General features: G+C 41.7%; 2 protein-coding genes across 11 annotated transcripts; one reads left to right on the top strand and one right to left on the bottom strand.

Annotated features, from left to right (window-relative positions):
• Positions 1-13,892: 13,892 nt before the first annotated feature.
• C11H2orf76 (chromosome 11 C2orf76 homolog) lies at positions 13,893-103,196 on the bottom strand. Of its 6 annotated transcripts, none has more exons than XM_054548600.2 (7): positions 103,123-103,196; positions 79,250-79,394; positions 54,033-54,083; positions 50,304-50,341; positions 44,450-44,531; positions 15,150-15,306; positions 13,893-14,283 (listed from the first exon to the last, which is right to left on the bottom strand). In XM_054548600.2, exons 2-7 carry the CDS (start codon positions 79,380-79,382, stop codon positions 14,184-14,186), a joined length of 561 nt encoding a protein of 186 aa, XP_054404575.1. In that variant the 5' UTR covers positions 79,383-79,394; positions 103,123-103,196; the 3' UTR covers positions 13,893-14,183.
• Positions 103,197-103,211: 15 nt separating this feature from the next.
• DBI (diazepam binding inhibitor, acyl-CoA binding protein) lies at positions 103,212-108,874 on the top strand. 5 transcript variants are annotated; one of them, XM_009237652.3, is made up of 4 exons: positions 103,212-103,393; positions 104,520-104,637; positions 107,061-107,123; positions 108,573-108,874. In XM_009237652.3, exons 1-4 carry the CDS (start codon positions 103,385-103,387, stop codon positions 108,644-108,646), a joined length of 264 nt encoding a protein of 87 aa, XP_009235927.1. In that variant the 5' UTR covers positions 103,212-103,384; the 3' UTR covers positions 108,647-108,874. The 5 variants fall into 5 exon arrangements, with proteins under 5 accessions (XP_009235927.1, XP_054405221.1, XP_024099109.2 ...); XM_054549246.1 differs by lacking the exon at positions 103,212-103,393 and adding an exon at positions 103,528-103,547; XM_024243341.2 differs by lacking the exon at positions 103,212-103,393 and adding an exon at positions 103,617-103,796.
• The last annotated feature ends 1,971 nt before the right edge of the window (positions 108,875-110,845 follow it).

Here is a 110,845-nt window from a genome sequence, read left to right as displayed (position 1 = left end):
GTTGGCTCACTTGTAGCTGACATTTTAAGATAAAAGTGTGTGTGTGTGTGTGTGTGTATTGTGTCCACTGTGAGTGTTTGAAATTGTGTTGAATGCTATGAAGAAATCACATAGGGTGAAGACCAACGTCAACTAGATTTGGAAACATGGAAACCTAATGGTGAGAATTTCAGTGGGATGTTGAGGGTAAAATCCAGATTGAGTATGAATAAGAAGGAAATGGAGACAGTAATTCTGGACAACTCTTCTGAGATTTGGCTGTAAAGCAAGGGAAAGAGAAAGGATGGGTAACGGGAGGGGTATGCGGGGGTTGAACGAGGGCTGGTTATTTTTTTCCATGGTTCTGACCTACACATGTTTTAAATGCTTCTGGGCAATAAACAAGATGAAAAGGAATGCTGGAAGATGAGAGAGAGAATGATAGAGAATCACAAAGTCCCGGAGGACACGGGAAGTGATGGAGTGCAGAGTACAGGTGGCTTTAGAGGAGGAGGAGCTTGTCCTTTACAACTAGGAGAGAAGGGGAAAAGAAGTGGCTGAGTATTGAGGAGAGGGGCTAGTTGTGATGACATAGCATGTGACAGTCCCCTTCTGATGTTGTCTATTCTTTTTAAAAAACAGTCAATCCCTTCTGCTGAGAACAACAGGGGAGGAGGAAGATTTGGCTCCGAGGGTTGAAGAGGGACAAAACGGTTGAAAATAATTGTTGAAGAAAATGTAAAGGGAGCAGACCAGAAAAACTGATAGGGTTTAAAAAACAAAAACAAAATTTGATTATAACCATTTTTTATCCAGAGTGAAATATACCAAATTGTGTTTCCTGGGAAGTGTGCAAAGTAGATTTTTATTTAGTTAAATTCCATTTTCCCTCACCAGTTTTTTAAATAATTCTAGGTAGTTTGTCTTAGTTCAGTGTCATCTCTAATAGTCACTCAAAAATGCCTTGGCTTCATTTTTGTTTTTTCTGTTCAGAAATGAACAGTCACAAATGGAACTTTGATGCACTAGGCAACCAAAAACCTCCACTGCCAATCCTCCCGTAAAGTGAATAATCAGCACTCTTGCTTATTGAGTGTTGATTGCATTTATTGGGCCAGAAACCTAACTTATATCTATAATTCTCATATACGAAGAGTCTATTCTTAAAAATCTAATTTTAGCCAACATTTAAAACTTCCACAACTAGAGAATTCATTCGGGCTTTTAACTTCCTGAAGGGTCTTCCTGCTTAAAACACAATTAGTTCCTAAACAAAAGACATGCTTTTTAAGGCAATACTGAATTTGCAGGAAGTAAGGGAAATCATCAGGACAGAAAATAAATGGGAACACACACAAAAATCAAAAACAAACAAACAGACAAACAAAAAGCTCTCCTTGGCTCCTGGCAGAAGCAAATGCAAGTCCTTTCTGAAGAAAAGCAACCTCAGTTCAGATCAACCAAATAAGAAGCTTAATATTAACAATTAATAAACCATAGGTGAGAATCAGTAGAAACAAAACCTGAAGGACTTCGAAGAACAGAATTGTCAAACATAGAATAATGATATATTAAGTATCTAAAGAGTTAAAAAATAGAGTTGCAAAAAATAAATAAGCAATAATATACTATAAAGGCACAGGCATGATGAAAAATGGAATTTTCAGAAATAAAAAATTGTCAGAGACAAACTTAATTTGGTGAGTTTAACAGCAGATTGGAGAAAATTAGTGAATTTTAAAAGCTAAAAAAATTACCCAGAATGCAAAAGAGAGATAAATGGATAGAAAATATAAAAGAGTCATTAACAGAGATAAAGATTAAAATGAACAACTATAACATACAATTAATTGGAGTTCCAAAAGGAAAGAATGGTGAAGAGGCAAATTTTAAAGAGATAAAGACCAAGGATTTTCTAAAACTAGTGAAATACTGGTATCCAAAAATGCTGAAAGTGCAATGTATACCATCAGGCAGGAAAGCAAATTTAAAAGTAAAGCTACAGTTAGCCACACTAAGCAGCTCTTAAAAGCAGTCAGAGAAAAATTATAAATGACCTACAGTTGTAGAATTATAACAGACTTCTTAACAATATCAATGGAGATTAGAAAATAGTAGTCTAATATCTTGAAAGTGCAGGGGGAAATGACTGCCAACTTAGAATTTTAAATCAAGCAGAACTGATTTTCAAGATTGAGTGCAAAATAAGAATGTTTCAGATTACAGAAATTGAGAGCTTGCCAACAGTTCTTTTCTGAAGAACTTCTAAAAATATACTTCAGATAGAAAGAAAATGATCCCAGAGGAGAATCTGAAAACAAGAAGAAACAGTGAGTGAATAAGTGGTGACCCTCAGGGTAAATCTAAGCAAACCTCTTCTCTATAGAAGAATAATATCTATGTATGTGTTTCTTTTAAAAAGGACATACTAGGCTGGGCACGGTGGCTCACGCCTGTAATCCCAACACTTTGGGAGGCCAAGGCAGGTGGATCACCTGAGGTCGGGAGTTGGAGACGAGCCTGACCAGCATGGAGAAACCCCACCTCTACTAAAAATACAAAATTAGCTGGGCATGGTGGTGCATGCCTATAATCCCAGCTACTCAGGAGGCTGAGGCAGGAGAATTGCTTCAACCTGGGAGGCGGAGGTTGCGGTGAGCCGAGATAGTGCCATTGCACTCTGGCCTGGGGAACAAGAGTGAAACTCCGTCTCAAAGAAAAAAAAAAAAAAGGACATACTAACTGGCTAAAAACAATGATATGTAAATAAGGGATTGAGTTAAAATGTTCTGAGGCTCCTATTTGTTTAGAGGTTGGGAAAGTTATGGGCTAATTTAGATCTTGTTAAGTACATCTAGAAAAATGTCAAGGGTAACCACTAAAAAGCTAAAAGTATAATGCCAAAATCCTTAGAAAGGGAAAAAAATTTTAATTGGATTTTTGAAAAACAAGAAACAAGAAAAATAGCATAGATAAAGCAAGACACAGAAAACAAAAAGTAGGTATTAGAAAAAGTCCACATATATTCATAATTGTGAAACAGAATACCATGCACTGGTATCAATCCTTATGAGGGGCACACCATATGCTGGATACCAGGAGAGGACTCTAAACACTTTGCCAATTTTTGTAAAGCTTCCTATATCTGGTGGATGCCCAGGTCTGGCAGGAGTCTTTCCACAAACACAGCTTCTAAAGATTTTGCACAAACCCAGCTGCCAGAGTCTGAGTCTGGTATGACAAAACACCTGCACAAGTCAGGCAAAGCCAACTTATTACTCACAGATAGGTAGCAAAGATAGACAGAAGCGTAGAATCCATGGTGAGCTGGACCCCCAGAACTCAAGCAAGCTGCCCAGGGCAGACAGAATCTCATCTGCATATGCCCAACTTCACACTACTGCTGAGGGACCCTGAAAGCAGTCCACTATGGGTTTTATACCCTACAGGTACTTAAATCACTCCGCTTAAGCACTGCAGAGCATCTTGTTCTGAGAGGAACAAAGACAAAGCCCAGGCTGTTCTGGATGGTACTTCCTTATCTCAGGATGTTACATTCTCAGTACATTCTGCCCAAGAATTGTAAGAAGGAGCAGGGAGAGCTGAATCAGCCAAGGTCATTCAAGGACTTGTCCTCCTGCAATAATCACAATAAATACAAATGGATTAAACACTTCAGTTGAAAGATAGAGACGGTCAGATTGGATTTTAGTTATATTTATAAGTGGCATACCTAAAGACTCAAGGTAAAGACATGGAAAAAAGTATGCTAGGCAAAAACAAATTAAATTAATGTTGGAGTGGCTAGATTATTATCATATAAAGCATATTTTATGAGAAAAGACATTAGGAATACAGAGAATTACTACATAATAATAAAATAAAGATTTAAATATTTTAGAATAATGTGCTTTTAATAATACAGCCTCAAAATATGTAAAGCAAAAAAATAAAAAAGAAAGAAATGTGAACAAATCCCTCATTATACTAGGAGATTATAACAAACAGAAAATTATATGCATGTGTGCACATGTATGTGTGTATAACAACACAAGTTGGATATAATACGAAATAGAAAAATTATATTTTTCTCAAGAAAACAAATTGAAAACATATTCTACCATAAAGCGAATTTCAATAAATTTCAAATAATAAGTATTGGCATTCTCTCAAGTGAATGCAAGAAAGTTAGAAATCAAGAACAAAATGCTATATATAGTGTATATATATATATGTATACACACATATATATCATATATATATATATTTATATTTTAGAGACAGGGTCTTACTTTGTCACCCAGGCTGGAGTACGGTGACACAACGATCACAGCTCATTGCAGCCTCAAACTCCTGGGCTTAAGCAATCCTCCTGCCTCAGCCTCCTGTGTAGTTGGGACTACAGGCACACACCAGTGTGCTCAGCTATTTTTAATACTTATTTTTTAGAGATGAGATCTTGCTATATTGCCCAGGCTTGTCTCAAACTCCTGGCTTCAAGTAATCCTCCTGCCTTGGCCTTCCAAAATGCTGGGATTACAGGCATGAGCCACCATGCCTGGCCTAAAATGCTATATTTTAAATGTCTATACATTTTAAAGCTTTAAATATACATTTCTAAATAAGTCATTAATCAAAGAGAAAATTACACTGAAAATTCTTCAAAATTTTTAAATGTGAATGATTATTAAATATCTTCATATCAAATATTTAGAGATGCAGCAAAAATACTGCTTGGAAGGAAATCAATAACCTTGATGAAAATTAGTACAAAAAGAATCCAACCCACAGAAAGTAAAAGATTGATACACACAGAAAGATATACTGAATGTAAGAGTAGAAATTAGTGAACTAGGAAACAAAAATATAATAGAGAGGATTGACAAAGCCAAAGGTTGGTTTTTGGATAAAACTAATCAAACAGATGAATCTCTGATAAAGCTGATCCTGAAAAATGATAAAATGCTCAAATAATTTTAGGCATAAAAAGGAGAGAAAACTACAGATGAGACAGAAATTTAAAAGATAATAAGAGAATCTTATACGTGAGGTTATACAAATAAATTTGAAACTTTGAAAAATATAACTTACCAAAACTGACTCAAGAAAACAAAAAGTGAGCGTATAGACCAGGTGCAGTGGCTGACACCCATTATAATCCCCAGCACTTCAGGAGGCTGAGGCAGGAGGATCACTTGAGCCAGGAATTCAAGAGCAGCCTGGGCAACATAGCAAGACCCCATTTTTACAAAAAACAGAAATAAAAAAAAAATAGCCACATGCAGTGGCACATGCCTGTAGTCTCAGCTACCCAGGAGGCTGAGGTGGGAGGATCACTTGAGCCCAGAAGGTGGAGGCTGCAATGAGCCATGACTACCACTGCACTCAGCCTGGGTGACAGAGTGAGACCCTGTCACTCAAAAAAAAAAAAAAAAAGGAAGAAAGAAAGAAAGAAGTAACTATGTATCTGTGGTGATGGGCATACAGTGTATAATGATGTAATACAGTCTAACTTAGCAGTAATTACATTAAATGTGAAAGGATTTAACACTCCAAGAAAAGGCAGAGATTGGCAGAACAAATAATTCTTTTAAATGACCCATCCAGGCACAGTGGCATGTTCCTGTAGTCCCAGTTACTCAGGAGGCTGAGGTAGGAGGATTATTTGAGCCCATGAGTTCAAGTCCAGCCTGGGCAATGTAGTAAAACCTCATCTCTCGACAAAACAAAACAAAAACAAAAAACTCATAGATTTGAAAGTAAGAGGATAGGCCAGGCGCAGTGGCTCACGCCTGCAATCCCAGCACTTTGGGAGGCGGAGGTGGGCAGATCACGAGGGCAGGAGATGGAGACCATCCTGGCTAACAGGGTGAAGTCCCATCTCTACTAAAAATACAAAAAATTAGCCAGGCGTGGTGGCACACACCTGTAGTTCCAGCTACTCAGGAGGCTGAGGCAGAAGAATCACTTGAACCCGGGAGGTGAAGGTTGCGGTGAGCCAAGATCATGTCATTGCACTCCAGCCTGGGCAACAAGAGTAAAATGCCATTTCAAAAAGAAAAAGAAAGTAAAAGGATGGAAAAAAGATAGGCAAACAGTAACCAAAAGAGAACTGGATGACTACATAATAATGAACATTTTATAATAGTAAAAGTGTCAATCCATTAAGACTATATAAATTATAAACATATATGCAACTAACAATAGAGCCTCAGATATGAAGTAAAAGCTGTCAGAATTCAAGGGAAAATAAACTATTCAACAATGATAGTTTTTTGTATTTTTAGTAGAGATGGGATTTCACCCTGTTAGCCAGGATGGTCTCCATCTCCTGCCCTCGTGATCTGCCCACCTCAGCCTCCCAAAGTGCTGGGATTGCAGGCGTGAGCCACGGCGCCTGGCCCATCCTCTTACTTTTAAATCTTTGGGTTTTTTGTTTTTGTTTTGTTTTGTCGAGAGATGAGGTTTTACTACATTGCCCAGGCTGGACTTGAACTCATGGGCTCAAGTCTACCCATTACTGAAAATACTTCATTTTCAGTAATGGGTAGAACAACTAGACAAAAGATTACCAAGGAAATAGAAGATTTGAACAGTACTGTATACAACTATACTTAACACACATCTATAGAACACTCTACTCAACAACAGCAGAATATGCATTCTTTTATTATTTTTTTTTAGATGGAGTCTCACCCTGTTGCCCAGGCTGGCATCCAGTGGCACGATCATGGCTCACTGCAGCTTCTACCTCCTGGGCTCAAGTAATCCTCCCACCTCAGCCTCCCGAGTAGCTGGGACCACAGGTGTGCACCACCACACTGAGCTAATTATTAATTTTTGTAGAGACAGGGTCTTGCTATGTTGGCCAGGGTCTTGCTAAGTTGCTAATTTTGTAGAGACAGGATCTTGCTATTTTGCCCAGGCTGGTCTTGAACTCCTGACTTCAAGTGATCCTCCTGCCTTGGCCTCCCAAAGTGCTAGATTACAGGCATGAGCCACCATACTCAGCAAAGAATACACATTCTTTTTTTATTATTCTTATACTTTAAGTTCTAGGGTACATGTGCACAACGTGCAGGTTTGATACATAGGTATACATGTGCCATGTTGGTTTGCTGCACCTATCAACTCGTCATTTACATTAGATATTTCTCCTAATGCTATCCCTCCCCCAGCCCCCCACCCCCTGACAGGCCCCACTATGTGACGTTCCACGCCCTGTGGCCAAGTGATCTCATTGTTCAATTCCCACCTATGAGTGAGAACATGTGGTGTTTGGTTTTCTGTCCTTGTGATAGTTTGCTGAGAATGATGGTTTCCAGCTTCATCCATGTCCCCACAAAGGACATGAACTCATCCTTTTTTATGGCTGGATAGTATTCCATGGTGCATATGTCTATCATTGATGGACATCTGGGTTGGTTCCAAGTCTTTGCTATTGTGATTAGTGCCGCAATAAACATACGTGTGCATGTGTCTTTATAGAAGAATAATTTATAATTCTTTGGGTATATACCCAGTAATGGGATTGCTGGGTCAAATTGTATTTCTAGTTCTGGCCCTTGAGGGAGAATACACATTCTTAAGTACACATGGAACATTTTCCAGGAGAGACCATCCATTAGACCACAAAATAAGTCCCAATAAATTTTAAAGGATTAGAATTATAAAAGGTATGTTCTCCACAGAATAAAATTAGAAAACAATAACAAAAATTAATTTGGGAAATTCACAAATATGTGGAAATTAAAAAACACTCTTCTTTACCAAGAAGTCGAAGAACAAATAAGAGAAATTAGAAAAAAATTTGAGATGAAGGAAAAAAATAGCATACCAAAGTTTCTGGGGTACAGCTAAAGCAGTAGGCACTTGGAGGGAAATTTACAGCTGTAAATAACTATATTTAAAAAGAAGAAAAATCTCAAATCAACTATTTAAACTATCATCTTAAGAAGCTAGAAAAGCAAGAGAAAACCAAACCTAAAGAAACCAGCAGGAAGGTAGCAGCATAAATTAATACAGAAACTTGAGAAAACAATTTAGCATTATAATGTTGAGCCTTTACATACCCTAACAGCCTGTAATTTCTCCCCAAAGTATATTTAGAAAAATTCTTGTAGGTGGGCATCAATGAATGTATATAAAAATATTCAATGTAGGCTGGATGCGGTAGCTCACGCTTATAATCCCAGCATTTTGGGAGGCCGAGGCTAGATCACCTGAGGTCAGGAGTTCGAGACCAGCCTGACCAACATGGTGAAACCCTGTCTCTACTAAAAATACAAAAATGAGCTAGGCGTGGTGGCACACACCAGTGATCCCAGCTACTTGGGAGGCTGAAACAAGAGAATCACTTGAACCAGGAGGCAGAGGTTGCAGTGAGCCAAGATCGTGCCATTGCACTCCAGCCTGGGTGACATAGCAAGATGCCATCTCAAAAAAAAAAAAATTCAATGTATATGAAAACAACATGAAGATTCTGAGAAGGTGGCAGCCTTGATGGCATAATTATTTAGTTTCTCCAAATCCCCCGTAAAGATACACAAAGCAGCCAGGATTGCAAAACTAAAAACCCATGGACAATCCCTGTAACAAACCAGATGACACTGAATCCCTACAAACCCTAAAACACAAATGGGTGGAGACACACCTACAAGATCTGCATGGTATCAGTAGCTGTGTTGGAGGACACAGAAGGAAGCAACAGAGCACCTGGGAGGCCTCAGAACTGTGGGTTCCTAACGAGGGGAAAGAAGTCAGGCTGGCAGGAGCAGAGGAAGCAAAAAACAGAACGCAGATAAGCTATAAGGGATTTTATAAGGTCCAAAACACATAGCCCTCCTGCACAAATAACTCACAATCTTCTTGTGCTCAACTGTGCCTTCCTGTGCCAACCCTCAACTAATAAAATAATGCAATTTAGTTCCCTGCAACCTTGGCATTGTCAGTACTGCGCAAAGCCCTCTTCAGCACATAGCACAAGCACCATCCTATAAAATCCCCAGGAAGCCTGTGTTTCCTTTTAGTCAGTTCCTCTCTTGCTAACCTGCCTGTTGCATCCTTGCAACATATTTGCCTACTTTCTCTAATAAATCTGCCTTTTTTAAACCTACAACTGTCTTGGCAAATTCTTCTTCCCGCCCATGCTACCAGCCCAGGTAGTCACTGATCACCTGCAACAAGAACTTTAAAATAATCAAGAAACAACTATTGTAAAGCCACCAGGCAGCTGGAGGACAGCACCTGACCCAGGGAGGTATTTATATCCTTCAGTAAAAGCATGTGAGTTCCAAAGGTAAAGTCAGAAGAGGCCAGGGAAGACTGGGCCTAATAAACACTCCAAACTAACCAGCCCAAGCCCCCATCCAGAACAGAACCCCAGCTGGGAACAGACTCCAAATTGAGCACTTCAGGAAAATAGAGAAAAGCAAAAAAGAGAAGCCAGACTACAGTAGGGGAGAACGGAATGGAAGTTCTCAGGAAGTGAGGTGCCCTATTTTTAAAATACTGAACAAAACAACAGAAGAGAGTGCTCTACCATTGTGAAATGAGAAAAACCCTTAAATTATGCCTCCTTTCAAAAAGTTCAGGAAATCTAATATTATGTAAACATAAGTAACAGAAAAGGATTGAAGTCAAATCCCACACGGTTATTCAAATAAAAAATAAAAAGTAGAATAATATCCCTGCAGACGATAAAAGCATGCCAGAGAAACACACAGGTGAAAACGACAGCCGAATATTTTGACATAAAAGCAAAGGGAAAGGAGGGGAAGGGAGGGGAGGGGAGGAAGGCACAGCTCATCTGTAGTATTCAGGAATGGGGAGCACAACTGCAAAGAAAAGAGGCGATGAGCACAAAAGCCAGGCTGGCGTTTACTCTTGGAGGAGGGGCGGGCACTGCTTTTGGGAAAGTGAGCCTGGCAGGCTTATGGGGTCAGAGTCAGCTTCCTTTATGTGGGGATGTTTAAAGGGGTTTATCTTTAATTTCGTTAACCTCTCATTTTGTCTTATGCTATATATACACGTCTATGTATAATGGTGTTTTTTGTTTTTGGTTTTGGTTTGCTTTTTGGTTTTGTTTTTGAGACGGAGTGTCACTCTATCGCCCAGGCTAGAGTGCAACGGCGCGATCTCGGCTCACTGAACCTCCTACGTTCAAGCGATTCTCCTGCCTCAGCCTTCGGAGTAGCTGGGACTACAGGTGGCCACCACCATACCTGGATGATTTTGGTATTCTTAGTAGAGATGGGGTTTCACCATGTCAGCCAGGCTGGTCTCAAACTCCTGACCTCAAGTGATCAGCCTGCCTTGGCCTCCCAAAGTGCTAGGATTACAGGCATGAGCCACCGCGCCTGGCCATAATGGTTTCTTTTTTAGCAACTAAATTTGTTTAAAAGAGTGTTGATTTCAGTATTGTTCATAATTGCCCCAAACTCCAGTGACAGGAGGGCATGAAATAATTGTGCTATTCAAATGATGGCCTGTTATTTAGCAATGAAAATAAATCACCTATTCTTCCAGTGAAACTTAGAGACATGATTATGGAGAGGGAAAAAAACGAGTATCAAAAACCTACATGCTATATGATACCATTTTTATAAGCCTTAGAAACCAAGCAAAAATGAAACAGTATATTATTTAGGAATACATACATATGTGATTTTTAAAACTATATTTTAAGGAAGCAAGGCTGGCAAACACAAAATTTAGAATAGACTGTATACCATATGATAACATTTTCATAATGCTCAGAAATCAGCAAAAATTAAACAATATTGTTTAGAAATAAGTAGACATGTGATTTTTAAAACTATTCTTTAAAAAAGCAGGGGAATGATAAACCCAAAATTCAAGCTGGTTTTTATTTCTAGGGAAGCAAGGAGGATGGGATAGGGGAGCTGGACCCAAGTTTTCTTCCTAGGTCGTGTGGTGGGTTCACAGTATACTTTTGATTATCATGTTTCATGATTCACAAATGTGTTTTATATGAAGACTTTATCAGCTCTGCACACTAAGAATGCAAATTAAAAATTGAATCCTCTCCTTCATCAGCCATTCGTTTGTTCATTCATTCAGTTATGCAACAAATGGGCATTGTGTGCCCGCCCTATGCCAGGCCCTGTGCTAGGTCCTAGGATAGGGCAGTGAGCAGACACCACGGTTGTCCTCTCAAAGTTCACAGCCTCCCGGGACTTTCTACGCCACTGGTGATGGGGCCGAGTGGGAAGTGGCTTTTTACAAATCTGCAGAGAGCACTATTTACAATAGCAAAGACTTGGAACCAACCCAAAGGCCCATCAATGATAGACTGGATAAAGAAAATGTGGCACATGTACACCATGGGATACTATGCAGCCATGAAAAAGAATGAGTCCATGTCCTTTGCACAGACATGGATGAAGCTGGAAGCCATTATCCTCAGTAAACTAACACAAAAACAGAAAACCAAACACCACATGTTCTCACTCCTAAGTGGGAGCTGAACAATGAGAACACATGGACACAGGGAGGGGAACATCACACACCAGGGCTTGTCGGGAGTTGGGGGCAAGGGGAGGGAGAGTATTAGGATGAATACCTAGTGAATGCAGGGCTTAAAACCCAGATGACGGGTTGATAGATGTGGCAAACCACCATGGCACATGTATACCTATAAACCTGCACATTCTACACATGTATCCCAGAATTTAAAGTAAAAAAAAAAAAAAATCTGCAGAGAGTAAGAGCCAGGACAATCCATAATCAGGACCTTCCATTTCAGGATAACTAGGAAATTACCTTGCTGGTATGACTTGAGGGAGGTAATTTTTAAATTAAGATAGTTAAGGCAGCCAACAGGAGACAGCAAAAACAGCTGACAGGCACTCCAGGCCGGTAGTTCCCAATACTGCCAATGTTGTTCCCCAAAGAAGTTTTCATCGTCTTACACAATGTGATACGCACATGTGTGCAAACATGCACACACACGGGTTATTTGGAGTTTATTTCCTCCCTATGTTTCCGTGTTAGGATCTCCTTTCATTTACATATTGATAGTGATGACAGGCAGTGGTCGGACTTTGTTTAGGGAAGTGTGGTTTGGTTTTTAATGTCCATACTTAGTAAAATAAAGAGCTGCCAAATCCAAATCAATCTCTAAGATTTAAATTCTTCATTATGTAAACGCTGAAGTCTGAGAATCATGATCCAGAGTCATGTTTGAACCTAGCACTTTCCTTTTTGAGTAGGAAGACTGAGGTCATTTTTCTTTTTTTTTTTTTTTGAGACAAAGTCTCACTCTTGTCACCCAGGCTGGACTGCAGTGGCACAATCTCAGCTCACTGCAACCTCCACCTCCCAGGTTCAAGCGATTCTCCTGCCTCAGCCTCCTGAGTAGCTGGGATTATAGGTGCCACCACCACTCCTGGCTGATTTTTGTATTTTTAGTAGAGACGGGGTTTCTCCATGTTGGCCAGTCTGGTCTCAAATTCCTGACCTCAGATGATCCGCCTGCCTGGGCCTCCCAAAGTGCTGGGATTACAGGCGTGAGCCACTGCACCTGGCCTGAAGTCACTTTTCAATACTTGATTAAGACCTTGCTTGGCCTCAGGAGTAGCCTGGCCTTGACTCCCCGCCCAGCACCACCAGCATCCATAGGGCCTGGAGGAGTTCCTCAGCTTATCTCTGAGCAGAGCTGAAAACCACCCTATGGCTGTCACCAAGGTGAAAGGAAAGGACTGGTACCTAATAGCAAAAGCAGCAGTATATGTGTGTGCATGTGTGTATTATTACAAATACATCTGTTCCAGCAAGGTATCTCTACTACAGAGTCAACCTGCAGGAATGTTCAGCTGAGGCTCCAGAGACCCTGTTGAGGAGTGTGCCATGTCTGAGGTCAAGTAAGTGTTTAATCCACTAGCTCCTTCTTTCTTGTATCTGCCAGCGTGGCCAGCCGCTGCACCCATTTCCGTTCACCTCTACCATATCTGCCATTTCCACCCAGGCTTGGACCTCATTTCTTTATATCAACGTTTCCTTCAAATCTACTCACTTGTTTTCCCTGAAAATGTTTGTTTGTTTGTTTGTTTATTTGTTTGGAGACAGAGTCTCACTCTGTCTCCCAAGCTGGAGTGCAATGGTACGATCTCAGCTCACTGCAACCTCCGCCTCCCGGGTTCAAGCGATTCTCCTGCCTCAGCCTCTGGAGTAGCTGGAATTACAGGCACCCACAACCACACCTGGCTAATTCTTCTATTTTCAGTAGAGAGAGGTTTGGTCATGTTGGCCAGACTGATCTCGAACTCCTGACCTCAGGTGATCCACCCGCCTTAGCCTCCCAAAGTGCTGGGATTACAGGCGTGAGCCACGGCGCCCGGCCTGAAAACATTAATTTTTAATGTTCCCTATGGAGAGGCAGCATAGCACAGAGGTTAAGAACACAAAGTCCAGGCCAGGCATGGGGACTCAGGCCTGTAATCACAGGGATCTGGGAGGCAGGAGGATCGCTGGAGGCCAGGGGTTCAAGACCAGCTCGGGCAACATAGTGAGACCCCCATCGCTACAAAAGAATTTTTTTAAATATTACTCAAGCTGGTAGTGCACACCTGTAGTTCCAGCTTCTCAGGAGGCTGAGTTGAGAGGATCTCTTGAGTCCAGGAGGTCAAGGCTGCAGCGAGCCATGATTGCACCACAGCACTCCGGCCTGACTGACAGCAAGACGTTATCTCTAAAAAAAAAACGGTAAAAAAAAAAAAGAACACAAAATCTAGAGCCACACTGCCAGGGTTTCAGCACCACTTCTACTACTTCCTAACCTGATTTAACCTCCTCTTACCTCAGTTTCCCCAGCTATAAAATGAGGGTGATTTTAGTTCTTACCACATAGGTTTGTAATTAGGTTATGAGAAAAATAAAGAGTTTCTCTTTTAACTTAATTTTATTTTTAGCTTTTATTTTAGGTTCGGTGGTACACGTGAAAGTTTGTTACACAGGAAAACTCATGTCATGGGGGTTTGTTGTACAGATTATTTCATCACCCAGGTATTAAGCCCAGTACCCAATAGTTATCTTTTCTGCTCCTCTCCCTCCTCCCAACTTCCACCCTCAAGTAGGCCTCGGTGTCTGTTGTTCCCCTCTTTGTGTCCATTTGTTCTCATCATTTAGCTCCCACTTATAACTGAGGATATGTGGTATTTGGTTTTCTGTTCCAAGAGTTTCTCTTAGGCTGAGGTGGGAGGATCGCTTGAGCCAGGGTGGTCGAGGCTGCAGTGAGCTGCCGTCCTGCCACTGCACTCCAGCCTGGGGTGATAGAGTGAGACCCTACCACAAAGAAAAAAAAGAGAGAGAGAGAGAATGAGAATGACAGAGAGAGAAAAAACAGTTTCTCTTTTTAAGGTATTTAAAACAGATCTTCCACAGAGTAAGTGCTATATAAGCGTTTGCCAAATAAATACATCCTAACATGAATAGGAAACCGTTATTACTGGCTATAAGACCTTAAAGCAATTACAACCTCAAAATAAATAAAAACAAAATAATATGATTAAATTCTAGCTAGATTTTTTACGTGCTAAAATGCTTGGTGGAGACCCGCTCTCAAAAGAACAGAGAGAGGGAAGCAAGTGAAGTCTTAAGGACGTGCCATCACCAAACTGAAACCTCTTCCTCACTCAACCAGAAGACCTGAAAGAAAACTGAAGTAACAGTAACTGTCTTACTGCGCTACCCACCCTCAACCATCCCCAGGCCCACTAGGAGCATGTTGTACATGTTCTGGAAAGTTCTGGAAAGGCCACTAAGATATAAAAATTGGTGTCCAGGCGTGGTGGTGGACGCCTACAATCCCAGCTACTTGGGAGGCTGAGGCAGGAGAATCACTTGAACCCAGGAGGTAGAGGTTGTAGGGAGCCGAGATCATGCCATTGCACTCCAGCCTAGGCGACAGAGCCAGACTCCGTCTCAAAGAAAAAAAAAAAGATATAAAAAGTTGGGAAAGTGAGAGGTGTCCCAAGTAGCCCACATACATGAAAAATGAAACCAGGCAATCCTGTGTGGATCTATTTATCACAAACGCCCCTGGGCCGCAAGTGAAATATCTTATACCAATAGGTTGGCTCTGATGCAGGGAGTCTGTTTTCACTTTGAACTGCTGTTCATGGCGCTGCCAGAGTGGGACTGTCACTCACCAAGCCTCCTTCCCGTCCTTGGTCTGGGGTGATTCGGCACTTCCCAGTAGGTGACTCCAGGTGACAGCCAACAGCCAGCTTGCTCCTGTTCTCTTTCTCAAGCAAAGCTGGCTCTTAATTTTCATGCATTTATTCTTTAGCCACTTGAGATGCCTGGCTGGAGGGATGGGTAAGAGATTTGGCATCTTGGTGCCTCCAAGCCTCCCGTCCAGCATGGTCCAGGTTAACAAACACCTGTGAAGCGTCCGTCTCTGCCGGCCCTGACGGACAGGGTGAGCACCCTGGTGCATCCTCCCTCCTAAGAGGATTAAGCGGGGTGTTTGGAAAACAGAGCTGCATCCCTGGAGGGAAGGTGCCACAGAGACATCAACACACAGTTCTGCATAATCAGTTCAACAGCAGAACAACAAAAAGGGGAAGAGAAGATTAAAAAATAATCCAAATGTCATAATACTGAGGAGTGTGATGAAATGGGCAATCGTGTGGAAGCATTAAACCTAGAATCACTAACCACCCCCACTTCACTCTTCAAAACTCAAGGCTGCGGGGGGAAACAACATGCTCGTCCTTGGGAGAGCTCCTCTAAGCCCCTCCTAAAAGACGGATGTCCACTTCTGAGGCTGTCTTTGAGGATGGGTACAGGGGAAGCTGTGGCAGTCCAGCCACTCCGTGGGGGTGTCATGAATAATTAGCGGGGTCCTTCACAGTGGAGGGCAGCCCTAGTCTCTCTCCCTCTTCCTTGGTGGGAAAGAAGCCCAGGTCCCTGAGAGACACTGGTGAACATCTCCCTGGAGGTTTGAGCTGGCTGTCAACAGTGGCACCAAGGTGTAGCTCGGGGCAGGGGTGCAGGAGCTTAGCACTCAGCAAGATCTGTGGGCCTCCTCCCTGCCTCCCATTCTTTGTCATGAGCTTGGCAATGGAAGCTTCCAGTCCGCCTCTCAGTGCTGCACCCCCTCTGCCCACACTCCTGGGCATCCAGCCCAGGGCCTGCCTTGGTGCCAGCTCTGCCCTTCCTGCCTCCTCCTTCCTGCTTTGCCTTCTCCCCCTCTCTCTTCCCCATATCCATTTCTAATTTACAACGGTTCTTTTGGTTTTTTGGTTTTTGTTTTTGTTTTTTTCTTGAGAGGAAGTCTGGCCCTGTTGCCCAGGCTGGAGTGCAGTGGCGCCATCTTGGCTCACTGCAACCTCTGCCTCCTGAGTTCAAGCGATTCTCCTGCCCCAGCCTCCAGAGTGACTGAGATTACAGGCGCCCGCCACCACGCCCGGCTAATTTTTGTATTTTTAGTAGAGACGGGGTTTCACTATGTTGGCCAGCCTGGTCTTGAACTCCTGACCTCAAATGATCCAACCACGTCAGCCTCCCAAAGTGCTTTAATTATAGGTGTGAGCCACTGCACCTGGCCCTATTTTACAATGTTTAATGACCCAAACTTGAGGATTTTTCCACTTCTCTACACCATATAATCAAATCAAAAAATCAGATATTAGGCTTTCACAATAGGACTGAATCTTGGAAACTGGAAAGTCCAGTCTCAGGACATCCCGGAAAGTTGAGCACACAAGCAAGCCCCATGCAACTGTGCGATGAAACGGCCCCACACATCCGGGAGCACAGCCAAGGCATCCCGTGCCTACCTCCCTGGTAGAATCTGGCTTTTCAACTTGCTCACCCATGAGAGGAAAGCGGTTTCAGACATCAGGCTCACCCCTCTCCTAAGCCACACCCTTTTCTCATTCCCAGCTGAGGAACTGAGCCTGAGACACTGAGGTTCCCAGCTGCCTCCATGATTCGCCAGCACCCAGCTTCAGTTTCACATCCTCCCAATCGTCATAGCCAGGACAGCATGCCTCACTGACCACGAGGGAATGTCACATCCCGCCTGGCTGAGCCATGCCGCAGACAGGCTCCTGGCTAAGCACTTGGCCGACACCCCAATATTCAATGCTGACACCCTACAAAGGCATTAAGTAGGCTAATTTTGCAGATGATGAAAATAGGACTCAAACTAAACTGTGTACAGTTGTAGGGCTTACTGAGGGCAGAAAACTTCTCCACAGCAGGTCTCTGGCAACCCAGAGCCCCTCCCTGCACTCCTGCGTCCCTGTCGCTGCACCCATAGAGCCCCCAAGAGGCCTCAGTGGATCACTGGGCTTGTATAATTTTTATCTGGGTATATATTACCAAATTACCTCCACCCCAAAGATACCTTTCCAGGTTTCCTGTTACTATACGGAAACACTGATGTGCATCATCAGCCTGTGTTCATTTTGTATACTCTCCATGTAGTGGGTGGGCTGTTTTGGGGTTTTTTTTTTTGGCAACCTAAAAGCTAAAATATTTTTCATGTTTAAAACTGAAATACATATGCATGGACAGGACATTTTTAAAAATATTTCATGGGTATTTGTCAATAGAATCTTATTGTTGATAATTTTGTAAACTATTCAACCCATCATTTCATGTGAATAAATTTAGATTTGAATATCTATAGGTAGCATAAGGTGAAAAACCTCTAAAATTTGAACCCATATTCTGGGATGGGAGACCTTACGCAAATTAACCTGTCTGAGCTTCAGTTTTCTCATTTGTAAGAAAGGGATGTAATGTCTGTGTTCCAGGATCGTGGCGGAGATCAGAGGAGGTCATCTACCAAAAAGCCCCCACCATCCTCACAAAATATCATTACTCTCATCATTTCATTCTTAGGTTGACTTAAATAGGGAATACAAATGTATTTACATATTCTTATTAAATTCTTAAAAAACTGATAATTTATTCAAATCCAAATCGTATATAAATAATAAAATTATCTACTATGCATAAAACCGTTAGAAAAGAATGACTCAATAACTATCACCTGACATTTTATTTAACATGATACAGTGCGATAGTCTCGGCACAAAGTGACCTTAACTGCTTCCAAATTCCTTCCTTATTTTTCCTGTAACAAATCATACGGTGAAGGAAGCCCTTCATCAGGGTCACACAACTTGGAGGAGCTTCTTGGGGGAAGTGCACAGGCATCTCTGCGGGCTGTGGAGGAAAAGGCGCTGGAATTGGCCCCAATGGGGCTTTTTCCCAAGAGGATCTGTCCCGTTTCCCTTTTCACGTGTTGGGTCCTCAGTAGCTGGGACCCCATTTTCTCTGTCTGTCGTATCCCACCCCCAAAACCTGACCAACTCAAATCAGCACAGACATTTTAAACAAGTAGTGGATATCCAACTACTGTGTCAGGGCATGGAGAAAATGGAAAAGAAACCGAAATTGTGGTCCTAGTGCTGAGACACAGGTAATCCCATCAAGTAATTTGGGCAGAGGCTGAGTTACCTGAATATTATTGCTGGCATCTGAATTTCTTAATATAAGTTCCAGAAAGCCTGGTAACTTTTAGCAGAGTATATGGTATAGCAAGGAAAGTGAATCCATTCATTCATACATAAATAACAGAACCCTGCATTTATTAACTCCCAATGTGTGCAGGCTGTGGAGATGCAAGAGTAAGCCTAATCTTCAACCTCAGGGAGAACCACATCTTTTGGGGAAGGTCAGTATATAAAAAAGCAAGGCTGGCCAGGCACAGTGGCTCACGCCTATAATCCCAGCACTTTGGGAGGCTGAGGCGGGCAGATCACGAGGTCAAGAGATCGAGACCATCCTGTCCAACATGGTGAAACCCCATCTCTACTAAAAATACAAAAATTAGCTGGGCGTGGTGGCGGGCACCTGTAGTCCCAGCTACTTGGGAGGATAAGACAGAAGAATTGCTTGAACCCGGGAGGTGGAGGTTGCAGTGAGCTGAGATCGTGCCACTGCACTCCAGCCTGGCGACAGAGCAGGACTCCATCTCAAAAAAAAAAAAAAAAAGCAAGGCCACAGTGTGTGATCAGTGCTCCAGAGGACTGGCCAGGACACAGCAGGATGAAAAGGAGAGCAGGGTCAAGTCTCCTGGCTGTGAAGTGCTGGGAAGGTGGGATGGAAGGGACCTTAGGGACAAGATGGTCCTTGGCTGTGCCTCCCAGTATGAACGCTAGTCTGGTAGAACACTCAGAGACCAGAGTGGGAAGTCTGAGGAAGTGGCAGCATGGTGTGCCCAGAGAGAACAGGGTAAGGGGATAGGGGAGAGCTGGGGGAGACAGGAGGGGGTGCCAAATTCCATAGCTGGAGGAGAAGCTGGAGATGTAGCCAGAGATCAAACCAAGGAAGCCCCACTATGCCATGCTAGAGTGTGCACGTGATTCGGAAGGAAACAAGAACCCATCCGATGGTTCTAAACAGGGAGGGATACAGCAGTCAGACTTGCATTTTTAAAAGATCACTCTGGCAGCAGCATGAAGGATGGACTTGGTGGAAGAGAGTCTGCAGGGAAGGACACCAGACGGGAGAGTGTCTCTGCGGTCAGGATGAGAAATGATGAGGCCCAAAGCAGGGCAATGGCGGCGGTGGGAAGGGAAGGGGAGGCCGTTCTCATGAGATGTTCATTCCAGCAATTCTGAGCTGACTTCTGTTGAGGAGGTATCAGCAAGTAGTGAAAGGCAAAGAAGGGTTTCACTTGCTCCAGCTACAGACTGGGAATTTCTTCCTAGTACCCCCAGTGAGCATAAGAACTTTCCTTCACCTGTGAAGTCCCTCCTGATGGTTGGTTCTGGCAGGCCCCATCACTAAGGAGCTGGGAAACCTCGGACAGGTCACTTTACCTCCAAGTTCCCCTTCCCCATCTGTAAGATGCAGATAACTAATACCTGCCTCACAGGGGTCATGAGCAGTAGTGAGTAAATATCTGCAAAGTGCTTTAGTGAGTCCTGACAGGGCAAGCACTTGATAAATGCTGGCTGTTTTATGCCTGGCTCAGTCTCGCTTCTGATGGCTTGTCCTGCAGAGCTTGCTGGACCTTGCTGGAAAAATACTTGAAATTTTGAAATATGGCTTTTGTCACATATGCAACATCCACATAATGGAAGTGCCCACCAGCCAGAAACCAGGCAACTATCACACCTCAGTCCCCACCAGCTCACCATCACAGGGTCCCATGTACATACATACACACCGCCCAAGACCCTCTCCCACAACCCCACCACGAGGGCCTCTGCCCTCAAGTATACAACTTCAGAGGGTTATTTGAAAGGAGGGCTAATAACATGGATTTTTTTTTTTAATAAGACATCACATACACATTTCTAAGATGGGAAGTCTCTGTTTTTGTTGAGAACAACAAAGGGGAATATGACATGGAAGATCTGAGGAGACGTGATGTTTGTTCAAAGACATTGAGGCTCTTTCTTGATTCCTTGAGTTTTTTTTCACGGCAGAAGTTTTTAACTGACATGAAGTTCTGGTTATGAAGGAAATTCTAGAAGACAACACATCTTCTCTCCTTACTCCTGAAGGAAGAGGTTAGATTTGGACGCAACTGTGTGTGTTTTAAATAAAATGGCATTGTTCTTACTTAAATTCCAATTTCTCATAATATTAGAGTTGGTCTTCTGTTAGTTGGTTGTGTTGGGAGAGTGATTTGGACCATATACATTACCCTCAAATATTCAAAAATGAAGGCCCAAATTTACCTATGGTGACAGAAATCACAGCAGTGGTGGCTGATGACAGAGAGCAGTGGTGGGTGATGACAGAGGGGCAGAGAGGGGACTGTGATGGCACAAAGGAGGTTTTGGGGGCGGTGGGCATGTTCTGCATCTTGACTTAGATGTGGGTTGTGCACTTGTCAAAACCCAAAGAACTGCATGTCTAAGATTTTTGCATTTCACCATCTGTAAATTATACTTCAATTTTTTTTTTTTTTTTTTTTTTTGAGACAGAGTCTCACTCTGTCGCCCAGGCTGGAGTGCAGTGATGCCATCTCGGCTCACTGCAAGCTCCGCCTTCTGGGTTCCTGCCATTCTCCTGCCTCAGCCTCCCGAGTAGCTGGGACTACAGGCGCCTGCCACTGCACCCAGCTAATTTTTTGTATTTTTAGTAGAGACGGGGTTTCACTGTGGTCTCGATCTCCTGACCTCGTGATCCACCCACCTTGGCCTCCCAAAGTGCTGGGATTACAGTATACTTCAATTTTAAAAAAGAAAGGGAGAGAGCAAGCAAGCAGATTTCCAAAGTTAAACATGAGAGGCTGATCTATTCATTTACATCATCTCCTCTGAAAACCCCATTAAGATGGGAGTGAGGGGATAATACAAACATAAACTCATGAAGACAGAGACCCAGAGAGAAGACATCGAGGACAAGAGAGTTGATCCAAGTTTTGAAGGTGAGAAGTGGACAGAGGGGTGGAATTGTCAGAGCAGAGAAAGCTCCAACCCTGACACTGGCAGAAAGCACCATCCACCAGAAGCTAGACGCTCACCCTCAGAACCTGGGAGCTGCAGGCCTTGCTCAGGCCAGAGACTGGAGAGGGGGCACTCACCTGCTTAGGGTCAGCTATTCCCGTCTGAGGACAAGTCACCTCCCCAGAACCAGACACGTGGCAATGGTAGAAACCACAAGCTCTATCCCCTCAGCCTTGGTGAGTCACTCCAGCCCCCAGCCTCCTCTCCCTCTCTTATACCTCAAGCCTTCTAGCAAAATTTCCCTGACTCTCGAAGGCTTTCAGGGAAAACCGAAATAATCTGTCTTCAAGCTGCTCTGCTTTCAAGTGTACAAGCAACCCTGGGCCAAGACACTGAAAAACCCAACATGTTGGAAAGAGAGGAAGAGAGAATACAGAGAGAATTGCTGGCTCTAGAAACTACTCTGCTCCTTTGACTTGGAGCCTGAGGAAGGCCAGTTACCAGGACCTTTGCAGGCAGGTCCCAACGCATTTCTAGCAAACATGGGGGCCTTAAGGCTGCAGAATGTGTGCTAGGTCAGGGGGTCTCATGTCGCCAGGAGGCAGGCACATACTGTACTTTGCCTCAAATCGGCCTTCTTAAGATTCTGCTCTTCTGTGGGTTAGCTTCTGTGTTCCATCTTGCACTTAACCAAGTCTCCTTGACATCTTAGTCTGGAAGCATCTACCAGCTGTGGTGTCTGCATTAAAGTGCGGGGTGGCCGGGCGCAGTGGCTCACTCCTGTAATCCTAGCACTTTGGGAGGCTGACGTGGGCAGATCAGGAGGTCAAGTGATCGAGACCATCGTGGCCAACACGGTGAAACCCCATCTCTACTAAAAATACAAAAATTAGCTGGGCGTGGTGGCACGCGCCTATAGTCCCAGCTACTTGGGAGGCTGAGGCAGGAGAATCGATTGAACCCAGGAGGCGGAGGTTGCAGTGAGCCGAGATCGTGCCGCTGCACTCCAGCCTGGCGACAGAGTGAGACTCCGTCTCAAGAAAAAAAAAAAAGTGCAGGGTGGCTTTGACAGGACTGAGGACTGGAATTAGACACCAAGGGGGTCCACAGAGCTATAAAGAGACCCTGCCACTTCAGACTTTGTCTCAGGCCCCACTCGTAGCCCCAACTCAGCCCTCTGCCGGTAATAGTTCTCTGCTGTCAGCCACACCCAGCTAAGCCAGGAAGAGAGACCACAGAGGCACCGCTCTGCACCAGGGCAGACTGGTTTTTATTCTGTCTGCTGCCTTAAAGTGAGATTTCTTAATTTTTAAAATAACCTAGAAACAAACGTAGGGTTTTGTATACTATCCAAAGAGTTACTGGCATTGCCTAATTATGTGTGAGAACATTCAGTCTTCAGAAGGGAAGAGGGACATTCCCTCTGCAAAGTAATTCCTGCATCCCTGCCCCTGCATGGGAGTCACCATTTGACCCCAAAGCTCTGGGCACTGCTTACAGGCTCACATATGCACAAGCTAAAGGATAGCTTCCAAGCCCCTCCACCACGCAGAAGAAAGTCTCCCTGCAATTGGTTTGAGAAGGAATTTTTTAAGCACCTCACCTGGGCCAAATGGAGGAGGCTGCCTATCAATTGTTGTACTAGGAAGCATTTAACAAAGAAGCCATAGAAACCGGCTCACCACCTTTCAACCCTCAGCTTTAAGGAATCCTCAACAAATGTACAGGGATGTTTTCCAAAGCGTTGACACATTATTAGTCTTCTTTTTAGAAATGGCCCATCATTAAATAGAGTGGTATAAAAGAAAAAGAAGGAAATAAGACTATAGACGTAAAATTGACTAAAGTTAGGTATTGGCTTTGAAATAATTAAGCATTGACTTTTAAAATAAAATTTTAGGCTGGGAGTGGTGGCTCATGCCTGTAATGCCAGCTCTTTGGGAGGCGAAGGCGGGTGGATCACCTGAGGTAAGGAGTTCGAGACCAACCCGGCCAACATGGCAAAACTCTGTCTCTACTAAAAATACAAAAATTAGCCTGGCCTGGCATTGCACGCTTGTAATCCCAGCTACTCAGGAGGCTGAGACAGGAGAATCGCTTGAACTTGGGAGGCGGAGGCTGCGGTGAGCCGTGATCGTGCCACTGCACTCCAGCCTGGGCGACAGAGTGAGACTCTGCCTCAAAAAAATAATAAAAATAAAATTGTAGGCAGTAGCAATTGCATGGTCGCTGTTGAGCACTAGTACAACATGCCACCCCATCTACAAGCTGATGGCTTTGACTTTCAGCTATCAGACGCCAAGGCTGACTTACAGGGGGACAAACCTATTGAACACAGTCCTTAACAAATGACTGACACCCGCTCGACCTCATCAGTTCCCAGGCCCAGACAGACTCTGCTGCCACCTGGTGGCTGAAGGGTAGGCAAAGGCGGACAAGTGCAGAGCCACTCCACCTGACCTGCAGCCTGGACTTCTCTGCGTAATGAGGCTCTGCTAAAATGGCAGGAAAGGTGTCATACCAGAGGAGAAGCTGCTCGGCAAGATGTAAAGATGAACGGCTGGGCATTAATCGGCTGGTGCCTGGCAGGTATCTAGAATATTCTAACTACAAAACCTGCCTTTGCAAGATTTTTCTTCCCAGAGATTATATTTCCTTGAACAACCTATGTATCCATTCATTGTACCACCCCACTCCACCTCATCCCACTTGAAGCAAGTTACAGCCAGAGAAGAGTGAAAGGGACTGCTTTAACCTCACAGAAAGGAAATTTAAAGTGCCGGCTGTTGTTAATGAGCCCATTAGTCCTAATTTGGGAAAATTGCAACCAGAAGAAAGGGGATATGTCAAGGAAACATGTGACAGGTAATGTGCTCAGGGCTGGCTGAATCCAAGGGCAAGGCACCTCGGGAAATGAAATGGGAAGAGAAGGTTCTTGGAAAATAAAAAACGAGTCCTTCCCTGGGTCCAGGAACACTGCTGGGTGGTGTGGTTGGAGCTGACAGGTGGAGGGGGAGAACGGGCAGCAGCCAGACACCCCTGCCTTGTAGGAAGAGGCCTGGCTCCACTGCCTAGCGCTCATGGGGGACAACCTCCTATTCAGTGTCTAAATGTTCTCTCTGCGTGATGGGATTAATAGTATTTCTTTGTAAAATAGCAGTGTAACAGAAATTATTCCCCAAAACAGAATATGTTTAGGCAGGCACCGAGTTAGGCCACCTTAACAAAGTCACAGAGAAATTCTGGAAGGTCAGTGTTATCATCCCCACTCAACAGAGCCAGAAACTGAGACCTGGAGAGGCCGAGCAGCTCACCCAAGGTCACACCTCCAAGCTAGCAACAATGCCTGTGTTCTTCCAACCCCGGGCTGCCTATGTATGTCCAAGCTGAGCTCTCTCCTCCCACTCATGCTTGCCTAAAGCAAACACAGAAAGACAAATAATTCCAATATATGCAAAAGTGCACCATTCGCTTTTCCAATTTGTATAATTTTAAATGTCACCACAAGTTCACTTCTAGGTCACTTTTAAAACAAGCAACTTTGCTTTAAGGCAAGTGGGGAAAAAAATTCTGCCTTAATTTGTACAGTTGTACAATCCACTGTTCAGTTTTCTACTCAGTTTTCCAGGGAACAGTTCAAACATAAACAAATGACAATCTAGGACACTTATCTTGCCTATTGTGACTAACCACCATAGCGTTTGAGTTTTTTTTTTTTTTTTTTTTGCAGCTGGTAAAAAGCCCTCACAGGAGGCTCAGGACCGCCTCCGGGCATACGCGGAGCCGCACAGCAGAAAAGAACTGTCAGCCGCATGAAAATGCAAGTGCAGCAGTGACCCGAGTCAGACCCACAAAAAAAAAACTAACTTTCAACACAGGTTTTCATCTCATTTCCTCAACTCCGTTTGAAACACATATGCATGCAGGACTGCTGAGCAATTATTCCAGAGCTCAGTCTATACCACTTTACACATCTGGATGACTAATTTCAACTAAAAAAACTCCTAGAGAGTGTATTCAATCTACACAGATCTGTTAATACATTGCTATGAGATGAGCTTCAACAATCTGTAAAGTTTCGCCTTAACATTCAAATACAATCTTAGGCCAGGCAGGGTGGCTCATGCCTGTAATCCCAGCACTTTGGGAGGCTAAGGCAGGCAGATCACCTGAAGTCAGGAGTTCGAGACCAGCCTGGCCAATATAGTGAAACTCCACCTCTACTAAAAATACAAAAATTAGCCGGGTGTGGTGGTGGGTGCCTGTAGTCCCAGCTACTCAGGAGGCTGAGGCAGGAGAATCACTTGAACCCGGGAGGTGGAGGTTACAGTGAGCCGAGATTGTGCCACTAAACTCTAGCCTGGGCAACACAGTGAGACTCCATCTCAAAACAAAACAAACAAAAAATATATATATAATTTTAAAGTCATTCATTCATCCCAGAAACATCCATGCTGGCCTATGAAGTGCCAGCCACTGTTCTATACATTGGAGACATTCTAATAGCAAAAGACGGAACAGAAAAGGATTTTTAAAAATGTAAAACAGAGATAGACAAATGAGTTTTGCAAGGGCAAGCATTTGCTATTTTATATAGGATAAGCAGAGAAGGCCTCTTTGATGGCATTTGAGCAGACATCTGACAGAAAGGGAGAAAACCATGCAAAAAATGTAGAAAAGTCATTGCAAGTAGAGGGAAGAGCAAGTGCAAAGGCCCTGGGGCATGTGTATGTTTACCAGTTGGCCCTGGGGCATGCATATGTTTGGTGTGCACCGGCAAGAGGATCAAGGCCAAGGCTCTTTCTCCGAGTAAGGGTTTTGAACTGAGGCATGACAGGATCTGACTCACGTTCTAGAAGAATCGCTGTGATGGCTGGGTGGAGAATTGCAGTGGGGCAGGAATGAGAACAGGAAAAATTGTAGTGGGGTAGGAGTGAGAGCAAGAAGCCCAGTTGGAAGGAAGGTGACTGCAATAGTCCAGGTAAGAATGGTGGTGCCCTGGACCCAGTGGCAGTAGTGAAAAAGGTGAGAGGAGCCTGGGCCCTGGATATACTCTGAACGTGGAGCAGAGGGAACTGGCTGATGGCCTGGGTGTGGGGGTAAAAGAAAAAAGAGATACATCTCCAAGGTTTCTGGCCTGAACAAATGGAGGACTGGAGGTCATGTCCTTCAGTGAAGAAGACTGAGCATGGTCCACCCTTAGGGAGAAAGCTCAGAGGCTCAGCTGGAGTGTGTTATCATCTGAGGCATCTATCAGAGGACACCTATCAGCCACCTCACCAGGGATAGGGAGCACCCAGCGGGGACTCTAGCGGGGAGCTGGGCTGTGGACTGAGATCTGGGGTCTGCAGCATTTAGTTGTTATTTAAAGCTGGGAGCACGCATGAGGTCATCTAGGGAGAAGATATAATTAGAGAAGTCAGAGGACCGAGCCCTGGGGCCTTCCACATTGTAAAGGTTAAGGGATGAGGAAGAACCAGCAAACAAGACGGGGAGGAGTGACCAGTGAAGCCAAGCGAAGCAAGTGTTGGCAAGAAGGGTGTCGGTTGATTACATGTGTCCAGTGCTGCTGAGAAGTGAAGCAATTCCAAGACAGAGAATCCTATTCCTGTGGCAACAGGAACCTTTGGTGACCTTGGCAAAAGCTGTCTCAGCAGAGTGCTGGACAGAAGCCCTCATGGAGGAAAGAGGGTATGGAGAATTCGGTTCAGGAATTTGGCTGTGAAGGGAAGATGGGGTGGCTCTTGTGGTAGGGTTTGGATGGGAGAGCTGTCCCTATGCTGGTGGGGTGCAGAACTTGATGGTGTGGAAGAGGGAGGACAACGCTGACGTGTGCTCATCGGTGTTCCAGAGGTGGGGAGCCCGGGCAAGAGGGAGGACAGATAGCACTACTCGCTCACCCACCCACACAGGAAGGCAGGTGGGGGACATGGCCGGGAGCATGAGCATGTTGTCTAGGATGGCTCGAAGTGAGGACAGCAGCTGGGAGTGCCAGGAGGGGTCTCAGGGTTGAGGACCCAAAGGAACCTGCAGAGTGAGCGGAACTGCAGGGCAGCGTGAGGACCTGACTGCAGCTTAGCAGCCATGACCGACAGCGTGGCCAGTCAGCACTTGCCCCTCCACCCCACCACGTGCAGTGCAGCTGTTTGGGTGCAGGTGGAGAAGGTGGAGCGCGGCAGGGTTAGGCCTGGGGCCAGAGGGGTCAGGGCAGCAAGGGTCTAGGCAGAGATTGATGAGAAGGCGTAGAGGATCTCAAGTCAGGGGGTGGGATAGTGAGAAGACGGCAGGATCAATGAAGGTGGGGGTTGACGAGCCTTGGAGGGGGAACCAGAGGCAGAGAAATGGAAAGTCAGGAGACAGCAGTCAGAGAACAGGAGGTGGATATTGAGATGGTGTTGTGGACTAGGGTGCAGTTATTAATGACTACGGCAAAGGTGTGCCTCCAGGAGGAGGTGGCTGAGACAGAGACGACAAGCAAGTTGCAGTGAATTCTTCAATGACCTAAGAGGCCCCAGGGTACAGAAAGTTTTGTCTATGTCTATCCTGAATTACGAGAAACAGCAGTGGTCAGCCAGGAGCTAAAATCATCAGGTAATAAGGGAGAGTGGCACAGGGCCTACAGGTGTCGGCAACAAGGTTGGAGGACGGCGATAATGTATAGTCCGATGGCATAAGGCTCAAGGTCACAGGACGGAGGGAGGAGGAAGGGTCACTGATCAGGAAATTAAATGAGGTTGTTGTGCTTTGCTAAACAGAATTAACACTGAGTGGACTGAAGATGACAGCTCCTGATCTTACCACTCTCATTCCCCACCAAGTCAGAGATGGACCAGAAGAAGCCCTCACCACCCTCCATCCCTGTCACTTGCCTTAGTCCTGTGAAGGAGTCACAGCCTTAAGAGTGCTCTGGTGACTGCTTTGACCGATTAAATTTGATAGATCACAAGAATGCCATTCTGGACGACAGTTTTTTCCCTAGGTGTTGGACGTAATAGAAATGAAGTTAAAACCAAAAGCTTGAGTCTCTGAGGCAGCATTCCCAAAACGGCCTGCCCTTACCTATTTTGAAAGAGTCACATGACTTCATCCGGGACCTGAAATGGATTTTCTCCATCTTAAAATCTCATGGCCTACGAATGACATTATTCACTGAACACTCATCCGAAGTGGCAGCAGCACGGAGTGGAGGAGGGTCACTGCTCCCTAACAAACCACATCGTCGAGCAGCACAACACACATCCTGTATGCTTAAGTCATGACAACTATATGACCCTCTCACTGACTAATGATCAACAAATGAGCCTCCAAAGGCCATTATCGAAACTCATATGCTCATATTCTAGCCCAAAATGCACACTTGGGGATGGGGAAAGTGGTCTCAGGTCTGATTCATTGAATAAATAGATCTCCTTTGATGGAAAGAAATGACAAATGCCGTGCCTTCCTCTTCCACTCCTATAAATGCTAGAAGTGCAGAGTGAAAGGTACAGAGTGGCCATGAGATGCGTGCTGCGGCTCCACGTGACAGATGGGTTCTTTCCAGGCCTGCAGACAGAAAGGCCCACTGTCTTGATGGTGGAGTTCAAAATATTAACCTCAGACCAATCAAGTCAATATTCCACTTCAATTAGCTTTGCTACTCTGAGCAATCATGAGAGTTTCTGAAAGTAAAACGCGGTGAAACTGCCCAGAACCAATAATCAGAGCCCTTCTCCCAACACACATGCACGCATACACGTATGCATGTGTACACGTACAGTGAGAAAAAGATGACTAGATTGCTGGACAACTTCTCTAGGGGTCCAAGTAGAGATCCTTGGACACTCAGGCCCACGATGCCCCGACATGCATTAGCAGAAATGGGGAAGCCCCCGCTCTTCCCTCTTGTCCCCAGCAATCAGCAGCAGGTTTCCAAAGGGGCTCAGGCCAGGCCAGTTCTCTGGGTGTCCAAATAGGCAGGAACATCACCATCTCTCCTGCCTGTGTCTGGCGCAGGCAGAAAAAGAAGGAAAAGAAAACCCGTTTGCTACAGCAAAGAAGTTCCTCAAAGTCACATGAAACCTGGCCCAACTCGTGGGACCAGGGCCCATGTGTTCCTTTGGTAAAGGCAAGTTCTCTTCAACTGAGAAGAGAAAAATGCATATAAAGGGGCACCAACAAGGCAGATGGGCAACTGTCTCTTGGCTGTGGTTGACCACCTTTCTACCATGTTTCTCCAAGTGCCCAACTCCCTTTGTTTTCAAAGAGTGGCAGAAAGTAGGATTTTAAGCCAGAAGAGACCTGCTCTTTGACTTATCAGATCTTAGGCCTCAGACAAGTGGCTTAATCTCTGAGGGTGAGGGTTCCTTGCTCCAAAATGAAGTTGCTGCTGCTGCACTCACTCTCACAATAAGCACCCGAAGACATGTAATAAGCGCTCACTTCCTGCTAGGCTCTGTCCTTAAGTGCCTTGTAGGCAATGTCCCACTTGATCACAAAACTCTGCAAAGTGGTCCTTATTATCTCCTCCATCTCACAGATGGGGAAACCAGGACTCCTCAGAGCTCTATCACAGTCTACTGTGTGGATTAAATGAGATAATATAAAATACATACAGTGTCTGACACATAGTGGTGATTTTTAAAAAAAATGAGACTTCTCAACCATCTTTAAGAGAGTGATCACGCTTTGAAATGCATAAAATGGCAATGCTTTAAAATGCATACCTATATGTTTAAATAACATACGTGCAAAAAAAAAAAAAAGGTCTGAAAGTATGCTCACCAAGCTACGCAAAGGAGTGACTTTGCAAGAAGAGGATTTTTACTTTTTTTTAACCTTCAGAATTTTGTTGTTGTTTTGAGACAAGGTCTGGCTCTATAGCCCAGGCTGGAGTGCAGTGGTGTGATCTCAGCTCACTGTAACCTCTGCCTCCCAGGTTCAAGCCATCCTCCCTCCTCAGCCTCCTAAGTAGCTGGGGCTACAGGCATACACTACCATGCCCAGCTAATTTTTGTAGAGATGTGGTTTCACCATGTTGCCCAGGCTGGACTCAAACTCGTGAGCTCAAATGATCACTGGCCTCGGCCTCCCAAAGTGCTGGGATTACAGGTGTGAGCCACCATGCCTGGACCAGAATTGGTTGTTTTAAAAAGCAAATGTGACTTAAAACACACGAAAAAGATCAGAAACTCTAAAAAAATAGACAGAAAAAGTAATCTAGATGGAAATATGTCAAAATGTTCATGGCAATTGCCTGATGGATTTTTTCTGCTTCTTTTGATTTCTATACATGTTTTGGTTTTGTTTTTACTAATTCATTTTTTATGAGACAGGGTCTCACTATGTTGACCAGGCTGGTGTCAAACTCCTAGGCTCAAGCAATCTGCCCCCCTCACCCTCCTGAGTAGCTGAAACTATAGGCATGCATCACCACATCTGGCTTGCTTTTAATCATTCTTAACACAAATACTTTCTCCTTATGAAATTATGGCATATGCCTTTTGTGTTTTCAGAAGGCCTTCTCTACCCCAAGGTCACAAATATAATCCATTTTTTCTTCTAATAAACTCATCATCTTGTTTTTCATGTTTAGTTATTTAATCCATCTGAAATTTTAGTGAATGGTATGAAGTAGGACCCTTAACTGTTTTTTTTTAAATATATGGCCATGTGCTAAATAATCTTCCTTTTCCTCATAATTACAAATACTACCTTTATTAGCTATTGTTTCCATGTAAATCTTATCAGTTTCTATATTCTATTCCACTGATCATTTTATCTAGTTCTGTAACATTACCAACTTGTTTTGATCACTGAATATATTTTGACATCTGGTAGGCAACCACCCTTTCTTCTAGCCTACCTTTTGTTTTTCCAAATTGATCTTGGCTATTCTTGCATATTTTTCTTCCAAATGAATTTAAAAATCAATTTGTCAAGTTCCATGATAAATCCTTTGGGATTTTGATTGAGACTGCATTTATTTATGGATTAGGTAGGTATCTTCCATCTATAAACATGTAATCTATCTCTAGGTCTTTTATACTCATCTAATAACACTATTTTATAGCTTTTGTGAACAATACATTTTAGGTTCAGCACTCAAGTCTCTTAGTTCAAAAAAACTTAATCCTCTTGCAGTCATATTGTCTACAAATGAATGTTTTGCCTATTCCTTTCCAATATCTGAGAATCTTACTACTTTTCCTACTGTACTGGCTACAATAAGACTTGCAGAAACATAATTGCAGAAACATACTGAATAGTACTGGCAATAGTGTTCATTCTTGTCTAATTCATATTTTTTGTGCTGGAGTGCAGTGGTGCAATCACAGCTCACTGCAGCCTTGACCTCCTGGACCCAAGGGATCCTCCCACCTCCGCCTCCCAAGTAACTGGAACTACAGGCGCAAGTTACCACACCCAGCTAATTTTTTTTTTTTTTTTTTTCTTGTAGAGACAGGGTTTCGTCCTGTTGCCCAGGCTGGTCTCGAACTCCTGAGCTCAAGCAATCTTCCCGCCTCAGCCTCCCAAAGGGCTGAGATTACAGGCCTGAGCCAATGCACCCAGCCACAGCCTCTTATTCATATCTAATAGATTTGCTGAAACACTTCTCCATTAAGTAGATTTTCTATGAGCAACCTTCATCAAGTTAAGGGTATTTCTTTCCCTTGCTAATTTTTATATATGCATGAGCAAGAATATCATCAAATGCCTTTTGGCATCTATTGAGATAAACATAATTTTTTTTCTCCTTTATAGATTTTGAAAATTATATTGAGAGGTTTTCTAATTTTGAATCAATCTTCCATTCCTGGTAAAAGTCCTTTTTAGTCACAATATATTTTTATTTATTGTAAACACAACAGAAATGTCTTTTCTCATAGCTGTGGAGGCTACAAGTCTGAAATCCAGGTGTCAGCAGGGCTCTGCTCCCTCTGTAGGCTCTAGGGAACAATCCTTCTTTGCCTCTTCTAGTTTCTGGTGGTTGCTGTTGATATGTTTATTTTTGATTTTTATTCTGTGTTTATAAGTGAAAATACCCTATATGTACCTTTTATAAGAAAAATACATACCAAAAAAGGTACTATACATACATATTTTGCATTATCTACTTAAAAATGCACAGGTAAAGATATGCTTAATTTTATATTTTAAAAAAGCCTGGTATGCAAATTGAATGTGTGCAAAGCAAACAAATGGAATATGTTTTAACCTCTACTTATTGAGTTCCCTATTTGGGTTACTGCTGCCATCATTAATCCAGCCACTCAACTCCAGCAAGAATCACTGAAGTCTCCATTCCTCCCTCCCCACACTATCCCCATCCAGGCATTCACCAGGTCCCAAACATTCTAAGGTCATTCTACCTCAGGTCTCCACTGGGAGGCTGCAGGATGGAATGGGGGAAGTCAGGATTTTAAGACAGATTTGGTTCCAATCCCATTGCACATGACTGCATTCTCTTGAGCAAATAACTTTACCTCTCTGGGCCCCGATTTCTTCATCTATAAATATACATGCTACCATTGAAGAACTGTGGTAAAAGTCAAATGAGACAACATATGTAAATTAACTACCACACCATATTTGCCACGGAACACACGATCAAATGGTAACACCAAGAACCTCCCCACTCCTCTTCTTCCCCTCGGCCCCTGCCCTGGGCCAGGCCTTCCAAACTTCACCTGCTCAATGATGTCTTCTAGTCATTCTGCCACCTGGACATTGCTGACAAAGCTCACTTTCTAAAATACAAATGGAATCAAATACCTGTTTAAATCATGCTACTGACTCCCATCTACCTACTAGATACCGTTCTAACTCCTTAGCATGACTTGTAAGGCCTACCTCAACCTACCTTTCTGGCCTTATCTTCCTCTACTCTATTCCATGTACTTTACACTCCTGCATAGATGCTCCCCAACTTACAATGGGGTTAGTCCCAATAAACTCATTGTTGGTTGAAAATATCATCTAAGTGAAAAATGCATTTAATACACCTAACCTATCAAACACTGCAGCTTAGCTTAATCTACCTTACATATGCTCAGAACATTTATATTAGCCTAGAGTTGGGCAAAATCATCTATCACAAAGCTGATTTTATTGTAAAGTATTAAATATTTCATGTAATTTATTGAATACTGCACTGAAAGTGGAAAATATAATGGCTGTATGGGTACTCAGTGTTTCTACTGAATGCCTATTGCTTTTGTACCACTATAAGGTCGAACATCATTAAGTTGCACCATCTATAAAAGTCAGGGACACTAAAATTTGTGCTTTCTCCTGAAACCTCAAGCTCTTTCTCAGTCCTTTGCCTTTGTGTATGTTATTCCCTCTTCCAGAAAGCCTTTCCCTTCTTTTCTTCTAAGCAAAAATTCCTATTCAATCTTCTAAGACACAGCTCAACTGGTACTTCTTAAAAAAAAAAAAAAAACACAGAACTAATTTCTGTCAACAATGCTCTGATGGCAGCTTTTTCTGCTATTCTTAAAATCGTTTGCTTGTACTATGTCTTTCTGCATTTACTGAGGCAAAAACTGGGTCTTATTTTCCTCTTTATTAACTCCCCAAAAAGCTACGTCATCTGTGTATTCAACACTGCTCCTGAATGAAACAATGAATAAAATAAATAGAATTTGTTTTAAAGAAGACCCTATTAACTTTTTCAACAAAGCAAAGCATCTTCTAATCATGTTAATCAGACTTTCAAAGCTGATTTTTTAAAAAATAATAGGTTTTCTTAAGTTAGACGCGACCATAATGAAACCAATTTGCCCTCCTGGCAACTCTGAGGACTCAAGGAGCAACGGCAGAGCTGGCTAAGTTCTCTAGGACTCAAGGAGCAATGGCACAGCCGGCTAAGCTCTTCAGGACTCAGGGAGCAATGGCAAGGCTGGCTAAGCCCTCCAGCACTCAGGGAGCAACGGCAAGGCTGGCTAAGCCCTCCAGCACTCAGGGAGCAACGGCAAGGCTGGCTAAGCCCTCCAGCACTCAGGGAGCAATGACAGAGCTAGCTAAGCTCTCCAGGAGTTCTGATTAAACGCAGGCTGACTGAAAGGCCTCGGAAATAATGACTCCACAGGTGCTGGTGGTCAGCCATAATAAGGAATCACAAGTATTATATTATTTAGAAGGAATGTATCTTCCAGGACATAGACTTGTTCTCAATGAACAATTTTCTTCCAGAAGTGCAAGCATCCTGCTGCTTCCTCTCTCCAAATAAATGAGTTTGATTCTATGATAGTTTGTTCCTGAAGATGGAAAACACAGCTCAAGAAAGAAAAGAAAAAAAATCTGCAACATTATTTGTATAGGCTGCAATACTTAAAAAAAAAAAAAAGTAACCTTCCTACATCATAAAACCTCCCTAAAATATACACAATTCAACTGCACATATGGTGGTATGTATCACACACCCTGAGCTAAATGGTAGCCATGAGGGTCAAGAAACTCAGAATTTCTGGTAGCCACAGACAGAAACAGTTGCTCTAATTAGAAACTACAGAAAAAATAGACAATAAACAGTATGATCTTAGTCTTAGAATCTTTTTAAGGAACTCTACATGCAAGTCACCAAAATAATTCCTAATTTTAGAAAACAAATTATAATTTAAGAATCAATATTCCACAATAATTTTTAATAACAATTTATTTCCCTTTAAAAGGATCAAATGTTTTTCTCATAATATATTATTTTACAACAACAAAGAAAAAGAAAGAGAGAAGGAAAGAAAGACCTGAAGAGAAAGAAATAACCAGATTTTAGCTCAAAGAGTATAGCCTGGGATTAATTTTTTAAGATTTGTCAATTTCAAAAACTCAGCAGTGGAATAAAGAGCTTAATACAGGTATGCAAAAAGGAAGCCCTCGAGATGTTTTCACCAGGATGAAATGGGATTAGCTTTGTAGTTCTTATAATCTTCTTCACAGAAGAATGCAATTTCAGTTTCACTGGCTGAAAAAAAACAGAAAATGGAAAAAAAGATTTTAATGTAAATCTAAATTTTAAACAAGTATGGAAATCCACATGACTTTGATTCGGTATTTCAGAATAGCTTCAGATGCCCAAAGTGAAAAAGATGAGTTATTTGTTGGGTCGCACAATGCATTTTACCAAATCGACAAGAAGTTTCAGGTGAAGTTTTAAGAATCGAAAACTCAAATGATTTAAAAGTAAAAAAGAACAAAAAATAAAAAACCAAAAATTAAAATCAAGAGTTAATACAAGAATCTGGTTTTCAGGAAATCATAAAATTGCTCATTTATAGTCTTTTTTACAGTGCTAGGAAATAAAAAACCTTGATTCTTTTCTCAAATATGCTACTCAGGTACTGAAGGAAGGGGAGGGAAAACTCTTTTTCCCCCCTGAAATTAGCCTGTAGGTATAATAATTTAATACTTAGAGGATCAGTAGAATATTTTACAGATCACTGTACATTCTCGCTCATGACCCATCAAAATATGTGTCTGAAGAAGTTAATTTTTTGCCCTGCTTATGATTAATTCATGCGGCTTCAACAATATGCAAAGTGAAAGACACAAATTGGCTTCTACCTCAATACCTTCAAATACCTCTAATTATTCACAGGGGAGATGGCACAGCTAAAGGACCCATGAAGGTTCAGAGCAGTCACAATTCTTTCAACCTAGCAGGTCAAGGACTGTGTCTTCTAAAACAATAAGTCAGCAACATTATTAATTCAGGCTAGAGACAAATCTGATAGAAAGCCTTCCAATTATTAAACATGCAGTTCTTTAAGGTGTTGTGCCAACAAGTTCCACATTCATTTTTCAAATTAAACCAGAAGTTAATACAGTCTACTTGGCTTTTACAGAAAGAGCAAAAGGGCCTTCAGAATCTCCACAAGAAAACAGACAAGATTATTCGTAATGCATACTGAGCACTCAATTAACATACTCTCTAAAAACAGACAAGTAAAACTCTCCAAGTCAAATAAATAGGATAATAAGAAAGGGTGCCAAGGATTACCACTGATCTCTTAGTTTACAACTCTCATCTCATCATTAGACTTTATCACAAAATAATGAAATTAATGAGATTAGCATGCCATTTCATTAAAAATGTTTTTGCTGTTTTCAAGAATATCAAATTTAATGTTTGTTAATCATAAGCTACCCATGCTCATTACAGAAAATAAACAAATGTCAAAAGAAGAAAATAAAGCCACCCATAGTCACAGATCCTCATTCCAGTCCTCTACTATATCTTCAAGATTAAATTTAATCTGAGTAGATGAAAATCAGATTGCAACCTCGCATGACAAGGAGCCTGTGGGGGATACACCACAGAGAAACTAGAGATCAATAAGGAGGGGCTGTAAAAAGATGCACCCTGTGCAAACAGTAAGTTAAGGTACAGTTAAATTTTACAAGAAAGTGGCATCTAAAAGAATGGGTAAAAGACTCCTCCACACTTGGAATCAGTGGGAAAAAGAAAATCAAGAAAGAGAGCTTCAAAAACTTCAATATTCAAAGATATTTGGAAATCTATCCTTTATAGAAAAAGCTCCTGGGGTTTCCTTTTTTTGAAGGAAAGCATGCCCAGAGGTAGACGTATATAATTTGCAAGTGATTCTAATCAACCTTCTAATGGAGAATGAGCAAAAGACACCTTGTTCTTAATAATCACAGAGCAAGGTTTTATCTGTGATGTGCTATTTACATACATAACTTTACACAGCGCTTTGCCCACACAGCACTTCGCTCAATCCACGCTAACTGTAATTACAATTTTCACTTACTGCAGTTGACATTTATCTGAACCCCTTTTGAGAAACTAATATGTTGTGTGGCTCTTCAGCAATAGTAGGTTCAGAGAAGCTGCTGGAAAGCAAGGACTAAGCAGTTCTGTTTTGACACACAGGTTCTCTTGGGTCCAGTTAACTTAAACATCAATCCATTATTTACATAAGGCATTTATGCTAGCTCTCATAATGTGGACTCAAAATGAGAGCCTGCAGTGTAAAGATTTTATTTTCAGATGACTGCACTTCTTTTCAGGAAATCTAGGTAAACAAATGGGTTAAACTATAATAGTTCAGGTTGATTTAAAAAAATTTTCACCCTTAACAAATTGGAAAACACACAAATTAAAATTTACTCCAAACATTCAAAAGTAAAACATTAAATGGGTTTTAAATTTTAGTAATGTGGTCCTTAAGCAGAAGTAGAATATAATGTTTTCTTACATCTGTAAGACACTGTGGAAAATGTTTCAGAGAATTTCAGGGACTTACGCTGCAAATTTGTTTGCCAATTTATGTGAAAACCAATTATAAATGATTTTTAAGGTTTCTACATAATCACTTTCCACCATTATCCCTTAAATTCCTGCTTCCCAAATACTATTTAAAATGGCTCCTTTAAAACTGGCTGGGGATGAACCCTCAGGAAGTCTACCTTGTGCTGGTCCCCCAGGGCACCTGATTTTAAATTAAATGTGCTGCAGGCGGCAGTGCAGTCAGGTGCAGAGTGCCTTGGCATGGGAATCTGAAATGAATGTGCAATCTAAAATCCAATAAATACACTGCCACTTCATCCCTTCGTCTTACTATCAAATGAAACCAAGAACCCTCCAAATACATTTGTAGGATCCTTTTAATACTGATGTTCAAGTTTAATGAAATAAACACAAGCCAGGGCTTTCAAACTTTGGATATAAAATTAATCATTTTGTAATGCTTCCAGACACACAGACAGACAAGATACACACACACACCACTTTAACAGGAAAATAATGATAATGACTTTAAATGAAAGAATATAAGAACAATCGATTTGAAGTATAAAATCCCAAGAAAAATTAAATGCAATGTATTTAAACTCTTAAACTAATTTATCTCAACAAATTCATCTATCAACAAGGATTTATCCATATGTTCTGAGTCCCTAGCCTCATGCTAGTCAGCACCAATGTAGTATGAGGCACAGCCTCTGTTGTCTTGAAAAAGGAGCCTGAGACATGCGCACTGATTTTGTGGTACAGAAAATCCACAATCTTGGAGGCTGCCATGTGACAATAACTGCACACTGTTGACAAAAAAATACAGGAAGGGCGAGGTGTGGCTTCTGTGGCAATCTGAGACCAAAAGGACAAAGTTTCACCCTCTCTCCCACTCTAGGAGTATAGCCTATCCTCCCAAATGTCACAAAATCCTAATCTACAAATCATTCAAAGCTGTGCTCGCAGCTGAGTTATATTTCTAAGTTTTCACCACCAACAAAGGTCCCAAGTGCTGTGCCTTTTATTTCATGACTTGCTTCAAATATTTGTTTTGGATCTGCTGGCAGAGAAGATTTCAAACTACAGTTTGAAGAAAACAACTAGCCAAAAAAAAAACAACAACAACAACAGCAACAACAACAAAAAAAAAACCTCAGTCTTTGATAGACTGGGTACATGCCTGTAATTTCCACCATGGTGTTGGGAGGTAAAACGGGAAACACTCTACAGAGGTTCACTCTGAGTCCTGCTTCTGGAATCCTCCAGTTTCCTGGGTCCGACACCCACATTACCGAGTAACCAGATTATCACTGTTTCTATGTAAGAGTGAAGAACGGCCACCACAACATACTCTCGAAGGAAGAAAACACGCATGACCTCAAATATTGCTACCCAGAAAAAGAAAGGGAAGGGGACCCACGCCTTAAGGAAACACAAATCAAACATCATGCCGAAAGAGAAGGGGGAGACACAGAATCCCACAATATTAGCTGTACAGACAAGATCACCCAAAGGGGCGAGGCGTGAACGACAGGGTTCTGGTTGGGGGCAGATGCCAGAAGTGACACGCAAAATGAAAACAAACCACGAGGGAGTTCTGGAATTATTACAGGACCTGGCTTGCCGAGAATGCTTCCCTCAGATAAACACTTAACAGTCTGGCCACTGTATCTTGTTTTAAAATGTTTCCAATGAAACACAACTGGCTTTGGAAGAGCTACCCGGCCACAATTTCTCTTTTAAACCAGACCAGATTGGAAAGACAACGGTAGTAGAATGTAGCAAAATGAAAGAGAGAAAATAACACTTAAAAAAAAAGCTTACATGTAAATTTATTACTTAGGGGAATTAGCCCATAAAACTACAATTGCTGACAAAAAATTATAAGTAACATTTCTAGGTAAAAGTCTCTTCTTGCTTCTACTGAGCAAATCTTTTTTAAGTACGTATTTTCGTACTGGGTCCACAAGCAAAAACTTCCACTGACGTCAGGTGTAGAATGTTCCACAGGGATCTGCAGTGCAGATAAAAAGCCAAAGGATGAACTAGAGAATTTCTCCCTGAGAAAAGAAATCTTCAAACACGTTTTTTTCCCCTAATTTCCCCACTTGCAGCCTTTCTTTTCCTTTCATGACTACTGCAGAAAAGTCCTAACAATAAATTTGTCACCCTGGCATTATTCCCATGGCAACTGGCTGTGATAACAGAGTGACAGCTCTACAGCAAGATCAAGTAGTGAAAAGGGAGACAGAGATGACTTCGAATTTTTCTCTTAAACCTCTTAAAAATCTAACTAGACACGGCACTGAGGGAGGGAAAATTCCCTAGAAAAATCACATATTTCAGGCCAGGCACAATGACTCATGCCTGTAATCCCAGCACTTTGGGAGGCCGAGGCGGGCGGATCACTTGAAGTCAGGAGTTCAAGACCAGCCTGGACAACGTGGCGAAACCCCGTCTCTACTAAAAATACAAAAATTAGATGGGCATGGTGGCACATGCCTGTAATCCCAGCTACTCAGAGGCTGAGGCAGGAGAATCACTTGAACCTGGGAGGTGGAGGTTGCAGTGAGCCGAGATCGCGCCACTGCACTCTAGCCTGGGTGACAGAGCGAGACTCTTGTCTTAAAAAAAAAAAAAAAAAATCACATTTCAAGTATCATTTTCACAACTCAATTCTCACTAGAATTCTTTGTTGCTCTCCAAGTACCCTCATCTCCTTCCCCAGGTATAACCTCAGCTTGTCCCCAAGAGCATAGCAACACCACTCTAGATAACAAAGAGAAAATCGCTCCCTGCAGGGACCTAAATCACTCCGAGCCCAGGGTTGCTGGCTTGCTGGAGTTCGGAGTTCGGAGGGCAGTTTGGAGTCCTCATACCACCCTGAAATGAGTGGAGAATCTGGGAAAATAATCTGACTCTGATCCAGAACCAATAGCCTTAAAGTAAGAGGACAAAAAGAGGGATTTGCTTCTCACCTTTACAGATGGTTCATTACATAAGTCAGTTTGAAATTAATCACAGGACCAACAACTCAATATTTTAGTAAAGTCAAAACATTTGCCAACTGCCTTCTCCAGGACAGTTTCCAAACAAAGCAGTTGTTCCTGAGGGCCTTTTACACACATCACTCCCGATGCCTTCATTGTTTTACACAACCTTTATGACAACCTTCTAGAATAGGTTTCATTATTCTATTTTTACAGAAAACAAAATAGAGTTTCAGAGAGGATAAGAGGCTTACAGAAAGCCAGAAAGCAAGCAAAGTACACAGCCTTCATTCTAACCAATTTTCCCCAACTTCATGGGTTCATACTTTAAAAAAAAAATTGGTCCTTTAATGACAAGGAATACATGTAAACTGTAGAAAAATTTTTAAATCACCATAAAAACAATTAGATAATACAGAAAAGAAAGGAGAATATAAGTTACTGGCAATGCCACCACCTCAAGAAACCATTTCTATAATTTTGGCGTATGATCTTTTCTCCATATATGCATAAACAATAATCTTACACGTATACTTTAAACATTTTAAAACAATAATGGGGTCGGGCACAGTGGCTCACGCCTGTAATCCCAGCACTTTGGGAGGCCAAGGCAGGTGGTCAGGAGTTCGAGACCAGCCTGGCCAATACGGCAAAACCCGGTCTCTACTAAAAAATACAAAAATTAGCTGGTCATGGTGGTGCACACCCATAATCCCAGCTACTCAGGAGGCTGAGGCAGGAGACTTGCTTGAACCCAGGAGGTGGAGGCTGCAGTGAGCCGAGATTGTGCCACTGCACTCCAGCCTGGGTGACTGAACAAGACTCTGGTCTCAAAACAAAAACAAAAACAAAAAAACCCAAACAATAATGGTATCACACAGTATGTTCTATTTCTATTCAATAAATCAAGCTCTACATCAGTGCTTCACATACAGGGAAGGTCAGGGCTAACCCCACCACCCCTCTGAAGACCTAGCACAACCTCACAGCTTGTCCCTGTTGGCTTAGAAACAAGTATCACTGAAATTCAAACTTGAGAAAGTCTTATTGGTCAAACCGACCCACAGAAAATTCAAGGTCATATTCATTCCCGACGGTGGTATAAGAGTATCCATTTTCCTACACCTTGAACTCCCTTGGACAATGCCACTTTTTTCATGTCTGCTAATCTTATAACAATTGCTGCTGTCCAAGGTCACCCAGACAGTAAAAGACAGAATCAGGTTTTGGACCCAAGCACTCTGGCTCTGGACTCTCACTGTTATTTTTATAGAGATGAGGTCTCACTATGTTGTGCAGGCTAATCTAGAGCTCCTGGCCTCAGGCGATCCACTAGCCTGGCGTCCCAAACTGCTAGGATTACAAGCATGAGCCACTGCACCCGGCCCCAGACTAGAGTCTTAACACTAGACTCTACTACATAAAACAGTATCTATGTACTCATTTCTAATAAGTACTCATTCTCTCCTAATAAGGTGGAGCTATTTTTTATATGTGAGTTATTTCTTCTATCAATAGAATTTTTCTTTTTCATAGTAATTACAAGGGCTCTTTATAAAGTCAGGCTAGTAACTTCTTTTTCTTTTTTTCTCTCTTTTTTTTTTTTTTTTTTTTTGAAATACAGTCTCACTCTGTTGCCCAGGCTGGAGTGCTGTGCTGGAGTGCAGTGGTATGATCGCAGCTCACTGCACCCTCTACCTTCCAGGTTCAAGCCGTTCTTGTGCCTCAGCCTCCCAAGTAGCTGGGATTACAGGCGTGTGCCACCACACCTGGCTAATTTTTGTATTTTTAGTGAAGATGGGATTTCACCATGTTGGCCAAGCTGGTCTCAAATTCCTGACCTCAAGTGATCCTCCCGCCTTAGCCTCCCAAAGTGCTGCGATTATAGGCATGAGCCACCACGCCCGACCCCAGGCTAATAACTTTTTATCTGTTGTATATGCTGCAGATATTTTTCAAAGTTTATTGTTTCTCCTTTAACTGTGTTTACACTTTTTAGTTTATATGTAGTCAAATTTATCACTTCTCCCCCTTTATGGCCTCTGTCTTTGAGCTCATGCTTGGAAAACTCTTCTCCTTCCCAAGATTATGAAATTACTGAACTACACTTTCTTTTTAAAAAATTTTTTTACATTATAACATTTAACCCATCTAGAATTTATTTTGTAATAAAAACAGAGATGAGATACAAGTTTGAATTTTATTTTCCTGAATGCTTTGGCAATGGGCTTGACATAATTTTCTGGCTAAATCATTCTTTCCTCACTTCTTTGAAATGCCAACTTTATCATCCTGTGAAATATTACCCTTTTTTTCGTTTTTGGATTTTCCGGTGTTTTCCATGGAGCTGTCTGTTAATATCAGTCTGTAGTATTTATTATGCTTTATGCTTTAACAACAAGCAGGGCTACCTTATGGGTGCTACATGCCCCAATCACAAAGGTGCCACCTGCTACAATAATATAATAGCATTTAAAGAAACAAATGCCAAATTTAAAATCATTATTCAAAATAACAACCTTACATATTCATAACATGGAAAGACAAGAATATTCTAGCAAATATTGTAGACGTCAACACAGAAATCAAGTCTAAGATTTCACAACATGCTATTTAAGATCCTATTTAACTCGGAAGATCTATGTCAGGAATTCATGCTCGTCACATGAATGAATCAGAAGTAAATTCCTGATACATGTGATTAAAGTAACTCAAAATAATACTCGTCAAAAAAAAATTGAGACTCCCAGTGTGCACCTCACTAACCATGTTCCTTAACAAGTGCATATAAATAATTATGAACAATGTGAGGCTGAGGCAGGCAGATCGCCTGAGGTTAGAAATTCGAGACCAGTCTGGCCAATATAGTGAAACCCTGTCTCTACTAAAAAAATACAAAAATTAGCCAAGCGTGGTGGTGCACACCTGTGGTCCCAGCTACTCAGGAAGCTGAGGCAGGAGAATCACTTGAACCCGCGAGATGGAGGTTGCAGTGAGCCGAGACTGCACCACTGTACTCCAGCCTGGGCGACAGAGTGAGACTCTGTCTCAAAAAATAAATTAATTAATAAATAATTAAGAAGAAGCATGGCTTGTGACACTGCATCTGTCACCAACCGCAGAGGTGTGTCATGGGCACACTGCCTTTAACCACTCAGACCTCCCTGACAATCTCCACTCCCTCTCCTGCCAGATCAGCTTTAGGTGTACATATACATAGAATAACAGTGACATCTAATGGTCACAAAACAGGTCACATAACATTTATTTAGAATAAAACCACATGCACATTCTAGGCTGGAAGGCCCAATCAGGTACTTTTCAGCTGCACACACCAGGTTCCTATTTTAAATTCCATGCCTTGGTGGGCCCTGAGTGATTCGGAAGACTATCAAAAACTACACTGAATGTGATACCAACAACGCGTTTCATTATTCCTCATTAGTTCTCACTATGTCCATTTCTCTCCAACCATCGGCTCAAGTGACAAGGATAAGAGTAAGTAGACATGGTACTAACAACCCGTCACTTAAAATGACCCTCAGGAGAATTCTGAGCATACTTTCTGAAAAGAGTCATTTGCATTCTGCATATTTGGAGAGCAGACACCGAATGTCCTCAGTCAAGAGATCGGAATGCACATCATTCTCATCCTCCTCCTCTGAACAGTTACCGGGCAGTGTCAGGGGGGCCAAGGACGGCATTTACTTTCCAGTGAATTATCCAAATACTATCAGCCAGGCCTCAGGATAGGCTGGCAGAGTGTTTCCCCTCCAGCAACACAAGGCCCCCTTCCTCACCGATTCCAGCTGCTTTCAGAGTGCTGTCTTCTTTCAGCAGGAGTCTGTCGTCATCTTCCAAACTCAACACAAGTTCATTTGTCTAAAAAAAAAAAAAGAAAATCTGCATTTTATCAGTACTTACATGGGTTTGTTTGGTGAGACTTCTCAAAGACACAGAGTTGTAACTTTGAGCACAGCAATAATCTAAGTAGATTCCACTGCCCTGGCCGTAATGAGGGCAGTGAACAGAGGCACAGTGAGGTCCTGCCGAGTGCATGCACCACATAAAGCAGTGGGGAGAGTTCTGTGGCATGGGCGTGAAGTCAGATCAGGATGCAAATCCAGACTCCACCAGCACCCAGCTGTGTGTTCTCAACAAGCTACACAACCTCTCTAGGACTCAATTTCCTCATCGGTAGAAAAGGGGAGGAGAGGCCCCTTCCTCATCACCTGTGGTAAGGGTGACAGAATGGGGCATATAAACCCTCAGCAGTGCTGGCCGCAGGGTGAGCACTCTCTCTTAGCTGTCACTGTTCTTTTGCTGCATCATCATCATCATCTTCTGCGATCCTAACCTGGTCAGCAACAGAGCTGAGCTTCCAGCTCTGGCCAGTCTGACTTCTGAGAGAAGCAAGTATACTTCCTTTTTTTGTTTTGTTTTTCGAGACAGGGTCTCACTCTGTCACCTAGGCTGGAGTGCGGTGGCGTGATTATGACTCACTACAACCTCAGTCTCCAAGGCTCAAGTAATCCTCCCATCTCCAGCCTCCTGAGTAGCTGGGACTGCATACATGTGCCACCAAGCCTGGCTAATATTTTTTATTTTTAGTAGATACGGGGTCTCACTATATTGCCCAGGCTCATCTCAAACTCCTGAGGTCAAGTGATCCTCCAACCTTGGCCTCCCAAAATACTGGTATTACAGGCATGAGCCACCACACCTGGCCACAAGTATACTTCAAACAGCCAAAAGTCTACATATCTAAAAACCTTGCCCAAGCTAAAAAACATCTGGTTCCATGTCACATTAATTGGAATATTTCTCTGTGATTTGGGGTGGGGGTAAACGAGAGTGCTCTCCAGTGATATTTACAAATCCAGTGAGACTCATAAATACAAGTGAAAATTTAAAGTTGCTATTGACCGGGCGCGGTGGCTCATGCCTGTAATCCCAGCACTTTGGGAGGCCGAGGCGGGCAGATCACGAGGTCAGGAGATCGAGACCATCCTGGCTAACACGGTGAAACCCCGTCTCTACTAAAAATACAAAAAAATTAGCCGGGTGCGGTGGCAGGTGCCTGTAGTCCCAGCTACTCAGGAGGCTGAGGCAAGAGAATGGCGTGAACCTGGGAGGCGGAGCTTGCAGTGAGCCGAGATTGCACCACTGCACTCCAGCCTGGGTGACAGAGCGAGACTCCATTCAAAAAAAAAAAAAAAAGTTGCTATCTGCCCCTAAATAGCACAAAGAGATGACCACTAGTGGCACACAGCGCCACTTGTCAACCAGAACACACCTGTTTAGCAACATATTCTATTTGTAGAATACAGCTGAGACAGAGAGTCAACAGAATGGCCTCTCAGCAGCCAAATCAGAAGCCCAAGCCACGCAGGGTTTATGGACCTCATTCACTGCAGAGCACAGGGGCTTAAAACTCCAGAGCATACAGATTAAAAGAAAAAATACTTTACTCAAAAAATCATTTTAGAATAGGTAATACAGTCTGTAATCCCAGCACTTTGGGAGGCCAAGGCAGGAGGACTGTTTGAGCCCAGGAGTTTGAGACCAGCCTGAGCAAGATAGCAAGACCCCATCTCTACAAAAAAAAAGTTTTATTTAATTAGCTGGGTGTGGTGGCACACATCTATACTACCAGATACTCAGGAGGCTGAAGCAGGAGGATATCTTGATCCTGGGAGGTAGAGGTTGCAGTGAGCTGTGTTCATGCCACTGCACTCCAGCTTGAGCAACAGAGTGAGATTCTGTCTCAAAAAAAAAAAAGAATAAGTAATATCTACTCATTATACAAAGTTCTCCAAGCACATATGAATAGAAAGTGAAGTCAGTCTCCTTCCAATCCCCATCCACCAGCTATCTAGTTCTCCAGAGAGGACTGGGACCACTGAGAGGACCTGTTTCCCACACCCTCCCAACACAGTATGTTAGCAAAGCCTTCTGATCCTTGCCAATCTGGCAGGTGTGGATTAAGTATAGTCTTAATTTGTATTTTATTATGCTTCAAATTCTGAATATTTTGTATTTTTTAATGGAATTGTAGGCTAATTTATCCAATAGAGTTGTAGAGTCTAGAGCATCTTCATATGCTAAGGAAATTCAGGCTTTTCTGTAAGTTAGAAAAATTTCCCCCACTTTTCATTTGTTCCTTGCTTTTCCTCAGTGGTTTTTTTTTTTTTTTACACAGAAGATGTTAAATGAATTTTCGTGGAATAAATAAATTAGTGAGTGAAGTAAAATGTATCAATCTCGTATCGTTTCTCAGTTTTCTGTCATATTTAGAAAGCCCTTCTTCACTCCAAGATTTTTTAAATTCCCTGTTCTCTTCAAATATTTTTATGAATTTCATTTTTTGAATTTTTCATCATGGAGAATTTCAAATATACAATAGATACAGAATAGTGTAATAAACCCCCTGCCCTGTACCCAGGACCCAACTTGAACAAATTATCAAGTCATGTTCCATCTGTTTCATCTCTATCCTCATCTATGGGTTTAATTTTTTAATCCAAGGGGTATTTATTTTGGCATAAAGAAAAATACATGGATTCAACTTAGCTGTTTTTTAGATGTTTATGCAGTTATTCAAATACTATTTATTGAACCCTCCATCTTTTCTTTACAAACTTGAAATGCCATATTTACTATACATTCAATTTCCATATTTGGAAATATTGGGGTCTATTTTGGAACTTTTAATTCTGTGCCCTTAAACTACCAGTTCATGTGACAGTGCCATACTGTTCTAATTACTATCGTTTTATAACATGTCTTATATGTTAGAGCTAATTACTCTCATTTCTCTTTTTCAAAGTTCTCCTGATTATTCTTATTTTTTACATACTGATTTTAAAATCAGCTTATTTAGTTTACATATAAACACAAGTATTGTATTTTATTGGGGCAGCATTAAATATGTAAATTAAGAGAGAACTGATTTTACGCTGTTGTATCTTCCTATCCAAAATATCCTAAGCATTTCTACTGAAGTCTTATTTTGGAACTCTCATAGCAGGTTTTGTTTTGTTGTTAAGTTGAAGTACAGTTTCACACAATAAAATGCACAGATCTTGAGAGGAGTTCACTTTAATGGGTCTGAAAAATTAATCCCAGAGTTTAGATTCATATTTTCAAGTGTGTGTGTGGTGAGGGGTGAGGAAGGACAGCAGCATTTTAAGTTTTCTTTTTAAAGACCTTGCACATTTCTTATAAAGTTTGTTCCAGGATATGACTTCCACATATGAAATGGAAATTAAAGTTTTTATTTCAATCTTTTTAATTGAAATTATTCTGACTTTATAAACAGACCACTGATTACCATCCATAATACACACACACACATGCGTGCACGCGCGCACGCATGCACATACACACACAGAGGAGGCTCTGGTGGGAAGGTATCCAGTCAGTCTTTTTATTGTAGGAATGGGAAGAAATTTCTGAGGATATGTAGTAACTGCAATTAGGAAAGTCTCTAAGCCCAGAAAATTAGGGAAATGGGGAAAATGCCTTTTATGAATGAGCTCATTAAGACAAAGGAATTATTTAGAAGTCTCTCCTTTCGGCTGACGAAGGAGATTAAAATTACAGCTGAGTTGGAACACTGACAGGCCAAGCCAGCAATGCCACAGGCCCTGCAGATGGGGAATAGAAAATGAAAGAACAACAATAACTTGGAAATGAGAAAAGTGACTGTGAACTGGATAAGGCACAAATGAGGACATGTAGATGAAGTTTCTCTGAAGTTTTAAAACTGTATCTGTGAAAATATATTGAACTCTTCCCTTAGAAAAGTTGAAGCAGAAACTTGCAGAACCATCCCCAGGGCATCTTAACTAGCATTGTTATGATTTGGATGAAAGTTTATAAAGCCAGATTCCAGAAGCACTCTGAGTGACTTAATTGTTTTGGGAATCCTCCCTTAAACAAATACATTGTTCAACTGGAAAAACAAGCCCTAATTTTGTAACTAGAACCTGCCAGTGTGAAACATATGTCTTAAATATAAGTAACAATTCTAAGATTGTTTTGTCTTCCAATGACAGGATATTTCCAGATTTTTAAAATGTTATAATACTGATAATTTGAACACGATGAACTATGTCTTCACTAAGATAAAGGAATAATTTACTACTTACTCCTTTTTGGAAACATGAGCATATGAAAAGCCAAATGACGTAGAACATGCAGCAATGAATGGAGAATGGGGACTCACTTTGCTTTACTACCTTTTCGAAGAGCGTATTGTTTTATTTTAACTTTATTTTATATTTATATTTGTATTTTAGATATATTGTATATAATACATAAAAATACAGAACATTACCTATTCTCTACATTTTAGGAACGAGGTTGTAAACATTCCTGTCCCAGAGGAGAGAAATTGGACCAAGTCCAAATGCGGTGGCCATATATTCTAGTACCAATCAAAAGGGCAGATTCCATACCACAGCCCCAGACACGTGTGAGCATGACATTTTGAGGCATTTCACAATGGATATTGTAAAACTGGCATATACGATCCTTGGTATAAAAAATAAAGTTACTAGAATGAACCAACCCTACTAAACCCTTGACTTTTGCTCAGTGAAACTGATTTTGGACTTCTGACCTCCAGAATTGTAGGAGAATAAATGTGTGTTGTTTTAAGCCACAAAAAAATTTTTTAAATAAAATAAACTTTAAAACACAGTTACTAATCAATGGTCAACAGACATACCCTCATACCATTTTCTTGTGATCTGTGATACGCATTTATCTGAAAGGTGACTGAGTGTATGGAGTACATCTACGACTACAGAAGACAATGAAATAAAATGAATGAATAAATACTTCATTCAAAAATTGTTATGGAAAAACTCCTATGAGCCAGGCATTGTGCTAGGTATTGGGCTATGACAAATAGTATCTTGTTCTTGAGTAGTTTATATAATACAGGAAGATTACTGCTTTAATGAGGACTCTATAGAAGGCCACTGAGATTAAAGAAAAAAAGATCACTCTGCTCTGTCTGTATGATAAACAAGTCTTTGATTGTGGCTTCATAAAAACGTTACTTTAAAAAAGTAAAAAAACAGAAATATAAACACACAACAAACCCATAAATAAACAGCTCTCTTTGGGAAAGGTGAGACAACTTCAGGATCGCAGGCCGCGGCCTTGGTGGAGCTAAAAGGTGTGTTCCCAGAGCCACAGTTCTGTGCCTTCTCTTATACACAGCAAGAATCAAATTAGAATGAGTGAATTATTTGTGTCTGCGTCTGGTCCTTTTGTTCTGGTATAGAATTAAGAAAATAAAAGACACTGGATTGCCAGATATTAAGCAGTTTCTTTCATCTGTAAATTGAAATTACTTTTCCAAGTTTTATGCTTATTTTATGTTAAATATGTGCTTGATGAACAAAATATGGTATACTTTTTTTTAATTAATACTTTTTAAAAAAGGACCTACTACTAACAGGGAAATAGCTTATTTTTCTTCAATGAAAAAGCTAAGGCAGTAGAAAGAGTACCTACAAAATAAAAAGCGCTATTATAATGGGAAATATTTTAGATGTACATGTATTCATTCACTTATTCACAAATTCAACCAACATTGATTACTTGCTATGTTCCAGATACTGTACCTGTGGAACATACCTTTGATTTATGTGCTTGATGAATAATCTTTAGTGTATCTGAAAGAAAAAAGCAAGTTATCTTTTTACACAGTTTATTCTAAACTTCAAATTATTAAAATGAATGGAGAGTGGCTACAAAATTGAGAAATGTAAGTCCTTGTTTTATAACCAGACTCGTTTAGAAATATACTATACAGTAAAAGAAAAATTACTTCTGTAGATCATTAAAACTGAAGTAAAAGATCTTTATCTTTTAAAGCCTTGGTCTTTGACACACAGCAGTGTGTGTCAGAACTTTTTGTCAACTCAGCACATTTTTTCTTAGAATGGAAGACAAGCAAATCAGATTACTGTACCTTGTTTTTTTGGAGTCGCTACAGAACAGGATTAGCAAATAATGTAAAAAAAAAAAAGCCTTAAAATAGACATTAGCAAATGCAGTTCAAAAAAATCTATTCAGATGAGATATAATGACAAGAGAGCAAATGATGATACAGGTGTTGCCACTCTCAGAATTCAAACACTGTATCTAGGACCACCGGTAATCTGAGCAAGGCTGCTAATGCCCCAAGAATATCAATATCTGTCTCTTGGTTTGCAAATACTGCACAGGCTCACACCATTTAATCTGCTCTATTCAAACCCAACTTCACTCCTTAATTTGTTTATCTTGAAGTCAGGCTACACTGTGCACTTCCAGTAAGTCATTTCTCCACACTTGGGTAAAATTCTAACTGAGCAACAATCAGCCCTTAATTACATAATCTACGCAGGCATTCAACAGGTTGAAATTCAGAAAGTTTCTAATTCTTCACTCGTTTTTATTTAACCCAAGAAGTTTCCAATTCTTCACTCGTTTTTATTTAACCATTTAATTAATGCATTATGATTACAATGTATTATTGAATAAACTCCCAAACTTAAACTAAAACTCATTTCTATCAATCACGTTGTAACAAGGAATTCCAACAGTGACAGGAAATGAAAGGATCTATTTTTAAAACAGACCTTATTTAACTATGTTCTCATAATACACAATAAGGTGGCTATCTAGATAAGAACTAGCACTCTGAATTTGCTCATTATTTTAAATAGTCAGCTTTCAGTTATCTATTACAATTTTTTTTTTTTTTTTTTTTTTTTTGAGATGGAGTGTTGCTCTGTCGCCCTGGCTAGAGTACAGTGGCATGATCTCGGCTCACTACAAGCTCCACCTCCCAAGTTCAAGCAATTCTCCTGCCTCAGCCTCCCGAGCAGCTGGATTACAGGTGCCCACCACCACACCTGGCTAATTTTTGTATTTTTAGTAAAGACAGGGTTTCACCATGTTGGCCAGGTCTCGAACTCCTGACCTCAGGTGATCCACCCTCCTCAGCTTCCAAAGTGCTGGGATTACAGGCATGAGCCACTGCACCTGGCCTTGTAATTTTTTATACAAGGTCAACATAATCCTCAGTAACTCTGTATTCCTAAGAAATAAAAATAAATCTAACCTAAGTAAAATAGGCATATTAGGGATGTAAATAAACCGTAATTACTAAAAATAAGCTTAAAATGTGTGTAAGAAAATAAACAAAGTTGACTTTCAGCTTGTCTAGTATTCCGAATTACCTATCATGTCCTTTTTCTTACTATAGATATGTTTATTATTTGAGACAAGTGAGAGAAGCCAATAGTATTTTTAAAATAACAGGAGCTCAAAGTCTGTTGCAATCAACCTGCAAAACTATAGTCTGGCCTTACTAAATATTAATCCTGTTCTATATATTTTGCTAATGAGCCTTTAAACTAGAAATCCTGCTGCTCTAATAGGTTTGGCGAACACACAATTAAACGGCTACATATTTTAGCAGAAAAAGAAATGTTTTGAAGAGAAGTTTTTGCCAGATTTTTCTCTCCAACAGAAAGGGGTGTGACCTGAGGAGTGGGTAAGAAAGGAGAAATGACAAACCAGCAGAGAGATGTATTACTGTCCCCTTCTGTGTTGAATAAGCTGCTTCTCTTGTTCTTGCTTCTTTCAAATAATCCTCATAATTATCACAAACAACACCTGTGGGCATTGTTTTCTTAATACAAATTCTTTGAGGAAAGCAACCTCATAAAAATATCATCTTGTATTTGTGGAGCATCACACACAGCTTTATGAAACAGAGAGGGATGAGCAGCCCACACTGTACAACAACTACATTCTTGTGTGCCCTCATGCGTCATGTCTAGGTGATAGGGATTTAAAATAAGTAGCATGCATGGTAAATCAATAATAGATGTGGATGCCAATTAAATGGGAGGAGGGCTCTGAGATATCTCAGGCTCTTGGTGACAGAGAGAACCAGCCCTTTGCCAAAGGGTAGGGAGACAGTAACTGGCAAAACTGAAATCTGACTCCACACTCTTTCCACTCCCTAATACCTAACAAAGTGCTCTGTCCCGCAGACTGTGAGGTAGCGGTCCCGGATGACAATGACAGGTGAAAATAACACTGCAGCCTTTCTTGTTCAACAGAAAGCAGAAAATTGTTAAACAGCCAAGTTCAGACAAAGCCACTTGAAGTCTATCAAAACTCGAGTGGTTCTATAATTTCTTCACAAATAAATGTATTCATTTTTTCTGCCAATTCATCTGAATAGTATAGAAATACTAGGGCAGAAGGATGTTAATAAGATAGAATAGTCTAAAAGGTACATTATCTACCACAATAATGCTTAGCAATTTGGATATTCTAACGCTTTCATTATCTAAAATTTCTTTCAAAAGAACTTACATGGAACACAGCTTTGCACATAGACATATAGACACACACATACACACACACACTATGAAAAAGGAAACCATATGTAACTATTCTAATTTAAAATGGCATCTGTAAGTTGATTCAAGTTTAAGGCTATATTTTGAGACATTATACTTTGAAAGCCTTGAAAGCCACAATTGAGAAGTTTCATATTTACCTTAATCATCCTTTTTATTCCTTTATCTTATTCAATATTGAGTATGTAAATTCTTTAAGCCCAATAAATCAAAGTACTTTCCACTCAGTGCCTTCAACTTCTGCTTCACTACCCCTTATAACCTCACAATTAGTTTCTGGATATTAAAATGCATACACACGGCGAAGATTGTGATTTCAAAGGATTTTAGGTCATAAGTTGTTCTATCAAAAGAGAACAGAATGAAAAGCCACTCCAAAAAAATAATCTAAGGTAATAAAAAATTTATACTTTAAAATGTCTTCACCAATTAACAGAAATATTTATTAGGTTCATCATACCTTTCAAAGGAAGTCTCAAATTCAAAGTTTGGTGAGTGTCACTCTGCTGAAGGTTAATAACTGTGCCATCTTTATAACAAATAATGAATGACATCTAGCTTCTTGCCTTATTACTCCATTTTTAAATCATCAATTGTAACACATAAAACTACTATATAACATGCTCAAATTATTGGCATTTAAAATGTTAAATCCCTTCTTTTAATTCTTAGTCTTCAATCATTTTTCCTTTTCTAATTACCTGGCAGAGAAACTCGTTTTAAACATAGTTTTGGCAAACATGCTATTCTTTGCAAATACGCTACTTCCTTACTATTACAATTCATTTGAGCAATATACCAGCATTCCTGTATTTCTAAATAAACTTCCAAATTGGTTTTTATTTACAGTTAGTCATTTTTGAAAACAAAATTTAAGTTTGTAACAAACTAATGCAAAATTGTATTTATATATATTTTAAAAGAATAAAAAAATAGTTACCATATTTATAATTTCTGAATGGTGGTGGCAGGCTGGTCCTTAAAGGGACATCTACAAGAGAAGGATTATTTTTATTACACAATAAGCAAATAGACACTCATAGAATATGCACAGTCTTTTGGTTCTATTCTTCTCTATCTACAAAGTTACCTTGAAAAAACTGATTGAACACAGAATGAATACATCACCAAAATCCAAGGGCCATCTACATTAGTCCATTTTCATACTGCTATAAAGAAATACCCAAGACTAGGTAATCTATTTAAAAAAATGTGTAATGGACTGGGGAGGCCTCACAATCATGGCAGGAGGTGAAAGAGGAGCAAAGGCACATCTAACATGGCGCCAGGCAAGAGGGTCTGTGCATGGGAACTGCCCTTTATACCATCAGATCTCATGACACTTATTCACTATCATAAGAACAGCATGGGAAAAACCCACCCCCATGATTCAATTACTTCCCACCAGGTCCCTCCCCTGACAGGTGGGGATTATGGGAGCTACAATGCAAGATGAGATTTGGGTAGGGATACGGCCAAAGCATATCACCACCTAAAATATTAGAGCTATTGACAAGATGTTGAGTTGTTACTATCTGAACTAGGACTTCAGTAACACTATTAAAAGAATGTTTAATTTCATTAAAGACAACAGTATCTATGTATAGTTAAAATATATACTAATACATTTGTGTGAGACATATATATATATATAGCTGATGTTTGTTTAGCATATGAATCTGAGAGCCCCTTATGGGTCTTTGGCCATTAGTAGAAACCAATGATCTAGAACAATCTTATTACTCTACCAAAATTCATATAACCAACAAAATAACTCCTCTAACTCCACAAAGACAACAAAACACAGTAAATATTCTTTTAAAAACATATTCCAAATGCCAGTACTAATTTTAATTAATAAGATCTACTGGTACAACACCTAACAGAGAAATGTATATATATATGTATATATATATATCTATCTCAAAATTACATATGCACATACTCCTTGACCTAGCCATTCCACTTCAGAATCAACGAGTGAATGAATGAATTTATTGATTAACTGACTGACGCAGGGTCTCATTTTGCTGCCCAGACTGGAGTGTAGTGGAACAAACATGGCTCACTGCAGCCTCGACCTCCCAGACTCAAGTGATCCCCCTGCATCAACCCCCCAAGTAGCTGGGATTACAGGTGCATGCCACCATGCCCAGCGTTTTTTGCATTTTTTTGTGGAGATGGGGTTTTGTCATGTTGCCCAGGCTGGTCTCAAACTCCTGAACTTAAGCAATCTGCCCACCTTGGCCTCCCAAAGTGCTGGGATTACAGGCGTGAGCTACTATGCCCAGCCAGAAATTTATTATCATAGAACTATACTACGCACATGTGTGTGTGTAAAATGACATTCATAGAAGGGTATTAACTGCAGCATTGCTCACAGCAGCAAATGTTAGGAAAAGTCCAAATGTCCTTCAATTAGGTACTCGTTAAGTAAATCATAATATGCCCAAACAATGAAAAATACTTTTCAACTGTTAAAAGAAAAAGAAGGAAGCTCTCTACTAACATGATAAGATCTTCAAGTTACGTCAAGGCTAAAGAGATATGAGAGAACATTATTTTTAGGAAGCTACCTTTTGAGTAAAAAGGGGGTAAAATGAGAATTTATGGTGGGATTTGCTTGTACTTGCTGAGTGGGGGGTAGGGAGGGCAGGGGGGTGGTGCACTGGTCAGACAGAGACCAGAAGGGGAAAGGAGACTTTTCACTATATTCCTTTCTACACTTTGATCTTAAAACCACATGAATGTGTTACCTACTAAAGAAAACTAAAACAAACAAAAAATATCCACATATCTAAATTAGGAAATGTGAAGGTTTTTTGAGACAGGGTCTTGCTCTGTTGCCCAGGCTAGAGTGTAGGGGTGTGATTATGCTCACAGTAGCCTTGACCTCCTGGGCTCAAGCGATCCTCCCACCTCAGCCTCCCAAGTAGCTGGGACTACAGGCGCTCAGCACCATGCCCATAGTCCTGGCATTTTTTTTTTTTTTAATAGAGACAGGTTTCACTAGGTTGCCCAGGCTGATCTAAAATTCCTGGGCTCAAGCAATCCTCTCACCTCACCCCCAAAGTGTTGGGATTACAGGCATGAGCCACTACACCTGGTCAGGAAATGTGGGTTTTTTAAAAATGCTTTTTCAAGATCAAATAGGTATCAAATTAAAATATAATTTATTCATTTATGTTACAAGCATTTAAAGCACCTACTATCAGGTATTCCAGGAACAGAGTAAAAGAGGAGCTGCCCACACATGACAGCGTGTGCTCCAGTGGTGAATGCTGTAACAAAAGTACGTTTCCAGCCAGTGCTATGGTCCTAGGAGTGTGGTCCTCATCCCGGCTGCACATCAGAATCACCCAGCCTGGCACGAGTGGATCCGACTCACAGTAGGCTGGTCCCAGGCAGAGATATTTAAACACAAAACAAAACAAAACAAAAAAACCCTGAGATGATTCGTACTCAAACAAATTCACCTGGAGGCCAGACAGGTGACAACAGGTAAGAGAAGCAGGTCATACAAGGAGGGGCAGTGAGATCTGAGAGCATGCACCCATCAAAGGGGGCTCTGCCGGTCAGTGCTGACTGATCACAGTGCTGTAGGAACATGAGCCTGGAGTGGCCACATCTAAAGATTTAAATGGCAATGCTACAAGTCTAGGCTTTTAGGTGAACTTTCTTGACTTTTAAAACACTATAGGCCAAAAGAAACCTCTCTGGAGGCAGGATTTGCCTGCTAGATACCAATTTGAAACCTCTGGCTTAGGCTTACCAGAACATATGTACTTCATTTTATTCTTCTTGTGTCTCCATCATTTGTGAATTATGGGCCAAAGAAGTATTCACTAAACATCAGAAAGGAGAATTAATTCCATTTAATGTATTGCCATTTATATTTCCTGAATTAGACAATGAAACTCCCAGAAGAAAGCCGTGAGGTGAAGAACAGATGGCCCCATGAAGCTACTATCATTTAGAGATGTCTACGACTGAAGAAATCAAATCAGTCTTATGTTCAATCCAGACTTCTGAGAGAAGAGACAATGACCAGGACACAGCAAGCACCTATTCTCTTCCTGCCTTTAAATCTTAAAGATTTAAGAAGTGCCACCTCCTCTGACAACCTTTCTAAAGCGGGGGTCTTCTCTGATATTGTTTCCTTCATAACAGGTTTCACGATTATAGTTTTGTCTTTTAACTTATTTTTGTCACTATTTCCTATGAATTTACAAATTCCTCAGGATGAAAACATGAGCTGTCCTCTCAAAACCTAGGACCATGTCCGGCCCATAACAAATTATCACAAACTGCTTCCATGAGGGCAGGGACCACAGCCTGTTTTCTTCATTGTGTTGTCAGAACCTAAAATAGTGCCTGGTACACAGCATGTGCTCAAAACATTCATGAAAGAATACACATAATTTAATGCCTACAATTGACAATGGAGAACACTGAGGTCTCAAGAAGTGCCTGGTCAGCCCAAGGTGTCAAGAGCTGGGACCAGAACCCTGCCCTCTTGATTCCCCTCCTGCAGCACTGAGAAGGGTGGGAACTAAAGCAGTTACCTTCCACAGTGGCAGAAAGACAGATAGACAGTAGACACACTCTGGTGAGATAAGAGCTTTAGCCAAAAGACACATAAAGATGCCTGCAAAGGAACTAGAAAAAAACAAACATGTTCTTTATGCTAAAGGTCATTTTTAATCTTGCACTATTACAAATAAAGCTGTGAACATTCACATGGAGGAAACTACTTTCATTCTCACAGGCACATACTGTCATTCCACCTAGAAGTGGAATGGCTGGATCATACAATAGGTGTATGTTTAGCTTTCTAAGAAATTGCTGGCTGAGTGCAGGGGCTCACACCTGGAATCCCAGCACTTCGGGAGTTCAAAGCAGGAGGATCGCTTAAGCCCGGGAGTTCAAGACCAGCCTGGACAACATAGCGAGACCCTGTCTCTACAAAAATAAAAATTAAAAAAAGACACACCTGCAATCCCAGCACTTTGGGAGGCCGAGGCGGTTGGGCCACCTGAGGTCAAGCGTTCGAGACCAGCCTGACCAACATAGTGAAACCCCATCTCTACTAAAAATACAAAAATTAGCCAGGCGTGGTGGCGGGTGTCTGTATTTCCAGCTACTCAGGAGGCTGAGCCATGAGAATCGCTTGAACCCAGGAGGCAGAGGTTGCGGTGAGCTGAGATCTCGCCATTGTACTCCAGCCTGGGCGACAGAGCGAGATTGTCTCAAAAAAAAAAAAAAGACATGATGATGTCTGTAGTCCCAGCTACTCAGGAGGCTGAAGCAGGAGAAACACTTGACCCAGGAGTTAAGGCTGCAGTGAGCTATGGTTGCACCACTGCACTCTAGCCTAGGGGAGACAGAGCAACACTGTCTCCAAAAAAAAGGAAAGAAATGATAAATCATCTTCCAAAGTGGTTGCTCCTTTTAATATTCCCACTAGTGGTATATGAGAGTTCCAATTCTTCCACATCCTAGCCGAAACTTGCTATGGTTACTCCTTTTAATTTCAGTCATTCTTATGGATGTGTTGTGTAATCTCATTGGGGTTTTAATTTCCATTTCACTAAAGACTAATGATAAGTATTAATTAATGTGCTTATCTGCCACACATATGTCTTCTTTAGTGAAGTGTCCGTTCAAATATTTTGCCCACTTTTAATTGTGCTGTGTGCCTTATTATTGAGTTATAAGAGGTTTTGGTTTTGGTTTTGAATTGTTATTATTCTAGATAATAGTTCCTAATAGTTCCTTGTTGGATGTACGTTTTACAAATATCTTCTCCACATCTGTGGTTTGGTTTTTCATTTTTTTAGTATATTTTGAAAAGGAAAAGTTTTTAATTTTGCTAAAGCCCAATTGATTTTTTCTTTTATAGTTTGTGTTTATTGTGCTGTATTTAAGAAACTTTTACCAAAATCGAAGTCTCTAAGGTTTGTTGCTGTTTTCTTCTAGATGTTTTATAGTTTTACCTTTTACATTTAGTTCTTGGCCAATTTTGAGTTATTTTTGTATATGGTAGGAGGTAAGCATTGAGGTTCATTTATTTGCATATGGCTATCAAATTGTCCTAATACCTTGTTTGGGAAAATTACACTCTCCTCAAAAATATCTTGAGCAAAAATCAATTTAACACATCTGTGTGTCTGTCTCTGGACTCCACTTCCCATTAACGTATCTGTTTATCTACACACCAGTATCACATATGCAGTACTGATTACTATAGTTTTATAGCAGTAAGTCCTGAAATCAGGTAGTGTAATTTCTTCAATTTTTTTCCTTCTTTTTGTGAGTTATGACCATTTAAGGTCTTTTGCCTTTCCTTACAAATTTTAGAATAAGTTTGGTATTATCTGAAAGGAAAAAAAAAGCCTGCTAAAATTTTGATTGGAACTGGAATCAATACCACAGTTTGAGGACACATGACATCTTAACAGTTTTGAGTTTTCTGATCCATGAACACAGTATACCTCTCCATTTACTTAGGTCTCTTTAAATTTCCCTTGGTGATATTTAAAATTTTTAGAGTAAAAGTCTTGCACTTCCACCAAATGTATCCTAAGTATTTCATGTTTTTTGATGTTTTATCATTTTTTTTCAGTTTCCCACTGTATATTGCTTGTAACTAGAAATACAATTAATTCTTGTACACTGATCTTATATCTTAATATCTTATAATCTTGCTAAGCTCAGTTTGTAAGTTCTGGTAGCATTTGTATAGATTTCATAGGATTTTCTGCATAGATAATCATATTGCCTGTGAATCATGACAGTTTCACGTCCTCCTTTCAAACAGGGTTGCCTGTTACTTCATTTTCTTGCCTTAATGAACTGCTACTTCATTTTCTTGCCTTAATGAACTGGCTAGAACTCCAGTACAATGTTGAATAGCAGTGATGATGAACAGATGTCCCGGCTTCCTTATCTTAGGAGGAAAGCACTCAGTCTTTCACCATTAAGTATGATGTTAGGCAACAGTTTTTCATAAATACTCTTCATCAGGTAGAGGAAGTTCCTTTTTATTCCTAGCTTGAAAAGAGTTTTTAGCAGGAATGGATTTTGGATTCTGTTTTCAATTAAAATAATCTTATAGAAATATGATGAATTACATGGATTTTTTTTTTTTTTTTTTTTGGTGGAACCAGCACTGCATTCTCAGGATAAACCCTACATGGTCATTGATATAGTTTGGATGTTTTGTCCCCTCCAAATCTCATGTTGACATGTAACCTCCAATGTTGGCGATGGACCTAGTGAGAGGTGTTTGGGTCATGAGGGTAGATCCCTCACAAATGGGTTGGTGCTCTCCATGTCATAATGGGTACGTTCCTCCTCTATTAGTTCACGTGAGATCCGGTTGTTTAAAAAGAGCCTGATATCTTCTCCCTCTCTCTCTCTTGCTTCCTCTCTCATATGACATGCTATGTGGCATGCTGACTTCACTTTGCCTTCCACCATGGTAGTAAGCTTCTTGAGGCCCTCACCAGAAGCACATGCCAGCACTAAGCTTTGGGTATGGCTTACAGAACCGAGAGCCAAATAAATCTCTTTTCTTTATAAATTACCCAGCTTCAGGTACTCCTTTATAGCAATGCAAACAGACTAACAGAGTCATAATGTATTATCTTTTTTAAATATTGTTGGATTTGATTTACTAAAGTTTGGGCAAGAATTTTTACATCTCCATTCATGATGGATATTGGCTGGTAGCTTTATTTTCTTTCAACAACTTTCTCTGGTTTGGTATCAGGGTAAGGATGACCTCAGAGAATGAGATGAAAAATATTCTGCCCCCCTTTTTTTTTTTTCTTAAGAGACAGTATCTCGCTATGTTGCTCGGGTTGTTCTCAAACTTCTGGCCTCAAGAGAACCTCCTGCCTCAGCCTCCTAAATAGCTGGGATTATAGGCAAGAACTATGGTGCCTGGCTCCCATCCTTCTTCTGGAAGAATCTCTGTAGAATTGAGATTATTTATTTCTTAAAAATATGGTAGAATGTACCAGTGAAACCATCTGGGCCTGGAGTTTTCTTTGTGGAAGTATTTTTTAACCATAATTCCTTTTAAAATACAGAGTTGTTCATGCTGTTTCTTTTTTAGTGAGCTTTGATAGTTTGGGTCTTTCAAGCAATTTGTCCTCTTTATCTAGGATAATGTATTCATTAGCATTAAATTGTTAAGAATATTCCTTTATTATTCTTTTAATATCTATAGAAAGTCTGTAGTGATATGACAACTGTCACTCCTGATACTGGTAACTTGTATCTTCTCTATTTCCTGATCAGTCTGGCTAGAGCTTCCTCAATTTTATTGATCTCAAAGAACCAACTTTGACTGTTATGGATTTTCTCTATGGTTTTTCTATTTTCTGCTGTGATCATTATTATTTCTTTTATTCTGATTAGTTTAGGTTTCATTTGCTTTTCTTTTTCTAGTTTCTTAACATAAAGATTGAAATCATTGATTTGAAGGCTTTTTTAATATTTAGGTGTTTTAGTACTATAGACTTTCTTTTAAATACTATTTTACATGCATCCCACAAAATTTGAAAAGTTGTATATTCATTTCCATTCAGTTCAAAATACCTTCCCTTTTGATCTCTGCTTTGACCCTTAGGGTATTTAGAAGTGTGTTATTTGGTTTCCAAATATTTGGAGATTTTTCCAGAGATCTTTCTGTTATTGATTTCTAATCTAATTCCATTATGGCCAGAAAACAGACACTGTCCAATTTGAATCCTTTAAAATCTATTAAGACTTGTTTTATAATATGAAATCTGGACTATTCATAAACGCTCCATGTGCATTTGAAGGAAATGTGTAAATTCCACTATTGTTGGAAGCAAGATTCTATAAATGTCAATTCAGTTACTGGGTTGCTAGTGTTTTTAAGTTCTCTCGATCCTTACTGATTTTCTATTTGTTCCATTCATCTATTTCTTCCTGCAGTTCTATGAGTTTTTACTTCACTTATTTTGAAATTCTGTTGTTAGGTGCATCGTTAGGTCCTCTCAGTTGATGCCTTTATCATTATGAAGTAATAGTTTCAGTAATATTCTGCTCTAAAATCTAGTTCATCTGATACTAATATAGTCCCTCCACTTTTCTTTGGATTCATATCAGCATGGTATAACTTTCTCATCCTTCTATTCTTACTTGATTTTATCTTTAAAGTACATTTCTTGTAGGTAACATATAATTGGGACTTCCTATTATATGTCTGTTTTTTAATTGGGGTATTAGACCATTTACTTTCAATGTGATTATTGATATGGTTAAAGTTTGCTGTTCTTTTAAATTTGTTCTATATTTCCTCTTTTTCTATCTTCTTTTGGATTGTCTATTTGACAATATTTTATGATTCCATTTTATCTCTTTTGTTAGCTCATTAGCTGTAACCCTTAGATTGTGGGGTTGGGAGGCAGGAGTTGCTTTGAGGTTTACAGTAAACATCTTTATCAGTCTACCTCCAAATGATACTGTAACACTTTGTAATAGCAAAAGATTCTTCCATTTCTCCTCTGCTGGCCTTCGTGCTATTGCTGTCATAAATTTCCCACAAAGCCCACAAACGTTGTTGTTGTGTTTCTTTAAATGGTCAAATATATTTTTTAATTATTTTTAAAATAAGAAAAAATATTTTATATTTATTATATTTACCATTTCCAGTACTCTCTATTTCTCTGTGTGCATCCAGATTTATATCTGGTATCATTTTCCTTATGCCTGAAGGTCTTCTAACATTTCTTACAGTGCAGATCTCCAGGTGATGAACTCTTTCCGCTTTGGTATGTCTGAAAACATCTTCATGTTGGCTTCATTCCTTAACTGCTTTAAAGAAGTTACTCCAGGCCAGGTGCAGTGGCTCACATCTGTAATCTCAGCACTTTGGGAGGCCGAGGCGGGCTGATCACTTGAGGTTGGGATTTTGAGGCAGCCTGGCCAGCATGGTGAAACCCCATCTCTACTAAAAATACGAAAAAAATTAGCCGGGCGTGGTGGCACATGCCTGTAGTCTCAGCTATTTGGGAGGCTGAGGCAGGAGAATCGCTTGAACCTGGGCGGCGGAGGTTGCAGTGAGCCGAGATCGCGCCACTGCACTCTGTCTCAAAAAAAGAAAAAAAATGTCAATCCAGTATCTTCTTTCTGGCACGCATTGATTCTGATGAGAAGTCGGCTGTCAATTTCATCTTTGTTCCTTTTTATGTAATGTGTTCTTTTTTCTCTTGCTGTTTTTAATTTTTTTCTTTACCACCAGTTAAGCAGTTAGATTATGGTACGCCTTGGTGTGGCTCTCTTCATGTTTCTTTTGCTTGGGATTTGTTGAACTGCTGGGAAATGTGAGTCTCTAGTTTTCATATATTTGTAAAATTTTCAATCATTATTTCTTCAAATATATCTTCTGTCCCCTGTCCCTCTCTCCTTCACTATCTCCAATTACATGTATATTTGGCTACTAGAAGTTGTCCCATACCTCCCCACTGCTTTATTTTTTCCAGTCTTTTTCTGTGTTTCATTTTAGATTGTTTTGTTGCTATGTTTTCAAGTTGACTAATCTTTTCTCCTGCAGCATCTAATCTGCAGGCTAATCCTGTCCAGTGCATACCCATCTCAGACACTATTTTCAATTCAGGTATTTTTAAATATCTTCCATTGCTAACATGCTCAATCTTTCCTCTTGTTTCTCGAACATCTGCAATATAGTCACAATTATCTCCATCATCTTTGTTTACTAATTTTATCACCTGCAATATTTCTGGGTTGGTTTCAATTGACTGATTTTTTTTTCTGCTCATTATGGGTCATACCTTTTTGCTTCTTTGCATGCCTGGTAAGTTCTGATTTGATGCTAGACACTGTAAATTTTATCTTGTTGGGTGCTGGATATTTCTGTATTCCTGTAAGCTTTCTTGAGCTTTCTTCTGGGACACAGTTAAATTACTTGGAAACAATTTGATCCTTTCAAGTTGTGCTTCTGAACTTTGTGGGGTGGGACCAGGGCAGAATTCAGTCTACAGCTAATTTTGCTCTACTACTGTAGCAACACCCTTCTGGATACTCTGCCCAATAACCTGTGAATAACAAGGTTTCCACCCCAACAGGTGGAATCAAAACTATTCCCAGCCCTGTAGGAGCTCCGAGCATTTCTCAGTCTACTACTTTCAGGTGGTTCTTTCCCAGGCTTCCAGTGGTTGCTTTACTCGCTTGCACTGATCCATACACAACTGAACACTCACACTCTGCATATCTTCAAAGATCCTCTGCAAATCTTCAGAGCGCCCCATCTCTCCGTACAGCTCTCTATGTCCCTGTACTCTGCCCTGTGAACTCTCCAGGCTCCACTCCAGACTGCCAGCTCTGACTCCTAAACTCATGGAACCCACCAGCTTTGCCTGAATTCCCTCTCCCTGCCCTGTGGCCTGGAAAGTGGCACAATCATAGGGGTCACCTCGTCTGTTTCCCCGATCCCAGGGAAATGACTGTTTTATATATTATAAATAGTTTTTTTAGTTGTTTAATGTAGAAGAGCAAGCCTGGTCCCCTGGTCCCATTCCATCTTGGCTGAAAGCAAAAGTCTATGACATATCTATTATATTCTGAAAATTATTTCCCACTTTGCACTGAGTTTTTCTTTCATTTTATGTTTTCCCACCTTTGAAGTAAGACTTCAGAATGTTGCAAAAACTAATTTAATATTTCATTAATAGAAACGAAGGTCACAAGAAGGTAACCACTAATTTTTCTCATACAATTAAGTCTCCATAAAAAGAAATCAGTGAAAAAATTTAGGCAACTTAAGAAATATACTACTGAAAATTAGGATGCCCCAGGGGAATCTGAAATGTTAAAACACACATTTCAATACAAAAATCAATAAAGTCTAGAAAACCACTGAAATATCAATAGGCAATAAAATAATTCTTTGCCTCACAGTAAAGGCTCTAAAAATAGAAGTGGTACAATTTGTAACTTATTATTGGATGCTGGATCTACATTAGAAGACCTTTGAGAAAGCATAAACACCTAAAGGAAAAAAAACAAAACTAAGCCAATGACTAATCTAATGGACAAAGAATACCAAGCACCTAATAATCAAAACTATGCACCAACATTCAAACCTGATAAGGTATCCTTATCAGATATGATGGTAAGATTCAAAGGTTAAGCTATATTAAGATGCTTCTTACTTTAATTATAAAATAATCTAAATTATAGAAAAGCACAAAGCAGAATAAAAAATTCACTGAACCCACCAACCAGATTTTACAAATGTTAACATGTAGTCATATTACTATAGATCCTTTTTTTTAACTAAGTAAAACAATCTGGATACAGCTGAAACCTTTCTATCTTTCCCCAGTCCCACTGTTACTCCCTTCCTAGAAGAAACCACCTGCCATCCCTAGGTTAGCACACCCGCTCTGTTGTTATACTCTCGTTCCAAAGATTAATAGCCAGGGATGATAAAAATAGTTTTGTTTTGTTTTGTTTGAGTCAAGGTCTTTCTCTGTTGCCCAGACTGGAATGCAGTGGCACAATCAAGGCTCACTGCAGCCTCGACCTCCCAGGCTCAGGCAATCCTCCCATCTCAGCCTCCCAAGTAGCTGGGCTACAGGCATGCACTACCAGGCCAGGTCAATGTTTTTACATTTTTAGTACAGATGAGGGTCTTGCTATGTTGCTCAGACTGGTCTCGAACTCCTGCGCTCAAGCAATCCTCCCGCTTTGGCCTCCCAAAGTGCTGGGATTACGGTGTGAGCCACCATGCCAGGCCAAGTATTATTTTGTGTATTAAAATTATAAAGTACTTAAATTAAAGAATCTGCAGTACATCCTGTAGTACAGTAGTAAAAACAAGAAAGCACTGCCTTAACAACATGTTGAAGGAACTGCCTCATGTGATAAGGCAATAATATGTTATGACTGTACTGCAGCCAAATTATTGTATTCCTTTCAAAAACAGAGAGGCTTCAAGGGACTGGTTCTTTACAGAAGAGTGCCAGATAATATATGTAGAGATAATCATAGAATTAGAAAAATCACAATTTTTCAACCACCAATGATTCAGATAAGGATCATCAATAAATGCTAAAACCGTAAGAAACAAGATATGTAAATGGTCTCAACATTGATCACTCCACAGACTACTTATAAATTAAAAAGACACTTTTACACCAGGAAAATCTGGTGGATGGCACCTTTAGCCGAAAGATTTAAATCTGTATCACCAATGAAGGGATAAACTGACATTCAGTGTTTCCTGATGTGATACAACAAGGAGGAATCACCTACATCAAGGCCAGCAAACTAGTTTGGTAAAGGCCAGCGAGTCAGCATTTTAGGCTTTGTGGGCCAGTGTCTGTCTCTGTGAAAGTCTGTCACAACTATTCAACTCAACTAAATCACAAAAGTGGTACATATATGGTCCACAGACTGTAGTTTGTTAACCCCTGACCTACATGGTAATCTTGCCAAAACTGCTTAACCTGAACCTAATCATGAGAAAACAATCTAGACAAATGCAAATTATGTAACATTCTATAAGACACTGGCCTAAATTTTTCTTTAAGAATCAATAAAATGAAAAACAAAAGAAGGTGGGGGATTGTTCCAGATTAATGGAGATTAGAAAGACATGACTTATCACAAAAAGACATGAAGGACCCTTCAATGCATGTTCAATGCATGTTTCTCTTTTCTTTTTTTCTTTTTTTTTTTTTGACAGATGGGGTCATACTGTGTTGTCCACTCTGGTCTCAAACTCCCAGGCTCAAGTGATCCTCCTACCTCCACCTTCCAAAGTGTTGGGATTACAGGTGTGAGCCACTGTGCCTGACCCCTTCAATGTATATTTCTAAGTAAAAGAAGCCATTCTGAAAAGTCTACATACTGTATGATTCCAATTCAGTGACATTCTGGAAAAGATATAGAGATAAGAAAAAAATCAGTAGTTGCCAAGGGTGCAGCATGGTGAGGGAGGGGATAAAGAAGTGAAGCACAGCAGATATTTTAGGCAGTGAAACTATTCTGTACGGCACTGTAAGGGTGGCTACATGACATTACCCGTTTGTCAAAAACCCAAAGAACTTTGTAGCACACAGAGTGAACCTTTTTTTACGCAAAGCAAAAAAAAAAAAAAAGGTCGGGCACAGCAACTCACACCTATAATCCCAGCACTTTGGGAGGCTGAGGCAGCGGACTGCCTGAGTCCAGGAGTTTTGAGACCAGCCTGGGCAACACGGCAAAACCCCATCTCTACTAAAAATAAAAAATAAATAAATAAAAAATTAGCCAGGCATGGTGGCATGCATCAGTAGTCCCAGCTACTCAGGAGGCTATGGTGGGAGAATCACCTGGGTCCGGGAGGTTGAGGCTGCCGTGAGCCAAGATGGTGCCACTGCACTCTAGCCTGAGCAACTGGAATGAGACCCTGTCTCAGAAAAAAAAAAAAAAAAAAAGTATTTAAGAAATCAGAGGATATCAGGAAAGAATGCAGGTGGTGACAAGAGAATCTAATCTACCTGTATTACAAATGCTACAACAACCTTACTAAAGGGAGTAGAAGAAAAAGCGCTGACCTAAATAACTCCGGCAATGAACAGATTTTGTAAGACTACAGTGCTTATGGCGAAAGGACACAAAAGGACTGTATCTCACTGATATCAAGTTGCTTCCCATGGGGATACACTGCTATACCTGTATGCTAGAATTAAACAATTAAATAAATGGATAGTAGATGGTGGGACCACGTTTCTCACTGTTGGTGTGGGAATTAACAGATAAGCAAGAAGAGGAAGCTAGAATGAGCCATAGGGTAATGGATCAGAGATGGAAAGATCAGTAAGAACTCACGTTTAGCATATTTATATATAGATTGTTACATATAAAAATATTTATAGATATGTACATATGCACAGGTTAATATAGACACATATATTTGCCTGATCAGCTGAGACAGTTTAAAATAATACTCCTTGGTCTTTAGATATCTACCATAGAAAAAAGAAAGAAAGAAAGAACACTCTAGTAGCAATGAACACATCTAGTACCTAGATGCTGGTTTCTAACACAATTTTCCACCAAAAAAGAACTGAGACTCCTTGGAAATAAAGCTGATTCTAGGAACAGGACATGTACAAGATGAGTCTGGAGCATCCTGTAGTACCAGAAAGTAAAAGTACTGAACACGTGCACCCATGCACACTGAGGGCGTATGTCAGAGGAGCACAGGAAGCAACTGAAAGAGCTCCCAAAGCTAGCACAATCTGAGCAACAAAGTCAAGTCTGCCATACAGAACTCCAGAGGAATTTTGTACACGTTTTATTCTAAAGGAAAGGGAGCATAACCCCCGAGTGTTTAACTGTGATATGAATTCCTTCTGAAAAGTACCATTTGAAAAGGGAAGGAAAAAAGAGTAACTTTACAGTAGAGAAACCTGACATGACTTCAGCCACTTAATCAAGGTCAACATCAATAATCCTAAATCATGTGGAAAGCGTACACCTCTGATACGATCTGATAAAATCACTCTGTGCCTCTGTGACCTTCCTCTCAAAAACCCATAAGCCCAGTCTAACCATGAGAAAAACATCAGACTGAACTGGAAGGTTGGAAAGAGCTTCCACAGCGTTCTTTTTCATAGTTGGGATGACTTTACATTTGGAAACCAGATCTGAAGTGTTAGTAAGAATCGAAATGCTTGCAAATTAAGAATAATTAAAATAATTTTATGTTATCTAGATAATTGGTTTGTCTAGTATTCTGAATCTAAAATATACAGTCATCTATAGATGGTAAAATATTATGATACCTCTATGATCATAATATTTGATTAATATCCATTTCCCAGGCCAGGTGCAGTGGCTCACGCCTGTAATCCCAGCACTTTGGGAGGCTGAGGCAGGCGGATCGCTTGAGATCAGAAGTTTGAGACCAGCCTACCAACATGGTGAAACCCCATCTCTACTAAAAATACAAAATTAGCCGGGCATAGTGGTGCACACCTGTAATCCCAGCTACTCAGGAGGCTGAGGCAGGAGAATCGCTTCAACTTGGGAGGCAGAGGTTGTTAACCGAGACCACGCCACTGCACTCCAGTCTGGGCAACAGAGCGAGACTCTGTCTCAAAATAAATAAATAAATTTCTCATACATCAGAAATAGGTTTATTATATTTATATGTAGATATATACATTTATATTTATTGTATTTATATGACTTAAGGTTTTGATGACGTGATGATGCTCTAGGGCTATGATTCTCAATGGGAAATGAATAAAATTTAACCAAAACTTTTTGGCTGAGGAGAAAATACAAACAATGATGGCAGGTAACTAGGTTAACCTGTGGATGGCAAAACATGACTACAAAAGAAAAGAACATTTAGAAAGCCTTGGGGAGGGAGGAGGATCGAAAAATAAAATTTAATTTAAAAAGAAAGAAAGAAAGGCAATAAACTATGTAAAATAACTCCAAGAGATTTTTCTTCACAATGACCATTTCTGTATCTGTACAAAATTCCCTATGCCACTATGTCAGACAATCTCTCTAGCACTCAGCACTCAAAATGCTAGAGCAAGATGAACTAAATTCAAAGACCCTTTTGACACGGAGTCCATCCATTTATTTCAGAGATCCCACTCAAGCAAGCGAGGCAGTAGAGAAGAATAAAGAAGCAATTTAGTGCAGTGTTTAATAAGAGTACATGTTTGATAGTTAACATGCCTGGGTTGATTTGCAGCTTTGCCTTTTATTACCCATGCAACATCAGGAAAGTTTTATTTTTTTTTATTTTTTTATTTTTTTTGAGACACAGGCTTGCTCTGTGGCCCAAACTAGAGTGCAGCAGTGCAATCAAAGCTCACTGCAGCCTCAACTTCCTGGGCTCAAGCGATCTTCCCACCTCAGCCTCCTGAGTGCTAGCACTACAGATGTATGCCACCATGCCCAGCTAGTTTTTTGGGGGGTTTTTTCTTTTTTGGAGAGACAGGGTCTTCAAACTATTTGGCCTTTGTTATGTACACAATTCATAAAAGGCAAATCTGTGGCCCACCAATCTTTCAGAGTTCCATAGTACCTCAAATCAGATGACAAAGATAGGCTTGGACACAGAGCCCACAACTCAAAAAAGTCTGTACCCCAAAAGTTCACCTTTTAGTCAGTGGAACACATTTCCCTAAGTGCACAATTGAAACAAGCAGTGGCTGTTATTCCCACCGCAGATGAAAGGTGTGAGTAGGCGGGCCTGAGCATCTTACTGTGACCAGCACCCCTGCTCTGCTGGGGAAGGCATCTGTGGTACCTGGGAAGAAAAGAACACCATGACCCTGGAAAAAAGACATCTTAAACAGTTTGTTAGGGGGAGGAGCCAAGATGGCCGAATAGGAACAGCTCCTGTCTACAGCTCCCAGCGTAAGCCACGCAGAAGACGGGTGATTTCTGCATTTCCATCTGAGGTACCGGGTGCATCTCACTAGGGAGTGCCAGACAGTGGGCGCAGGTCAGTGGGTGCGCGCACCATGCGCGAGCCGAAGAAGGGCGAGGCATTGCCTCACTCGGGAAGCGCAAGGGGTCAGGGAGTTCCCTTTCCTAGTCAAAGAAAGGGGTGACAGACGGCACCTAGAAAATCGGGTCACTCCCACCAGAATACTGCGCTTTTCCGATGGGCTTAAAAAACGGCGCACCAGGAGATTATATCCGGCACCTGGCTCAGAGGGTCCTACGCCCACGGAGTCTCGCTGATTGCTAGCACAGCAGTCTGAGATCAAACTGCAAGGCAGCAGCGAGGCTGGAGGAGGGGCGCCCGCCATTGCCCAGGCTTGCTTAGGTAAACAAAGCAGCAGGGAAGCTCGAACTGGGTGGAGCCCACCAAAGCTCAAAGAGGCCTGCCTGCCTCTGTAGGCTCCACCTCTGGGGGCAGGGGCAGGGCACAGACAAACAAAAAGACAGCAGTAACCTCTGCAGACTTAAATGTCCCTGTCTGACAGCTTTGAAGAGAGCAGTGGTTCTCCCAGCACGCAGCTGGAGATCTGAGAACGGGCAGACTGCCTCCTCAAGTGGGTACCTGACCCCTGACCCCCGAGCAGCCTAACTGGGAGGTACCCCCCCAGCAGGGGCAGACTGACACCTCACACGGCCGGGTACTCCAACAGACCTGCAGCTGAGGGTCCTGTCTGTTAGAAGGAAAACTAACAAACAGAAAGGACATCCACACCAAAAACCCATCTGTACATCACCATCATCAAAGACCAAAAGTAGATAAAACCACAAAGATGGGCAAAAAACAGAGCAGAAAAACTGGAAACTAAAAAGCAGAGCGCCTCTCCTCCTCCAAAGGAACGCAGTTCCTCACCAGTAACGGAACAAAGCTGGACGGAGAATGACTTTGACGAGCTGAGAGAAGAAGGCTTCAGACGATCAGATTACTCCGAGCTACGGGAGGATATTCAAATCAAAGGCAAAGAAGCTGAAAACTTTGAAAAAAATTTAGACAAATGTATAACTAGAATAACCAATACAGAGAAGTGCTTAAAGGGGCTGATGGAGCTGAAAACCAAGGTTCGAGAACTACGTGAAGAATGCAGAAGCCTCAGGAGCCGATGCGATCAACTGGAAGAAAGGGTATCAGCGATGGAAGATGAAATGAATGAAATGAAGCGAGAAGGGAAGTTTAGAGAAAAAAGAATAAAAAGAAATGAGCAAAGCCTCCAAGAAATACGGGACTATGTGAAAAGACCAAATCTACGTCTGATTGGTGTACCTGAAAGTGATGGGGAGAATGGAACCAAGTTGGAAAACACTCTGCAGGATATTATCCAGGAGAACTTCCCCATCTAGCAAGGCAGGCCAACATTCACATTCAGGAAATATAGAGAACGCCACAAAGATACTCCTCGAGAAGAGAAACTCCAAGACACATAATTGTCAGATTCACCAAAGTTGAAATGAAGGAAAAAATGTTAAGGGCAGCCAGAGAGAAAGGTCGGGTTACCCTCAAAGGGAAGCCCATCAGACTAACAGTGGATCTCTCGGCAGAAACTCTACAAGCCAGAGAGTGGGGGCCAATATTCAACATTCTTAAAGAAAAGAATTTTCAACCCAGAATTTCATATCTAGCCAAACTAAGCTTCATAAGTGAAGGAGAAATAAAATACTTTACAGACAAGCAAATGCTGAGAGATTTTGTCACCACCAGGCCTGCCCTAAAAGAGCTCCTGAAGGAAGCGCTAAACATGGAAAGGAACAACCGGTACCAGCCGCTGCAAAATCATGCCAAAATGTAAAGACCATCGAGATTAAGAAGAAACTGCCTCAACTAACGAGCAAAATAACCAGCTAACATCATAATGACAGGATCAAATTCACACATAACAATATTAACTTTAAATGTAAATGGACTAAATGCTCCAATTAAAAGACACAGACTGGCAAATTGGATAAAGAGTCAAGACCCATCACTATGCTGTATTCAGGAAACCCATCTCACGTGCAGAGACACACATAGGCTCAAAATAAAAGGATGGAGGAAGATCTACCAAGCAAATGGAAAGCAAAAAAAGGCAGGGGTTGCAATCCTAGTTTCTGATAAAACAGACTTTAAACCAACAAAGATCAAAAGAGACAAAGAAGGCCATTACATAATGGTAAAGGGATCAATTCAACAAGAAGAGTTAACTGTCCTAAATATATATGCACCCAATACAGGAGCACCCAGATTCATAAAGCAAGTCCTGAGTGACCTACAAAGAGACTTAGACTCCCACACATTATTAATAATGGGAGACTTTAACACCCCACTGTCAACATTAGACAGATCAACGAGACAGAAAGTCAACAAGGATACCCAGGAATTGAACTCAGCTCTGCACCAAGCGGACCTAATAGACATCTACAGAACTCTCCACCCCAAATCAACAGAATATACATTTTTTCAGCACCACACCACACCTATTCCAAAATTGACCACACACTTGGAAGTAAAGCTCTCCTCAGCAAATGTAAAAGAACAGAAATTATAACAAACTATCTCTCAGATCACAGTGCAATCAAGCTAGAACTCAGGATTAAGAATCTCACTCAAAACCACTCAACTACATGGAAACTGAACAACCTGCTCCTGAATGACTACTGGGTACATAACGAAATGAAGGCAGAAATAAAGATGTTCTTTGAAACCAACGAGAACCAAGACACAACATACCAGAATCTCTGGGATGCATTCAAAGCAGTGTGTAGAGGGAAATTTAGAGCACTAAATGCCCACAAGAGAAAGCAGGAAAGATCCAAAATTGACACCCTAACATCACAATTAAGAGAACTAGAAAAGCAAGAGCAAACACATTCAAAAGCTAGCAGAAGGCAAGAAATAACTAAAATCAGAGCAGAACTGAAGGAAATAGAGACACAAAAAACCCTTCAAAAAATTAATGAATCCAGGACCTGGTTTTTTGAAAGGATCAACAAAATTGATAGACCGCTAGCAAGACTAATAAAGAAAAAAAGAGAGAAGAATCAAATAGATGCAATAAAAAATGATAAAGGGGATATCACCACCGATCCCACAGAAATACAAACTACCATCAAAGAATACTACAAACACCTCTACACAAATAAACTAGAAAATCTAGAAGAAATGGATAAATTCCACGACACATACACTCTTCCAAGACTAAACCAGGAAGAAGTTGAATCTCTGAATAGACCAATAACAGGAGCTGAAATTGTGGCAATAATCAATAGCTTAGCAACCAAAAAGAGTCCAGGACCAGATGGATTCACAGCCGAATTCTACCAGAGGTACAAGGAGGAACTGGTACCATTCCTTCTGAAACTATTCCAATCAATAGAAAAAGAGGGAATCCTCCCTAACTCATTTTATGAGGCCAGCATCATCCTGATACCAAAGCCAGGCAAAGACACGACCAAAAAAGATAATTTTAGACCAATATCCTTGATGAACGTTGATGCAAAAATCCTCAATAAAATACTGGCAAACAGAATCCAGCAGCACATCAAAAAGCTTATCCACCATGATCAAGTGGGCTTCATCCCTGGGATGCAAGGCTGGTTCAACATACACAAATCAATAAATGTAATCCAGCATATAAACAGAACCAAAGACAAAAACCACATGGTTATCTCAATAGATGCAGAAAAGGCCTTTGACAAAATTCAACAACCCTTCATGCTAAAAACTCTCAATAAATTAGGTATTGATGGGACGTATCTCAAAATAATAAGAGGTATCTATGACAAACCCACAGCCAATACCATACTGAATGGGCAAAAACTGGAAGCATTCCCTTTGAAAACCGGCACGAGACAGGGATGCCCCCTCTCACCATTCCTATTCAACATAGTGTTGGAAGTTCTGGCCAGGGCAATTAGGCAGGAGAAGGAAATAATGGGTATTCAATTAGGAAAAGAGGAAGTCAAATTGTCCCTGTTTGCAGACGACATGATTGTATATCTAGAAAACCCCATTGTCTCAGCCCAAAATCTCCTTAAGCTGATAAGCAACTTCAGCAAAGTCTCAGGATACAAAATCAATGTACAAAAATCACAAGCATTCTTATACACCAACAACAGACAAACAGAGAGCCAAATCATGAGTGAACTCCCATTCACAATTGCTTAAAGGGAATAAAATACCTAGGAATCCAACTTACAAGGGACGTGAAGGACCTCTTCAAGGAGATCTACAAACCACTGCTCAAGGAAATAAAAGAGGATACAAACAAATGGAAGAACATTCCATGCTCATGGGTAGGAAGAATCAATATCGTGAAAATGGCCATACTGCCCAAGGTAATTTACAGATTCAATGCCATCCCCATCAAGCTACCAATGACTTTCTTCACAGAATTGGAAAAAAACTACTTTAAAGTTCATATGGAACCAAAAAAGAGCCCACATCACCAAGTCAATCCTAAGTCAAAAGAACAAAGCCGGAGGCATCACGCTACCTGACTTCAAACTATACTACAAGGCTACAGTAACCAAAACAGCATGGTACTGATACCAAAACAGCATGGTACTGGTACCAAAACAGAGATATAGATCAATGGAACAGAACAGAGCCCTCAGAAATAACGCCGCATATCTACAACTATCTGATCTTTGACAAACCTGAGAAAAACAAGCAATGGGGAAAGGATTCCCTATTTAATAAATGGTGCTGGGAAAACTGGCTATCCATATGTAGAAAGCTGAAACTGGATCCCTTCCTTACACCTTATACAAAAATCAATTCAAGATGGATTAAAGACTTAAACGTTAGACCTAAAACCATAAAAACCCTAGAAGAAAACCTAGGCATTACCATTCAGGACATAGGCATGGGCAAGGACTTCACATCTAAAACACCAAAAGCAATGGCAACAAAAGCCAAAATTGACAAATGGGATCTAATGAAACTAAAGAGCTTCTGCACAGAAAAAGAAACTACCATCAGAGTGAACAGGCAACCTACAAAATGGGAGAAAATTTTCGCAACCTACTCATCTGACAAAGGGCTAATATCCAGAATCTACAATGAACTCCAACAAATTTACAAGAAAAAGACAACCCCATCAAAAAGTGAGCAAAGGACATGAACAGACACTTCTCAAAAGAAGACATTTATGCAGCCAAAAAACACATGAAAAAATGCTCACCATCACTGGCCATCAGAGAAATGCAAATCAAAACCACAATGAGATACCATCTCACACCAGTTAGAATGGCAATCATTAAAAAGTCAGGAAACAACAGGTGCTGGAGAGGATGTGGAGACATAGGAACACTTTTACACTGTTGGTGGGACTGTAAACTAGTTCAACCCTTGTGGAAGTCAGTGTGGCGATTCCTCAGGGATCTAGAACTAGAAATACCATTTGACCCAGCCATCCCATTACTGGGTATATACCCAAAGGACTATAAATCATGCTGCTATAAAGACACATGCACACGTATGTTTATTGCGGCATTATTCACAATAGCAAAGACTTGGAACCAACCCAAATGTCCAACAATGATAGACTGGATTAAGAAAATGTGGCACATATACACCATGGAATACTATGCAGCCATAAAAAAAGGATGAGTTCATGTCCTTTGTAGGGACATGGATGAAATTGGAAATCATCATTCTTAGTAAACTATCCCAAGAACAAAAAACCAAACACCGCATATTCTCACTCATAGGTGGGAATTGAACAATGAGAACACATGGACACAGGAAGGGGAACATCACACTCTGGGGACTGTTGTGGGGTGGGGGGAGGGGGGAGGGATAGCATTGGGAGATACACCTAATGCTAGATGATGAGTTAGTGGGTGCAGCTCACCAGCATGGCACATGTATACATATGTAACTAACCTGCACATTGCACACATGTACCCTAAAACCTAAAGTATAATTAATTAATTAATTAATTAATAAACAGTTTGTTATATCCTAAAGAGATTTAGAAAAATATGACAAAAATAAGCATATGGTTGCAAAATTCAAAAAAAAAAAAAAAAAACAGAAAAAAGACATCTTCCCCTGCCATTGCAGCAGCTTGAAAATACATCTTATTCTCAAGGACTTCAAGAACCTAGTCTGCACTGTACAAAGAACATCATAACACTTGCTGTATCAACATTAAGAAACACTGTAACCCAAAATACACATAAAGATTATAAAATTAAAAAGTAGGGATTTGTTTCTATTTCAAACTCTGACTATGCTTTGGGTAATGGCCCTTCAAAAGCAGGACACTTTCTAATTGACACTGTCAGAGACCAGGAAGTGCCCCCCAAAATATGCCTCTTTAGCTAAGGATTTTTTTTGAGCTAAAGGCAGTTAAGCAGCAGCAGATGCAGGAAAGCTCTCGGCCCTCCCTCTGTTTGCCTAAAATCAGGACATATAATAGATTTACAAAGACAAAAGGTATCCTGCCCACCGCTCTACCAAGGAAAACAAAGGTTAACCACTGAAGACAACTTTAGACCCTTATCAGTCTGGAGACAGTACAACAGAATCCACATTAACGAGCTTTACTAACTAGCCTTAGTATTCACTTTCCCACAAGTTGTCACCCTGAGAGATTCAGAGTTCATTTCCTTTGTCTTGTCACTTCTCTAAAATTTTACTGTTCTTTGTTGAGGATGCTACCTAATCTGGGACAGTGAGGAGAATGAGAGAGAAAGGGGAAGAGGAGAGAGGGGAGGGAGTGAGGAATTGTTTCAAGGTGAGCAGGTCTATGTGAACCTGCCCCAGAAAGTCCGAGGAAGCTGAGAGGCTGAAGAAAGAGGCTGACATATTCAGTTTCTTAGAAAGACATATTTAATAGGGACTTACAAACAGAAGCTATGTCTGTGTCTCAGGCTTTGGCAGGACAAGACAATGGATCACACACCACTACCCCCCAGACCCAGGGCTTATACCATAGGGAAAGGGTGATCTAAAGGGATGTGTAGGGCAAGCAAAGTACGGTAACATCAAGGTTGCTTGACCTAAGGTCAGGATTTATAGTAAGTACCTGTTCTTACACAGGGAATAGTAGATAACCTGGAAATCTTAGAGGCACCTCGAAACTGGGACTAATGAGAAGTCAATATGGCAGATCAGCATCCAAGATGGAGTTGCTTTGGCCTCCACAGGAATAAAACAAACATAACAAAATGTTAACACAGGGAATCTGTGTGAAGAGCATCCAGGAATTCTTTGTCCTGTTCTTGCAACTTGTCTGTGAGTTTGAAATCATGTCAAAGTAAAAAAATTACATTGGATATAAAGCAATACCTTTGTCAAAACCAATGGAACTAAACAAGAAATCTGCAGATTGCACCATATATAAATAACACTTCAGTTAAAATAATAAAACCTTATTTTAGATGTTTTCTGAAAGGTCGATGATTGGAACACTTCGATAATTAAAAACAAAGAAGAGAAACCCATTGAGGACATAAGAGAATGAAGACTAACTTCACGCAGACTTCTAGTTTGAAACAATGAACTAGCACCGCCGTTTCTGCGTCTGTGACCACAATTATCAGCAGCTCTCACGACTTCCTGCTGTACAGCCTCTGCTCCCTCCCACCACACTTTCCCTCCCACCACACTTTCCCCTCCCACCACACTTTCCCCTCCCACCACACTTTCCCCTCCCACCACACTTTCCCCTCCCACCACACTTTCCCCTCCCACCACACTTTCCCCTCCCACCACACTTTCCCTCCCACCACACTTTCCTCTCCCACCACACTTTCCCTCCCACCACACTTTCCCTCCCACCACTTTCCCCTCCCACCACACTTTCCCCTCCCACCACACTTTCCCCTCCCACCACACTTTCCCCTCCCACCACACTTTCCCCCCCACCACACTTTCCCCCCCACCACACTTTCCCCCCCACCACACTTCCCCTCCCACCACACTTTCCCCTCCCACCACACTTTCCCCCCCACCACACTTTCCCCCCCACCACACTTTCCCCCCCACCACACTTTCCCCCCCACCACACTTTCCCCCCCACCACACTTCCCCTCCCACCACACTTTCCCCTCCCACCACACTTTCCCCTCCCACCACACTTTCCCCTCCCACCACACTTTCCCTCCCACCACACTTTCCCTCCCACCACACTTTCCCTCCCACCACACTTTCCCCTCCCACCACACTTTCCCCTCCCACCACACTTTCCCTCCCACCACACTTTCCCCTCCCACCACACTTTCCCCTCCCACCACACTTTCCCCTCCCACCACACTTTCCCCTCCCACCACACTTCCCCATGTGACCACCCCACACCCTGTGTGCTCAGCTGGGTACCACAATCAGCTACACTACACCCCCTCGCTAATCAACCTCCAAATACATAACCCCATTAACAACAAATCTAGATATTACTTTTAATTAAAAAAAAAAAAAAAGAAGCCAAAAACGACGGTCACAATCCCTCATGAGGACACAGACTATTCAGTGAGAATCCTTGAGGGAGGGCCCTCTGCAGACGCCAGGGCCCAGAACAGGGGCTTGCCCAGCACCTGGCTTGGAACCCAGGTGAATCTTTCAAAGTACTTTAGGATTTGTTAAATATTATTATTAATGTCATAGTCAGCTATTTTTAAAAAATACTAGTAAAACAAAATGGCTTTCACATCTCATACCTTGCTTTAGAAATATGATAAATTCCTTTACAGTTTGGTCCAAATTCACTCCGTGATACACTACAGGTTTGAAATTGCGATGTTCAAAGGAACGGATGAGACGAACTGTGATGGTCACTTCTTCAGGAGCCATGTGAAGAAATTCCTGTGGCAAGAGACATGAGAACCGTCTAAATGAAGCCAGCTCACAGTTGTCTACCAGCACCTAGCCTGCATCTCTGTCATCAGCTCTCTGGCACCAGCCCCCCTCTTCCATGCTGCATGATCACTGACAGAGTTCCCAAACAGAAGCCAGGTTCCAGAGTCCCCAGAAGGGTCCCAATGATTATGCCCACCTATCAACTGCAATCCTGGACGGCTCTGTCACAGTCACAGATGTTCTGACCAGCAGAAAACTGACAGAGTACAGAAGATGAACCAAAGTAACACAGGGGCGTGCGTATGTGTGGAAGCAGAGAAGCAGGACGACCGAACACAAACACACAGCAGACACATGCCTATTGTGGGTGCCCTATGTCCGTGGGCCCCTCAGCTGGCCCTGAGATGGAAGTACATTTATATTAGAATCAACTATCAACAGACAGCATTTCAATCTCATAAATGCTGCCAGATTTCAGGGCTGATTTAATTATATACGATGGTGTTACCCGTCTTTCATATTACTAAAGCTGAGTATGTATAGTTCATCCTAAAACTAAGTACTAGGCACATGTACCAGGTCTTAATGTTATCTCATTTAATTCATTTAATACTCTCAACAAAACATGAAGCATTTTGCCTCATGGTTTGGTGAAAGAATTAAATGAGATAACATTTTAAAGATGAGAAGACTGACTTGGAGAGATTGCATAAACTGCCCAAAATCATAAAGCTGGTAAATAATGGAGTCAGGACTCAAGCATCAATTTAATTCCAAAGTTCATGCTTTCTAATACACACACACACACACACACACACACAAACTGAAAAACCACCCCAAATTATTTCCTCCAAAAAATGTCTGCACAGTTGCCAATGTTTTTTTATGCTTAAATAATATTTGTTTTGAAATATTTTAAGCAAACAGTTAAAAAAAAAAAAAAAAAGAACCCGCTACACTACCCTGTCAAATCTTAACATTCTGATGCATTCTGCATCTTTTAGGAAGAAAACACATCACAAGCCCCATGTACCCTCCCCAATTCCATTAGCATTTTGTGCCCTGGGAAGACAGAGCAGTGACTCGCACACACCATTCCAATACATAATTTTACACTCTAATTCATATCATTTGAATCTACAGAAAATAGACTATTATGCACAGCAATAACAACACTTTCTATATATTTTTTTAATCTTGTTTTGATTTGAGACAGGGTCTCACTCTGTCACCCAGGCTGGTCTCCAACTCCTGGGCTCAAGTGATCCTCCTGCCTTGGCCTCCGAAAGTGCTAGGATTATAGGTGTGAGCCACCATGCCCAGCAACACTTTCTGTTATATATCAACAATGCTTACATGCCAGATACTATTCTAAGTGCTTAGCATTCATTATATCATCGACTGCCCACTCACCTCCAATCACCCTGTGAGGTTGGTAAGATCATCTCACATAGAAAAAGTGAAACACAAATAGGCTGAAGTACTGTGCCCACAGATACACAGTACGGTTAACTTTATATACATGGTATATTACATGTAGCTTCCGCAAGCCTTTCAGCATTGCTTTTCATTTATCTGTGTTGAAAGATGTAACTCTAACTCTCACATTCACTTTCTGAAGTATCAAAAATGCATTTGTTTTAAAGATACAAGCAGGGCATAGTTCTATCTAGTAGTACCTACTTTGTGCTACTTACAACTTTGCATGTAACTTTAAACCATAATATACAATAAGTGTAAGTATTAGAAAAAAATACCTGTAATACTGATAAATGTAAGGAAAGATATACAACCTCACTAGTAGTCAGGGAAATTCAAAATAACAATGAGATATATCACTCATCTAACTGATAAATTACAAAGTCTAACAATACCTACTATTGGCAAGGGTAGAGAACAATGAAAACCTCATCAGTGACAGCAGCGACTTAAAGGAGCAGTACTTTTGGAGACAATTAGGCAATCTTTAGTAAAACTGAAGATACACATACCTTTTGATCCTACAGTTTCATTCATACATAGGTACCCTAAGGAATCTCACACATATATACAAGGAGGAACCATAAAATAACATTAATAGCAGTGTAATTTTTTAACTGCAAAAACTGGAAACAACTGTCCATCAACAGCAGAACAGGTAAGTAAAGGATGGTGTACTCATACAATAAAATATGACAAGCAATAGAAATGAATGGATTGGAACTACAAGCATCAAACATGGATAAATCTCAAAAATACTACCACGAGTGGAAAAAAGCAATTTGCAGAAGAATCAGAGCATCCTGTACTATCATTTATACAAAGTTCATAAACATAGTCTTTATGTTGTTTGATAGGAGACAATTGGCCAGGCACGATGGCTCACCCCTGTAATACCTGCACTTTGGGAGGTCGAGGCGGAAGGATCATTTGAGGTCAGGAGTTTGAGACCATCCTGGCCAACATGGTGAAACCCAGCCTCTAATAAAAATACAAGAATTAGCCAGGCATGGTGGCAGGTTCCTGAAATCCCAGCTACTCAAGAGGCTGAGGCAGGAGAATCGCTTGAACCCGGGAGACGGAGGTTGCGGTGAGCAGAGATCGTGCCACTGCACTCCATCCTGGGTGCCAGAGCAAGATTCAGTCTCAAAAAACAAAAAAGAAAAAAAGAAAGGAGACAATTATCTGAAGTGTAGGAAGAATTATGTACTTGGGAAGGAATAAATCGGGGCTTCAATTATATTAGTAACATTTTATATCTTAAGCAGATGTTAGGTACATGGGTTTTTTGTTTGTTTGTTTGTTTTTGAGATGGAGTCTCACTCTGTCGCCAGGCTGGAGTGCGGTGGCGCCATCGTGGCTCACCGCAACGTCCGTCTCCCCGGTTCAAGCAACTCTCCTGCCTCAGCCTCGTAAGTAGCTGGGACTACAGGTGCGTGCCACCATGCCCGGCTAATTTTTGTATTTTTAGTAGAGATGGGGTTTCACCATGTTGGCCGGGCTGGTCTTGAACTCCTGACCTCAGGTGAACCGCCTGGCTCGGCCTCCCAAAGTATATCATTCTTTATGCCTTTTAGTATGTCTGGAATATTTTATAACATACACAAGCAAGTCACATTAATTCGGCCTGGAAAGTCTCTCTGAATCTTACAAGCATGTTTTGTGGTTAATGAGTTTAACAAATCTTTTCACAATTTCAATATTAGTTACTTCACTATTTCTTATTAAATCTGGCTTACAATGTATCTCAGAAAATCAGATCCCAGAATCTACCACATAATAGCAGTTAAGCAAATATCTACAAAATTAAAATTTAAAATATACTGAAGTACTCAATAAGGAATAGCTCTTCAGAATGAGACATATAGAAGCCTCTTGTATTTTAGAAGCAGTGTTGACAGGTTTGCTAAAGCTATGACCACATCTCCCTCTTCTCACCCCCCAAAACAACAAAAAAGCCCTCCCATACACACGCATATGCACACACCTATACCTACACACACACACACACACACACACACACACACACACACACACACACACACACACAGGGAAGCCCTGGAATGCAGCCCAGTGTAAGCCCTCCCATACACACGCATATGCACACACCTATACCTACACACACACACACACACACACACACACACACACACACACACACACACACACTGGGAAGCCCTGGAATGCAGCCCAGTGTCCCTAAGAGCCTAGAGTTGGACAGATTTAACTTAAAGATCAACTCTGCTTCTTAGCTGCAATTGTCTGATATATAAAATAAGAATTCCTTAAAAAGCTGTTCCATGCTAGCTGGGCGTGGTGGCACATGCCTGTAGTCCCAGCTACTCAGGAGACTGAGGCAGGGAGGTGAAGGTTGCAGTGGGCTGAGATTGCGCCACTGCACTCCAGCCTGGACAACAGAGTGAGACTCCATCTCAAAAAACAAACAAAAAAACAAGTTGTTCCATTAATTTAAGAAATTAACATACATAAAACACAATTCCTCACACATAGGAGGATCTCAATAAGTAGTAGCTGCTTTTATCATTATTATTCTATTTAGACTAAAATAGGTTTGGGTATAAAGAAAGCCTATATAAGCAGCAGATACAGATAAATTCCCAGATGTAATGAAGCGAAGGCTGGGCAGGCTGGCACTTGCATTCCTCATGAAACTGTTTTTCACAATTACATGTTTGTTATTTTCACTTAATAAAAAGATGCCCATATGCTGTACTTAAATAGTTGAACTTTTCCATTTAAAACCCCAAAATTTGTGTTATATCTAATTTTGGACAACTATTGTCATCTTTCTTTTATGTGCTTCAATTTATACTCAGTAACAAAACAATAGCTACTATCAGAAGGACCATTATTTAATTTGCCTTAAGGACAGTGGGACATAGGCTTGTTTGCCTAGAGAAGCTGCCTCAGCTTAGAAGACTAACCTTACAGATAATAAAATCTGACATTTTTCCCAGAAAGTTTGGCCTAGTTTTTTAAAAAAAGTGAATCTGATCAGTTTTTAAAAGTATTCCTCAAATGAAAAGGCAGAGAAGCCAATAAAAATAAACTTCAGGATAAATTAATAAAAAATATTCAAGGAAATAAAAGATTTAAATAAATGAAATGATAGACAATGTCCTTAACTACAAAGGTTCAAAGCAGTAAAGAAATCAAGTCTCCCTAAATTGATCCATTAAATAAAATCCCAATCAAAATACAAAAGAGCTGTTTGGGAATCTTGACACAAATAATTCTAAAATCCATCTAGAAGAATCTAATTAACTTTTTTATTTTGAAATAATTGTAGATTCACATGTAGATTTGGGAAATAATACAGAGATCCCATTTCCCTTCATCCACTTTCCCCCATTGGCAACATCTTGCTTGAGTATAGTCGATTTTACAGCCAGGAAATTGACACTGATACAAGCAATGGACATCTATAATCCTAGCTACTTGGGAGGCTGAGGCAGGAAGATCACTTGAGCCAGAAGTTTGAGGCTGCAGTGAGCTATGTACTGTGCTCCACACCACTACTCTCCAGCCTGGGCAACAGGGCAAGGCTCTGTCTCAAAAAAAAAAAAAAAAAAAAAAAAAAAATACTAGACCATTGTTAACTGTTAAAGTTGGTTATATATGAAATCTCATATACTATTCCATTTGTAAATGCTTGACATTTTTCATAATAAAAACATTTTGCAAGAAGACTATAAGTGCACAAAGGTGTACATTCAAAGATTTTCTTTCACTGAAATGTTTCTAACAGTTAACAAAATTAGAATCCAATTAAATGTCCAACAGTAAAGAAATGGTTAAGTAAATTATGCCACACAGTAAAATAAAATACCCTGCAGCCATTAAAGGGTGATATGGATGTATGGATACCAACTTTGAAAGATGGCCATGACATACCAGTGAGTAAAAAAACAACTTAGGCTGGGCACAGTGGCTCACACCTGTAATCCCAGCACTTTGGGAGGCCTAGGTGGGTGGATCACCTGAGGTCAGGAGTTAGAGACCAGCCTGACCAACATGGTGAAACCCTGTCTCTACTAAAAATACAAAATTAGCCAGGTGTGGTGGTGCACGCCTGTAATCCCAGCTACTCGGGGGGCTGAGGAAGGAGATTCGCTTGAACCAGGGAGGCAGAAGTTGCAGCAAGCCAAAACTGTGCCATTGTACTCCAGCCTGGAAGACAAGAGTGAAACTCTGTCTTAAAAAAAAAAAAAGAAAAGAAGTTAAAGGGCTCGGCACCGTGGCTCACACTTGTAATCCCAGCACTTTGGAAGGCCAAGGCGGGCAGGTTGTTTGAGTCCAGGAGTTCAAGAGACCAGCCCGGGCAACATGGTGAAAACCCATCTCTACTAAAAATACAAAAATTAGCCCGGCATGGTGGCGTAAGCCTGTAGTTGCGGGGCTGAGGTGGGAGGATCACTTCAGCCTGGGAGGCAGAAGTTGCCAAGAGCCAAGATTGCACCACTGCACTCCAGCCTGGGAGACAAAGCCAGACTCTGTCTCAAAAAAACAAAACAAAACAAAAATTAGAAAATTGCCTGTGTACAGTATCACTGCATGTTTGTAATGTAGGTGTGTTACATGTGAACATAAGCATGGAGAGATGTCCAGAAAAGCCTTTACCAAAACATTAACAGTGGCTGTCTCTGAGGGGCAGAAATCCAAGAGACTGTTACTTGTTTTATATACTTTTTAATATTGTTTGATGTTTTACCAATCATGTGTTTTTAAATTAAGCTATTTCCAGTATACTTATATTTACACTTTTCTGATGTATGTATATGCATCAACAATAAGTTATTTTAAAAACTCAGCTATTTCCATTTCTTTTTAAGAAGGAAGAGATAACAGAACAAAGCAAACAATACCAAACTTACAGAATACTGGAAAGGAGAGAAGGGCTAGGAACTTAGTTATACTCCTGCTATGTACCAAGGGACACCAAATAAATCCAAACAGCATTCGGAGGCACCAGAAGCAGGTCACACGCCCAGAGGAGTCTGAACTTGTCCCGTTGCCTCTCCAATGGTATACGTCACCATCAAAATCTGCTTTTCACATATCCCTCCAGCCACAATGACAGCTCACAGTTCCCACACCCACCACGCTGTTGCCAAGCCTCTACCACACCTCTCCAGCCCCAGCTTCTCTCCAAAATCCCTCCGCCCCCACCCTCTTTGCTTTCCCACAGAGGCTCCTTCAAGACCCAGCTCAGGGGGCCATCTTCTGCAGGACACCTTTGAGCTGGGCTCCTCCTCTCCCCCAGGCTGAGCCATGGGCCCCTCTGTATGCTGTAGCACCTATCACTCCCTGTTGATGTCATCTGTTTTAGAGGTCTGGCCCACAACCTCCTTAAGGGAAAGAATGCTGTATGGTCCGTTTTTGTAGACCCAACAGCTTGTATAGCATGAGGCACCTCAGAAGCCCCATAAATGTTCTTTTTAAAATTGTTAATTTTGTGTAGAGCTAGGGTCTTACTATGTTGTTCAGGTGGGTATTGAACTCCTGGGCTCAAGCAATCCTCCTGCATTAGCTTCCCAAAGCACAGGATCACAGGTGTGAGCCACCACGCCCCGCCCACACCCCCCGCCAACCCCATGTAAACGTTTGTAGAACTGATGAGCAGTTAAAGGGAGGGAAAAAAACCTGATTTCTTCCATTTCCTAAGAACACACTAACATGGCAATCTTGCACTAGAGACACAGGACCCAAGAAAATGTTTGAGATGTGGAAAAAAAATCAAAATTAATATTAATTATATATTTATAAAATGTAACAGTTCAAGAGCAACTTGATTCTATTCGTAATAATATATGTTAGATTTAATGTAGGATATGGGTATATTTCAACACCCAGGTGGTGCTTTGAAAAGTAAGAGTGCCTAGGGCTTAGGAAGGTCTTTAAACCTCTCTGCCTAAAAAACCTGTAGTTCTAGCTAGTACCTTACCCAGCTAGTTTGAGGCAGTGCAGAAAAGCCCATATGCAAAGCAAAACAAAGCTCTTACAAACAAAGCAAACACAAAACTTCCACAGGAACTGCCTTGCATGGAAGTCCCAGTTCGCTGGCCAGTAACCACTGCATCAGAGCAGCCCAGCACCCTCCCCTCTGCAGCTGCTTTTTTGGTCCAAGCTGCAAGGATGGTGAGGAGGGAAGCACAGCTTGGAAGCTTTGAGGCCCCATAGATGAGATGGGCCTTCAGCCTTCAGTCCTGGAGCCTGTGGCGGAAATTCAGCAACCAGGCAAAGCCAGAACAAGCTAAATGCAGCGCTCCTTAACTTGCCCAGTGGTTCCCCTTCCCAAGCTGGCTGGTCTCCCCAGGGCAGAGCTCTACGCTGCAGAGTTATAAACCAGCAGGGGCAGGCTTCTGGGTGAAAAACTAGGCACCACACATAAAAGCTCAGAGCCGAGCATCCAGATAAGCACAAAACACTCACAAGATACTTGACTGTTGATGTTACACTGATCTCTGTCAGCTCAAAAAAAAATCACTACAGTTGATTCTGGTTGTTGGTAGTAGTTATGGTTTATAAAGTTGGCTGTGAACACTGGATTAGCAAATCCTGAACCACTGCTCCTAGGGGAACTACACGATTAGGGTCTTGTGAGCCCGTCTTCACATTTTGGCAAATGATCAATACATAATCTTGTTTCATGCATGTTTCCGTTGAAAGAGACATTATTATGTGTTGCTGATTCATCAGCATTGAACTCACAGCCAACAACACTCACAGCCTGCCTGAACAAAGTTTATCTAACACAATATTTTCTCCATAAGGCACATCACAGCCTTCCTGCGCCTAGGAACACTTGACTGCACGTCTGCACTATGCTTGGGGGACATTTTAAATAGCAGAATCACCAACAGAAAAGCATTAAAATGAAAAAAACATGGCACTAAATAGTCCACAAACTGGTCACTTGTTTACAGTATAAGAGCTGAAAACAAGAAGGCAGAGCGACTGGGCACAGTGGCTCACACCTGTAATACCAGCACTTTTGGAGGCCCAGGCGGGAGGATCACTTGAGCCCAGGAGTTTGAGATCAGCCTGGACAACATAGCAAGACACCATCTCTACAAAAAAAAATACCATAATTAGCTGGGTGTGGTAATGTGCACCTGTAATCCCAGCTACTCAGGAGGCTGAGGTAGGAGGATCACCTGAGCCTGGGAGGCAGAGGTTGCAGTTAGCCGAGATTGCACCACTATACTCCAGCCCCAGCCTGGGCAACAGAGCGAGATCCTGTCTCAGAAAAAAAAAAAAAAAAAAGCAGTGTTGTTTGACTTCAGCTGGGAATGTATTGAGTGACTCAAAATTTTCACTGCTCTGCACATGTCCAAGAATGACCAAGAAATTGCCATGAATATTGTTTCTGGGGTTACAAATAAATGTTAGTATGTAGGTGAATTTGTAAATACAGAATCTGAAAATAATTAGGATTGACTGTACTACCTAAAAAACCCAATATATATGCCTTATGGTATTTGAAGAAAGCATCTTCTTGACTTTTTTGTAAGAGAATGGAATCCAAAATCAGCTATTAGAAACTTTAAGGGTAGGAAAAGCACTCAGGCACTAAGGCAGTTAACATGGAGAAGACCCAATAACCACTTGTGCACTGACTGACCTTCCTTCATGCCACACGCAGGTTTCCAAGAAATTATGTTTATGACCAGAATTTTAACAAACTCCTAGAGAGAATCATTTTGAAAAACCAAAATATTTTATAAAGCATATATACTCCCTAAATTTAAGTACTGTAAAATTACACTTGTCATATATCAACTTTGCTTTAAAGTTTGTCTTATCCAAATGAGAAAGGTACAACTTTCAAAAAGGGAAGGTTCTAACCACTGTTCAATTAAATTTGGCCTAAAGCTGCCTCCACAGGTAATGAACTGCACCCTATCTTACTATGTAAACAAGCTGCAACTTAACCTGCAAGTGTATTCTTGGAATAAGTAAGTAAGTGAGTCTCAGCCAATCACAGCAGCCAAACTTTCAGCCAATACAGGCTGCAAACTGCCAAAACATGTCAAAATAAGGCAAAAGCCAAGCTGTAGCCAGTCAGACTATTTCGGTCTCTCACTTCTGTTTTCTGCCTATAAATACCACCTGCTGGGTATTTATAGACAGAAAATACTGTTGCTGGTTAGAGCTCTCTGAACCTTTACTGGTTCAGATGCTGCCTAATTCATGCATTGTTTCTTTACTCAAATAAATGCTGCTAAATTGAATTTGTCAAAAGTTTTCCTTTTAACACCAGATTCTCTCTCTCATTATAGACAGATAGGTTATATATAGAGAGAGTGTATTAGAGTGATTACATATACATACATACGTATGTATGTATATGTAATCATGCTAAATGCTTAATTCTCCTCAAGATTTAGGAACCAGTATCACAGGGCAGAAAGTCCATCACCTTCCTTTTAAAACAAATAAATCAATAAAAAGAATATATGAAATATAGTTGTTACTGTTCTTTTATGTGAGGAAACTAAATTGGCAAAGGTGAGCAGGTATAAAAGGAGAAAGAGCAGGAAATTGTTAAGAAGAAAATCACTGAATATGCAAATGATTCTGAAACTGCCCTTAATGATTTTGGAGTAAATAATCCTTAAGTACAATTAAATAGCATTCAAATATGTCATTTCATCAAAAAAAAAAAATGTTGTTTAAGGCCAGGGGTGATGTGGGGGAGCCTAAATTATTTTTATTATCCTTCTTAAAAAGACAGAACACCTAGCATACTGTTAGTAGATGAATGATAAATGCTCACCATTTACAGAAAATTTAACCTTGGCAAATTAATAACTTTATATTAATTTCAGTTTAAGTTTATAAGAATGACAAATTAAAATTAATTCACACTTAGGACTATGACTAAAAGTAAAATGTTAATTGCATTTTAATCTACTCTGGACTACTTCAAAAGCATAATTTTAACTCTTGGATGGAGAACGAAATTTTCTTCTAAAAATAGATCTCAGTAACAATGAAATATCAAGAGCTGGACATTATAATAAAAAGAAAAAAGGTAACAAGGATTTTCTTTTTTTTTTTTTTTTTTTTTTGAGAGTCTCGCTGGAGTCTTGCTCTGTCACCCAGGCTGGAGTACAGTGACGCAATCGCAGCTCACTGCAACCTCTGCCTCCCATGTTCAAGTGATTCTCCTGCTCAGCCTCCAAAGTAGCTGGGACTACGGGCACACGCTGCCACACCCGGCTAATTTTTGTAGTTTTAGTAGAGATGGGGTTTCACCATGTTGAGCAGGCTAGTCTTGAACTCCTGATCTTAGGTGAGTCGCCCGCCTCAACCTTCCAAAGTGCTGGGATTACAGCCGTGAGCCAACATACCCAGCCCCAAGAATTTTCTTTTTAGGACAGACTGGAGAAAGGGTGGGAAAAGGATTGGGAGAGGCTGGTTGAAGGTACAGTTGAAATTAAATAGGAGGAATCAGTTCTGGCATTCTATGGTTAACAGTACATTACAAAATAGCTAGAAGAGAGATTTTTAAATATCCTCACCATAAAGAGATAAATGCGTGAGGCAATGGTCACAGTAAATACCCTGATTTGCTCGTTCTACAACATATACATGTATTGAAACATCAAATTGTGCTCCCCAAATATGTACAACTACGTGTCAATTAAAGAATCTGCTTTAAATTTTTTCAAAAGCATATTTTTTTAAAATATGAAACTCAGCATTTATAAACTACATTAATGGCAGGGCACGGTGGCTCACGCTTGTAATCCCAGCACTTTGGGAAGCTGAGGAAGGCAGATCACTGACGGATCACTTGAGGTCAGGAGTTCGAGACCAGCCTGGCTGACATGGTGAAACCCTGTCTCTACTAAAAATACAGAAAAATATTAGCCGGGCGTGGTGGCACGCTCCTGTAAGCCCAGCTACTGGGAGGTTGAGGCACGAGAATCGCTTGAACCAGGAGGCGGAGGTTGCAGTGAGCCAAGATCGCACCACTGCACTCCAGCCTGGGAGACAGTGTGAGGCTCTGTCTCAAAATATAAAAATTAAAAAAAAAAAAAAAACCCTACATTTATAAACTAGGACTATATGAGGGTTAAATAACATTTGAAAACTTCTTGGTATTTTGTTGTTGTTGTTTAGCTGCATAATACAAATGAAAGCACCATTATTCTAGAAGAGTTGGTTAAATCATCTTTCACTGACAGAACTTTTGAGAAAGATATTTTCAACATATTCATTTATAAATGATTTCAAAGTCTTCAACCTCAGCCATTTTTTAGATAGGTTAAAAAAATAAAATCTTCCACCTCTAGGGGTTTAGGTAACACAGTAGGTACAAGATAAATTTTAGCTAATCTGCTGACTGGCACATGCTTCTCCATGCTGTAACTGCTTTACTGCATAATGACATTAGCAGCTGACCTTCCCGGAGGAAGAACCATAATCAGTTCCAAATAAATATATCCCTGATTACTGTTCACATCTAGAATATACCACCCACTGACAAATCAACACCTACAATTCCTCAGACCTGCCATTATGACCTTGAATCTGGAGCAAATGCACAAAACCATAATTTGTTTTCTCTGCTCAAGATATGCAAGACTCTCCATAAACCATTCTGGACAGTTGAGTTTTCCCAAGGGTTGGAGACTTAACCATTTAGGAAGAATATTTCATACACTTTCTTAAACAAGGTATACTGGGTATAAATTCTATTTTTCTTGATTTGCAATCATCAGTGAGAATATTAATCCTTGTACTGTGTGTTGGGAGACATTTCTCCATGGGTCTCTCATTCGTCTGCATGTCTTAGAAGCAGAGGGGCTGGCTGCTTTCATTCTGAACTATCTTTCAAGGATATGTTTATAGCAAACAGCTTAGAAAGACAGAGACAGTATCTCCCACCAGACTGTCCAGTACAATGAAGACATCTCACTCCAGCGTAAGGCTGGGCAGGTTTGCTTGCAGCCCTTTATAAAGAATTTGATTTACCTAAACCTGGGGTTCTACAGCTGTGACACAAACCCACTGCACATGCAGTAGCAACTGAGCTACTCTGATTGCCCCTGTGGGACCTATAGGGAGGAGGAATGGAATAAACTCCTCCTCTCAGTGGTGGCATTAGATTCGCATAGAAGCGTGAACCCTATTGTGAACTGAGCATATGAGGGATCTAGGTTGCATGCTCCTTATGAGAATCTAATGCCTGATGATCTCAGGTGGGACAGTTTCAACCCAAAACCATCCCCCTACCACCCCATCCATGAAAAAATTGTCTTCCATGAAACCGGTCCCTGGTGCCAAAAAGGTTGAGGACTGCTGCTCTACAACACCATCCACCCAACAGGATGTAATGCACATTTATAGAACACCCCACTAATGACTGCAAAATACACATACTTTTCAAGTATCCACAAAATAGATGCCAAGACATCCATATCCTGCACCACAGGAAAAAAACCATGACGAGTTTGAAGAAGTGAAATTAAACAATGTGTTCTCTGACCATAGTGGAATCAAATTAGAAATCAGAAACAGGAACCTACCAGGAAAGTCTTCAAACCCTTGGAAACTAAGCAACAGACTACTAAACAAGCCCTGGACCAAAGAGGAAGTCTCAAAGGAAACTAAGGCCAGGTTCGGTGGCTCTCAGTTGTAATCCCAGCACTTTGGGAGGCTGAGGTGGGCAGATCACTTGATGTCAGGAGTTCCAGACCAGACTAGCCAACATGATGAAACCCCATCTCTACTAAAAATACAAAAATCAGCTGGGCTTGGTGGCAGGCACTGTAATCCCAGCTTCTCAGGAGGCTGAAGCAGGAGAATCACTTGAACTCAGGATGGAGAGGTTGCAGTGAGCTGAGATCACTGTTCTCCAGCCTGGGTGACAGAGCGAGACTCCGTCTCAAAAAAAAAAGGGAAACTAAAAATACACTGAACTGAATGAAAGTGGGACACAGTTAAAGCACTGTGAAGAGGAAAATGTATAGCACTGTGAAGAGGAAAATGTATAAATGCATATATTAAATGAGAAAAAGTCTCAAGTCAATAATCTAAGCTCCCACCTCAAGAACCTAGAAAATCAAGAGCAAAACAAACCCAAAGCAAGCAGAACAAAAGAAATAATAATGAGTGGAAATCCATATAATTGAAAACAGAAAAACAATAGAAAATCCATGAAAAAAGAGCTGTTCTTTGAAAAGATTTTTTAAACACTGACAAATCTTGAGCAAGACCAGCTAGGGAAAAAAAAGAAGGCATAAATAACCAATATTGGGAATGAAATGGAGGATATCATTACAGGCTCTGCACATAGCAAAAGGATAATAAGGGAATACTATGAACTAATTACATACATACATTTCACAGCACAGACAAAATGGACCAATTTCTTAAAAAACTAAAACTACCACCACTCACCAATATGAAATAAACAATATGAATAGCCCTATAACTATTAAGGAAATTAAATTCATAATTTAAGAACTCCCAAGAAAGAAATCTCTATAAGAACCTGATGATGTTCCTGGAAAAAAGGAAGGAAGGAAGGAAGGAGAAAAGAAAAGAAATCTCCAGTCCTAGAAGGTTTCACTAGAGAACTGTACAAAACATTTAAGAAGAATTCACATCAATTGTACACAACCTCTTTCAGAAAACAGAAAAGGAACATTTCCTAATTCACTTTATGCAGCTAGTTTTTCCACAATAAAGCCAGACAACGCCATTACTAAAAAAAAAGACAATGACAGACCAATATCCCTTATGAATATAGACACAAAAATCCTTAGTAAGACATTAGCAAATAGAATTTAGCAATACATAAAAATAATTATACACCATGACCAAGTAGTTTTTTCCAGAGAAGCAAGGTTAGTTTAGTATCTGAAAATCAATCATTGTAATCCACCAAATTAACAAGCTAAAGAAAAATCACATGATCACATCAAGTGATACAGAAAAGGCACCTGACAAACTTCAATGGAGACTCAACATCCACTGACAATAAGGACTCTCAGAAAAACAAGAAAAGAGGGGAACATCTCAATTTGATAAAGAGCATCTACAAAAAACAAACCAAAAAAAAAAAAAAAACTAGAGCTAACATTAGACTTCATGATGAAAGACTGAATGCTTTCCCCCTAAGATCAGGAACAAGGAAAGACAGCCATTCTCACCATTCTTATTCAACATGCTGCTGGAAGTTCTAGCCAGTGAAACAAGGCAAGACAAGGAAATAAAAGGCAAAGAGATGAGAAAGGAAGAAATAAAACTGTCCCTATTTGCAGATGACATGATTATCTACACAGAAAATCCCAAGAATTCTCAAAAAAAAAAATCTGGAATTAATGAATTTGGCAAAGTCACAGGATACAAAATAAACATACAAAACCAACTATATTTCCAAATAGTAGCAATGAACACATGGAACACAATATACAATACAAATAAATACAAAATACAATAACATTCACAATCACTCAAAAACAAGTATTTAGGTGTAAATCTAACAAAACATGCACAACAATATTGAAATTAGGCCAATTAATAACACTGCAATGGCCTCTAAGTTTTTAAGTGACAGGAAGAGTTGTTAGTCTCTCGTTTTAAATCAAAAGTTAGAAATGATTAAGCTTAGTGAGGAAGGCATGTCAAAAGCCAAGATAGGTTGAATGCTAGGTCCCTTGCACCAAACAGCCAAGTTGTGAATACAAAGGAAAAGTTATTGAGGAAATTAAAATGCTATTACAGTGAACACACAAATGGTAAGAAAGCAAAACAGATGGCTCACGCCTGTAATCCCATCATTTTGGGAGGCATAGATGGGTGGATCACCTGAAGTCAGGAGTTCAAGACCAGCCTGACCAACATGGAGAAACCCCTGTCCCTACTAAAAGTGCAAAAATTAGCCGGGAGTCATGGTGTGCATCTGTAATCCCAGCTACTCGGGAGGCTGAGGCAGGAGAATCACTTGAATCTGGGAGGTGGAGATTGCAGTGAGCCGAGATTGCACCACTGCACTCCAGCCTGGGCGACAGAGGGAGACTCTGTCTCAAAAAAAAAAAAAAAAAGGGCAAAACAGCCTGTCGCTGATATGGAGAAAGCCTGAGTGCTTTGGATAGGTCAGACCACTCACAACATTTCCTTAAGCCAAAGCCTAATCCAGAGAAAGGCCCTAACACTCTTCAATTCTATGAAGGCTAAGAGAGGTGAGAAAGCTATATAAGAAGAGTGAAGCTAGCAGAGGTTGGTTCATGATGTTTAAGGAAAGAAGCAGTCTCCATAACAAAAAAAGTGCAAAATGAAGCCTCAAGTGCTGATGTAAAAGCTGCACCTAGTTATCCTGAAGATCTAGCTAAGACTGATGAAGCTGGCTACACTAAACAACAGATTTTCAACACAGACAAAACAGCCTTATATTGGAAGATGATGCCATCTAGGATCTGCATAGCTATGGAGAAGTCAATGCCTGGTTTTAAAGCTTCAAAGGACAGGCTGACTGTGGGTAAGGGTTAAGGCAGCTGGTGATTTTCAGTTGAAGCCAACGCTCACTGATCGTTCTGAAAATCTTAGGGCCCTTAAGAACTACATTAAATCTACTCTACCTGTGCTGTATAAATGGAACAATGAAGCCTGCATGACAGTGCATCTGTTTACATCATCGTTTATTAAATATTTTAAGCCCACTGTTGAGACCTAATCCTCAGGAAAAAAAAGATTCCTTTCAAAATATTACTGCTCATTGACAATGCACCTGGCCACCCAAGCGCTCTCATGGACATGTACAAGGAGATTCATGTTTTCATGATTGCTACCACAATATGCATTCTGAAGCTTATGGATCAAGAAGCAATTTCAACTTTCACATCTTATTATTTAAGAAAATACATCTTGTAAGACTACTGCTACCATAGATAGTGATTCCTCAGATGGATATGGGCAAAATAATGCAAAAACCTTCTGGAAAGGATTCACCATTCTAAAGGCCATTAAAAACATTCATGATTCAGGAGGAAATCAAAATAGCAACATTAACAGGACTTGGGAAGAACTTGACTCCAACCTTCATGGATGACTTTGAGGAGTTCAAGACTTCGGTGGAGGAAGTAACAGTAAACGTAGTGGAAATAGCAAGACAACTAGAACTAGAAGTGAAGCCTTAAGATGGGACTGAATTGCTGCAATCTCATAATAAAATGCCAGCGGATTAGGAGTTGCTTCTTATGAATGAGCAAAGAAAGCAGTTTCTTGAGACAGAATCTACTCCTGGTGAAAATGCTCTCCCGGTCGCCTAGGCTGGAGTGCTGTGTTGAAATGACAAGAAAAGCATTTAGAATATTGCATAAACTTGAAAAGCAGCAGCATGGTTTGATAGAACTGACTCCAATTTTGAAAGTTCTGCTGTGGATAAAAGGCTGTCAAACAGCATCTCATGTTACAGAGAAGTCTTTCTTGAAAGGAAGAGTCAATCAATACAACAAACATCATAGTTGGCTTATTTTAAGAAACTGCTACAGCCACCCCAACCTTCAGCAACCACCGCACTGATCAGTTAGCAGCCATTAACACTGAGGCAAGATCCTCGACCAGCAAAAGGATCATGACTCGCTGAAGTCAGGTGATAGTTAGCATTTTTTAGCAATAAAGTATTTTTAATTCAGATACGAACATTTGAGGCCAGGCACGGTGGCTCACACCTGTAATCCCAACACTTTGGGAGGCCAAGGCAGGTGATCACCTGAGGTCAGGAGTTTGACCAGCCTGGCCAACATGGTGAAACCCCGCCTCTACTAAAAATATAAAATTAGCCAGTTGTGGTGGCACATGCCTGCAATCCCAGCTATTCAGGAGGCTGGGGCAGGAAGATCGCTTGAACCTGGGAGGCAGAGGTTGCAGTGAGCTGAGATTGCACCATTGCACTCCAGCCAGGGAAACGAGAGCGAAACTCTGTCTCAAAAAAAAAAAAAAAAAAGATACATACACTTGTTTGACATAATGCTATTGCACACTTTATAACAGACTACACGTATAGTGTAAACATAACTTGTATATGCACTGGAAAACCAAAAAACTGTGACTCATTTTGTTGTGATAATCGTTTTCTGTCAGTGGTCTGTGACCAAACCTGCAATATCTCTGAGGTATGCCTGTAGACAAGTGATTGGCAGCAGCTTTATTCATAATAGCCAAAAAGTGGAAACAATAGTGATAGCCTTCAAAGACTGAATGGTTAAACTCTTGCATCTATATGATGGAATAGTACTCAGGAATAAAAAAGAACAAAACTATCATTCACTCAACAACCTAGATGAATCACAAGAGAATTATTCTGAGTGAAGAAAAAACAATCCAAAAAGGCTATATACCACATGATTTCATGATATATAACATTTTTGAAATGATAAAATTATAGAAATAGAGAAGAAAGTTGTGGTTGCCAGGGGTTAAAGGAGGAGCTAGGAAGTTAGTGGTTGTGGCCACAAGGCAATATTAGGAATCTTTGATGATGGAAATATTGTTACCTTACTTAAATGTATACACTGTCAATGTACTGATTGTGTTATGTATTCTATATGGTTTTGCAAGAGGTTACCACTGGTAGAAACTAGGTAAGACGTACAAGAGATCTCTCCAGACTATAGTAGTCCTCACTTACAATTCCACTTTCGATGGTTTGAACCCAAAATGGGTTTCGTGGGTTTGTTACCCACAGCCAACCACTGTCCAAAAATATTAAATGAAAAGTTCCAGAAGTAAACACTCACATTTTTATTATAACATATTGTGATAATTGTTCAATTTTATTATTATTTTGTTATTCTCTTACTGTGCCTAATTTAAAACTTAAATTTTATTATAGATATGTATGTACAGTCAGCCCTCCATATCTGTGGGTTCTGCCTTTGCAGACTCAACCAACTTCAGGTGAAAATATCCTAGGAAGAAAACAATAAAAAAAAAGAATACACTAAAAAATATATATATAAATTGTAAAATACAGTATCACAACTATTTATATAGCATTTACATTGTATCTAGTATTATAAGTAACCTAGAGATTATTTAAAGTATACAGGAGAATGTGCATAAGTTACATGCAAATACATCATTTTATATAAGGGACTTGAACATCCATGGATTTTTGGCATCCATAGGAGGTCATGGAACCAATCCCCCACAGACACTGACAGACAACCATCTAGGAAAAAACATATATAGGGTTCAGGCCTCCGTTGTGGGGGGGGGAGTCTTGGAATTTAGCCTCTGAGGATAAGGAGGGACTACTGTATTTTTTATAACCACATGTCAATTTATATAGTTAGCTCAAAATAGTGGGTTTTTTTGAACAACACTGCCCTTCAAAGGAATTATTAGACAAAACATGTCACCAGATCTTTTTTTCTTTGAGGCAGGGTCTCTCCCTGTTGCCTAGGCTGGAGTGTAGTGGCAGGATTTTACCTCACTGCAGCCTTGTCACCAGATTTTAATACAGTGGCGTTTTGAACAACAGGGGTCCAACTTCTATTTTTTTCCACCTCTGCCATCCCTGAGAAAGACCAACCCTTCCTCTTCCTCCTCAGCCTACTCAATGTGAAGATGACAAGTCTGAAGACCTTTATGATCTACTTCCACTTACTGAACAGTAAATAATTTTCTCTTCCTTGTGTTTCTAGTTACTTTCTTTTCTAGTTTACTTTTAAAAATACAGTACATAATACATATAACATATAAAATGTGTTAATCAACTGTTTGTTACCAGTAAGACTTCTAATCAACAGTAGGCTATTAATAGTTAAGTTTTAGGGTAGTCAAAAGTTACACACAGATTTTTGACTGTGTGGAAGGTCAGTGCCCCTAATCCCTGTGTTGTTCAAGGGTCAGCTGTATTTCTAATTTTCTTCTTGACAGGCAGAAGAGTTTACTAAGAAAATTCATCTCTAACAATCTAGTTTTGAGGCATTTTCCAGGTGGTTTGTCATGTGCACCTAGGAGCTAAATAGGCAAAGATGTAGAAGACAATGTAGATTTAGAAGAGAATATTTAACACATTTTTATTAAAGTATGAAGTTGAACAAGAACTCAGTATTGAACTCAAGATATTTTAATTATTCCTGCCCATAATCATGAATGCTTCTAAATAGAACGTAGGCAGCACCTGACCAGTGTATGACCAACTCATGGAGAAGCAATTCTAAAGGAAGTCCCGTCTTCCTTACTTCCAGCCAGCCTAGGATACTTCCCTATCAGAATCTTCCACTCCCAAGCCATCTCTGCATCTCACCTCAGCCCTAACCACCCCCAGCCCAAGTCAGCTAGGCAGAAAGAAGAGGAAGAAGAAAATGGTACACATGTGTATGCCACACATGTTCACTGTTCTCTCATGCCCGCCTTGCCACAATTCCTCTGAAGATGAACACCCAAAGGAAGGAGAGGGTAAGAATTGGCAAAGGCTTGCTAACACCTCCAGCTGCCAGGCCTCCTCTCACCAGTTATGAGGAAAGCCAGGCTTCGTTCTTACCCCACCCCCACCAACTCTCACCTCCCTCAGCCTTCACAAAACCCTCGACTCCACCCATTCCTCCCCAATCCTATCCAGAAGCATTTCCAAATTCCCTTATTCCCTTTAAAACTAGTCTCCTGGGCCAGGCGACGTGGCTCATGCCTGTAATCCCAACATTTTGGGAGGCCGAGACGGGCGGATCACGAGGTCAGGAGATCGAGACCATCCTGGCTAACATGGTGAAACCCCGTCTCTACTAAAAATATAAAAAATTAGCCGGGCATGGTGGTGGGCGCCTGTAGTCCCAGCTACTCGGGAGGCTGAGGCAGGAAAATGGCATGAACCTGGGAGGCAGAGCTTGCAGTAAGCCAAGATCACGCCACTACACTCCAGCCTGGGCGACACAAGACTGTCTCAAAAAAAAATAGTCTCCTCCAGCTCTGCTGGAGCCCTGCCACAGGAGTCACATTCCAAGTAACTGGAAAGAAAATACAGAATGAATGTAACCCATCATTTGTGGATACCCTAACCCTCGCCTTATAGTAACTCTAGTTACTAGAGCAACTAGGAAGCTCTCCTGTAATTGTAGTTCATTTTCTGGTGATTAGGTTACTTTTAGAAATTAGAGGTTTCATTTACACTAAGAAACTTAATACGAAACTACTATTCCCACCCACTGAGCAAGAACTGCTTTCACTTATTAATATATCTTGCCAGGGCCAGGCACAGTGGCTCAGGCCTGTAATCCCAGCATCCTGGGAAGTCGAGGCAGGGGGATCACTTGAGCCCAGGAGTTCAAGACCAACCAGGGCAACATGGCAAAAACCCATCTCTACAAAAAATACAAAAAATTAGCCGGGCATGGTGGCACACACCTGTAGTCCCAGCTACTCGGGAGGCTGAGGTGGGAGAACCACCTGAGCCCAGGAAGTCAAGGCTGCAGTGAGCCATGATCATGCCGCTGCACTCCAGCCTGGGTAATGGAGTGAGACTCTGTCTCAAAAAAATAGAGAGAGAGAGAGAGAGATAGCAGAAAGGGGGAGGGGGAGAGAGGTAGGGCAAAGAGAGAAGGAGAAGAGATAGAAGACAGGAGAGAGAGAGAGAGACCTTGCCCATCTGGCTTTATGCTGAGACCCACCGAGTGAAGCCTGTGGCAGACAAGACTGGTTTCTATGAAAAAAATAAAAATAAATAAATAAATAAAAAGTGGTATCCACAGATGTGAGGGCAAACTACAACAATGACAATGGCCTCTCTATTGATTGGCAGGGTCAATTTGGCTGACAAGTTAGCTGGTCAGGTTTCTCATCTCCAGGTGCTCTGCTTCCAAAGCTGGGAGTGGTACAAAGAGATTACATGGTCCTTGCACCAGAGTTCATCTACTTTACTCAACCCCATAGTTTTACATTCAGTTCTAACAAATTTAGATGGTTTCCAAGTTCAGTTAATCAGAAGGAATAAATCTTCATAGAGAGAAAAACACTTTATTCATTCAACAACTATTTGTTGAGTGCCTAAGAAGTGCCAGACACTTGGAGATTCAGCTGTGACTGATACACAATGACCCCATCTCCTCCTGGCTTATGTGTGTTTGGTGGGAGGCAGGGGCAGAGGGTTAGACAGTAGAAAAGTAAATTAAAATTAAAATAATTGTAAATAAAATAATTACAGCATGTTACGGTTGCTAACAAGGACATCAACAGAGCTGAGGATCTTGCACTCTCAGAATTATGAAAAGCAATATTCAATCAAGGCCAGGCGCAGTGGCTCACACCTGTACTCCCAGCAAATTAGGAGGCCAAGGTGGGAGGATCCCTTGAGCCCAGGAGATCAAGACCAACAACATAGCAAGACCCCATCTCTACAAAAAATAAAAATAAAAATAAAAAAATTAGCCAGGCATGATGGTTGTGCCCACAGTTTCAGCTACTCGGGAGGCTAAGGTGGGAGGATCGCTTGAGGCCTGGAGTTCAAGGCTGCAGAGAGCTGAGATTGTGCCACTGAACTACAGCCTGGGTAAAAGAATGAGACCCCATCACACACAAAAATAATTAAAAAACAAAAACTAAAAAACTAAAAGCAACTGATCTTTGAGAAGTGATAACTGCATTCTCAAAGTACCTAATCTCAACAATACCAACTTAAAACCTGCTGACTAGGAGATATATTTGACTGCAAATCTGGCCCACACAAGCAATAATCTGAGTTTCCATCAAGGAAGCTGTAAGCACCAAGTAGAGCAAAAACAAATCCAGGCCTCAAATGGAAAAAGCAGCTCTAAATTGTGATTTTCGAAGAAACCTGCATTTCTTACACTTCAGTGTACCTTCCCCATATGTAACTCCAAGATTTTTGTTAATTTGTTTGGTTTTCCTTTCTCAAACAAAATTATGCTCAGACTGAAAACCCTAGATTTGTTCCCTATTGCATCTTCATTTCTTCCCAAACATTCCATAAAACCTGACCTACATTAAGTTAGCAAGTTAAGTCTGAAAGCGTCTACCTTTCCTAGGGAGGTGGAAGGTGTAGGCAGGGCAGAGATTTGTAGTCCAGCCCTCTTGCCACAAATTATGAATTAGAGAGGAATGATTTTGCTTTTTTAATGATCTCCAGAGAATCTTCCATCATTTCCCTCTCTTCACCCAGCTCCTTTGTAACCACTGCCAGAGAAGTCTTCTTTTAGCTTCTTAAACATCGATCCTAAAACACTTCCAGACACCTGTGCTGCTCCTTTCTGTTCCCATGGAGATAGGCTGTGTAACAATCTCGCAAAGACGTTCCCCTCCGTCTCCTCATCCTCTTTTCAAACCCTTTTACGATTTCCCATCTCACTCAGCATGACAAAGTCCCTGTGATGGCCAACTTCTGCATCACCTAGCCAGTCTGCCACCGCCAAAACTCTCCAGCCTCATCTTTCTACTCTTCCCCTGGTTCCTTGCCCACGCCTTTATACTTGTTCTCTGCTTGGAATCCTCCCTCCCCTCCTTGAGGAACTTTCTCAAATGTCACCTTCCCTCAATACTCCCCCTCCTCCATTTAAAACTATAAACTTCCAACTCTCTAAGCCCCTAAAGAACTCTATATTTAACTTATTGTATAAACTACTGTCCCTACTTGTAAGTTCCAAGACTGCAGGGACTCACCTGCTTCGCTCACTGCTGTCTGCCAAGGTCTAGAACAGTCCAAGTTTACCCAACAGGAGTTCAATAAACAGCCATTCATTTAACAAATCTTTGCTGAGCACTTCGTCCCGTCCAAGTTTGTTAAACCAAGACAAATAAGACACTGTCCCTGCCTTTAACGCACCAGACGGAGAAATGCGTCACAGACATAAATGTGCAATACAGGACTGACACTAAGCCTACAGGCAACTCAAAGAACGTGCCAAAAGTTCAGAGGAAGAAGCCTCGGCTTCGCCTTTCGGGAGACCAGTCCAGCTTTCCACCATCACGCTGCTCACCAGGGACCATCTCCGGGGGTCTCCTCTAGACCCCAAGGGAGGAGCGGGTCCCGCCCGCCATTCCCAGGTCTCAGAGTTTACTTGTCCAGAGATGCAACTTCCGGCCTCTTCAGGCCGGGCAAGAGATTTAAGGAAAGCAAAGAAACATAAGGACCTCCGTTCTTCGGTCTCCGTCCCCTCCCCCTCCCCGGCGTGCCGTCCCCACAACGGCCCAGGACTAAACCCAACTCTCGACCAACTCCCGGCAGCAAAACTAAGCGCCCTACTTCCGTTGTCCCCACCTGCTCCCGGCGTCCCCTTCGGCTACTCCCAGCGCTTGCGCAAGCGGTCCCACGTGGGCTCGGGCGGGGCTGGCGCCGCAGCGGGGGCTGGGCACGCCCCTAGCGCATAGCTGGCTTCTGATTGGCTTTCCGGTGCTCGCCCGAGAAGGGTTGGGGCGAGTGGACCGCGCCTCTAAAGGCGCTTGCCAGTGCAGTCTGGGCGATAGCCTCCTGGTCCTCGCCTCCTCCGCTGTCTTCCTGGAGTTCTTGCAAGTCGGCCAGGATGTCTCAGGTACAGCGCGTGCACAGCCAGGCTGCGAAGGTGCAGCGGGCGGGAGGCCTGTTGGGGGCTCAGCCGGCAGCCAGAAGCTCTCGGGCTCTTTCCTTCCGTGCCCCTCACTTCCTCATGGATCCATGCCCAGCCCTGATTCGTTGGACAGAGCCTTGTGAGCGGGATTTTCCGTTTGGGGATTTCTAAATCTGCTGCCCACCCCGCAACTGCCGGAAAGTTGCCCATGGGGTGGACTTCGCCGTGTAGCGGGAGAGGGGTGGGAGTCGAGGGTGCTTGATGGAAAGATCGGGGAAGGGGTTGCACGGATTGGAGGAGCGAGGAGACTCAGTCCCCATCCCGAAGCACAGGGCAGGACGTCGCGGCGGAGTGGGGAAGCGAGGAGGCCGTGGCCGGGAGCTTGGAGGTCAGGGGGAGTACGGGGCCGGGTGCTCAGAGTGCGGGACGAGAAGAATCGCGGCCCGGAGAGAGGTGACCCAGGGGCCCCTCCCTTCCCTCCAGTGTAGACCCTTGTCTGAGACCGAGCTATGTGGGGCGACCTCTGGCTCCTCCCGCCTGCCTCTGCCAATCCGGGCACTGGGACAGAGGTCGGTGTTGAACGCCCGGGCCCCAGGGGGAGGGAGGGGACCAACGGGCTCCGGCGCTGACACCGCGGCACTCATGCCCTGTCCCCTTTCAGCTGTTTCCAGCATACTGTGCCCCCTGTGTCCCCAGGCCACGGCTTCGCTAAAGCCCCGGCCACTCCCTAGTGCCTGGCCCGGTGGCGGCCAGGCAGTTGGCCGCGCTGCTTCTCCCGCAGAGTGGACACCCACTGCGGGCGAAGGCTTGACCTGTCCTCTTCACTGCTGTATTTCCAGACCTGATGCCTGCGTTTGTGAGAGCGCTGGATATATGGTTTTCGACTGAATGAGTGAACTGGAGGGGCTTCCCCTTCTTGTGTTGCTGAATCTTTCTAGCTGCCCCGTTGGGGCAGGGAGGGGCAGACACACTTCAGGGGCTGCATTGCCCGAAGGGTGCCACCTTTCCCACCTCTCCATCCCTGTAACTGGGCTGTCTTCAGGCCACAGCAGGACTCTTACCCTCTCCCACCCAGAGGAGGCCCTCAGTCCCTCCTCTCCCTTCCATTTAGGCTGAGTTTGAGAAAGCTGCAGAGGAGGTTAGGCACCTTAAGACTAAGCCAGCAGATGATGAGATGCTGTTCATCTATAGCCACTACAAACAAGCAACTGTGGGCGACATAAATACAGGTATGCAGAGCGGGGGTTGGGAGGGCCTCTGCTCATCAAAGCAGGCTCAGCAGCCCAGACTGGAAGTCCCTGGGAACTTCACTCTCAAACTGCCTGAGGTCCTACTCTTCAGGTGGGGTATGGTGATGGTTCCTGGGGTGGAAAAGACCATGTTCTGGATTCTCAGTGTCTCCAGTAGTAGCAGAATTCAAATCCTGGTTTTAGAAGGTCTTTACTGGTTATCACCAGCAGCTCCTCTCTACTAGGGAAGAAGCAAAGGCTGCAGCTTGGAAAAGACTTGCTGAAGGCTCTCAGCTCAGTGGTATCATTGTTGAGCCGTTCAGCTTCTGCCCTCGATGGGCAGGATCAAAGTTGGAGCACTTTTTGAAGCACTTGACAGCCTGGCCAAGCCTGATGTCAGGAGCAGAGAAGCACCTGGTTTCTTGGGCCAAGTCAGAGCATTTTGCTAACAAGTCTGTGCCTTCCTGATGACAACTTTTTCCCTGTCCAGAAATCTTGGTGCAGATTTTGAGGCTGTGCTTTGGATTGTCATGTTCTGTAATAACATCTTTCCTGCTTTGGGCAGGTTTCATTCTGTCCCCTAAGTCCCTGAAATATGGGTGGATACTGAGGCAACAGCACAATGCATTATGTGCAAGGACTCAGGGTTATCATGGCAGCACAGAAGGGAGGTCTCCCCTGCCCCGTTGAGGAGGAAGGTGAGCATGGTCCCCATTTTCACAGTAACTGGGGTGGAAGATGGAGCAGGTCGGCTGGCTGCCAACCAGCTGGAAGCAGGAAATGGCACCCAGAATGACAGTTCACAGGCAGTACCAAATCAAACCCTGGGGTTCACATGGAGCACTTAGTTGAAGAAGGTCTTGTGGCGAAGATGAGTTTTACAGTGAGTTCGTAAACTCTGTCCTTCCAGGGAGGGGAAGGAAAGGTGAAGTGGGGTAGGCCAGAGGTGCCAAGATGCTTTTCTGACAAACTATTTTCACAGAGACTGGCCTGTGCCCGTACTAGAGTTACTGATTTTCACATGAGTCTAGAAGATTGGCATAGGAATCTATCACTTACTGATCAAAGAGGTGTCATCGGCTCTCTCTAGGGCTGTACTGTACAGCCCTATTACACGATTATAAAACATGATAGTCCAAACACGATAGTTTAGTATAATAGCCAGTAGCCACATATGACTATATAAATTTTAACTGAGGCTGGGCGCTGTGGCTCATGCCTGTAATCCCAGCACTTTCGGAGGCCGAAGCAGGTGAATCATGAGGTCAGGAGTTTGAGACCAACCTGGGCAATGTAGTGAAACCCCATCTCTACTAAAAATACAAAAATTAGCTGGCCATGGTGGCACATGCCTGTAGTCCCAGCTACTTGGGAGGCTAAGGCAGGAGAATCACTTGAACCTGGGAGGCGGAGTTGTGGCGAGCCCAGGTCACACCACTGCACTCCAGCCTGGGCAACAGAACGAAACTCTGTCTCAAAAAAAAAAAAAATTAACTAAAAATAGTTAAATAAAATCGAGTTTAGTCTTCATTCACAGGAGCCACATTTCAGATGCCCAGTAGTCATTTCAGGTACTTGGTGTGGCAAGTGGCTCCTGAATTGGACATTGCAAATATACATGTACATTTCCATTTCCACCGCTTGGAGAGAGCTGTCAAGGAGTGCTATTCTAGGATCCTGATGATGACCGCAAGGGCAGTTTGTTTCAGCTGTCCCTGGGAACACTTCCTTGAAAGCGCTCAGGGACATTTTCTCAGGCACAGTGCTCCAGGCTACGGACTCTGATTGTTCCCTATGGCTCTGGGGCTGGGCATGGTAGTGAAATAGGACAACAGGGAGATGGTGAGTGTGTTTCCCAACTGCAGATGATAACGGGTCTATAAGCATAAAGTCATCATATAACTTAAAGAAACCTTACCCTCGGTGAAATCTCCCACAGATCAGCAAGAAATAGACTAACAATTTGGTAGAAAAATGGGGCTAGGATATAAACAGTTCATAGGAAGGGACACCTGATATCATTAATGATTAGGGAGACAAATTGGGTAGCTAAGAGCAGGGGTGGGAGAGAAACTTTATAGTATTTTCCTCTGTAGCTTTTGAATTTTAAGGCATATGAATGGATTTTTTTTTAATTGTAATTAAAGTATAATTTTTTTAAAGGAGAAATTTTGGAGTCATTTAACTTGTAAGACAAAGGCTATCTTGTAATAAGAATAGTGTTCTTCCTATTTTCTCTAAAGTTTGGATTGGCATACATTGGTTTTCTTAGGACAGAACCCACTCTACTAGACCTATTTAACCCCATGACAGAGCCTAGAAGGAACAGGTGTAATAGAAGATGGCATTTATGGCAAGAAGGTTGATCAAGTTCTCCATTAGAATTTGAACCAGATCTAATGCCTTTTCTTCCCTTGTTTAAGAACGGCCCGGGATGTTGGACTTCACGGGCAAGGCCAAGTGGGATGCCTGGAATGAGCTGAAAGGTAATTGTTCTAATCAATTTCCCTCATTTGTGAAACCCAGTAATGAAAGAGTCTTCATTATGAAGTGTAAGGGAAGAGGAGAGAAAACAAAATCAATGGGGCACGTGTGGGAAACCAGCCTGACCTGTGCCAGAATGGGAAAAAACCGGGCCACCTACTTTTTCTCCTAACACCATTTATGCCTTTTCTAAAAGCACCATCTCTGAGCAGGAGTATCATCTAGAGAGGAGGGGCTGGGAACCAGGCCACTGAAAAATAGTTTGGGAAGTGATGTAGTTGATGTGGGCTTCGGATGTGTTCAGAATGAGGGGTGGTTTCCTGTCTGCAGCTCCCTCTCCCCCACAAGGCCAGGCGGTGACCCCCTAACCCCAGTGGCCCTCCCCAGTTCCTTCCTAGCCAGAAGGGTACATAAAAGAAGGGAATGAGCTAATGCATGGCCTGCCGCTGGCATCGTAGGCTCAGTGAATGGAGCCATTATATGCTAAGCACCAGCAGCCAAGAAGTAGCCAAGCTCATACTTAATCACGTGCCACCTGCAGCAGCAAGACCCAAGAGTTGGCACCAAAGCTCCTGGCAGCAGTAGTGTTCCTGCTGGCTAGTTTCTGAATAAGCCCTCTGTCTTTCCGCAAATGAGAAACCCTTGAATTCAGAAAGGGCTACGATACAATAAACACACTCCTAGGATCTGCAAGTAACTGGGAAGGGAATGCCCATCTGCCTGGCCATTTTCATGGGACGTTTCCATACCATCCTCAGGCCCCATGTACTCTCCAGTGCTTCAGAACAAGCTCTGAGTTCCAAAGGGTCTCTCTCCTTCACCATAGAATCCAGGAAACTGGGTGTCACTGTCTCTAAGGGATATATTCAGTGTCCTTTCTGCTGCAGCAAGAAGACAAAGATTTGTCTCATTCCCCTCCAAGAAGCAGCCACTTTTGCTCAGAGTTCCTGAAACTTTTCTCATAGCCTCTCTCTGGGGAGAAGAGCGTGCCTGGCTTTGCTTTTTCACTGCCAGCTTAACAGCTCTGGGAGATAGGAGCCCAAAACAGAGATACTGAAAAGGCCAAAGCCAATGTCAGCCACGAGAGTTAGCAGGACCAGTAAAGTCACCACGGTGACAGTTTCCTGCCTGTCTGGAGCGTGGCACCTCTCTCCCGAGGCTCACACTGGCCATTGCCCCAGGACAGGTGGGGGATGCAGGTGTCCAGCAGATGGGCGACAGATCTTGGCCAGCCCCACCAGGCTTTCTGAGCACAGTTGCTTATGGAGCATTCACTTCGGGCCAGGTTCCGTGGATACTGTCTCCTCCAACATGCAATTAGTAGAATCTCAACTTTATTAAGTGAGAAACTGAGCCTAGGAGAGTTACAGCAGAGCTGCCTGGGGCTCTGGAGGCTGCTTGTTTCCTACCATGCTACCTCCCTGACACATAATCCTGTCGATTCCTTACAGGGACTTCCAAGGAAGATGCCATGAAAGCTTACATCAACAAAGTAGAAGAGCTAAAGAAAAAATACGGGATATGAGAGACTGGATTTGATTACTGTGCCTTTTGTTTATCCTAAACTGAGACAATGCCTTGTTTTTTTCTAATACTGTGGATGGTGGGAATTCGGGAAAATAACCAGTAAACCCAGCTGCACAAGGCTGCTCACCATACGGCTCTAACAGATTAGGGGCTAAAACGATTACTGACCTTCCTTGAGTAGTTTTTATCTGAAATCAATTAAAAGTGTATTTGTTACTTTAAATAACTTTAGTGATCTGAGTTATTGAGATCATTTACTCTGTCTGACCTCAGCCTTGCTTCCTTTTTCTAAAGACCTCTGGTAGTGCTTCAGCTGCATACCTGGTAGAGGATAAGGCGGGCAGTCCTGCCCTGCACCCTGGCTCAAGGTGTGCTGGCCCTTTGTGGGGAGGAGGAGGATGGTAGAAGTGACCTTTCTCTCCTCCTTCCCAGTTCAGCCACGCCAAGGAAGATGAGGCAGGCTGGCTGAGACCACAGTCTGCAAGTACTTCTGACAGAGACGTTCCTGCCCCAAGCCCTGTGTGAGGCAGGGTTTATAGTGTTTGAGGTTTGTCTGAGGCCCAGCTGGTCCCTGATTCCAGAGTGCATGAGCCAGTGTGGAAGCCCCCATCAGGAATGGAGTGTGAACCTGACAGGAGGTGTTCCCCAGGTCCCAGGGGAAGCCACAGACAGCTGTGTGGGCAACAGTCAGTGGGCAAGGGGTATGTCCTCTGCAGGGAGCAGAACCCTGGGAGCTTGCAGAGAAGAAAGGCTGGAGCTTGACTCTGGAGGACGTAGGAGGTAGGTTGTTGAAAAGTAATAATGAAGAAAAGGAGATAGCTCTCTAGACCCTTCTTGCCAGATGTTTCCTTCCAGCTCTTGGGTTTACAATCCTGCGGCCCTTTGCAGTGGGGATCATACCTCAATATTGTGTAACGGGGATTACTTTGCCCATTATTTGAGTGAGGAAATTAAGGCTCAGAGGTGATTTAACTGGATCCAAGCCCAGGGCTCACTGGCCGGGAGGGCCCTGTTTGTCCCCCTCCACCACGTTCCCTCTCATGGCCCCTGGCTGCCACTTAGTCTGCACCTCTGCTGTGTTGCAGTGAGTGACATCTGTCTCTCTGGGCTAGCATAAGGTGCTGGTGTGAAATCTGTCCCTTGGGCTGTGCAGCTTACTCCGGAAGAGTGGCTTAGACAAGGAGGTCCCACTTCCAAAGCTGGAGTGAGGCACAGATGAGAGAGACTTTTAGGCACCCCAGGTGACTAGGTCATAGCCGGTTTGGGAGATGCCGTCCCCCCTCACTAGAAAGTACTTGTACCGGTTACTCAGAAAGCAGTGATTGTGCAGTTCTGAGAGCACCAGCAGCCTGGGGCTGCACCTGCTCCTGTGGCTCCCACAGGAGTCCTTCTACCACCCAGGGCTGGCTCACAGGGTGTCGCTTGGGGACAAATTATCGGGGAAACCCGCCTCCAATATTTCAACGTAGGTTCTTTCTGTTTTCCATAAGTGTCGGCCAGCTGAGAAATAGAAAGAGTACAAAGAGAGGAATTTTACAGCTGGGCTGCTGGGGGTGACGTCACATATCGGTAGGACCATGATGCCGACCTGAGCCTCAAACCAGCAAGTTTTTATTAAGGGTTTCAAAAGGGGAGGGGGTGTAAAACAGGGAGTAGGTACAAAGATCACATGCTTCAAAAGGCAAAAAGCAGAACTACTAGTAAGGGTCTAACAAAGATCACATGCTTCTGAGGGAACAGGACAAAGGGAAAAAGCAGAACTACTGATAAGGGTCCAACAAAGATCACAAGGCAAAGGGCAAAAGCAGAACTAATGATAAGGGTCTATGTTCAGTGGTGCACATATTGTCTTGATAAACATCTTAAACAACAGAAAACAGGGTTCGAGAGCAGAGAACCAGTCTGCCCACAAATTTACCAGGCAGAGTTTTTCCCCACCCTAGTAAGCCTGAGGGTACTGCAGGAGACCATGGCGTATCTCAGTCCTTATCTCAACTGCATAAGACAGACATTCCCAGAGCAGTCGTTTATAGACCTCCCCCCAGGAATGCATTCCTTTCCCAGGGTATTAATATTAATATTCCTTGCTAGGAAAAGAATTTAGTGATATCTCTCCTACTTGCACATCTGTTTATAGGCTCTCTGCAAGAAGAAAAATATAGCTCTTTTTGCCCGACCCCACAGGCAGTCAGACCTT

Source organism: Pongo abelii, chromosome 11 (assembly GCF_028885655.2).
Source record: "Pongo abelii isolate AG06213 chromosome 11, NHGRI_mPonAbe1-v2.0_pri, whole genome shotgun sequence".
Taxonomy (NCBI): domain Eukaryota; kingdom Metazoa; phylum Chordata; class Mammalia; order Primates; family Hominidae; genus Pongo; species Pongo abelii.
The sequence above is the reverse complement of the archived record's forward strand: the minus strand, read 5'-3'. Positions and strand labels throughout refer to the sequence as shown.

Excerpts from the sequence above, each read along its gene's own strand:
- DBI (XM_002812414.5), top strand. The coding sequence starts at position 103,670 with ATGGAAAGATCGGGGAAGGGGTTGCACGGATTGGAGGAGCGAGGAGAC. Across the intron at positions 103,862-104,519 it reads GAATCGCGGCCCGGAGAGAG|GCTGAGTTTGAGAAAGCTGC; the intron begins GTGACCCAGGGG and ends CCTTCCATTTAG. Across the intron at positions 107,124-108,572 it reads TGCCTGGAATGAGCTGAAAG|GGACTTCCAAGGAAGATGCC; the intron begins GTAATTGTTCTA and ends GATTCCTTACAG.
- C11H2orf76 (XM_054548600.2), bottom strand. The coding sequence starts at position 79,382 with ATGGCTCCTGAAGAAGTGACCATCACAGTTCGTCTCATCCGTTCCTTT. Across the intron at positions 44,532-50,303 it reads ATCAAGCACATAAATCAAAG|ACAAATGAACTTGTGTTGAG; the intron begins GTATGTTCCACA and ends TTTTTTTTTTAG. Across the intron at positions 15,307-44,449 it reads TCTGAAAGCAGCTGGAATCG|CCAGGCATCTCAAGTGGCTA; the intron begins GTGAGGAAGGGG and ends CCATCCCTCCAG.